At 39.2% G+C, this 144179-nt stretch overlaps 1 long non-coding RNA gene across 7 annotated transcripts; it reads left to right on the forward strand.

The window, feature by feature from the left end:
- The first annotated feature begins 22983 nt into the window (after positions 1–22983).
- LOC138997588 (uncharacterized) lies at positions 22984–99461 on the forward strand. 7 transcript variants are annotated; one of them, XR_011468991.1, is made up of 6 exons: positions 22984–23361; positions 40674–40747; positions 79169–79311; positions 83355–83425; positions 95144–95330; positions 98331–99461. It is a non-coding gene; the product is annotated as an uncharacterized lncRNA (long non-coding RNA). The 7 variants fall into 7 exon arrangements; XR_011468993.1 differs by having other exon boundaries at positions 79199–79311; XR_011468997.1 differs by having other exon boundaries at positions 79230–79311.
- Positions 99462–144179: the final 44718 nt, after the last annotated feature.

The following is a 144179-nucleotide window of genomic DNA, read 5'->3' on the forward strand; positions in this document are numbered from 1 at the left end:
AACAGAAATAATCATAGAAACAAACAGATGTAATAGTCCTTGGCAACCGTCCAATTTCCTTCTGTTGTATTAACCTCTGATTGCTGAATGTCTGAACTTAAGAAAAAAAAAATGACATAGAAACAACAGTAAAGCTTCAGAGCAACTCTCTCATAAGGAGGCAGAAACCACAGCCTGGATCTTGATGCATATAGAGAGTTTTGTTTCCATTGGATTAAGCTAGGAAGCTACAAAGGTTGGTCAAAATGTCACAGAATATTTATTCTTTGCAAAAAACACTGTGAGGCCTTGGGGTGAAATATAAAATCATAGTATTTGTCTTAAACAAGCCCATTAATGGTGTGACTTAAGGCACGAGACACCTTTTAGGACACATTAAAGACAGTTCAGAAGGTCTTTGCATAAAATGATGCCTGGGTATGCTTCTACATCTGAATTTCAATACAGGGAGTGACCACTATAAGTAATTTGGGAAAGGGAGCTGTATTGTGCAACTTCCTAAAATACTGACCTATCAACATTCCTGGTGAATTTTAAGTACCAATGTGTGTGTATATCTTTTCTAAACTCCCTTCCAGTCTGGTGTACATGACACTGGGCCTCAACTCAGAAATGACAGTGGTCCTGAGAGCTCAGAAACAAAGGAGTGAGCCCACTGTTTCTAGTCTCCTTGCCTTGTGGGTTTGCAGGATGCAGCACAGGATGCAGGTCCCTTGCAATTTCTATGAATTATGGAGATTGATTGGAAAGTCTGGGGAGACACTGAGAGCTGGAATTCACATTATGAAGTACTCAGAGCTGCACAGGGAGAAAACGCGGAACATATTTCTTCATAATCAGCAGATGAGCACATGCATGTGAGAAAACTCTCCAAGGCTAAAGGAAAGAAAAAAACATCTGAAGGGATTAGGGGACCATATTGAAAGGGCGAGGACTACACCCTCCATCTTACCCTGTGTCCTCCATTTTGGGGCAGCCATGTGCTTGGCAAGGAACTTCTTCCCGGAAGTCTAAGCCTCTGCTAGCCACACCCAGGAACAAGACACCGACTTGTGCCTGGCTCCACCCCCCTATAAAACTCCTCTTCACGCCGGGCTAGGCCTCTCTCTGCCACTTGGCTTACCGTTGCATCGGTGAGTGTGGTCGGGGAGCTGAACTAGTTCGAATAAAAGACTCTCTGCTTTTGCATCGGACTCGGCTGGCTCCCTGGTGTGGTCTAATGGGGATCTTGAAATCTGGGCATAACACATATATAGTAACTATTCCCACCAACCAGCCTAGGAAATCTTCCTGATACTTGGGGCATTAGAGTTTTCTTTAAAAAAGGATTTCATACAAAGGGTCTTGCCTCAGTCATAAGTAATAATCAGCCCAATAGGGAATGAGAACTGTTCTGATCATTGCTGGTAAATTTTAAAATAACTAGAAAAGATCAAACTGTTTACAAGAAACTTCATTGTGTCCAGCAACAGTGCTCAAGTGTTTTCTTATAAACTCAGAATAGTCATCACCATAACAGGTGCAACCCTCAATGTCTGGCACTTGTTTAAAGATCAATGAATATACAATAAGTAGGAAAATCATAATGAAAAGAAAATATGATTAAAAACAGTTCTAGATGTGACATGGATGAAAATCAAATATTAGCAGACAAGGACATAAAAAGTTACCATAAATATTTTCTATATGTTTAAAAAGATAAGTGTAGACCCATGAGATATATAAAAAAAATCCCAAAGTGAACTTCCAGAGATAAAAATTGCAAGTAAACAGTATAGCCACAATGAAACAAACACTGGGGAATGTTTAACCTGATATTGTAAGGTTCTTATACTGTGAAGTAGCATAATATCACGTGAAGGGAGAAAATAAATTAAAGATGCAAAACCAAATAAACCATTCAAATGAGAAAAGAAAGAGTTAGTATTGTTAATAAGACAACATAGATAAAATTAAATTATAAAAACTATTGAATTAATAGAAAAAAAAGCAGAAAATAAATAAGTGAACAGAGAAAATATGGGGTAAATAGAAAGCACATAACAAGATAATATATTTAGTTTCTCAGATCAAAATCACATTGATACACATAGTCTAACACAAGTATCTCATTTTCTTTCAGTTTGCATAAAAAAACACAACTACTCAACTACATGCTGTTTATAAAAAACAAAATTTAAATATAAAGGAACAAACACATTAAAAGTGAAAGAATTAAAAGTTACATTATTTGCCCTGCAAGAAGATTTTAGGATAAAGAATAATGCTTGGTTAAACAAGGTTGTTTCATCATGAAATTTCATAAGGATCAGTTCAACAATAACAGTCTTAAATGTTTATGTAGCTAATAATAAAGTCTCATGTACATAAAGCTAACAGTAATAAAATGAAGGGAGAAATAGTTCAATCCACAGTTGTAGTCGGAGATTTTAATACCCCTCTCTCAATAATTGATGGAATGAGTAGAAATAAAATCAGTAAGTATATTAAATATTTGAAAATATGATCAACCAACTTGGCATAATTAATATTTATAGAACACAACAGCATAATACTATTATTGATATAAACTAGAGAAGACTCAAATAAATGGAAAGATATACCCTATTCGAGGTAAAGGGATTCAATATGGTTAAGATGTCTTCAAATTGATCCATAGATAGATTCAACACAACCATAATAAAAACAAGAGCAGACATTTTTTGGTAAAAATTGATAAGAAAATACAAAAATATATCTGAAATGAAAAAATCCTAGAATGATCAAAACAACCTTGAGAAAGAAATTCAAAGCTGGAAGTCTAGGACTACTATATTTCAAATCTTATTATAAAGTGTAGCAATCAAAATAATGTGGTATTGTCAATATGGTATCGTTTAGTAGCACAGAATAAAAAGTCCAGAAATACAAGTATACATATATGGACTACTAATTTTTTGGAAAAGGTAATTCAGTTGAGAAAAGATAGTTTTTCAACAAGTAGTGCTGGAACAGTTATTTACTCATATGTATAATATGAACTTCAATATGTGCCAGAAGCTGGTCCATCCTTGCTGCTTGATACAGTCGCTGCAGGAAAAAAACATCTGCACAGCATATGTTTCAAGGGACCTAGCATATATGGCATACTGTTCTTAATATGTTTGCTGGCCTTCTTGGCGCTATGTGTTTTAACCAAGGTCACCTCTCCGAGAAAGGTTGTTTCCCCAGGTAGGGATTTTCCCCTGAAGTTAGGGAGGGAATAAAACCCCTTAATTAAATGTGAGGCGGGTAGTTAATCACTTTAACTACGAACAATCACCCTTAAGCTACATAATCTTTACTCCCTGGAATGGAGATAAGAAACGCCCTAACCTTTGGAATAGAAATTGATAGGATTAAAATCAACTGGTATAAATACAGATATAACAAGACAATAAAACACAGAACTTGGCTGGAGATCCTGGCTAGGCTGCTGATCAACTGAACGCTGTCTCTGTGTCATTTTTCCTTTGCTGACTCCGTCCACACCTTTGGGGACCCCTGGACCTGCTGGGATTGGACCCCAAAAATATGTACTTTATATCATTCACAAAAGTTAAATGCAATGCATCATATTCTTAAATGCAAACCATAGAACTATTATTGATCTTTTGGAAAAACTATTGTGACCCAAGTTTAAGCAAGTCCATAAAATAGCAAATTGATAAATTAGACTTTATTAAAATTATGAAGTCTGCTCTTCAATAAACACTGTGGAGAGAATGAAAAGTAAACCAGAGATGGGAAGAAAATATTTGATAACCATGCATCTGTTAAAGAACTTGTTTTCATAATATACAAAGAATTCTGAAAATTTAGTAAAAAGTTCACTAAAAACTCCATGAAAAATGGGTAAAAGAATAAAAAAATACTTTTTATTTTAAAAAATATATAAAAATGGCAAATAAGCACATGAAAATATGTCAAATATCATTAGTCACCAGCAAATACAAATTAAAATTATAATGGGATACAACAACACACATATTAGAATGGCTAAAGAAAAAAAAAGATTGAACACATCAAGTGAGATTTGTACATGATATTCATAGCAACTTTATTCATAATCATCCAAAACTGGAAACAACCAAAAAATGTCAACTGGTGAATGGATAAACAAGTGGCCCTCAGTATATATCCAGTGGAAAACCATTCGGTAATAAAGAGGAATTACTGATATATGCCACAACGTGATGTACCTCAAAGGAATTCTGTGTAATACTGTATGATTTAATTTATATAACTCCAAGAACATGCAAACCAATCTTTAGTGACAAAAGCAGAACAGTAGTTCACTGGGCAGGGTTGGAGGTGTAGTAGGAAGGGGTTGGTCAGAGGGATTAAAAGTAGAACAATGGGGAAATTACATTAGCACTTTAATTTGGAAGATTAAAAAAAAATCAAATGGTTGATACATTAACACAAATATTCAGGCTTGGCACTAATGAAGAGAATGAAAATGAGGTGTTCTATAATAAAGATGCTTTTAATAATGTCGATCAAATATTAAAAATAATGGCAGTCCTTGGTCAAAACATAAGGGAGCATGCAACTCACAAAATTATTAATGGAAATATAAATTGTTGCATCCTGTGTGAAGAACAGTTTGTCTCTTCATATATAAAGCTCCATTTTTTTATACAGATCAATGTCAACATCTTCTCAACATTTTTACAACAGCAAGAGTTTTATAACAATATAAATGTCCAAAATTGAGTAGACCATATGCCAAAGTGCTTAAAGTGATGTTTTTGCAGAATATTTGCTAATATGAGAAATACCATGGTTATCTATGTTCAATAGAAAAGGTGGATACAAGTGGACTAATTATTTTCAATATGAAAAATATATATTTTGAAATCATGTTAGACTAAATAAAGTTAATTAGGTACATGGATTTATTTATTATCTCTTATATAGGTTAGTCTATTTATTAATGCTTAGAAAGAGGACTGAAAGAATGAACAACAAACATGCATGATTCTCTTAAATCAGGGAAAGGAACTAAATATTGGGAGGAACTGGAGAGGGTGCTTGGAAGGTGGTTTGCTATGTATAAACCAGTGAAGTTTAGCTATTTAATACTATGAATGCATTTGTATATTACTTTTATCATATGTTAAATATTTTGTATATGCTGAAGGCTCTGACATCAGTACCTTGACCATTCTCTTCAAATTTATGTACACTTCATACAGTATGTATTTTAAATAAATTATAGATAAATTACACTATAATGTATGAATATGCACTTATACACACACACACACACACACACACACACACACACACACACAGTATACCAGTAGTTTAGGGACAGGTTGTTAAATTACATGTACAGGGGTAGGCAAAAGTTGGTTTACTTTACTGGTACTTATAAAACATGGCATTCAGGTTATAATTATTACAATAACTTTATTAACTCAAATAAAGTTGTTCATATAAAACATGGCATTCATATAAAACATGGCATTCAGGTTATAATTATTACAATAACTTTATTAACTCAAAAGAATGTCACAATGCAACTGTAAACCTACTTTTGACCACCCTTGTATTTGTCTTTACCTAACAGGGTGCTTTGTGCATATATTTCGCTATATCATTACTCTCGTCTCTGGTTAATTAAACTGTCCGGGGAACTCCATAGGTGGTTAATGTATACAGACAATGATATTGAGCACTTTTATAATGAATGGAAAGGGGGGGGTCGGGTAACAACATCAATGGAATCCCAATATTTTATACACTAATGGGGGGACAGACAAAGAAGAAATGCCTGAAAAGCAAGTTTGAATTGCAATGTTATCTCAGATAAGGGTTTAATCTCCAAAATTTATAGGGAACTCATACAACTTAACAAAAGGAAGATAAACAATCCAATCAAAAAATGGGAAAAGGACCAAAATAGACACTTTTCTAAAGAGGACATAAGGAAGGCCAATATACATATGAAAATATGCTCAAAGTCACTAATAATCAGAGAGATGCAAATCAAAACGACAATGAGGTATCATCTCACACCTGTCAGAATGGCTATCATCAAAAAATCAACAAACGACAAGTTCTGGCGAGGATGTGGAGAAAAAGGAACACTTGTGCACTGCTGGTGGGAATGTAGGCTGGTGCAGCCACTGTGGAGAACAGTATGGAGTTTCCGCAAAAAAATTAAAAGTGGAACTCCCATTCGACACAGTAATGCCATTTTCTGGGAATAACAGTATATCCCAAGAAAACAGAAACACCAATCAGAAAGGATATATGCACTCCAATATTCATAGCAGCACAATTTACCATAGCTAAGATTTGAAAACAGCCTAAGTGCCCATCAGCAGATGAGTGAATTAAAAACTGTGGTACATCTACACAATGGAATACTATGCTCCTATAAAAAAAGAAGGAATTCTTACCATTTGCAACAGCATGGATGGAACTGGAGAGCATTATGCTAAGCAAAATAAGCCAGTCAGAGAAAGACAAACATCACATGATCTCACTCATTTGTGGAATATAATGAACAACATAAAGTGATGAACAAAAATAGAACCAGAGACATAGAAGCATGGAATAGACTGTCCAACCTATGAGGGAAGACAGGGGGTAAAGGGGAAAGAGATCAACCAAAGGACTTATATGCATGCACATGAGCATAACCAATGGGCACAGACAATAGGGGGGTGAGGGCATGTGCTGGGGGTGGTGGGAGCAGACAGAGAGAGGTCAATAGGGGAAAAAGGAGACTCATGTAATACTTTAAACAATAAAGGATTTTTTTAAAAAGCAAGTTTGCTTTGAACAATAATGTTCTGAGGACATACTGCTAGAGTTTCTATTGCTGAGGAAACATAGTACTATTGATAAAAATTAAAACAAAACCCTTTGGAATTTATTGGCATGAAATATTTAGCATGGGCATTTTACCTAGTTTGAGACTTCAATGGGTACTGGGAAAAATATTTTCTGTTTGCTATCCTTATTAAGTCTCTAATCATCCCATTAACATTTATTGAGTGCCAGCACTTGAGCTGTTGCAATCACACTTGCTCTTAGAAAACTTTATTTTTTGAAAGTATTTGCTCTATTTAAAGTTCTGTGCTTTGTAAATAAGCTTTATGCACTTAAAGAGAGAGTGTGCAACACTCAAACAGTCTGTAAGTGAAGCACTATTGCCACATAATAATGTACAATGTGTTCCTTGCTGACACCTATACTAGTTTTCCTTAGCATTTCTCCGCTCTGTGCCCTTGTGGTTTTCCCTCCCAAGAAAACTCAATGCTAGAGAATCACATTACTATTCACCTGTCAGTCCTGAGCCTGGGGCCTCTGAAAGAAGGCAGAGCTTTTCCCAGACTGGGAGCCCTGTGGGACCTGGGAGTAGGAAAGTGAGAGTCACTAACTTTGAGGTGCCCCAAGGCTTCTCAAGGCTGACTCTACACTGGGGCACTATGCTACTTAACCTCCAAGAATAGACCAAAGGCCACCCAGGGCCCTCTCCTTGCCTAAGTAAACATTGATTCTATCCTTAATGGGTAAACCAAGGGACTTGGAAGGAAGACCATGCTTATTTTTGTAATAAATAACCTTCTTTTGAATGGTGTGTGCATGAGAGCTGAATGTTGTCAAAGACCCCACCTACCTCACAGCTGCTACCTCTGTGACCTTGGAGGATATGCTCAGTCTCTTTGCTACTCAATTTCCTCACCTGCCAAAGAAAGTTAATGATAGCTGCCCTACCTTCCCCTCTGACATGCAGTGATACTCTAACTAATGAATTGAGCAGATATGAATCAAGGCTTGGCTTTGGCTGTGACCCGACACAGCAAAGTCACAAACATGAATAAAACATCTCTCTACTCCAAGATGAGTAGCCTACAGTTCATCAGAAAAGACAAACAAGTGGGTAACTAATGGTGCCAGAGGGTGAAAATGTAATGATAAAGCTTCAGGCTCGATGTTATGGGTGGACTAAATGAAAGACTAATTAATTCTGCCATGAGAAGGAGGAGTCTGTGGGAAATCTTTACAGAAAGGATGATTTTTTAAGCATCATCATGAGAAATGAGGAGGAGTGTGCAAGGCAGAGAAGAGTTGAAGGACATTTTGCTCAGAGTAAAGAGTGAACAGTATAGAACAAACAGAACCTCGGAGGACAGAGATGTGGGGGGAAACGAGTGCATTTCATGATGTCTAGACAAGTGTTCTGCCATCTGCACAGTGGTTTCATGTGGATGGTGGCATTACTGCAAAGCCACATTGAAGTTATCTGAGAGCATCACTCATCTCTGTTCCCTCCTATGCCTGCGGCACAGTACCTGCCCTGGTCCTCCTGACTTCTCACCTTGTGTTGTGCTAAATTGCACTCTTATCAATGTTATTACATGCAGCTAATTTGTTATATTCAAGTAGCAATACAAGTCTTACAATACTCCACTCCAACTCCTATATCCCAAAGTCAAATCTTTCCCAATGATTATAGCTATTCTTTTGGGTATTTCTAAATAATATATAGCTGGACCATGTATGTTTTTATTTTGCTTTGAGTCAGTATCTATTGACTTCTTGTTATGAAGGAGACACCTGTAGCCCTCATTCCCCATCACTTTCCACTTATACTTTGCCACTCCTATGTACTATGATTATCTCAAGTAACTGTTCGGTGTGCATAATGTATGACTACATAAATAGTGTTCTAAGCCAAGGCTTGCTCTGTACTATTTTGTGTATTATGATGGATCATTTCCTTCTTTGTATGGTATTTATTTTCTCATCTTACAAATTGCCTTTTTTTTGGTTTGGATTTTTATGTATTTATCCTTAATTATTCTCTCCAGATATATCTAATAGAAGTGTGAAACTCTTTTAAATGGGGACCAAAAACACTAAGGTGAGCTCTTTCATCTTGTTTGGCATTTTTTGGGGGGAGATATACTTTCTTATCCCAGTTTGCACTGATTTCTCTTTAGCCCTGTTGTACATTTGTTTAAATAAAATTTTCTTTCAGCATTTTCTTATGTGAAATGCCTTATTTCCTGGATCATGTGACTTTCATTTTATTCCCTTATTTGGGGAGATTTTTTTCCAAGATTTCCTTCCTAGAATATATAGAATACTTTTTTAAAAGATATTAAAAATCTTTAAATACAGATCAATGTCAACACCTTCTCAACATTTTTATAACAGCAAGAATTTTATAACAATATAAATGTTATTATACCCTCATTCTTTTTTACCCTCATTCTTTTTTTTTGATAGTTTGACATAGAATAGAATTATGGTTTGGAAATGTCCTCCCTTCATAATGTTGTTAAAGCATTTGTCCATTGCATTTGATCTTCTGATTTGTGATGGTCATGGCGATATAAAATTCTGATTTTTCTGAAAGAAGGAGCTTGGATTTGTCCCGGGATTGCAGTGACATTGTGGCCACTGCAACACTGTCGCAGGCCTCACTTTTCCTGGAAAAGGAGTAACTGTGGAATTTTGGAGCCTGTCCATTTCTCCCCAGAGCAGGAATTCTGGGGATTTTTTTCTGGAGAGTTTCTGCTTGGGTTAGCGGAGACTCAAATCTGTATTATGGTATGAGGCTCTTTCTCCCAATCCTACTTTCTCCCTTCTTCCTTTCACAGGTGTTAAGTTTGTACCACGGTCTTGTAGCCTATTGTAGACTTTTAAGAAAAGCCCTTTATTTTTAGGTCCCTGCCTTACTCTGTTTCCATGTTGCTGTTGTGTTTAAGTCAGCAGGCAGTTAAAGCTCAGCATTGCCCATTCTGCTCTTCCAAGTCAGCTGCTATGTATGTATCTATGTATCCCTCAACTCTTGTAACTCTTGTTTGTTCCTGATGTTGTTGGGTTTTTGTTGTTGTTGTTGTTTTGTTTTGTTTTTTGTTTGTGTGTTTTTTTAGAGACAGAATGGAAGGAAGAGGGAGAGAGAGAGAGAGAAAGAGAGAGAGAGAGACATTGATGTGAGAGAGACACCCATTGATTGGTTGCCTCCCATCGGGGTCCCCACCAGGGTTAGGGGTGGAGCCTGCAACCGGGGTATATGCCATTGATCAGAATCAAACCTAGGACCCTTCAGTCCATAGGCCGATTCTCTATCCACTAAAGCAAATGGGCTAGGCATCTTTTTGTTCTTCCTAACTTATCTTCTGAATCATTATAGAGGGGGACCGGGACACTCATTTCCTCCAGCTCCTGGGATTAGTGACCCTCAAGCAGATGGCTCCCACTTAAGCCCTTTTCCAGAAGCTTCTTAGTCAAGGTCATGCTTTCCTTTGGGGGCCACCTGCATCCCTTCAGTATTTAACGTGTGTTTGCAATGACCCCATACCCATGCCTTGATTAGGGACAATTTATAGGTTCTTTGTTTTGTTTTGTGTGTGTTGTTGTTGTTTTTTTTAGCTCCAGAGATTCCCATAGTATCCAGTGAGTTCCCTATTTGCAGTGAGAATCACAGTTCACTATCTCCCTATGCCCAATATTTACTCTCTCATGGGTCTTGATTCCAACGGCAGTCAGTAATAAACTTTTGACACACAAATTTCCATCTTACAGTCTTGTTCCGAAGGAACATGAACTTATATACCATTCCACTCTCAATTTCTTTGTCCCTTTGGTTTATGCCCTTTAAAAGTCTTTTTGTTACATTTATTGGAGTTTTAAAAGAAAGAAGAGAATGAACATTCATGCATTTAATCTTCCATGGTTAAACAAAAGTTGGATCCACCATAGCTCTCCTAATTTATGAAGAATAGCTGGTGGCCTTTTTGTTTTTCTCTTTAGAAACTCTACAAAGTGTCAGGGACAAAATGGAGAAGTGGTGTCCTCAAAAATGTGTCATTAGTTCTCCTTTTAAGGATAGGAAACAAGATTTTTAGTAGAAGGAGAAATAATAGAAATAAAAATCTTTCTCATGCTTTGTGGTTTCTCTTTTATGGCCAAGATCTAAATTTCTGACCAGTCACTTAACCATAAACTTGTAACTATTCTAAGAGACATAAGTGTGAGAAAATAACTAAGAAAAATCATTTATTATGAGCTCAACTTTCAGCCCAGATCTCTATGTGGTCTTTTTCTTGTTGAGCTGGTGGAACCTTGCTCTTTAGGAGTGAGACTTTTTATTCTCTTTAGCATGGGCTTCATCCTGGCCTTGGCTGGAATAGTTGACCCATGTCTTCTTTCTCAAAGAACCCTGCTTGGACCTACCTGACAGGTTCTGCCAATTTCACTGCTAACTGTAAAGCTGCCCTAGATCTTTCTGCTCACCATGAAAACAGATTAAAAGGAGAAGATGCAGATAAAATTTTCTGCCCAGTTATATTTATAGTATCTTCACTCCTTTCTCTAAAGATAAATCTAGATGATTATCTAGCTGTAGGATCATAAGAAGTTAATTTTTTCCCTTGATCCTTTTCAGACTTTTATTTACCTTATGGATAGAATAGGGAAAAGGTTCTTGATCTTTTCTTTAGGCTAGAATGCAAAGAAATCCATAACTAATTTATGTCAAGCCCATCAGTAGATTGAAAAGTCCAGATGGATTCAACAAGGATCTTGTTTTTATCCTCAGCATTTTCTCTAGAATAGGAGTGCAGCTTGGTCCATCACAGAAAGAAATCAGAGTAGACAGAGCAGTGATGCCTTCTGAATATGGTGGGCATTTTTTTAAAAAAAACACACAAATCATTAGGCTGGGACAAAAGGATATAGGATAGTTTTAGTTCTTAGCACTGCTTTCCCAGGAATGGGTGATTATACAGAAGGAAAGAAATGAGTCATCTCAATCCCAGTTTGGTCAGGTAATACTTCATTTGTGACATTTCCTAAGTACATTAAACTGATCTAATATAGTTCAAAAGGAAGTTCAGTCAGGTGTCAAATCAACCAAGTAACAGGATTTGGTTACTTATTTACCATTTGCAAATTTCACTGATATTTTGTACCAGAATATAATGGAAAATGTTTTGGGAGCTTTCCATAAAAATAAGTGAAAGTGAAGATGTATTACTATTCCTTATGTCCTTGATATATGTCATGCACTGTTATGGGTATCTTGTTTATTTTTTATTATTACCTTACATTTATAATAATGCAACCTGTATAGAGATAAAAAAAAAAAAGCTTGAGGTACAGAGAAGCTAAATAACTTATTAAATATCATGTAGCTGATAAGTAGCATAACCTAAGTTTGGATATGACACTAAAGTTTATAAGTTTTTGCCCAACTGGCAGAACCTGTCAGGTAGGTCCAAGGAGGGTTCTTTGAGAAAGAAGCCAAGGCCAGGACTTAACCCATGCTAAAAAGAATAAAAGATCTCACTCCTAAAGAGCAAGGTTCCACCAGCTCAATTAGAAGCTTGTTCTTTTCACTTTCTTTTTGGTAAATGTTGTTAGTTTGGGCTTAATGCTTTTAAAAAATTTATAAGCAAAATGATGGAAGAGGGAATAGAAAATGAGATCTGAACAAAGGTTTCTAATGATTTTTCCTTTTTAAATTATTTTCATATTTTTTTTTACTCTTTGTCTCAGTAAATCTTCATTCTATCCCAGCTAAGTGAAAAACAGCACAGAAAGCTTATCTAAGAAGTAGAACCAACGTAAGTACAATATAATCTCTATTGGTGATCAGAGCCATGATCATTATTCATGAAGGCGAAATCATTGCACATCCAAGACTCTCATATCTAAGCTCTAAGGAGCATCAGATTGTCCTTGTGCACTGATAGGGTTATTATTTTTTATTGATAAGTGGGTACCAGATCTTTACTTTTTTAAGAACAGTTAGAGGAACCTACAACACAAAGCAAGATGTGGAAAGGGCAAGCTTACTGAAGAGCAAGTCACTTCATGTTACTACCAAGTCTCTGAGAAATTATGATGAAATCATATTCTTCTAATTTTGTGTTTTAATAATGAAGTCATGTTGTAAAAGGCGGATCTTTTCCCAATAAAATAAGACAAAATAGTAGAGTAAAATAGTATTATTTTGGAATCAGCAGTTCTAAGATTTATTTCTGCTTCTTAGTTTGATGCTGCGAGATGTAAACTAAATCTTGTTGCCTCTCTGAGGCTCAGACAACAGGTCAGAACAGTCTGAGTCCTGGATATGTTTGCATACGCTCATGGGAATTTGACCTTTGCTTTATCCAGGCTCATGTTCAACAATCAGGAAAGTGTTACCTGCAGGTGGTCTGCGGAGAACATAGAGCCAACCTGTTCAGAACTGTGCAGGAGTGTAAGAGTACTGGAAGTTCTCAGGAAGAACCTCAAAACCAGATGTGAAGCCCTGGGGTGACACCCTACCTCCTCCTATTGTGGGCTGTGTTTTCTGAAGCTTGTCTCTAGGTTTTCCATTAATGTTTGTCTCTAAAGAATGAAACAAGTTCTTTCTCTGGAACTCCTGAATGTCTTTTTCAATCACATTATTGGGTCAACATGTCAAGCATGGAGATTCTGAATTTATTTACTTAAAAATGATATATGGATTATTATGTCTTACTTCACAGAATTCATGTTAGGTTTATATTAGTGCATATGTGAACAAATTATTTCGAACAAGGTAGTTTTTAAGTCTACTTTCTCAAGTGATCAAGTGAACAACTCATAAGTGAATTAGAAAGCCAACAGGAAGGGGATGTTCTTTTATTTATTTATTTATTTATTTATTTATTTATTTTTCTTTATTGATTAAGGTATTACATATGTGTCCTTATCCCCCCATTACCCCTCATCCTCAGACTCATGCCCTCACCCCCTTGGTGTCTGTGTCCATTGGTTAGGCTTATATGCATGCATACAAGTCCTTTGGTTGATCTCTCCCCTTTACCCCCACCCTCCCCTACCTTCCCTCTGAGGTTTGATGGTCTGATCGATGCTTCTCTGTCTCTGGATCTGTTTTTGTTCATCAGTTTATGTCGTTCATTATATTCTACAAATGAGTGAGATCATGTGATATTTATCTTTCTCTGACTGGCTTATTTCACTTAGCATAATGCTCTCCAGTTCCATCCATGCTGTTGCAAAAGGTAAGAATTCCTTCTTTTTTACCGCAGCGTAGTATTCCATTGTGTAGATGTACCACAGTTTTTTAATCCACTCATCTGCTGATGGGCACTTAGGCTGTTTCCAAATCTTTGCTATTATAAATTGTGCTGCTATGAGCATAGGGGTACATATATCCTTTCTGATTGGTGTTTCTACTTTCTTGGGATATATTCCTAGAAGTGGGATCACTGAGTCAAATGGAAGTTCCATTTTTAGTTTTTTGAGGAAATGCCATACTGTTCTCCACAGTGGCTGCACCAGTCTGCATTCCCACTAACAGTGCATAAGGGTTCCTTTTTCTCTGCATCCTTGCCAGGACTTGTCCTTTGTTGATTTGTTCATGATAGCCATTCTGACAGGTGTGAGATGGTACCGCATTGTCATTTTGATTTGCATCTCTTGGATGATTAGTGACTTTGAGCATGTTTTCATATGTCTCTTGGCCTTCCTTATTGTCCTTTTTGGAAAAAGTATCTGTTTAGGTTCCTTGCTCATTTTTTGGTTGAATTGTTTATCTTCCTTTTGTTAAGTTATATGAGTTCCCTGTAAATTTTGGAGATTAAATCCTTATAGGTGATAACATTAGCAAATATGTTCTCCCATGCAGTAGGCTTTCTTATTGGGAGGGGATGTTCTTGATGTAATATATTACATTGCACAGAGCACAGACATTATGTTTATAAAATCCAGTTTCTAAATAGTTTTTTAGTCAAAGGTATCCATAATAGCCTTTTGAATATTTCACCAAGTAGTTATCTGTGTAACAGTGTCTGAAGGGAAAAATACTATATAAGTAATAGAAAAGAGCAACCCTCACTTTTTTCTCTTGTATCATACATTCATTTTCCCCCACAAAGATTCAAAAGCCTATTGGTTACGCAAACAAAGGTACTCTAACAACTATAATTTCTTTGAGTGACAAGATCTGTTCCTTAACTGGAAATGCTTATAATTTATATATAATGACAACATGTTTCTAAACTCAAATGTGAATACATGATCTGACCAAAGTTTTCTTTCTGCTTTGTTCATTTATGTGCAAAGACAGCATATTAAGAACTTTTAAATTATTAATTTAAACATTTGGGGACAGATGAAAAATATAAACTTACCTGAAATGTGGGGAAAAAATCAGGGATTTTTCCTTTTCATATTTTTCCCAATGAGATGCTTGTGGAAAGGCAATAGGTTTAAGTTTAAGGAGACATGAATTTTAAAGGTACAAAGACCTGAGATCTCAATCACACCTCTTCCAGGATATCTAATAAGTTGTAAGTTATTAGTCTTAGAAGGAAATAGACTTGCTCTTCTCTCCTCTCATCACTTCCCACTCTGACCATGAAGTTAGAATAGGAGTGAACCTTTCCAGGCATACAACTGATTCACCAAGGGGTTAGCATATAACGAAGTCATGCCAAGTAGAATTCCTTTTCAAGGATATTTGAAAGGGAGGACAGAAATTAGTCTCTCTCTGGCCCCAGCCAGTTTGCCTCAGTGGATAGAGCATAGACCTGAAGACCAAAAGGTCCTGGGTTCAATTCTGGTCAAGAGCACGTATCTTGGTTATAGGCTCCTGCTTGGTCAGGGCTCATGCAGGATGCAACCAATCGATGTGTTCCTCTCACATCTATGTTTCTCTCTGTCTTTCCCTCTCTCTTCTACTCTCCCTAAAAATCAATGGAAAAATATCCTCAGGTGAGGGTTAACAACAACAGCAACAACAAAATAAATTTTAAAAAAATAAAAAAGAAAGAAAGAAAAGAAGGAAGAAAGAAAGAAAGAAAGGAAGAAAGAAAGGAAGAAAGGAAAAGAGAAAAAAAGAAAGAAAATAAATTAGTCTCTCTCTGATGGCAAAGCTGTTACTGGTTAGGTTTTGAAATTACTGTTTTATCTAAAAGAATGAAGCTGAAGTACAATAATACACTGGGATTATGAAGTAATCCCACACACCTACCTATATACCTGCTCTTTACAATATTTGCCTCTTTCCCTTCCTGAGTCATCTATTTTTGTTAAATTACATAAGCCAGGGAATTATCTCTTTAGTTAAATCATTTGAGTTTTGTTTCTTACATTCGGTAAAAAAAAAAAGATTCCTGTCACACAATCTTAGTATCTTTCATATATTTTGTAATATGTGAAGGGCAATAATAAAATTGCCATGATGCATAAATTGATAAAATACTTCATGTGAAGCACAGAGTGATATTCACTAGCTGCCAACTCCCTTTATCCATTCTCTACTTAAATAATTTGAATGCTATAATAACATCAAATTGATCTGCTTATTAATTTGAGATAAAAATGTGTTAAGTCATGAACAAAAATGTCTGGCATTTTGATATAGCAAAAACTAAGAGATTTTTGAGAATTGACATTTTAACCTTAGTCTAAATGTGTCATTTGGAGAAATTTGCTTAATAATTTTGCATCTAAATGTCCTCATGAGTAAAAAATTGTTAGTCCTAATTTTATTATTGCTATAAAATTGTCAGAAAGGACAAATGTAGAAAGTAGTCAAATAATCTTACTTTTTTCTTCTCCCTGAAATGTCTACCTATATGTAGTCTAACTCCACCTGTGATGGAAGTCTGTGAAATTAGTTTCATAGAATGAGTCATGATGTCCAACATCAAGTCTATAAAATGTATGTTCAGTTGAAATAATATCTAATCACCAAGAAGAAGGAGATGGACACAGAAAACATGACCTGTCTTTTCACTATTTCAATGGTAGAAAAAGGGGATCCAACCTGCTCTTTGGGGTTGGGGGTGGAGCTTCCATCTGAGAATTATTAACATGTTGTTATGTGTTTCCATTTATGTACAGCTTTATCATCCAATTATGAAGTTGGATAAGGATACAAATGCAGGGGAGAGGTAGGAGGTCTAGGTCAGAGAGGGTGCTTGGCTGTTTTTGGCTGGAGCAACGACATTGGAGTGCTTTCTTTTGGGAAGGTGGATCAGCAAGAGCAGATGTTTATTTGCTTAAGGCAAAGTATTGAGGGGAATGAGGTTTTCAGTTTTGGAGAATTCATTTAGTTTGAGGAGTCAGTGCAGCTGTGAGAAGCTCAGTGGAGATATTCAGTGTAGGCATGCGTGGCACTGAGGGCACAGGCTTGAACTGGACATACTGAGTTGGGGGTGATAGCAAGTAAAACTTCTCAGGAATAATACAGGATGTGAGAGAAGAAGACCAAGGAGGGATACTGTAATAACAATGATTTAAGAAACAGAGACAAGAAGAAAGGCTTTCAAAAGAGTATGGAAAAGAATAGAGAGAAAAACAAAGAAGCAAACCTGGAGAGAATAGGACATACAGTGTACTCTGGAAGATAATGACTCTTGGAAATAGAGCCAGGATCCAGATTAGAACTGGAAATTTTAACATTAGGTCATCTCTTGTTGACACAAGGAAAGATAAATGGATGAGTGTAGATAAGTGAATAGGTTTCTTGGTCTCTAAAACCAACATGAATAAAACGGCTCTACTTATATTTTCTTTTAAACCAACTCCTACAATCTCTATATCTCCGCCAAGGGCAACTTCATTCTTCCACTTTTTAAGGACAAACATCTTGATATCATTTTTGACTCAACTTTATCTTGTGCCCAACATTCCTTCTCTCAACACATTTGTCATCTCTCTGATTCAAATCTACCCAGAGATAAACAACTTCTTACCCTTCCACTGCCCCTTTGATCTGAGCTACTTTCCTTTCTTAGCTGTATTGTTGCAATTTTTAACTAAGGTTGTAATACCTAAGAAAATAAGCCAATATCTAGAAAGGCTTTATCCAGAAATAGCAACACTGATTCAAAGTGTATAAACATACTTTTCAAAATTTCATATATAGTTAGCTGCTTCCTAGCATAAAAGTGCCAATTCTTAAGGCCACAAGCATTGTCTCCCCATTGACAGTATTATAATGTACTTTTATGATGAAAATAAAAGGGATGGGTTTAAATTTATGTTTAGTGTATTCCTGTGACCTTGAGGTACTTCAAAATGAAATTGCCCATTATTTCTCTGGCTCCACTTTCCATGACTTCCATCCTCATCTAGTCTTCTCTAACTACAGTGCCTTTCATTTGGCTTCCATAATGAAGGTCATCATTTTAGTTCATGGAATCTAAATATGGCTTTTAAGAACAAATCTTGATAAGGATAAATACTTACACTGGATTTAGGGATGCATTTGAATATCAAACACAACCACTACAAAATAATCTCAATTTCTCTGCATATGTCTTTATTTTCTTTCACTGTAGATCAACTACCCCATATGTAATAGGAAGCATCACCAACTGCAGCTTCCAAATGTCACACATATAATCCTTTACATACATTGCTATAGAATGCTGTACTGAATGAAAGGACATTAAGATACAATTGGAATTGAGTATTGGTAGGATTTATAAACAATTTGGCTATGGCTGTATCATAAACATATTAAATAAGAGAAAACAGAAAAAAACAATTACATTTCTAACAAGAATGTACATAATTTTGATATTCACATTTTTATACTTAACATTATAATAACTTTACAGGCTATTATTTGGTTTGCACAATCATACTTTTAAATAAATGCAAAATATTTAATGTAGTGTATGTATTTTTTTGGTGAAATAATCATTCTATTATTTGACATTTAGTTTGTATTAATGCAGCCAATATAAATTATCCTGCTATAATCATCTTTGTGCATATTGGATTACTAGAAAATTTTATTAAGCATACATTTAATTAATTAAATTAGGTGAGAAATAATAATTTCAAATACTTTTAAATATTGTGCTATTTTCAGTGTTTTTTGTATTGTTAGACAATGCTATTCTTAGATGCTTTGGCAATGTTTGTTTCCTCATCTCCATGTAGCCAGCTTTGACTTTAAAGGTGATGGATTACATTCAGGGAACAAATTATGGCAACATGAAATAATTTTGACACATAACTGATGAATCCAGTTTTTCTGAGGTTGGACAAAATGATTTATAGAGTCAAAGGACATCTCTAAACAGGTGGATCTGAAAGCTGTTGAAATTTATAAATAATTTGAATGTGTATTAACTTTTCTGGCTGTATATTAACATAGTGAAAAAAAATGGAGGGTCTAAGAGATAAATGCTTCAGAACTAGTATTCTAAGATCTTGCCCAAAGTTGTTTGTGACCTGGGCAGGGTGACAATTTTTTCAAAATAAATTGCGACATTGAACTGACAAGTCTGTTTGCATAAAGTATCTTTTTAAGTATATTTTTATTGATTTTAGAGAGGAAGGGAGAGGGAGAGAGATAGAAACATCAATGATGAGAGAGAATCATTGATAAGCTGCCTCCTGCAAACCTCCCGCTGGGGATAGAGCCCGCAACCTGGGCATGTGTCCTTGACCAGAATTGAAACCAGGACCCTTTAGTCCCAACCAGCCAGGTCATTTTAACCTTGAACTTTCTCATTTGTAAAATTGGGGAAATTTCAGAGATGGTATTCATAATATTAGTAACTGGTACAGCACAAGCACTGAGGATTCAGAAAAGATGTTGGGTACCGCACTGGTGTAATTAGAGCCCCACCTGGGCCAGGTGTACCTCCTTATACACCTGGATTGTGGGGAGCTCTGAGGAACGCTGAGGGGGAAAGCTCTGCTGAGATAGCTGACCAGGAAAGGAACCAAACATTTGGGAAGTAGCTATTTACTATTTGTAATGGAAACACTACAATATTTTAACAACTAGTAAGTCTACTCCAGCGTGTCTGGCTGACCAGTGGTCCTATTTCTTTTTTGTGAGGATCAGATGGGTGAATACATGTGAAGCATTTTACATTGTGTCTGTAGCCTAAAAGTAAGAGCAACACTGGTAAATTTAATACATTCTGCTGTCATAATTCACATTAAAGAGACTATCATGACATAAAGGCTCTGGAGTATAGGAAAAACAGCTAACTATCAGAGAATAGTGGAGACTGATTTTTAGAAACAACTCTTTTTTGCTTTTCTGGTAACAAATTCTCAAGGAAATGAAGTTCTCCTAAAAGCAATTGGACCCAAGTGGGGCTATGAACATATGGCCTTGCCTACTATACCCCAGAGACGGGCACAGGATCCAAACTAGGCCAAACACACACACTTAACCCTTGAATGGTGTGACTCAGAATGTTTTTGAAGTAGGTAATTTTACAAAGGTGTCATTCTCCCTCTATTAACCAATCCATTTGGAACAGTTCCAGTAAAAATCTCAGGATACTTTGACATCTAATTTATCAAGTGAGTTTGAAATTTATATTAAAAATCAAAGTTCAATTTAGCTATGATGTTTTTAGAGGAGAAAAAAAATACAAAAAAAAGTAAATGTGTACTACAAAAGACAAGGATTTTTTAAAAAGTTGTATTGTTTAAGGCAATGTGGTATTTTCCAAGAGATAGATACATGGAGAGATACAGAGAAATTGAACTCAGTATGTATGATAATTTGAAATCCGCTAAAAATACCTATGGGGAAAGGATAGATTATCTTTGTTTAATATATAGTGCTTAAATACCAGTATATGTTATTTTCCATATGGAATAATAACCTAATTAATTAACTCATGTTATACCCCAAAATAAATTCTAAATGGATTAAACACATGCACTCATTCACACACATAATAGAAAATTGTTGAACATCTTCAAAACATCAGGGAAGGAAGGACTTCTTAAGACAGAGAGTGGAGGCACCATTAAGGGGCAGGCCAGGAGCACCGATGCCCCTATTGGGAGGTCCATACAGGGAATGATCACCTGCCAGGTAGGGCTGCGAGGTTGCTGTTGGGACTGTGTGCTCTGGACACATCTCCACACCTGTACTGGTGGCCAACCAGGCAGCCACAATCAGGAATAATGGCCTCTTCCTCCTGGAGTGTCTCTCCAGGGCCCCCTGCTGGGAAAGTTTAACATTTGTGCGCTCCATTTGTCACTGTAGAGAGTCCTCTATAGTCATGGCCTTCACTCTCCAGGAGAAATGCTTAGAAGAATTGTGCATAGTTTTGGAGGGTATGTTTAGCACTGAGAGACAAGACATGTATAACTGGAGTGGTATTTATTTAGCTCCCATGTCTGTGTGCTGGTGTTGTGGACGGGGGCTGAATCTGGTGGGTTTTCTGGTTTAATGTGAACTTGCTCCCATATTCGCTGTATGGCTAGATTTTGGATGATCTAAGATGGCCTTGGCTGCAGTGTGTCTGGTTGTGTCCATGTGACTTATTTTCCAGCAAGTTTGATCATGTCTGTTTTCATGGTGATCGTGGCAAGCAGGAAGGAAAGCAGATATACACAGAGTATTTAAGTTTTGTTCTGAAACTGGCACACCAACTCTTCTATTGCACTCAGTCAACCAAAGCAAAGTCACGAGGTCAGCCCAGATTCCAGGGACAGGAAAATGAACTCTGCCCTTTATGACAGGCAGTGTAAAGCAGGAAGACTCCTAGATACAGGAAGGAGAGAATAATTAGAGCCATTGATGCAATCATTCTATCATGCTTTTATTGCTTTATTATGCATGTCTTTAATTGCCAATTTCTGAAGTCTTCATGTTCAATGGGTTCCATTGTTTCTTGCTCAAGTGTTGCCTTCTCTTCATGTACTTGGTTAGCATTAGTGATGACCATTAGTGATGGTCTTTGCTCTTGAAACAATATGTTTGGAGTTTGCATGAAGCCTTGGGTAAATTTCCCCTCCTCCAGAGGCTCTGTGTTTGCATTAGTTAGGTGCCTGAGACAATACCATTTGGAGACCACCACAAGCCTAGGACTTAAGTTGAAGTTACCAAACCCACCAGGTGATGTACAACAGATGCTCCTGAAAATTACGTGAAGGCTGATCAATGGATTCACCTTCTCAGGAACAATGTTTTGTTTTGTTTTTTTTTTTTATCTTTTTTTCCTTTTTTTCTCCCTTTGTTTTACTCAGCATCATGGTAATCTTATCCACAGTCTCCTGGACTTAAGAATGGGATTGCTTAATTCAGTTTGCCTTTATCCACCTTTTGAATTCTGGTGAATATGTTTCCTATGGCTTTTGCATGTTATCCACTGCATAGTTTCAGGGGGTACATATTTCATTGTATCAGAATCCTCCCTTTCCCACCTTGGAGTTGTGCAACGTACAACCTGTGTAGATGCGATGCACCTGATGGACCCTTCCTCAATTTAACATGGAAAGATGGATACTGTGCATGGAATTCTGCCCTCATTACTCCAAGGAAACTTACAAACTTCAGTTCAAGCATGTGATATTGGTAAACTCCCTTAATATTTACTTGATGTTCTAATAGTTTGGTCATCTCCTGAATCCAAATAATTCTTTGAATTCTGCCTGGCAGTGCTTGCATTACCTTTCCAGGCTTTATGATGATTAACAAATGTTTTATTTGGTATATTTAACTGTATTTAGTAGAAGAGTCAATTTATATAACCTCACCTAGAGCCTTTTGATGTATATTTTTAAAAGGTTATTTGCTGGAAGCTGATCCACCCTTGCTGCTTGACGCAGTTGCTGTAGGGAAGAAACATCTGCACAGCTTATGTTTCAAGGGACCTGGCGTATATGGCATACTTTTCTTAATATGTTTGCTCCCCCTTTTAACGCTATGTGTTTTAAACAGGACCACCTCTCTGAGAAAGGTTGTTTCCCCAGGTGAGGATTTTTATCAGTAAAACCCCTTGACTAAGTGCCAGGCAGGTAGTTAATCACTTTAACTATGAACAATCATGGTTAAGCTACATAATCTTTACTTAGAATAACCTCCTTCAGTTACTTCCTTGTAGCTTAATAGAACAATAGAGTAACCTTGGAAAGAAGATAAGAAACGCCCTAACCTTTGGAATAGAATGGATAGGATTAAGATCAAATAGTATAAAGACAGATGTAAGAGGACAATAAAGAGAGGAACCTGGCTATGATGATCACCTGAACGCTGCCTCCGTGTCATTCCTTCTTCGCCAACTCCGTCCACACCTTGGGGTACCCCTGGACCTGTTGGGGCTGGACCCCAACAGTTATTTTTTGACAACTACTGAGGAGCAGAGGAGACCAAGGTGAGAGCATGAAGACAAGCGGAGCCTTTTGCAATAATTCAAGTGATAGCCTGGATCATGGTAGTAGGGGTACAGGTGGTGAGAAGTAACTTCTGACTGAGACAAGTTCAGTAAAATGCTTCTGTGACTGCATATCCTAGTGAGTATCTGAATGATGACTTTTGGACCTTCAAGGTTGTAGACCAGGGGGGACAGTCTGCTCCATGCCTCTGGATGAAAGGTAAATTCTTTGTGGTGTACTCAGGATTATCTGAATACAAATTGCCTTCAATATCAAGTGTGATTAACGTTGTGTCTGTATGTTCTGGAGTGTTATTTACCGGGAGAGAAATGATGGATGAAATAAAGCGTTTTATTCCATCATGTTAAATCATCAGAGTTGTAATGCAATCAGTCTAATTTGATTGGCAAAGATGTAAAGTTATAACTAAATCAATTCAGTGTGTTTTTCTTTTTTCTCTCCCTGAAAATTATGCATTAAAATAATGTTCTTTTCACTCTAAATATTAATAACCATAGCTCATCTTTATTATTTACTGTATGCTTTTATAAATATGCTTTTGTAATACCCTGATAGGGCCCTCTGATTACTGTTTTTATTATTGCAAACAACGCCAGTTTTCCAAGCAATACCCTACTGACCTGCTCTGCCAACTGAAATTGTTTAATATATAACTGTTAGCATGTATGTAAATACTTTTATTAGCAGGGGACTAAGGTATTTTTGCACATTTGAAGTTGAAGCATGGCCAATTTTATATTTTGCCTTTGTCAAACACTTGAATTATTTTAAGCATGCTTTTTAAAAATTTATTGTTGACACTATTACAGATGTCCCCCATTCCCTCCCCAACTTTACCCACCTCAAGCCAACCTGCACCCTCCTCCCTCTGGCCCTCACTGCATTGCTGTCCATGTCTATGGGTTATGCATATATGTTCTTTTGCTAATCTCTTTACCTTCTTTCATCCTGTCAGCCCCATCCACCTCCCCACTGAGATCTGTTATTCTGTTCTATGCATCCATGCCTTTGTTTCTATTTTGTTTGTCAGTTTATTTTGTTCATTAGATTCCACATAAGTGAGTTCATATGGTGTTTGTTTCTGACTGGCTTATTTCACTTAGCATAATAATCTCCAGGTCTACCCAAGCTGTTGCAAAAGGTAAGAGTCCCTTCTTTTTTTTTCAGGCACACAGTATTCCATTGTGTAAATGTACCACAGCTTTTTTATCCACTCACCTACCAATGGGCACTTGGCTGTTTCCAGATTTTAGTTATTGTAAACAACACTGCCATGAACTGAACATAGGGGTGCATATATTCTTTCTGATTGGTGTTTCAGAATTCTTTGGATATAGTCTCATAGGTTGGGTTGCTGTTTAAGCATCTTATCATTACTAGTAGCCCTGCACATGAATCCTTGTGCTAGTAGCTCGCTGCCACCCTCCTGTAGCTGTCCGTCCACTGCCCTGCCCTGCCCGCCTGTAGCTCCCCCCATCCCCTTCCCCTCAGCCCCCTGCTCCCTCCCCCCCCCCCCTCATAGCTTGTTGCCCTGCCCCCTCCTGTAGCTCTCCACAGCCCACTTGTAGCTCGCTGGCCCACCCTCCTGCTGATCCGTGATCCGGTCCTTACAGGGTCAGTCATTATGTAATGACCATTTGCATATTACCTCTTTATTATATAGGATACTTATCAAATTAAGTAAAATAGAACAATTGTGTAGAGATGGTGTATCAATTACCCTTCATTTGGACAACAATAAATGTAGTCTTTGAGATTCCTGAATGATTTCACAGCTAATTTAAGCAGGACTGGTCCCAGCCTCCTAATTTTTTGTTAGTAGCTTTGCTATCAGATAAATCCACAGGAAACTTGTATCAGAGCCGATTTAGGAGTATATACAGAAGACATAAAATATATCTCAATGAAGCCAAAGAGCCTTGGCTAACAATCTTTAAAGGTTTATCTCACCAATTTAGAAATATTCTCTTCATTATTTCAATTCTTGTTGTTTTTAAAAATATGTCCATATATTCTAAAATCTTAAAGTCCACTTGAGAATGACTCACTGTTTTCAATTGCATAATAAGAGTCATTTTACATACATTTTCCTCCATTGCATGTGGGAATTTTGACATAATCTCCAAGGGCTACTAAGTCATGTGTTCACAAACCCTTGACTTAGCCTGTGATTGGGTCCAGCTTCCTTTTATGGCTCTTTTGGGCCACAGAACAGATGGCCTGGTTGACCTGGTGACTATCCCATCTGCTGAGAGAACTAAATTCCCTACTGAGAGCAATTAGAGGCTATATTAATACTCTGGCAGGGACTGTGAAAGACAGGTTGGGTGGTCTGCTGGCTGGATATGAACGATCTCAACATCGGTTAGGCTCACAAGCCAGACATCCCCCAACAAGTCAGAACCATTCAGGAAATTAGAGCTTTCAATGGTGTTGAAAGGAACTTGGGTTACATAGAGAGGACTTTTATGGAAACAGCAGGGACTCTGCTCATTCACATTCCCCCTTTCTTATTCCACACTCCCTTCAACTCCATCCTATGTTTTCATAGAAAACAGGCTCTTTCCTTCTAGAGCTAATTGCACTAAAAGGATGATGGGTGATAGAGCCAATACTGAAAGCAACTAACCACATAAACCTTTGGTGGAGATCATGTGGGCGACAGAATCATATTCACTTATTCCAAAGAATGTTTTTCAAGAGGCCTAGGATATCAAGATTGATTTGATGACTGGATCATTCAGAGGAATTAAGGAAAATGAAATTTGCTACCCTGCACATATATTATCTTTACTGGTTCAAAACATTGTTAATTTGCAATACCTCATTTAATCATCACAGAAATTGTTTCCTTTATTTATTTTTCTTTTTGGAAGACTAAGTGGGAGTGAGGATAATGAAGCTCAGGGAATGTAAAGAAACGTCAGAATGGTCATATTATTTTTAGTTCTTTAAAGCTTCCCATCCTAGTTCTCTGAAAACCAGGCAGTGTGGCTGGGTCCATGAAAATCATGCTGCACATGCATGAGCATAACTTACATACTTAGTGGTAGGTGCCCAAAAGATTCATTCAGTGGCAGTTTTTTAAGCAAGCCCCTTATGGTTTTATACTGATATCTGCCCCCTACCCCAGGCATGGGGGCCTCTTACAAATTCTGCATGGGAACTATCACAAAATGGAGCCATTGTAACAAAATGACACAGAGAACAGACTCATTACAAGATCATTTCACAAAGTCACTCTTATCTCTACTAGCAGTTTCAGCCTTCTCTGCATTTACTTATGAAAAAATTGACTTACCACATGATTCATGGAACTCAAGTAACAAAGCTCTGCAGTTTTCCATCCAGAACCTATGAAAAAGGAGAGGTGCCTCAATAAAGAAGATCCAGTGCCTTGCCCCAGTCCCAGTGTAGACTCACAATCAAACTCTTTACAGATGGAGATTACTTTGTTCCCTCCTGCCCTCTTTCATGCTCTTTCCCTCATATGGCTTAGTTCCAGGACTACACAATCAGACCCCCTGAATTAGAATTAAAGAATATATATATATATATATATATATATATATATATATATATACTAGAGGCCCGGTGCACAAAAATTTGTGCACTGGGGGGGGGGGGGGGAAGGGGGTCCCTCAGCCCGGCCTGTGCCCTCTCGCAGTCTGGGACCCCTCGGGAGATAATGACCTGCTGGCTTAGGCCTGCTCCCGGGTGGCAGAGGGCAGGCCCAATCCCTAGGTGCAGCGCCTGGTCGGGCTCAGAGCAGGGCTGATTGGGGAGTTGGGGCGCCGCCCCGTCATGCACAGAGCAGGGCGGATGGGGAGGTTGCAATGCCACCCCTAGTCACGTTCAGGGTAGGGCCGATTGGGGGGTTGGGGCACTGCCCCGTCACACTCAAGGCACGGTCGATGGGGAGGTTGTGGCGCCACACCCTGCCACGCAAAGAGCAGGGCCGATCAGGGGGTTGGGGCGCTGCCCCCTGTCACACACAGAGCAGGGCCCATCAGGGGTTTGGGGAGCTCCCCCCTGTCATGCACAGAGCAGGGCCGATCAGGGGGTTGAGGAGCTCCCCCCTGTTACGCACAGAGCAGGGCCAATTGGGGAGTTGGGGCACCACCCCCTGTCACACACAGAGCAGGGTCCGTGGGGGGGGGGGGCAGTTGGGGCGCCACACCCTGTCACACACAGAGCAGGGCCGATCAGGAGGTTGGGGCGCCGCCACTGTCACACTCAGGGCAGGGCCGATGGGGAGGTATGGCTCTACCCCATCTCACATAGAGCAGGGCCCCTGGGGGGGGGGGGTTGGGGCGCTGCCCCCTGTCACACACAGAGCCGCAGGGCAATCAGGGGGTTTGGGCGCTGCCCCCTGTCATGCTGATCCCGGTGCCGGGAGGCCTCGCGGCTCTGCTGATCCCGCCCGGCAGGGTCACAGATCCGGGTCCCAGACCGCGGACAGCCTTGCCTGCTGCCGCCTGCCTTCAGTATGCAAATTAGCCGCCATCTTGTTGCTTCAGGGTGGGGGTCCCCACTGGGGTGCCTGGCCAGTCTGGGTGAGGGGCTGAGGGCCGTTTTCAGGCTGGCGGGCGACTGGAGCTCCAAACCTCTCCTTTTTTTCTTTTTTTTTTTATTCTGGCATTTATTTACCTTCTATGGCTGTCACTGGAGCTGAGAGCCGGCTTTCTCTCTGAGGCTCGGCTGAAAGCAGGTTTCTGGCCTTTGTTTTCTGTATTCGAAACAATGTTGCGACTCCAGCTCTGAGATCCCCGCTGACTGACAGGAGGTTTCTGGGGTTTTGTTTATCTTCTATAAATGTTACTATGTTTCCAACTGAAGCTCAGAGGCCGGCGGGGAACGTTGGAGTTCTCTGTCACTGAAGGAAGCAAGCCTCCCTGTTCACATCAGCTGCCTGGCTGCCGGCCGCCATCTTGGCTGACAGTTACTTTGTATATACTCCCTGATTAGCCAATGAAAAGGGTAGCGGTCGTACGCTAATTACCATGTTTCTCTTTTATTAGTGTAGATATATATATATGTATATATATCCCCTCCTCACCTTATTCTTTAAATTCCCTTAGAACCTTTATTCAGGGCAACTAATTTGAGCTTTGTCTGTAGTCTTCTGGGTTGATTACCTAACAAAGAAAAGTGCTTTTCTCTATAAAAAAAAAAAAAGAGAAAAGACTTTGGCTTCTATGTGCAGGATGGGCAAGGATTTATAAGCTTTGGTCGCTAACAAAAGTAGAAAAAATATGATGTGTGCAGGAAATTCATAGAAAGGAAAAACCCAAGAGGCCAGTAAACATATGAAAACATACTCCACCTGGAGAATAAACAGGGTATTTAAATTAGAACAACAATTAAACACCATTGATATACTGGCATTAAGCCTTCAGACTGGCAAAAGTTAAAAAGTGATAAAATCATCCTCTTCATATGTTCATACTTTATGATATCCTTATACAGTAATATTTGAGTTGGTAGAATGATTTTCCCATTTCACAAATGAGAAAAACAAGTCCAGAGTATAGAAAATACCAAAATTTCCACAGCTGGGATAATGAGTCCTGTTAAACACTCTTCTAACATTCTGCAAACAACAAACACCAAGTTGGTCATGAATGTGTGTGTGTGTGGGGGGGGGGGGGGGCGGGGGGGGGGACTCGCGTGTATGCGCAAGTATACATGCATGCATTTAGGTTACAAAATTTTAATGAACACTTTTGAGAAGGTGAGATTTTGTGATTTATAATAAGAAATATGTGTTTGGTCTCCAACTTTGTTCCTGGAACAGAGCTTTTAAAACCCTTGGAATTTCCTGTGGTAAGAACAATAACTTGGCTTTTAGAAAGGCCTTAGTAATCTAAGATTGGCAGCTGGTTGCCAGAGGAACCAATGTGACTAGAGAGTTGGACCTTTCAGTAACCCGTTCCCAACCTCCAGGCTGAGGAGAGTGGTGGAGGTTGAAGTGACCAGTCACGACTGCAATGACGCCTCCATAAAAACCACAAAGGACCGGGTTTATTGGAGAACTTCCAGATTGGTGAACACGGGGAGGTGCTGGGAAGATGGAGAGGCATGGAAGCTCCCAAGCTCTTTTCCCATACCTGGCCCTGTGCATCTCTCCTGTCAATATATATATTGATTGATATTTGGAGAGAAAAAAAGGGAGAGGGATAGAGAGATATACACACCAATAAGATGAGAGAGAAACATCACCATTCGGTTGCCTCCTGTATGCCACCTACTGGGGATTGAGCCCACAATGCGGGCATGCACCCTGACTGGTAATTGAACTTGTGACATCTTGGTTCTGGGTCAACACTCAACCGCTGAACCACACCAGAGAGCCTGAGTTTCATCTTTTATAATAAACTTGTAATCTAGTAGGGCAAATATTTCTTTGAGTTCTGTGAACCTCTCTAGCAAATCAATTAAACTGAAGGAGGGGGGTGTATTGGAAACCTCTGATTAATAGTCAGTCAGGTATGAGTATAGGTAATAACCTGGACTTAGATCTGGCATCTGAAATGTGTGCGTGTGTGTGTGTGTGGTTGGGTGTTAGTCTTACAGGACTGAACCCTGATCCTGTGGACTCTGATGGTATTTTCAGCTCAATAGTGTCAGATTTACTTGAACTGTAGGAAACCGGGGTGGTGTCCCACGTATTGCTGGTTGGTATGGGAAACTCCCCCACCTCACACTGCAAATGGTACCAGAACCAATTAAGTAAGAAAGAGAAAAATGAGACTGAAACTGCCTATGTAAAGGGCCTGTAATTCAAACTGCAATATTGTGGTTGATTTAAAAAAAAAGACAATAAAGAAAATATTATGGTATATAAACACTGAATGACTAACGCAATCAATAATGTATTCAATGTATGTACTTCCTTGAGTAATTATCACAGTTAGTACTCCTACACACATACAAGCTATAAATTAGAGCATAACATGTAATTTGTATCAGCTTTTTTTTCTAGAGTTGAATGACACAGATTCCCAAGATAGTATCTAATTAACATTCTAGATTTTATAAGTGTGTATATCCAAGAGCTGGCCTTGACCTTTGATTTCCTTGAGCTGGTATAATGATGAATGCAGACTTTAAAAACATCAACATATTGTCAGTTAAGCATACAAAAAGGCATTTGTTTCTCTCAGATGAATATAAACAAAAGGAACTCTTAATTTTTCTATAAAATCTCCCGTAAACATAGCTAGCAGATCATGAGATTCACTTGCACATCTGTGAACATGATCTAAATCAGTCACTGCAATATTTTTGTTGTTCTTTAATATGTTGTGAGCAGTTTTCTCAGTAAGTTTATGTTAGAGCAACTGGTTATGCCTCAGGAATTCAACTTATCCAACTTAACCTTACTGAGCACTGTCCTAAATACGGTTGCAGAATCAAAGATGAATAAAGCATGCCCTTATAATTGTGGAGCCCAAAGTCAGTTAGAAGACTCGTCTAAGCACACACATAATTATAAGTTAGCTTATTGTGGCAACAGAAGTGTTATGAAATGACTTTAGGACAGCAGAAGAGAAAACAAATTGTTCTACTGTGATTGGAGGACTTGCTGATGTGCCACTGGAATGCTCTTTGAAGGAAACATAATATCAGAGTGATGGAGAAGGACAGAACTTTTTAGAGAGGGGGGAGATCTCTGTGCAAATATTCCATTTCATGTCATTTACATTATGAGTAGTAATTAGTAAGAGCAGTTTAGTAATGGCATCACACCACATATTTTGCATATGTTAATTATTAGCATGCCTAAAGTTCCTGGATAATACTTACTGAGTGATTACTACATGCTATCAACTGGGCTAAGAATACACCTGTAAGTTCATTTAATCCCCAGGTGAACATTGCCAGGTATATATTATTATCTCCATTTTACAAAAGAGAAACTGAGGTTCAGAAATATTAAATGACACATCTGATTTTAAAACTGGATCTGTTGATTTGAAGACTGTGCTCTCCTAAGACTAACTTTTTCTTTTGAATGACAAAACTAAGAACAGAGTGGAGAGTCCCATTCAAGGACAGTCTGATTCCAAAACTTTGGTCTTTGCTTCTTGCATAGGACTCCACCATGTTTTTAAGACATGGGAAAATACAATTTTTGCTTGAAAAAGTCCCTAAAGCAGGAAAACATATTCATAGCAATAATATTCAAAATTCCTGACCTACTAAATAAATGCAGAATTAGAAAGAAGGAAAGAAGGAAAGAGAGAAAGAAAGAGTGAGGGAAGGAAGGAAGGAAGGAAAAAAGGAAGGAAGGAAGGAAGGAAGGAAGGAAGGAAGGAAGGAAGGAAGGAAGGAAGGAAGGAAGGAAGGGAATGCTTGGTCTACACTGGGAATTTCCACATGAATGCTCCCTGATCCTTCAGCATTTATATCTCTTGAACTTAACTTGCTGAATTCTTCTTCCTGATGCTTAAAGGGTGCCATCATCCATGCTGTCACACATGTCAGCGTCTGGAAAACTATCTTGACATCTACCTTTTCTCATTACTCACATGCAATTATGCACATTACATGATACTAAATAATTTAAAAACTATGTTAATGATTTATGTATTTAATATAATAGATTTGCTATTGTTATTTTAGAGCATACTCTTTCTACATATAACAAAATGTTTGTTGTAGCCCAACTGGTGTGGCTCAGCAGTTGAGCATTGACCTATGAACCAGAGGGTCACAATTCAATTTCCCATCATGGTTGTGCACTTGATCTCCACTGTGGGGCATGCAGGAAGTAGCCAATCAATTATTTTCTCTCATCATTGATGTTTCTATCTCTCTCCTTCTCTATTCCTCTCTGAAATCAATAGAAAAGTATTTTTAAAAAAGTTTATTGTAAAAGGGTTTGCTGAATTATGCCAGTAGCAGCCTCATACATCTGTTTATTGCATCTCTTGATTGCACCACTTTCTCTGTTTGGTTTAATATCATGGTGTTTTGTATAGTAGCATGCTTGAGTCTAGGAACAGTAGTCTATAGCAGATAGTCTAGGTGTGTGATAGATGTGTGATAGGGTATCCTCTCTAGGTGTGTCTAAGTATGCTTTATGGTGTTCACATAACAAAATTGTCTACCAACACATTTCTTAGTATCCCTGTCATTAAGCAGCACATGGCCCTGTTATTTTATCCCATATAGACATCTGTGTGCTTAGAACAGACCATGCTCCTTCACGCTGCTGGGCTCATGCATAAAATGCATTCTCCCTGACATGCCTTTTCCCTTTTTTATCTGGCAAACTCTCCTTATTCTTAGGTGACCCAATTCCTATTTTTTTTTTTTCCGACGTGAGTCTTTCTTGTCTCCCTCTACAAAATGAACAGTTTCCTTCTCGGTGTTCTCATAACAGTTTGTTGAGATTGTGATTATAACCTTTATAACACTGCATTATAAACCTGTGTTTAAGTGTCAGACAACCACACCAAACTCCCTCCAGAAGTTGAGTTTTATTCTGCTTTGTTTCCAGGAGAAAACACAAGGCTGATTGAAGAGTAACATGCTCATGTCTGAGAAAATGTAATTCTGTCGGGAAAATAAATGTATGAATAGAAAGGGAAAAGCTGGAGGCAGAGTAACAGGTTAGGAATTTAGTCATAGTTCAAACAATGGATAATAATGACAATGATAATCAATTCCCATGAATTTTGGAGGTTGAGTTGAAAACATATGTTAGGTCATAAGGACAAGAGGGGGAAAGTTATATCAAACACACTGCTTTTTCTTGGATTTGAAGAGAAATAACATGTTTTTGTATTAATGTCAATCTTCTTTTTTCTCTTTCTCCTCTTCCTCCTCCCTCAATGTATAAGTCTAGAAATGCTGACTTCTATATGTGCAAAATATTTAGGGCATATTTGACTGGTATAATTGCAATGGTGTATTTGAAAGTATAAATAAATATGCAAGCTGTAGCATAGGATATTAAAAATAGGATGGGCAGGACCTAACCAGTTTGGCTCAGTGGATAGAGCATCAGCCTGTGGACTGAAGGGTCCCAGGTTTGATTCTGGTCAAGGGCATGTACCTTGGTTAAGGGCACATCCCCAGTAGGGGGTGTGCAGGGGGCAGCTGATCAATGTTTCTCTCTCATCGATGTTTCTAACTCTCTATCCCTCTCCCTTCCTCTCTGTAAAACAATCAATAAAGTATATATATTTTTTAAAAATAGAATGGGCAGGAAATCCTGGAGGTTTGTGCTAATGGCAATGTTTACTAGTCGTGTGACTCTGGTCTGCTAACCTCCTTGTGAAGTTGTATAATTGCTATCATAAGATGCAAATCATGAACATGTGCAAATCCATTTTGGAAATTATAAGGAGCTCTACAAATGGAAGTTATCACTTTTTTTATTTTTTATTGCCAGAGTGCTGTAACAGGTTTCTACATAATGAGTTTAATTTTGTCTTGCTTCTAGGGAATGTAGTACTTATATGTAGATTGCATTTATTTAATCTGGTTGAGGTTTCTAGGACATTATTTAAACCTCAACAATATTTTCCAGAGTTTAGTAACTTGGTTTGTTACAACGTGTTTTTTTATTGAACATATGCAAGAAATGTTTGTATTTTAAGGAAATAGGCTTATATATCATCTTCTAAATTTTTAGTAAACAAAATAAAGTAGGTAGGGCCCTTTATTCGTGTTACTTTTGGCTATTTATCTTCTAATAGACTAGCAAAGTTAATAGTCTTGTCAAATTGAGTTAAACCTTGGCCTGCACCCAACCCTTATTCCACTGGGAGCAGGGTGTGGGGTATTCTTTAAAGAGTGCCTGTAGCTAGAGTGCAATGCACACTTGCAATATATTGGTTTTGATGTTCTTTTTTGACACATTGATAAAATATGCTTCTTTCACATCCTTTGCAAGAAACTTTTTGTCATTGTTCCTAATCTAAAATAACATGTAATGACCTTACAGTAAATACCACTCAATGATTAATTAAGACAGGACATCAGGACTACAGTAGCCCATGACAAAATAATTGCAAAGTGACTTTAAAAGTGTCCTTTGCCAAACTAACATATACAAATGTTTTAATACAACATACTCAACAATTTATTACTTGATGATGTTTCAAACTCCTAACATATAAAACACTTTTGAAATCTATGTCCCAAAATAGATTGTAAAATAAAGGTATAAGATATAAAGACATTCAATGATGCTGATATTATAATTGTTATTTTCATGAGGATGTCAATAACTTTGACATCTAAATTGCTGTATCATAGATGCCAGTATAAGACAGGAAACTACTGTCTTAAAAGTGAAGGAAGATTTGCTACTTACGTCAATAACAGAAGCATGAGTATCTGCATTTTTGTACCATTTCCTTGAGGCACAATTCCTAGAAAGTCTAGAGTCCAGGTGACATCAGCACACTCTGTGAGTTTTAATTCTGTCAGTTCACAATCCTGGGAACCACTGTGAAACTGGCCCCAGACACAGAGAGCAAGCACAGACAGAAGGTAGAGGCAAACCATGCCAGATTGGTAGGTGGCAGGTTTAACAAGCAAGGGAACTTACACATGAGGCTTGGGTGGCCTCAAGGTGAGCAGATCTCCACACTGCCCACCAGAATCTTAAATTTTATATAGAGGTCTTAACTGGGTGCCATCACATCTTCAATGCTGATGGTCTCAACAGCAACACTCTCTCAAGGGCATGTCCTTGAAACAGCCTCTACTGTGGGAATGGTGGGCAGAATGTACATTCCAAGGACAGAGCAGGGGGTGAGGAACCTCTAATTGCCCAGGTTCAGGTTGAAAGTCAACTAATGGTCATGTCCTTTGGATGACCTTCTACAATAATTACAGGAGAGGATTTCCAAGCATAGAGAAAGCAAATCTTTTCTAATGGGAGAAAGCATGACAGCCTTTGCTACAAATGCAGACACTGTGCCCTTCTTCAAAATTTCAGGAAAGAAGCCCTTTACTCTGGAGGGAAACACTATTTCTACCTTACAAGGATGCTCACTATACTATCTCATTAGGAACATCATCTCAGAAAAAGGAATGTTAATGCCTGATGGGCAAGACATGCAGAAAACCACAGACCCATGGGAACGACTGTTTTCTCCAGAGACAATAGCTCTTGGACTCTGGGAGCTAATTTTGCCAAGGTTTGAATAGTGTCTCTACTAGCTTATCTATACCAGAAAAATGTGGAGAATTCAGCATAGTCTCAAGGCAACTTACTTCTCATACCTGTTTAAGTTTCCTCATTATGTTTAGGGCAGCAACATATATTTTATATCCACCCAATGGGGGGTTAACGCTAACAATATGTTTTCTGCTCTGGGGAAAACTGCCTTGCAAGATGGAAAGACTAAGCCTGCTTCTAGATGGACATCCAAAGGCACTCAGACAAGTAGAGAAAGCAATGATATTGGCACCTTGCTGGGAAGTACAAAAGAGGAAATAAAAACGATTCCTACACATCATAAAGTCCTGAAATCCCAGCTGTGATGTGCGTTGTACCCAACTCATTAAAGCCAAGCAAAGAAGAAGATTTCAATTCCATTGATTATTAAGGAAACATAGAGCAACCATGATTGATTTTTTACCTCTTAGAGTCATGGAACATATTTGAACTTTGTTATTAAAGAAAGGTATAGAAGACACACTTTAATTAGGATTTTCCCAATACAGACCAATTAGAGAGACACTTTATTTTCTACTTATATGTACATATTCATTTGTTCCAGCCACTTATTAACTCAGATGCCATTCCCCCCAGCATTCTCAGAATTATGGGGAGCTCAACAAGAAGGGAATAAACTTAATGGTGTGCATTCCAGTTGTTATACTGAGATGTTGCCAAATCCATGTCATGTAGAACATAGCTATCTGTACTGCTCTTATTTATTTAGTCCTTGTGTAACACTAGGCATCTCCCAGCTGGTCCACAGTGCAGTCAGGGGAAGGGAGAGTGTATGGCAGAGGGTACAATGCCCACATAGCTCCAATGGCGGACTCCTAGGCGAACAGCTGCACTCTAGTCTGAGATGTGCACAGGCACTGATATTATTCACTTCTCTTCCAAGACACAACCTGGTCATCATATTTCTATTCACCATTTCACAGCATTACAGGGTGGGGCAAAAGTAGGATTACACTTATGAGTATGTAAAACACAGAGTTTACCCTTGTATTATTATTTATTAATTATTGCATTATTTTCCAAACAAACAACAGTAAACCTACTCCCCCCACCCCATAGTTAACTATTTCCTGTCTACCTTCTTCAGATCAATTCTTCTCCTGCATATTATGTTTTGCATCTTTTTATTTTATTTCAACTACTCCCTAATTCAGATTTGGACTTAGAACAGTCTGATCTTCTTCTATTGTATAATCTTGAAGTCTCCCTCCCCATGCAGTTTCATAATAAATACCATCTAGAATAGAAATTATAGTAGGTTTAATCAGACTTCAAGAAAGAGGTAACTAGCAATGTTCTTTCCACCTGAAACATAGAACCTGTTATGTCTAGGAAATAATGTTTACTATCCTTCCCAGCTCTTAGAGTCTCTCAACCTTTACTGCACTTTGCCAGTCCACCAAACTTACAGCTTCACTGTACTGTTCACCTGGACTGGGAGTTTGTCCTGAAGAATCCAGTCTGTTTCCTAGGGATCCACTCATACCCTTGGCTTTGGCTAGACCTCCAGTTTCTCAGAGGATTTAACTCTGATCAACATTTCTAAGGATTGGCTGAGTGGGGTCCTAGTGGAAATGTCTCCCAAACTCCACCATCTGGCTGCAGGTGTTGTAGGCACCTGCATACCCCCATGGCCTTTGCCTCCACCTCCTCCAGCAGACACTCTGAGATAAATGCTAATCAGAGTTCAGATAAATGATGAACTCTCCATGGCCCTGGGGGCACTCTACTTGAGTTGCTTTCTTTTCCTACAATGAAGGCAGGTGTTTCAAGCTCATTCCAAGCAAGTATCATATAATTTATATATTAAGGCCCTTGCGAGAGGACAATTTATGAGAATATTAAGGGGAACTAAGCAACAGTTTAGTGCCTCTCTAATAGAGGGCTCTTTCTTAGCTCCCTCAGCTCTCCAGTCACAGGGAGCCGAGAGTGGAGGGCAATCCATAGCCCAGGGATCAGCGCTTAAGCTTCCTTTTGCTCCCCTTAGTAAACCTCCCGCTGACTTTCCCAAGTGACTTCTCACTGCACTGTTCGACATGTGTTTCATCAAACTGGCCCCAAGAGTGGGTCATGCTATTTGGAAACACGTGTATTTTAAAACTTGGCAAGCAACCAGAGCTTCTAGTTCACCTTCATACAAGACCATAAGATTTGGGAAGAGTCAACATGGCCACCTCAAAGTTTAAAAGATAAATAAAGTGAAAAAGAGAAAGAGACAACAGCTTTATGTGACATGTTTACTTACATAAGTAATGTGTATGTCAAAATAAATTATTGGCCTTTTGAAACCAGGCAAAACGTATGAGAAGGGTGCATAATTATTTATATAAAATGATTTAAAATTCATTGTGATTTATTTTTTTATGACTTCTATGTCCTAAGTTGCATGTCAAAAGAAAAAAGGACATAATTTTCAAAGCATTATTTATGCTGAGGGCCTGAGACTAGGACCAAAGTTTATGTTCAGTTCATTTACATAAGTGTAAGCATTTATTCTGCAAGATGTTTATTCCATTACCGTCTCTCTTTGCCATCCTTGACTAACTTGAATTGGACAGTAAAAAGTAGATTTGCTTAATAGAAAGAAAATAAGGAATGTTTTTATTAACACCATAGCTGAAATTCCCAGTCTTTGTCCAATACAAGCAATAAAGGAGTAGGCACAAAGGCTTAGAAGATCAGGCTGAAGGCACAGGTGCATAGTGATCCAGCTGTTTGATTTTAGAGAAGTTGCTCATCTCTCTGAAGCTCAGTGTCTATTTCTGTAGAGATAAAATAATACTAATGCATGTGTGTGTGTGTGTGTGTGTGAATACATATAAATTATTTCAGTAACTATTTTGATATTTGATAACTATTTTTATTACTGTAACTAATAAATTCAAATAAATCCAAAACTTTATTTTATTTTTTTAAATACGTTTTTATTGATTTTTCAGAGAGAGAGGAAGGGAGAAGGAGACAGAGATAAGTACATCAATGATAAGAGAGATTCATTCATTGGCTGTCTCCTTCACACCCTCTACTGGGGATCTAGCCTGCAACCCAGGCATGTGCCCTGACCTGGAATCCAACCATGACCTCCTGGTTCATAAGTCCATGCTCAACCACTGAGATGGGCTCCAACGCATTTTAAATTGTGTGGATGTTGGGGTGTACCTTCATTTCAGCATCCACAGAGCAGCACTCTCTAAAGCTTTACCATTTGCCTTGTATGGCGGTGGCTCTACCAGGACACAGAAGGCTGCTGAGTACCTTTCAGTGGCCTCAGCTTTTGCTTGCGGAATGGAACACAGGGGCAGCGAGCGCAGTAGGGGTCCCATGTCTACATGCTTGGCCTCACATGCAAGGTCTGGCTCTTGTAGGTTTGGCTTTGTAGGGACAGTGACTCACAGCGCATCCTGGGCCAGGCCATGTAAAGTCCAAAATTAGACTTGTCTTCACAGCAGAAAGTCAGCTCCAATGCCAGCGCGTGTGGCATCAGAAGCAGATGGGTCTCTCCTCACTCCAGGCACGCGTCGGGGAGTTCAGCCCTGAGATGCCTGGAAATCCAACACAGCCACAGGTTGCCAGGATCTGCACTTTGGGAACAGTGCACCTCAAAGTAGCTGGGCTCCACGGCCCTTGAAATTACCTGCCCCAGACCTATGGTGCGAAACCAGTCCATAGCTCACAGCACGCATGCGTCCTGTGCCCCTTCACCATAAGCCAGTCTTCTGGTCCTGTGCCTCCTGTTGATCGATCTGGTGGTGGTGATGATGCTAAACTGCAGTGGAGGTTTCTGCACTTCTCCATTTCTGTACTTATTTCTTTGTGGAGGGGTGTCGGTCTGGGAACCCTACTCATTGGAGCTTTGATGAAAACTCAAATGGCTGCTTGCCTGCCTAGGAATGTCCATGGCTCCCTTTTGGTAACAGGTTTCCGTATGTTTATACAAATTTAAAGGTGTCTCAAATTCCTCAGCGAGGTTGTGTCCTGTAGCAGTTTACTTAATTTGCTTAATTATAGATCCTCTCATGTTTATCAGTATTTTTCTGATTGCACACCTTTTTACTTTCTAACCCTTGTGCTCCCAGAGGACAGGCCCAGGATCATAAGCACATGTGTCTCTCTATTGACCAGGAACATGCTTAATAAGTAAGGAGACCTCAATAAGCTCATTTGGACACTTAGTACATTTTTATTTTATTTTATTTTATTTTATTTTATTTTATTTTATTTTAAGAACCTGTTCTAAGTACTAGAAATGTAGTGATAAAACTGACAAAACTCTCTCCTCGTGGGACTCTCATTTTGCTGGAGGAGACAAGACAATAAGTGAGATTTTTAAAAAGTAAAATATGTATTTTGTTAGTTGGGGATCATTACTAAAGAGAAAAAAATAAAGCAAGGGCAGAAGTTGCTGACATTTTATAAATGTTTTCTAGATCATTGAAAATATGGTTAAGTCAGAATTCCTTCATCACTCGGTTTAAATATCTTTCTAGTCTCATCGCTCCCCTCTGTGACCACACACAGTGAAATGTTCACAGAACCTGAGTATTTTTTTTTTTATCTATTATTTCTCTCTGGAAAGCTTTCTCCTATTTGTACCTAGAAAATGCCAGCTTACCATTTAAGACCCAGGTCAAATTTTATCTCTGAGAAACCGTCCTGGACTCCACGGGAGGGTGATAGGGGCTTCCCTCAAGGCCTTCTCAGCATGCCTGTGTTTCGGGCATGATCATGCTGACTTTGATTAATTGCTTGTGAAGAACTGTCTGCAAGGGTCTGAAGGCAAAAACCTTGTCCCCGCCACCCCCCCTCGAATTTCCAGCAGCAGTGTGAAGCCCAGGATATCAGGGAATCACGATAAACATCTGCTGAACTAAATGCAAAGAAAATGAGTAAAGAAAAACTATCCAAGAGAAGGGGTATAGAGACGTCCTATTTCTCAGTTTTGTGAGTTGTGTCCTTATCAGAAAAGAACACACTTGGACTATATTAGCTTAATACCCAAACTGCTGTTTTTCTGAATATAATATTACACTTTTGGAATATAGGAGGGCAAGATAAGAAATATATCTTTAAAATTATTTCCACATCCTTGATATATGTATCTTTTCAAAATCTACATTTAAAGTTACAGTTGAGGCTATTCTTCTGAAGCTCAGGTAAAAAAATTATATATATATGCAACTGAGTATTAGATCGTCTCCATGATCGTGGACCAAGAACCCACATTCAGAACTTTGAACCAGGCCTGAACAGTCTTGTAATTTGTGCCTAACTGCATGTCCACTGTGCTGCTCTGCCTCCTGCTCAGGTAACATGTGTGAAGCCACATCTGGAATCAGGTCATCGGATCCAAAGACCAGCTTCTGTGTCGCACATTACCAGGTACAAAGGATTCTTTGGTGGGTCTTGTGGGCAGACTGGTTCCTCCTTGTGCAAAGACTTCCTAATGCCAACATGTATAATTTACCTACTACTAATTTGATACTTGGCTTATTTAAAAATATATATTCTTGATATGTGACATTCATACTTAAAAATAAATATATACTCAATAACTCTACAACTGATAAATTTTCCCAAATTGAACTCACTTGTGTTGAATATCAGAACATTGCCAGGACCCCAGAAATGTCCTTGGTTTTCCTGTTACTTTCCCTTGCCCCAATTAAGAGTCAACCACATTCTGACTTCTAGCAGAGTAGATGCATTTTGCCTGGTTTTCTATTATATAAATGGAATCATTTTATATTGCTAATCTTGTGTATGCAAAGGCTTTAATGTAGCTGACTCCTTTAGAGCATGCCTACCTACCCAGAAATTCTGGAATACAAGGCAGCTTAGTCAAAGGAACATCAGACAAAGGTCAGTGACCTTATGGTGCTAGGCAATCTAATCAACTGGACATTACAAAAGAGAAAATGCAAGCTTAATGGGTCCATTGGTACCTCTTTCAATTTCCTAAGATTCTTAGTGGCTTCCAGGTGAACTTGTAGGTATCTTCCAGCCCCTGGTGCAGCAGGCAGAGATGGTCAGCAATGGATCCCTTGCCTTTGGCCATTCCCTCTAATTGCTGTGCATGAGACCCTACTTCCTCTATTAACTGTCCTTCATCCTTAGAATCTGTATACTGGAAACTGTTTTCCTAACCAAAATCCGATACCCTCATTTAATTATCTGAACTTTGTTATTCATTAAGCTTATGATACACATATAACCTACATTCACTTAATATTTCTAACATTTAAGTTGAGGCAGTTGACTAGGACAGTCTTTAAGATCAATTCTAATTCTAATATTGTGATGATGAACTATTCTGCTTTCAGAGTGAGTCACCAGATAACATTTCAGCAAAGAGCAGTGGGGACCCCCCTGCTTCATCCTTGACTTCATCAGTTTCTCATCTTCATAGAGGTCCCGCAATTCATCTGTAAAAGGTTCATAAGTGTTTGTTAATTACAGCAATGATGAATAAGTTCAGTGACCGATATTTAGCAAGTACTCAATGACTCTGTAATGCTGTCTATTATTTTCACTCTATTTTAGGAGGCTGAGAAGGTACATGATACATTTAAGAAATATTATCATTTAAATGACAAAATAAATACCAATTTGTAATTAAATAAATATTTTCTAGTCACCTGAAAACTTCAACTCCTGTGAAAGGTTTTGTCCCCCATGAAGTTGGAGGATAGAGGAAGTGAACTATATTTCATCATAATTACATTTTACATAATATTATTCAGAATAAATGCTTGCATTAATTAATGTAATATGCTGATGACCCATTGTGATCATCTTGAATTTGTGCTATAAAGAACCTTAAGAAGGCAATGTTGGAGACCTCCTGGAGAGCGGTTTCAGGACCTTCGGCCTACAGCACATTGGATGCTCTTATCATCACCTTGCAGTCAAAAACCATGGGGTGTACTTGTAGTTTCTGCACAAAGACAGCAGAGTTAACAAGTTCACAAATGTTTTCTCACCCTGATCATAGAGATGATAATTAAACAAAACACAGGACAAGTTTCATACTGGCCTAATGTCACACTTAACACAAAACATTTAGGATAAAACACACAAGAGGATAATATGAAGAGTATTCCTGTTACTCTGGTAAGCAATATTCCATTTTGTGGTGCTTACAACACATTTTTCTCACTGTAATAGAAAACATAATTTTGATTCAAATGATTCTAGCATTATACTCATGTGTAAACCACTGCACTTCTCTGAGAATCAGAAAAAAAAATTTTTAAATAGGAGAAAATAATATCTGTTGTATCAGTCAGAGAGGGCTGGTCATGTTGCAGCAACAAATGACCCCAAAGTCTCAGTGACTCATAATAATGAATGTGCATTTTTTGCTCATGCTACATGTCCATCAAGGACATGGAGTGACAGGGCTGATCACTGCTGTTTTTCAGAGTCCCTGACTGACAAAGCAACCACTGTCCTAATCATTATCACTCACCTGCCAGGTGGAAGGCTGAGTGCAGAGAAGCACGATATGGCTGCCCTCAGTTTATTGGCCGAAAAATTATAATGGGTTTTCACCAAATTTCAAGTAGGCAAGTAAATGCAGTATTCCCATGTGCCCAGAAGGAGGGAAAAAGAGCCAGAATATAAGAATATTCATGAGCAGCCCTTCTGACTATCATCCCTAACATCTTCACAGGATGTTGTGCAGATCAAGTGAGATAAGTATGTGAAAAGATTTTGCAAATGGTAAAAAATATATAGAAATATAAGAGATAGTAACATTATGCAAAATATAATTATTGACACATTAGGAAGCAGAATCTGGCTCTCCAGACTACATGATGCTTACTGAAGACTTTAAATATTCTATGGGCTTGGAATAAATGTTAAGAATAGAGAAGCTTATATTCTTGTAGTCCTATATTTTTTAACTTGAGACAGATAAACTTTCTTCCCCACCTCGTGCACTTAATAGTAGCTCATGTTCATATCCCCATCCCTCAGATTAATTAGGACCTACAACTGCAACAACATTTTCCTATCGGTGATTGCATCGTTAGAGCTGTATAATGTTGATGATGACAGCTGGAATTTTATCATTTGTTGCACTTTTCAATTTTTACTTTTTAGTTGTGTACATTTTCTCACATGTGTTAATGTGAGGCTCACATAGAAAATGAGGAACAAATAATGAACAAAGGTTAGGACCCTGTAATAGTTGATTTTCCTCAGGTTACACATGATATGAGCTGCTGAACACTTTTGAAAGTTATTTGAATTTTACTTCTTCAGATGAATATCGGAAAAGTAGCTGGCTATTACACAGATACAAAATTATGACACTGAAAACCCCAAACTATGAAGTAGATTCTCCAAAAGTTTGGACATGTCTCAACCTATCTTGTTAAAGGACACAAGAATTGACTGGACATTATCTGAAATCAATCAAGTCATATGCATTAGGCCCCTACTTTATGCATATACTGGCTATCCCCCCAGAAGAATAGAGAAACTAACAACTATCCCTTGATCTTTGGATAAATCAAGTGTCTAATAATGGGACTAGTTAGAGTAAAAAAGGCAGGTGCTATTTTCAAGCACCTACCATGTAGTTTCAATGACAGTAAGCAATTTTTGTCCTGTGTATTTCAATTAACCCTCATGATGACCAGTCAGAAGGGTACAATTGTTCTTCTATTTTTTATGTATAAGGACATGCATAGTTGAATTGTTTAGGAAAGTTGCCCCGAATTACCTGTTACTGCATGACAGAGCCTGGAAACCAGTCTTGTCAGACTCCAGATTCTAAGCAAAGCTCACAACAAGGGACTGACATTTCTGACCTAGGAACAAGGCATTCAGGATTAAAAAATGAAGTATCAAAGACTAGTCTAATTCAAAGATACATCACAACCCGGTTTATGATTGACAAATATGTACTCCATGGTATGGTATTATTTGCCTACATAGATCAGAGAGATTGCAATGATCTGGAATTTTCTGTCCAGATTTTATTTAAGAGCATTTTATTTATCTTACCATAAGTGGTACCATCATGGAGGTGAAACAGACAACTATACTGAAACAACACTACATTCAGGAAACTTCACCTTTTTTTTCTTATTTATCTGTTACTCAAGCTTGTGCACATTATTTATGTTGTCTAAGCCTCCGTTCCCCTGTCTGTAAACTAGAAGCAATGGGACTTACCCACCTAGTCCACAGGACTCGTGAGCTAGTGGATATGGAAGCTATAAGTACACTGGAGTGAGGACCTGTGTAAGTATTAGCAATTTGATCAAATAACAAGGATTTGTAGGTGCTATGGGCATCGCCTCTTTATTTACACTCTGTTAGGTTTTCCAGGAAGATGAGGGTGGGTTTTCTGTTGTGGTTATATGGCAATTGTAAAACCCAGGGGGAGACTTTGCTCTCTGTGGGCTATCATAAGTAACTAGAAAAATAAAGGAATGCTTGGCTGCCTGGCTGAAGGACAGAGATCGATGGGTAGGTGGACTGCAAGAGAGGTACTCAGACACATGGCTGAGGCCATGGTTTATTTTTCCTTTCCTTCCTTCCTGCATCCATTCATTAAAAAGTATTGATTGCTCAGCCCAGGTAAGCCATTATGATAGATGGAATGACATACATGACATGGCCCTTGCTTCAAAAGATTTAAATTCTAGCAAGACAAATTTATAATCCAAGGTATCAAGGCAGAATAGCTTTGAGAGAGGTGTGAATAAATAGGAACAAAAATTTTTAAAGTTAAAGATTTTTTGAAGGAGGGGATAAATCAAGGAAAGCTTTGTAAAAGCTTCTATTACAAGAAAAAATATTGTGTTTTTGAAGTTTTGAGGGGGAAGAGAAAGCAAACTCATGTTGGTGAAATCCACTGTGCTGAAGGGGATAGATGGTAGTGGGTATGGTTCCCTGCCCATATGTAGTCTCCCTGGAATGATGTCCCATCTCTTGGAAACGGGGCTGGTGGTAAGAAGACTTATGCCTGGGTTCTGTGTAAAACCTTTCACTGGTCACACAGTGTGCAATAGGCAAGTCACTTGTTCTCTTTAAGCCTCATCAGAGCAACAATGAAAATGAGAATTACGGTGTTTACTTGGTAGGGCAAAGGGCCATCCTTACAGTTCAAGCTCAGGAGATGTTTGTTTAATGAGTAATGGGTACCATCAATGGAATTCAAGAACCAGTGGGAGTTTGTGTGCAAAAGGGAGTTAGATAAACTCTGCAGTCTTTTTCAGCTCTTTAATACTGTTGGAGCAATATTAAAGTATTTTGACACTTAGTAGAGAGGAGCAGGAGGGAGCATGGAGAAGCAGGTTGTGCAAAATGGCACTACTTAGGTAGTTACACAGTCCTTGGGTATCAACTTGAGTGCCTCCTCAAAATCATTATCTTATATGAACCTCATGCTACCCTTAGGAGACCCTACAGATGAGAAAATTCACTAATGTAATAAAGGTGCCACACAGGAATTATATGTCAAACTGCATATTTTCAGAACTCTCCTGCTTTAATATTTAGCAATTGCATGGGTGATCATTATCCCTGAACTGAAATTACTCTCTCCATTGATAATCTGCACTTTGGCAGGACTTGGTGCAGTTGCCTCAGTGCCCTTGTCCGTGTGTGTGTGTGTGTGTGTGTGTGCGCGCGCATTTATTTTTTAATACTTGCATATTTCATTGACTTCATGATTTGGGTAAGGGGATTTGGGAGTGTCTTAGTATTAACACTTGGTTAGAATGTAATGCCTTTGCCACTGAGCACCTCACAGTGTTGAGCTTCGGAGCTGCCACTTTCCGGTGGAGTGCTGTCGCTCTCTGAGCACGCTTGGCTGGTCGAGGAAATTATGTGAACTGTGGTGCAGACTTCAGTCTATGGTCCAGGAATCACATTGCTCCTTTCATTCTAAATGATCCATCTCAAATAACTCTATTACACGGAGTTCTCTCTGACATGATTTCTTCCAATAAGACAGGGCACCCACTGGAAGACATGGCCATAGGATATCCATAGCTCACTTTCCACCTCTCACTGCACCGTGACTTTCCCCTCCCCCTCAGGGAGTGTGAAGAAACATGAGTCTCTTGCTATAAAGCCAGCTGTGGGCTCTAGCTGGGAAATCTACAGTTCTACCATAACAGTGTTCCTATCAGCATCAACTAAAATCATCTTGTATTACTGAGACCCTGAGAGTGTCTTTGAGACAAAGAGGTAAATAGAAAAAAAATGTAAAGAATTCTGATATGAATATGGTTTAATGACTATAAATAAATAACTGGATCCCACAATAAAAGTGTATTTTCTTTTAAAAAAATTTGACTAAATAGCCCGGCTAGCGTGGCTCAATTATTGAGTGTCAGCCCATGAACCTGGAGGTCAGGGTTTGATTCCCAGTCAGGGCACATGCCCTGGTTTTGGGCTCAGTCCCCGGTGCAGGGCATGCAGGAGGCAGCTGATGGATGTTTCTCTCTCATCAATGTTTCTACCTCTCTGTCCCTCTCCTCTCCTTTCTCTAAAATCATTAAAAATATATATATTTTAAATGCGACAAAATAAAACAATCTTCAAGTAAAATAGAATGAAAGTAAAATAAAATCACCATGAAAATAGAACTACTTTGATCATTATTTAATATTTCAATATCCTCCCTCATGTGTATGTGAACTATATTTAACCTTTCCTCCATATACATGTATGTGGATGTGTATGCTTTTATGTATGTGTGTATGTATATAAAGTTCCTAGGAAAAATGAAATTTGATTAAGACTCCTAAACTTGAAAGTTTGGCTTGTTAATTCATTGGGTATACATTCTACATCAAATTATTATCAACTTTAGATAGAATTGAGAGGTATAGAGGTGTAAGGAAATGTGTGTTTGCATAGTTAACCAATCTCAAAAGAAACCCTCAGTACTTTAGCATTAGATGTAAAATATATTATATTAAACAATATTTTTATATAGATTAAATACATGCTGAAATATATTTGAGCATTGTTTCTTGAATTAACAACCCTAGGGAGATCTACTTTTACATTCATATATCCAATCCTCTGAGTTATGTATCCTGTGGCAAAGAAATCCTTTTAGTGTCATTTAATCTGGAGCTAGAGTTACTTAAAATTATTTGACCCAAAGCTGTTTTTCATGTCATGCAAAACCACACTAGGTTCTGGCAGAAATGGTGTGCGGTTCTTCCCTTTAGAAATGTGGAATTAGATTCTTTATATAAATTTTATCATTTACTCTTACAGCAGCTCCATTGGGTTATTTTAGGAAATATATATTATTTTATTTTTGCTAAGCAAAATCCATTTTTTTTCTGGCAAAACAAAACCTGAATTTTCTTTGTGGAAAAAATGTCCTTTTTCTTACTCCCAATATCAACTTTACAGGCAGGCCTTCTGTGACTGATTGAGCAACTCATTCATATATTCATTCATTTGTTGGTTTATTCATTCAGTAAAAATGTATGGAGCTTTATTTGAATCCCAGGCACTCTTATAGGTATGTGAAAGGTAGCTTCAAACATAATAGACAAAAACATTGCAGTGATAGGATCTATAGAAAAACAATGCATAAATAAAATATAAGAAGGTCAGATGGTGAAGAAAGCTCTGGATAAAAAAGAAAGCAGGGGTGGGGATCGAGTGTTAGGGGTGGGAAACCATGGCTTTGCTGCCTATAGTAACTTCTGGAGAGGAAGGGGATGATCTCAGAGTCCTGAGCTTCTTGGGGCACCTAAAATAAATAGTGTTAAAATAATGAGATTGATTCAGAGGTATTCATTTAATAAATATGTATTGAGTGGCTACCACATGCCAGGAACAGTTTAGATATTGAAGATAAGGTAATAATAAAGCCATGCAGTGCTTTGCTGGAAACTATTTGAGAACCGGCTCTTTTTAAAAAAAAAAATTCAAAGGAAATTCTAATTTGGAACATTGTGGAATTTTGTGATTTAAATGACCGATCATGACCAATTACAAGTTACCACCTGAATACAGAGTTGGAAACAGATGTACATAAACCAGTCCTGTGTGAAGGTAAGGGCAGACTCAAGCACACTGCTGCATGTACCTTATATTCTGTCATGTAAATATGTGTGTACTAAATGATAAATTAACAGGTGCATTACAAATCTCAGAAAGTAGAGCGGCATACAAAGGAACCAGAAGGCCAAAGGGAGGTGGAGTGAGGTGCAGTATTAAATAGTGAGGCTGAGATTGACCCCACTTTGAAGGTGCTATTTCAGCAAAGATTTAAGAAGGTTGGAAACATAGACAATCAGATGAAGGGGCCAGGGTCTTTTAGACATGTGGACACCCAGAGTAAAGGCTCAGAGCAGAATGATGGAAGGGGAGGATATAAGATGAGGCAGGGGCTTAGATCAGGTGTTGTCTATAGACCACAGAGAGGGACTTTAGACTACTCTCAGTTACATCAGGAAATATTATTAAAGTTTTGAGCATTAGCAACATAAGCTGATTCTTGTGTTGCAGTGGTTCTCAACCTTCTGGCCCTTTTACACATTGTATGCGGGAAACTTATTTATACGTTTTACATATTTATATGTTCTACCAGTGTAGTAGAGCGCAGGACAGTATTAATACGTTTTTTATAGACTAGCGGTAGAATGCGGGTAACGTATAAATACGTAAACTAAAGTTACCATAATTTTACTGAACTTTGCCATTTGCGCAAAAAATTAGCAAAAATGGCCCGCTCCACCTGTTAGCGCCCGATAAAAACTACCCGCAAACAATGTGTTTAAATACAGTTCCTCATGTTGTGACCCAACCATAAAATTATTTTCATTGCTACTTCATAACTGTAATGTTGCTACTGTTATGAATCGTGATGTAAATATCTGATATGCAGGATGGTCTTAGGTGACCCCTGTGAAAGGGTCATTCAACCGTCAAAGGGGTCGCGACCCACAGGTTGAGAACCGAATCATTCAGTTGCTAAGCTGAGAATAAAAAATAGGTAATGAAACCAGTTAGGGTTCCTTCAAGTGGTTCAGACCAGGTGGTAAATGTGCGGGTGGTAAAAAGTGGTTTGTTTAAGGACACATGTAGAAGAGAGTTCCAACAGGATTTCTTGATAGGTTGGAAGGATCCTCTGAATAAAAAGAGAGGTAATCACGATTCAAGATTTTTCACCGGAACACAGGGTAGGATGTGGTTGCCATCAAATGAGATTGGGAGGACTTCATGTAGTGGCAGGGGTGATGGGGCAGGGTCAGAACATCAGTATTTTGCATGTTTTAAAAAAATATATTTTTACTGATTTTAGAAAGGAAAGGACAGGGAGAGGGAGAAGGGGAGGGAGGGGGGAGAGGGAGAGAGAGAGAGAGAGAGAGAGAGAGAGAGAGAGATCAGTGATGAGAATCATTGATCGGCTGCCTCTTGCACGCCCCCTACTGGGGATCGAGCCTGCAACCTAGGCATGTGTCCTTGACCGGAATCGAACCTGGGAACCTTCAGTTTGCAGGCCAATGCACTATCCAGTGAGCAAAACCAGCTAGGGCAGAACATCAGTTTTAAACATGTTAAGTTTAAGATGTTTTTGGCACCCAAGAATGGATATTGGATAAGAAGTTAGGTATATGAATCTGTTTCAGTTAATAACCAAGGATAGTGTGTATCATGGAATTTGGGGTCTTATATGAAAGCCAGTGAAGGGTAGATTCTACTTAATGGTACTTCCTAAAGAAGAACTGATACAAAAGTGAACTAACCAGAGAGAGATGACTATGGATCACTCTTAGCCTTAGCTAATGAGTTCATGGCAGTTTTGGCTGGAAACAGCAGGAAAATCATCAACTAAGATACATGATGGGCGAAGTGAAAGGTTAGTTAATAAACGTATATTTTTTGAGTATTTACTGTCTACTATATATACTATATATACTGTAGTACTTTGTGGGATGTCTACAACTTACAAAGAATATGATTATCTAGCCCATGCCTCAAAAAAGAAGTAAATAAACAAATAAAGCAACAAAGAAGAGGAAGGCATAATTATCTAATGTAAAGATATAAAACAAGTCTTACTGATACCACTCACTTCACTTAGCAGTGACTGCATAGCATAGCACTGAAAATATACGGTGAGAAGTTCTGGATTGTTTGAAAAAGAGTTATTAGTTAGTTGGTTTTTCCTGCTGATTTCAGGGTGATGAGGATACCTATGTGGGCACCCTATCTTCAGTATAACACCCTTGACCAGTATTTCACACAAATTATAACATTCCATCCTCATTACCTTCCTACTGTGGACAGTTATTCTTTCTTCCTCTAAGAAAGCCTCCCTTCACTTCATAATAGCATTTCCTACTTGTGGCAATTTGCTCTAGCCCCTCTTCAGCCCAATAGCTCTAGAGGAGGATGCAAATACAATATCCTATTCTGTTAACTGTGGGTAGTGGGTAAATAAGACAAATTGGGCCAGAGGCCTCCACTAGGATTTTCGAGTTACAGCTAAATAGAGGGTTGAATGTCCTTTCTTGGTGGGTAAAGTGGAGATGTGAACTTTGAATATTTAAATTCTTAACTCATGCTACATACTTTTTATAAAATTTCATAGGCATTCAAATTTACACTATAAATATGAGAAAGAAAGACATATTCTACTACTCTTTCAGGAATGAGAATTCAGTGCCATACAAATAATTAAATAAGGTTCTAAGTTGTATATGTTTTTCCTCACACACTTCTATGTCAAACACTGAGAGAAGTGAATTAAATAAATAATGTGTTTCTATTTATTTCCCTATATTATTGTTAGAGATATATTCTTAACTAAGTATATATTTAAAATTTCTTGACTTCTAGTAGAATACATAAACTTTATTCTTAAACTAGAGGCCCGGTGCACAAAAATTTGTGCACTGGGGGGGGGGGGGGTCCCCCAGCCCGGCCTGTGCCCTCTCGTAGTCTGGGACCCCTCGGGAGATAAAAACCTGCTGGCTTAGGCCTGCTCCTGAGTGGCAGAGGGCAGGCCCAATCCCTAGGTGCAGCCCCTGGTCAGGCTCAGAGCAGGGCCGATTGGGGAGTTGGGGCGCCGCCCCCTGTCATGCACAGAGCTGGGCGGATCAGGAGGTTGTGATGCCACCCTCAGTCACGCTCAGGGTAGGGCCGATTGGGGGGTTGGGGCACTGCCCCCTGTCACACTCAAGGCAGGGTCGATGGGGAGGTTGCGACGCCACCCTCTGTCACGCACAGAGCAGGGCCGATCAGGGGGTTGGGGCACTGCCCCCTGTCACAGAGCAGGGCCAATCAGGGGGTTGGGGCGCTGCCCCCTGTCACTCACAGAGTAAGGCCCATTAGGGGGGTTGGGGCTCCGTACCCTGTCACACACAGAGCAGGACCCATCAGGGGGTTGAGGAGCTCCCCGCTGTCACACACAGAGCAGGGCCCATCAGGGGGTTGAGGAGCTCCCCCCTGTCATGCATAGAGCAGGGCTGATCAGGGGGTCGAGGAGCTCCCCCCTGTCACTCACAGAGTAGGACCGATAGGGGAGTTGGGGCACCGCCCCCGGTCACAAACAGAGCAGGGCCGATCAGGGGGTTGGTGCACAGCACCCTGTCAAACACAGAGCCACAGGGCGATTAGGGGATTGAGGAGCTTCCCCCTATCAGGCACAGAGCAGGGCTGATCAGGGGGTTGGGGCGCCTTCCCCTGTCATGAACAGAGCAGGGCAGATAGGGAGGTTGTGGCCCCACCCCCTGTCACACACAGAGCCACAGGGCAATCAGGGGCTTGGGGAGCTCCCCCCTGTCACACACAGAGCTGCAGGGCAATCAGGGGATTGGGGAGCTCCCCCCTATCAGGCACAGAGCAGGGCTGATCAGGGGGTTGGGGCGCCTTCCCCTGTCACGAACAGAGCAGGGCAGATAGGGAGGTTGTGGCCCCGCCTCCTGTCACTCACAGAGCCGCAGGGCAATCAGGGGGTTGGGCGCTGCCCCCTGTTATGCTGATCCCGGTTCCGGGAGGCCTGGCGGCTCCGCTGATCCCGGAAGGCATATTACCCTTTTACTATATAGAATAGAGGCCTGGTGCATGGGTGGGGCCGGCTGGTTTGCCCTGAAGGGTGTCCTGGATCAGGGTGGGGGTCTCCAATGGGATGCCTGGCCAGTCTGGGTGAGGGGCTGAGGGCCGTTTTCAGGCTGGCCTGTGACTGAAGCTCCCAACCGCTCCTTTTTTTCTTTTCTTTTTTTTCTATTCTGGGCCAGCTTTAGCTCTGAGGCCTCAGTGCTAAAAGCAGGTTTCTGGCCTTTACCTTCTGTATTTGATACAATGTTGTGGTCCGGCTGGCTTTCTAGGGTTTTGTTTAGCTTCTATATTTGCAACATAGTTGCTTAGAGTTGCAGCTCAGAGGCCGGCAGCGGCAGGCGGGGAATGTTGGAGTCCGCCTTCACTGGAGCAAGCAAGCCTCCCTGTTCGCTTCAGTGCATGGCTGCCGGCCGCCATCTTGGCTGACAGTTAATTTGCATAATGATATGCTGATTAGCCAATGGGAAGGGTAGCGGTCGTACGCTAATTACCATGTTTCTCTTTTATTAGTGTAGAAGATGACTCTTATTTTCCTTTATTTCTTTTTTAGCTCACTCATGAATCATGCTAAGGTTTTAGTCCATTCCTTAATATACATTTTTCTCTCAGTACAAGATTGCCCATTTTTATGTTTTTCAACCTCTCTGAGTCAAATTTTAATCATATTCTTTTTCTTTGTAATCCATTATGATATGCTTTGTATTTAAATCAGTAATTTTATTTTTATTTATTGATATTAAATATGTATATTTGGTCTTAATTGTGCTTATATTTTATGTGATACTCTCCGCTTTTACGGCCTCTTTTACTATGTGAAGTGTATTTCTTTACTATGTGTGTGTATCCCTTGATAATTTAGAATTACATTCCATTAATTGCTCTTCTTAATGTTATTTTATAACTACAACTTGATATAAATTCTTGCTATTCCATTGATTTACATAGCAACTATTGAATCCCCACAATAAGCAATTATAGATTTATAAGATTACATCATATATTAAGATTATGATACTAGTGCTGTTTAGGTTCTCCCAGAAGCAGGTCTTTAGACAAAGATTCAAGTGTAAGGTTGTATATTTGGGAAGTAATGGTAGGGAAATGGAGAAGGGAAAAAAGGCTATTAAGGTGGCATTATCAAGTTAATACCCACAATGAGTGACTACAGTGAATTCCTGTGGGGAATTCTTATGACCAGCATAAAACTCTCTCCTTAGAATTACCTCATCTGAAGGGAAGGATGCTAGGGTGATAACCAATCCATGCAAGTTACTCATCAAGAAATTCTCTCAAGGGTGTTACTTCCCCCGTACTTCTGACTTTTTGACAGTCAGAGGAAGCAACATCAATAACTAAGAAAGCCTCAGACAACAAAATGCAGGTACCATAAGTTGGAATTTATGCTGTTCTGCCCTGCAATAGAAAGTGTGCAGAGATATGGGTGGGGAAATCACAGCATTTGCTGTAACCCATGCACCACTCAGATCTGCTCATATCCTATGTCTAGTACCAGTCAGCAGTTTTTTGAGAAGGTGGTTTATCCCAATTTTTTTTTTAAGGTGGACTTTCCAGCTGGCGTAGCTCAGTGGTTGAGAGTTGACCTATGAACCTGGAGGTCACAGTTCAATTCCTGGTCAGGGTACATGCCCAAATTGTGGGCTCAATTCTCTGTGTGGGGCATGCAGGAGGCACCTGATCAAAGATTTCTTCTCATTATTGATGTTCCTCTCTCTTTCTCTATCTCTCTCTCTCCCTCTCTGAAATAATATATAAATTTTTAATGAAAAAAATATATATTAACAAAGGAAAAAGGGTGGACTTATAAAAGAAGGTTGAATGGGACAAGTTGAAGTTCCCACTGCTAAAGCTGGTCTTAGACCTGTAATTGATACATACCACCATCTGTCTCTACCACCTGCCCAGATTCCCTCCCTGGTTCCCTGGGCATTTCTGTTCCTGGTCAGGTTGTTAACTTGTTAAATATCCACTATAAGATGGGACATGGAGGCATCAAGAAGTGCTCCCAGAGATTCCTTGAATCCCATACTAAATGCTCCTTATCACCACTATCTAACAGGACCTTTATCTTCTATTGAAAATTTAGGTCAGTTACCCCTACCAAGTATAACAACTCTTTTCTTTGCCTGCTAGTTTTATTAGCATGGCTCCATCATCTTAATTAACACTAGGGAGTTCAGTTCCATAACATCCTCAGATCCTGCCTAAATGGGTCTACAAAGAACACCTATCACCGTTTTCCCAGCAATACTGATCTCCTCCTGAGCATAGTTCTCATTGATTTGGTAAAAAGAAATGTCCTCTAGGCTCTCTTGAAGAACATAGCCAACTATCTGTTCTTTTGTTGTCGTTTTCATATAATATATCAATACCAGAACATCCAACTACTTGAGTCTTTAGATTCTTTCTCAATATTTTTCCAAGGTTGTTCTGGCAACTCCACTTCATTGTTTGATTCAAGCTTCAAGGGCTCCAATTGCCCCTGTCTGAATGTTAAATCATGAGTCATAAGAGACAGCCCACAGATTGATAACTTTTCCTTATTCTGTCATACCTTCTCTCTCCACTCTTGTCTAGCATCTTCAAGGTCTATTCTTAATCATGTTCACCTGGTTCCTGCTAGTAAATATCTGCCTGATCTTGTTAAATTTTCAATGAATAACCCTACCATCCAAAAAAAATTCACTCTCTTAGGCCATCTAAGACATGACTTGTTATTAGCCTACTGGTCATACAAGGGGCTAGGGACAAACCTTGAAGATGACAGTCTTGTAATGTATTGACCTTAGGTTAAAACTGTTCAAGAACAGGGACTCTTCCAGCAAAGAGAAGCTAGAGTTTCTCTTTATTTTTAAGTCCTATTTTGAACAAGAGCTTCTCTCTGATTTTTGAATCCTACATCCAGTTCACAAACAAGTCCTCTTGGTTCTCACTGCTTACGTTGCTACCACCTAGGTTCAAGCCACCATCAACTGTAACTCATATTATTTAATATATTCTACATAAAGTCCCTATATCTGCCGTCAGTCTTTTTACAGCACAGAAGACAGAACAATGGAATCAAAATATGCATGAAATCATGTCACTTATCTTTTTAAAACATTCCAATGACTTTCCATCTTAAGCAGAATAAAACCTCAAATCCTTTAAGCCAACACGATTCACCCTTTTCCACATTGCCTTCCTGACCTCATCTTCTTCTCTTTGCCCTTCACCACTTTGATCCAGGCACACTGACTTCTTCACATTCCTGATCATTCCAGGTGCATCCAGTCTTCAGAGCTGTGATACTAGCTAATCTTGCTTATAATGTTCTTCCTCTGGATATATGAGGGCTCGCTCCCTTACTCATTCACATTTTTAATCACATGCCACCTTTCATTCAAGCTATTTATCTAAAAAACAATGCTTTTGACAATCTCTGTTTACTTGCTATGCTTTATTTTCCTTTTTAGCATTTATCACTAATCATTTAACATAATACACAAAGATATTTTTAACATTAGCTCATTCACTGCTTTATTTTCATTTCTAATTAGAATGGAAACTCCATGAGGGAGGACTTCTTTGCCTGCTAGTTGTCATTGTTGTTGCTGAGGTTGCAGTCCCTGCATCTAGAATGCTTGTCAATAACAGGCACTCGGTACCTCAGAACAAATGCAAGAACGTTGACTTTATAGTTAGACCAAAACTTAGTTGGGCTAAAATTATTGTTTGCTTGAAAATGTTGTGACTACATGCTTCCCAGTCTTCTATCATTGAATGTTGCTGTGAATAATTTTGTAATTATCCTGATATTTTACTCATATAGCTGATTTGATTATTTTGCCTAGATACCTGAAGTATTCTTTATCTTGGAAGACCAGAAACTTTATCAGATCAGCATTTTCTTTTCAAAAAGCCTTGGGTCACAGTGTACCTTTTCAACATGTAAAATTAGACCTTTTATGTCTGAAAATAGTTATTAAGCCATATCTGTAAAACATATTTATTTCATTTTGGAGCGGCCTTTCATAAGTATTTGTGCATGCGTGTGTGAAGTCCTTTCTTTCTTTCCCTTGTCCCACACCTGCCATCTGCAATCTTCTAAAACTCTTTGTCCACTTTCCTGTTATTTTTCTCTCTAGCCTTTCACAGCCTTGCTGTGTTTTCAGCACCTTCTGTTTTTCTTTTGTGCTGCTTCCAACGCAGACATGATTTTGGAAGATGTGTGTTTTTTCTTTTCACTTATTTCCCACATGCTGCCAGTTCATGTTTCATTTCTTTTGGTTAACTTGACATATTTTACTAGTCTACTCTTTTAAAAGTTATTTTAAAAATGTTATTTATGACTTGTTTGCTTATATTTTACATCTGCTCTGTGACAATATTTTTTCTGGTGAAGCTTAGTCATCTTTCACATTTTGCTGTTTCTTTTCTACTTATTTTTTATAGTATCTTTGTAGAGATTCTGAGTTGCTTCCTTTTTTCATAATTTATCTTTGAAAGAGGTGGGTTCTTACAGGACTAGCTATTTTTAGGAGTTTGGGTTATGTTGGGGCCAGAACTATTTTCTGCATCAACACTTTTTTTTGGTCACATAACAGGGCAGGGTTGCTTACTTTTTCCCCCCCAATCAATCAGCATATTTTACCTGCAGATAAAACAGATATTTATTTTTTTCTCTGCCTTTTTATTTATTGTCTAAAGTTTTACATATGTCTCCTTTGGGGGTTGCTTACGTGACAGGGTCATGTGACTGTGAGCTCTTGGAGCCTTTGCTCTCCCCACAAATCAGCTGAAGCCCTGTTGCCCCCAAATAAAAGTATCTTGTCCCTGAAAAATAGCTTCAGGGTTATCTGGATCCACCTGCTCTGCCCACATTGCAGTTGTGAAATGAATGGCAGGGATGCTCTTCTGGCTACTTGGTATAGCCTTTACTAGTTGCTCAACAAAATGAGTGTTGGGTTTGCTCTTTATTCATTACTTTTGGGGGCCCATTTTGCTCACTTTGGTTTAGAGATTGGCCTTTACAGATACCTTTTTCAGCAGGTGTCTCTGACTTTCACTGCATTTGGTTCTCTCCTTGCCTTCACATAGTGGAAGGAGGGTGAGATTGCTCTCTGGCGTCCAGTTTATAAGAGCACAAATTTGATTCATGAACTAATAACTGTCTCACCTCATAATATCATCACACTGGGAGTAAGGATTTCCACATGTGAAATTTGGGGGGAGCACATTCAGGCCATTGTTAAGTATTGTCCTTCTTAGAAAGAACAAAGCGTGATTGATTCTATACCAAAACTGTTTTTGGCTTAGGATACAAAATCCAAATATCAGTATTTTAGAACTTAATTTGTCAGTTCAAGAAATATATATCTATATTATATATAGATATATAGATATATTTCAGAGAGGAAGGGAGAGAGAGAGAGCAATAGAAACATCAGTGATCGAAAAAAAAAAGAAAGAAACATCAATGATGAGAGAGAATCATTGATCGGCTGCTTCCTACACACCCCATCCTGGGGATCAAGCATGCAAGCTGGGCATGTGCCCTGACTGGGAATCTAACCATGACTTCCTGGTTCATAGGTTGATGTTCACCATTGAGCAACACCAGCTGGGCTCAAAAAATACTTGATAATCTATGTGTCAGACACTTACTTATCCAGGTACTGGGGATTTGCCAGTGAAACTTTCTCCTCAAGGAGGGGAAATAAGCACTTATGAGTATAGAATGGTCCATTTTCAAATCGAACTTTAAGAGCTTGCAAACCACATGATTTCTATCATAAATTAAGTATTTAGTACATAGGTTACATAAATTATTCTGCAGACAGTAACTAAAGGGAAGATATAAGCATGCAATGCTCAGTCTCCCTTACAAAAAAATTCAGTAGGGTGTTAGCATCCTTACCTTATACGGAAGGCACCCAAATCTTAGAGTACAAGGACCTTGCTCCAAGTGCTCAGTGGAGGAACCCAGTTCTGGCCCAGGCTTCTGTTTCTTATTCTACCTCACTCCATAGCCCGTTGTATTACTGCCCACCGGGGCCCCAGGAGTATGTTTCTAGTCTGAATAAATAATTCCACTCTGTTATTCCGTTTCTGTTCTCTGACTCCAGCTGTTCTCGCCCACAGTGAGGACAACAGCTCACTCCTTATACCTTTTTTTTTCTGCTCACATGCCCCAAAGTAAGTGTTAATTAATAAAGCTGCTTAACTTCTCAAACATCTGAAAGGCATAAAAGATACGGAGACTTAGAACAGCAGCCTTCCTTCTTTCCCAGCCTGTGGTCTGAAAACTTTCAGAGGCAATTGTTGGGGCTGCAAGCAAATAGATGCAATTTGCGGTGAAACATGTCAAGACTGAGCAGCCATGAAGAGATTTCCATCAAGGAAATGGTACTAAACAACAGCGAAAACCAGCCATTGATGGCAGTATCTTTTCACATAAAAGAAATATTAATTTGATTAAATGTTCCAAGACCTTGTTATGTAAACATAGCTCAAGTACCCCCTAAATAGCCAGCATAACTCAAATACCCTGAATGGCCAGAGAGAGGGAAGGAGGGAGAGAGAGAGAGAGACAGAGAGAGAGAGAGAACAGATAAAGCTTTTTACAGCTAAATATATGAAAACCAGAAGGTATGAGAAACATTGCTTTGTTTACCCTGGATTTTTATAGTCTTTGTTCAGAGTAAGAGCTGCCCAGCTTTCCAACTTTACTTTGGAGACTTGTCTTTAGTCCCTTGCATTGGGTGGTAAGTATGTGGCTATTTATGCATGACTGCATTTGTGTGCGCTCACCTGCACATCTCATTGTGTGAACTCTGCCTGTACTTGTCTGAGCTCATGTGCACGTCTCATTATGTGAGCTCATACATTTGAGTATGTGTGACTGAGAAATTGTCTATGTGTAACCTCTGTGCATAGCCACGTGAGTGTTGGGTTTGCAAGCATGTGTATGAGCCTGAGGTCAACTAGAGGGTTCACCTGGGGTTGCATACATTGGTGAATGTATGATATTGTGCATGCGTGTGTGTTTGCAGATGCGTGAGTATGTGCATGCATGTGGTTGTGAAGGCTTGCATGTATGAGAAAATTAAGTGCTTTAGTGTGTGACTATATGGAGAGAGGCATGGGTACACCTATAGGCACACCCCTTGATGTGTGTGTAAGCATGCCTGTGTGCACTCAGGTGCCTGTTTGTCATTGGAAGAATATGTGCGTTCAGGTGTGTGTTTTGTAAGTCTGGGGGAAGGGAAGGAGTTTGACAGCAAGTGGGAAAATGACAAAGTGTTACCGGAGGGGTTGCTTCTCAACCGCCATGCTTCACTGTCAGTGTGGACGCTCTTTCCAGAAAGGTTCCTGCCGATTTGTCGTGCTGCTAATTGATGTCAGAGCTCTGTCTCCTGGGTCTGGCACTCAAGTTACAACGAAAAATTCCCAAACCAGTCCAGACCCCCGGCATCTGTCCTGACTTTACAAGGTGGGTGAAAACAGATATTTTTAGAAACAAAAACGATTATGTTGTTAGTGGCACTTCATCTAGACCAGTTTGACAGGTGTATGTGCAACATGCTTGGGGGAGATTAGGGGGGTGGGGTGAGGACAGGAATGGAAGTGAGGACAGGGAATTGGGTGAGAGGGTCGCCAGCGTGTTCCAACTAAGACAGCTTCTCATTGCATTTTCCTAGACTCCGAACAGCTGTTAACCACTTCAGGGCTTTCTTTGCCCAAAGAGTAGGATTCTACAACTGGCAGAGACACCAGCTAGATGACCTCCTTTTGTTTAGATTTTAGGAAACTGAGGCCCACAGTAGGAAGGTCAATTCCCTGACATAGTAAGAGGCAGACTTCATATTTGAACTTATTACCAGAATGCAAATGTAGAATTCCGTTTTTTGTTTTCTTCTAATATTATTTTATTTTATTTTTGCTATCAATCAATGTTTTGAAACTAAACATTCAAACAAACCAGGGATTGGGGAATGGCTGGTTTAATCAGGGAAGGAAAGAAAGAAGGAGGATAGGGCAGTGCTCAAGGCCCATCATTTCTTCCTGGGTCCTTTGCAAATCTGTTCATCTGAAATCCAAACAACACAAATGCTTTTTTTTTTTCTTTCTCTCTCTGGTTGAAATATTGGGTAGCACAACAAGTCCCTCTTACCAGAAGACACTTTTAATTCCCTTCTTACTCATTATGCAAATTTTAACTGAACATCAGTTTTCTCCAATTGCTGTTATAAGGAAATACATTTAATAAGCTGCTATAAGAAAGTACATTTAATAGTCATGTAAATCACGATAAGGTGCAAATGCAAATTTATAACATACATGACTATTAAAGTGAACTGTATTTTATACTTTACAAAACTAGCTGTTTTATATACACCAATGACTAACTCACTGTGCAGATAAAGAACAGATTTAGGGCCAGGGGTATAGTTAGGGTGAACAATTAAGAATGATGTTCAGCACGTAATAAAGTGATTTCCTAAGTGACCAAATACTCACGCATATGTGGCAAACAAAATACAAGCGCCTTTAGAAGGGGCAAAAGTGTTTATACTCAAAATAAAGGTATAACTTTGAATGGAAATATACTTGGAAGAGATATAAGCAAAGTGGTAAAAGGATACTTATATTTCTAGGAGATCAAAATCTTCCCCACTCCTAAGGACATTATGGTTCCAAGGCATCAGAGATTAGAGTTCCAGTTTGGTTAGCAAATACATGAATATTTTTAGTACCTCTTTTGGTAACTGTGTGTTCTTTACCTACTTGAATCCTCTTTCTTGGTCTATGGCCTTTGGGTATTTCTCAGCACTTCCTTGATGCCCCATGGACCTGGTGCACCAAGTCCAGTCCAGTGTTGTCCCTTGCTTGGGAGCTCTCCCTCCAGGGGCAGGCCAGGTCACAGGAGGCTGCTTAGAACATTTATAAACTGAGAGCATTCTCCTTCTCTCTGCTTCAGGAGGAGGGACTAAAAAAACAGATCCAAGAAGGTTAATCCACCTGAATTAAGATCTGCAACTTAGATCTGTGGCCAAATATATTTTTTAATGCTTGCCTTCCAGAGTCTTAGAGAGTAGTGGCCCTCAACTGTGCCTTCACATTAGGACCATTTAGGAGAGTTTTCTCAAAATCCCAATGTCCAGGAACCTCACAAAATTCTGGGTAAAATTGGTCAGGAGTTGGTCCAAGTCTTCAGTAAGAAGGGGTCAAGAAATTGAGGCCCAGCCATGGATAACCTGGACCAAAATGGCAGGAGAAAAAATAAGGTTGGGCCAAAGCCCTATTATAATACAATTTATATTTTTTTGCTTGGAGTGACATCTCCACATTGTCCTCCTTTGGCACTTGCAGTACTGATTGTTAGCTTTGGGATTCAGAGATTCAAGAAGCCAAATACCAGATTTCCACCATAGGCAATGTTAGCTTCAAACAATTTTTGATGAACTAGGTTAGATGGAGGCATTCCTAACACTTCCTGACACTCTTCCCTGGGCCAAACCTCTGGGAAGCACTGATGAAACTGGCTTCTGTACTCTCTCTGCTTCCTGACGCATATGTAACAAAGTCATGACCCACAGGATTTGTACAATTAGGAGAAAGAATTGCTATTTCATTGTAACTCAAGCCTTTCCTAGCCTGTTAAGAATCTGTGGCTCCTCATCAAAGGCTTACTGGGGCTAGGGTCAAGTTCTGTACACCAAAAAGTTGCAGGTTTGATTCCTGGTCAGGGCACGTTCAGGAGGGACAACCTATAACTATTTCTCTATTTATCTTTCCCTTCCTCTCTCTTAAAATTAATAAAAAAATATCTCTGGGTGAGGATGTAAAAAAGAAACAAACAACAACAAACAAGCTTGGAGGGCCCAGACAGGGTAGCTCAGTTGGTTAGAGCATAGTCCCAATATGCCAAAGTTGCAGGTTTCATTTCCAATCAGAGCACATACAAGAATCAACCAATGAATGCATAACTGTGTGGTAAAACCAATTGACGTCTCTCTCTCTCTCTCTCTCTCTTTCCCCCATCTGTCTCTCTAAAATCAATCAATCAATCAATCAATCAGTCAATCAATCAATACAAGCTTGGAGGCCTGTACCTCACTGGCCCAGGTAGGAGATAGCAAATTCCCTTGCTGCAGTTGGCCAGGCTCTGACCTGCTTCATTCTCTCCCTGAGAAAGAGCATCTCAGTGATTTAGACCCGGCCATTCAAAGTTTCATTGAGGTATCAGTGACCTCAGCATCAGTCCAGAGCTTATTAGAAATGCGCTCTGGCCCCACCTCAGCACCACTTGAATCAGACTCTGCATTTTCACAAGCTTCTCAGGTGATGCACAGGTAAGTTAGGGTTTTTGAGAAGTACTGTTTAGTGCTTCTTCCTCCATGTTGGCTCTAGAATCAAATCATATGAGGAGCTTTTTTTTAAAAAAATATATTTTATTGATTTTTTACAGAAAGGAAGAAAGAGGGATAGAGAGTTAGAAACATTGATGAGAGAGAAACATTGATCAGCTGCCTCCTACACACCTCCCACTGGGGATGTGCCTACAACCAAGGTCCATGCCCTTGACCAGAATTGAACTTGGGACCCTTCAGTCAGCAGGCTGATGCTCTATCCACTGAGCCAAACCGATTAGGGCATGAGGAGCTTTAAAAATATAACCTGAAGCCCAGGTCCCATCCCAAACCAATTCAATCAGAATCCATTGGGTGGGAGCTGGGCATCCATGTTTTTAGAAGCTTCTCACATAAATTCAAAGCCAGGAGTGAGTGGTGCTGTGTTAAAGTCCAGGAGAAAATTATTTTAAAGTCTATTTCAAAAATAGATCTAAGTTACCAACTCAAATTCATATATTACAATAAAACAACAAATATCTTGATTTCCAAACAAATAATTTTACTGTATATCTTAATTGGTTCTGGACACATAGGGATAAAAAACACATGGGTTACTTTGTTCCATGGAAATGCCAATAGAATATTAGGTCATTTCTGAAACCTCATGTGTTGTTGAGGAGAAATGGTAATCTTGGATTTACCTTCCTTCCAAGGTCATTCCTCCAACCTCTGCAGACGCTTCCTTTTTCCTCTCATATTGGTGTCTGAGAGCAGTCATTTATATCTTACTTAACCTCTAATATTTCTCTGTGTGGGTGCCAGTGGGAGTGGTGTCTGCCCAATAGACATCTTGACATTTTAATTCCTTCTGGGTTGATTAAGGAGTTATTCAATATTGATGGAGTTAGAATCATCAGTGATGTCCAGCCAGTGTTGGTTAGTGGTTGAGGCCAACCCATGAACCAAGAGGTCACCGGATCGATTCCTGGTCAGGGCACATGCCCAGGTTGCAGGCTTGATTCCCAGGGGTGTGTGTGCAGGGGGAAGACTATCAATGTTTCTCTCTCATTGATCTTTCTATCTCTCTATCCCTTCCCCTTCCTCTCTCTCTAAAATCATATAAACATATTTTAAAATAAAAGAATCATCAGTGAACAAGGGAGTGGGAAGCAGATTATAAAAATCTTCCCAACTACTTCTAAAATCATTGTACAACAGTCCCTTATTCTCAAATAAAACAAAGACCACATCTGACAGCCTATGAATAAAATCTGGCCTGCATATACATTTAAACGTTTGTTTTGAATTAGCTGTTGAAAGTTAGACATTGAGAGATTACATATAAATTTTGGGTTCTGACTTCTCATAGAAAATAGAAATAACTCACCATATCTTTTCCTAGTTTAAAGCCTTAGTAGTTAGAAAACCTAAGTAAGTTGGGAACCTCAATGTCCTTATCTGTGAAACAGGGATAAAGATATTTACTTACCTTACTGGTTATTATAAAAATGAATGGGGCCATATATGCAACTCCTCCTGCACATTTTTTGAATAACATAGTAAGATATCAATAAGTGAAGTTCCATGTCATTATTATTCAATAAGTTACAAAGAATTAAAATACAATAATTATGAAGTTAAATATCAAGAATATCTTATTTTTTATTGATGAGAATTATAGTATATAATAAAAGGCTAATATGCAAATCAACCGAACTGTGGAATGACCAGCCACTATAATGCACACTGTCCACCAGGGGGCAGATGCTCAGTGCAGGAACTGCCCCTGGTGGTCAGTGCACTCCCATAGGGGGAGCGCCAATCAGCCAGAAGCTAGGCTCACAGCTGATGTAAGCAGCGGCAGTGGTGGGAGCCTCTCCCGCCTCCGCAGCAGCGCTAAGGATGTCTGACTGATGGCTTAGGCCTGCTCAGGAGTGGGCCTAAGCCATCAGTTGGACATCACCTGAAGTCTCCTGGACTGCAAGAGGGCTCAGGCCAGGCTGAGGGACCTCCCCTCCCCCCGAGTGCACAAATTTCACTCACCGGGCCTCTAGTATGTAATAATTCTGAAAGTGTTGTCTCTATTCTGAACTATTCTGTGTTATCTATTTCTTTGATTTTAGTTATTGCTTTCTAATAGGAATTTTCAATCAATTTTGTTTGTTTTAAAGTTATTCAGTCTAAATTTAAATTATTCTGATATTCATGTGCTCTGAAAAAAACACTTTCTATACTGGTGGGTATGGGAAAAAACATGTTATTTCTAGCTTCATGGAAGTCACTCCCTGTCACCTCAATGTGCATAACCAGTTCAAATTTCTACTTGAATATAGACAGCATTGGCTAAAAACTCTTTTTTACAACAACTTTCTGCCTTCACTGAACACATTTTTAACTCTTTCAAGCCTGCTGCATGCATATTGATGTACAACTAATTTTAATATGATGTTTACAAGACTAACCAAGAACAGTTGAGATCTTAGAAATAAAAGTACATTGATGATTATTATGTGTCTGAGCTTGGGCTGGGCAAGAGGCCAAAGAGAGTCTTAAAAAGCTTAATTTATTGCCTGAAAATTTTATTTCAGCTGTTTTTCTCTGGTGTTAGGTCTTGACTTTTGTGCTGAATTAAAATTAAAACAGCACTTTAATTTATTCAGCTGGTAAAACTTCTTGTAGAAATAAATACTATCCATTGAGTGAAGTCATCCATGATATCCACACTTGTTTATAGCTGCCAATGATTTAATTGAAACACAGCTGTAGGATTAAAAGCATATTAATGGTTAGCCTTTTCCAGCGTTTTCACATCTTTTACCCAATAAAATCCTTGAATCAACTCCCTAAGACAGTTAATGAAATTCATTCATTAACATAAACCAGGTTATGCTCTGCTAACCAACAACCCCCAGAAGTCATTGACTTAACAAAATAATTTAATTTCTTGCCCACACAATTTCTTGGTCATTTAAATTCCAGGTGACTCATTGATTGAGACTTTTTCTGTATTATAACTCTACTGTCCCAGCACATGCACTCTAGCCTGAAGGGAGAGTGAGAACAGCACTCTCCATTAGAAATGCAGTGATGCAAGATGCTTTGTATTAAGAAAGGTCATGTCCTTTTATTGATCAGAATTTAAGGACCTGAGTTATGGGACCAGATGCCACTGAACTGCAGTGGGATTTGAGCACTATTTGAGTATCATTAGCCCCAGTATTCTCTTTAGTAAATGGGAACAGCAATATTTGCCTTGCATTCTGTGAGATAATGCATAGTCTGCTTTTGACCATTATATAATGTGATACAAAAATAAATAATGTTAGTACATTATCAAGATATTCTCTATTAAGTCATGGCTATTGTGATGGTCAATTTTACATGTCAACATGGCTGGGCTATGGTCCACAGTTATTCAATCAAATACTGACCTAAATGTGCTGTGATGATCTTTTATAGATGTGATGAAAATCTATCATCAGTAAATGTTAAATAAATATTATCCTTGACATTCTGTGTGGGCCTGATTCAGCCAATTGAAAGGCATAGAGAGCAAAACTGAGACTTCTTAAAAAAGAAGGAATTCTGCCTGTAAACTGCAATTTCAGCTCATCCTGGAGCGTTCCCTAGTGGCTAGCTCTATGGGTTCTAAGCTCGGAATCAAAACCCACAGAACTTGATTATTTCCTAAAATGTGGAGAAATATGGCTGATGACACAATGGTCAACATGACTGGATTCCTATCTTCAAGGAACTTCTACTGTAATATGGTAAGAAGATGTCTGTTCAAACAACTACAATATAAAGAATCCTATATAATAAAGAGCTAATATGCAAATGGTTGTCATGCCTTCATGCTGTCACACCTTAACAGCTCAGACACTCAACATTGGGGAGAGAGGAATTGGGACCAGCCAGGCACAAATGAGCTCGTAAGAGAGAAACAGGGACCAGCCAGGCTGTGGCCCGGGAGAGGGACAAGCCACCTGCCCTGTGGTCCCAGGTGCCAGCAGCTGGGGCTGCAGCCCGGGAGAGGGACAAGCTGCCTGCCCCATGGTCCCAGACACTAGTGCCTGTGCCTGTGGCCCACGCGAAGCCACCCACCCATGGTCCCCTGCAGCTACAGCTGGCCCAGGCAAAGCTGGCCCAGATCCTGGGTGCCTGCAGCTGGCCAGAGGGAGGGAAGCCCAGGTTCCAGGTGCCTGCGACCAGCCAGAGAAGGGAATCCTGGGTCCTGGGTGTGGAGCAAGGCAGAGGTGGTTAGTGGAGATCAGGCCAGCAGGGGAGCAGTTAGGGGTGATCAGGCAGGCAGGCAGGTGAGCGGTTAGGAGCCAGCAGTTCCAGATTGTGAGAGGCAGTCTGATATCCCCTGAGGGGTCCTGAAATGGAAAGAGTGCAGGCCGGACTGAGGGAACCCCCCATCCCATGCACGAATTTTGTGCACCAGGCCTCTAGTCCTATACAATAAAAGGGTAATATGCAAATAGATGAAATGGCAGAACAATCAACCAATCAAAGAGTAATATGCTAATGATATGCTAAAACTGCTCAACTGTTTGCTATGATGTGCACTGACCACCAGGGGGCAGGCAGTCAACTGGTCGACCAGTCGCTATGATGTCCACTGACCACTAGGGGGTAGATGCTCTGACTGGTAGGTTAGCTTGCTGCTGGGGTCTGGCCATTCAGGACTGAGCGAGATGGGTCAGACACACCCTGGAGCCTCCCGCAGCCCCTCCCTGGGCCGATTGTGCACTGGTGGGGTCCCTCAGCTTGGCCTGCACCCTGTCGCAATCTGGGACACCTCAGGGGATGACACAGAGCCAGTTTAAGCCTGATTCTGCAGGCCATTCCTCTTGTGAGGGCACCAGATGCAGAGCTCATGGCTGGTAGTGCTGCTGCGGTAGTGCGAGCCTCTCCCAATTAGGACTGATTGGGCGCTAGCCCATAGCAGGCACCGTGGGGCTGGGATGAATGGGAGTGGCAGGTAGGAGATGCAGGTGGCATTGGACTGTGGGTTTCGGCCCGATCCCTGCATGCCACCCAGAGAGACCCCACCCATGCATGAATTCATGCACCAGGTCTCTAGTCTATATATATATATAAGGCTAATATGCAAAGTGTCCCCTAGGGAGTTTGACTGGGAGACCTGGAGTTCCATTACTCACTATGATGTGCGCTGACCACTAGGGGGTGTCATGGAATGAAGGAAGGCCCTGGCCAGCAACTGGCAGCTGTGGAAGAAACACCCTGGCTGGCAGCCAGAAGGAAGGCCCCAGCTGGTAGCCGGAAGGCCCCTATCGGCCCTGACAGCCGGCCAAGCCTCAGGACCCTACCTGTGCATAAATTTCATGCACCGGGCCCCTAGTGCAATGATAAATGACTTAAAAGTGAAAGGGAGGGGAAAGGAAAATGCTATTTTAAAAAATGCATTATGTTCCACAAACTGAACTCGGGTCTTAAGGTCTTTGCATAGTTGATCACATTTAACACACAACCAACTCAGATCTGAGCAATTGACAATATTTAAGAGGAAATTGAAGGCTAGAAAATTGTGAGAATTTTGTAACATTTCCTAAGATAGCAGGAACCAAGACTTCAATTCAGGCCTTTCTGACTCCAAAGAATATCTTTGCCTATATGTAGTGGAGAATCAGAGGACAGATGAGGATAGGGAAGGGGTTCAAGATGTGCATCAAATTTTGGGGAAATAAACCCTCTTCCATCCAAACTGATGTTCATTTGCACATAGAATTTCCATACACAGAAATGCCTCCCATTCTCTTGGGCTACCTGAAACCTTCCAAGAAACCAACCTAATGGACCAGTTTATGACTTTATAACTTACACCCCACCTACCAATGTTTTTTCTTTTTCCTTCGCTCCTGAGTCTCTTACATTCTTCCCAATATGTTCATGTGATCATTGCTAGATCAGTGATCCATTTGAGGATGGAAGAACCTTAGTAACTATGCACAAACTAAATGAAGATTTCAAAATTTACCCTATTTTCTGAACTTTGTGGTTCTGGCACCAACTCTCCTACGGCCTATGCAACTTTGAACAAGCAACAGAATATATAACTCTTAAATTTTTATCTATAAAATGAGTGGTTTCAATAGACTTTAAACCACTTTTCCAAGCTTAATATTTATTCATTATTTTGAGAAATATCTCTTCTGGACCCATATGTACTAGGAGATCAGCTGGATTCATGGAAGTAATGGCCCACAATAGTGATACAGGGTTTAATAGGATAGAGACTATATTATCAGAAATTATATATGTATTATACATGCAATACATATATACTAATATATATGTGTACCTATATAAAATAACAGTGTATTGCTTTACATGTGGTAGGATTCAATAAAAAAAAATTCCTCTCTCCTCCCTTTCTCTCTCCCTCCCTCTCTTTTTTGCACAACTTTTCAGCCACTCTCAATGTAAATTTGATCTGGCACACCAGCTGTCACCCTAAATCCAGAGATGATGTGTTACCTGTCTAAATGGCAACAGATGAGACTCTTTGCCAAGCCCCTGCTCTCTGTATCACTGTGTCATTGTTCATCACCTCCTGGTGACAGATTCACAGTCCTCAATGGTTTCACAGACTGAAAGCACTGTTATTATTTACACTTAGTTTCTTCCCACCAGCTTCTAAAAAAAAATAGTTTGTAGTCAAACAGGAGAAAAACAAAAATTTGCATGCTCTATCCATCCTCCTATTTCCTTAGATGGGGAGATTTACAAGGGCAGAAGGCAGTAATAGGAGGTGCACAGATAGGGGGATAGAAGTCTGGTTTCTATGGTAAAGGAAATGGTTTAAAAATAAGTGCTCTATCAATGGAAAGTGCTTTCCACACATTAGGCATCATTATTATTCTGTTATTTGGTTCGCTTGTTTGTTTTTTTAATTTTGCCATAAATAGTATATATACTTGAGAATATACATTTTACTCTTCAATTTAGTCTTCTGTAGAATGATATTTTATTGAATGTATTGAGGTGGCATTGATTAATAAAATTATACAGGTTTCAGGTATATAATACTATAATACATCTGTATATTGTATTGTGTGGTCACCACTCCAGATCATGTCTCCTTCTGTCCCCATCTATCCCTCCTTTACCTTCTTCTACCTTCACCCACTCACCTCCCACCCCCTGACAATCCACACACTGTTGTCTGTGTCTATGAGGTTATTGTGTGTGTGTGTGTTTTGTTGTTTGTATTTGTTTTTGTTTGTTTGGGTTTTTTTTGCTTAACCCTTTCACCTTTTTAAACCCTGGACTCCTCTACTCTCTGAAAGCTGTCAGTCTTTTCTCTGTATCTATGAGTCTGTTTCTGTTTGTTTTCTTGTGTTTTTTTTTTAGTTCATTTTGTTCATTAGATTCTACATATAAGTGAAATCATATGGTATTTGTCTTTCTCTGGCTTGATTATTTCACTTAGTCTAATAGTCTCCAGGTCTATCCATACTGTCACAAAATGTACATTTACACAGGGGAATACTACTCAGCCCAAAAATGGAACTATGAGTTTTGACTAAATATTACTACCATTATAATTGCCAGCCTAATTATGTTTGTTTAAACCATATTGCTTCTAATTTTAGACAACACATTGCATCCAATACTAATAGATAATAGACAGCGTTTATTGGAATTAAAGAGAAGGACAAGTCCAACCAATTAGAGATAACTGTGCTAAATAAGGTATTTTAAACAGCAATTTTTGTTGTGATTAGTATTCAAAATTTGAACCTAATTCTTGATATCAAAACTCAGCCTTTTAACTATCTTTCACCTAATGGTGCTGCATAACCCCCAGGCAGAATCCATCCATTTTCAAAAGCAAAGTCGCAATAGAGTCGCCACACATCTGTTTGAACCATCCAAACATGGTTTTAAAAAAAGTCAATCAGCTGATCAAATGCACACATCTAATTCATATAAATGTGTGCATTTATGATTAGATGCATTACAGAAATGAGATGTGTATAAAAAATTGATATATCTACTATGAACATAGAAATAATACACCTGCATATCTACACTAATAAAAGAGAAAGATGCAAATTGACCATAGCTTCGCACCCACCAGCCAATCAGGAGTGAGTATTCAAATTAACTCGACAAAGATGACAGAAAGGTGGCTCTGGCCAGAGCGAAGGCGGTGCAGGCTGCCAGGGGAAGGAAGGCCCATTCTTACATGAATCTTCATGCATCGGGCCTCTAGTCTATACTAATAAAAGGGTAATATGCTAATTAGACCGGGTCAAAGGGACATCTTTCGTCCGTCCTTCCAGATAAAGCCACAGTGGTGGGGGTCAAGGCAGAGGCAGTTAGGGGTGATCAGGCAGGCAGTCAGGTGAGCAGTTAGGAGCCCACGGTCCCGGATTGTGAGAGGAATCTTGGATTGGAGAGAGTGCAGGCCGGGCTGAGGGGAACCCCTCGCCCCCACCTGCACGAATTTCATGCATCGGGCCTCTAGTACTATATAAATGAACATTGCACATTATAGCAGAAATACATTAAAAAGAATTATTGAATTTATGTAATCTATACTACTGAAAAGGTAATATGCAAATTGGTCAGGATGCCATCACAGTAAGGACCAGCCGGGTGGGTGGGAACTTGCAGTTGGGGATGGTGGCGGGGACTTGCAGCATTGGGGACTCGATGGTGGCTGCCTTTTGCTCAGGGTAGCCCTGGGCAAGCAGCAGTGGGGACGGGGGCGGAAAGGTAGGCCCTGCGAAGGCCGGCCTGGACTCCCCACATGGTGGCAGTGGAGGCTGTGAGCACTCATGATGGCCATTCCCGCTTGCCCAGAAGGACCACAGGTTCCTTTTTCCAAGTGGCAGCAGAGCCAGTCTGCCAGGAAACTTCTACACCGGCAGTGAAGGCAGGTGAGCATGGGACAGCCCAGCAGCGAACGCAGATGAGGGAAAGTCTGAGCTCCACAGCTAACAGTTCCCAGCCCTGCCATGCCCCACCTTGGCCTCCGGGATGGCAGATCAGGGGTTCTGAGAAAGGCAGCTCCAGAGAAAGCCACAATGGTTGCAGCTGCAAGGCCAAGGGCTCAAGGCAGCTGCGAGGTCCTTCCTGATAAAGCGGACCAGCCAGGGCGAAGCTGCCCCGCAGTTGTTTATTAGTTGCTTTACCAGTGCATGAGGGTGTTATTTTTAAATGGAATGCAGTGCTGGCTGCATGGGAGAGTGGTGGGAGCTTGGAGCCGCAGCTCTAGCTGGGGGACGTGGCATGGCCCACACCGCATTCCTAGGGCGCTGTTTGCTGGCCATCTAGGCTGTCCCCACTGCCGGCTTCCAGTCAGTCCGAAGCTTGGGCCAGGAAGCTGGATAGTGAGTTTCATGCTGTCCAAGCCTTGGTGTAGATTATGAGTTCGCGCCAGGGAACATTGTCTTCTCTAAGCCCGGGCTCCGCTCCCTCATTCACATTCTGGAAACAAAGCCACCTACTTCTCTTTGACTTGGAAGCCATGCCAGGCTAGACTGCACGGCCAATGGTTCCGGAGCAGATTTCACATGCCCACATACTCACTAGCACAGAACACCCTGGCCACAGGTGGACTCTCATCACCCTGCATGGTTTGTGCCCTCACTCTCTAGCTCTGAATGTCTCCAGTCCATATGTGCCCGTCTGTCTCTCCGGCTTACAGTTCTGTCCATGTACAAATGTGCTTCTGTTACTTGGGGTTATCTTCAAAAGCGGAACGCTGGAAAAGAGGTGTCTGACTGCTTTCTGGGGCTGCTCCTCTGCGTGAGGCTCCGCTCCTCTCATTGCAGGCCTGTCCGCTGAAAAGCCCTGAGTTTGCATTTGGTTTATAGCCTGGTGGTGTGGACCCTGATGCAAAACAACTGTCAGCTTCAAATGCCCTTGTGGTGGGCTTGGGGGTAGGGAGAGCTATATCACCTGGAATCTGTTTTTCAGCTCTGAGGATAACAGGGAGGCCTGGGCTTTGCACCATGATATCGCATAAAATCCAAAGAACTCTCAGTGGCTTCGTTTCCAATACTTTAACACACTGTAAAATAAATCCACTCTTTTTCTTCTCTAAATCTAAACAATCTTTTGTCATTAAAGTGAAGATGTAGAAAGAATGTGTTTATACTAACTGGGCTCTTGGCCATTAGATTTTCACTAAAAACATCTTGTGTCCATTTTCAGAATGCATATCCAAGGAGCGTTCCAAAAAAATGAAAGAATTCAAGGTTTAATTCAAGGTTGACCCTGTTGGTAAGGAATGGGGGTAAGAGGCGTAATACAGGCATTTCTCTCCAAGAGCTTACAGTTTTAGTTGGAGGAAATAAGACATATAGTGTTAAAAAGTTCAATATTTCAAGAGTTAGAAACAGTACAAGACAAATACAAGAGTCATATAGTATTAGGCAAGTTTCAAATGAATGGAGGTTCAGTACTTCAAATGGCAGTGGCTATAAATGTTCAACTTGCTAAATGTGCATCTTACCCAAAGAACTTACCATTGTAATTTGGCCCTATGGCAAACCTTTGAAAACTCAGAAGTTGAATCTTAATAATTGTTCTCTTTTATCCTAAAATTTCTTTGATTTTAAGGGCCTCCTTGGTCCTTTTCCAAAGCCCTAAACCTCCCCCGCCCAAGTTTTTAGTATATGAAAGCTGAGTAAGTTAAGGTTGTTGGTCAAGAAGTAATGCCATCATGACCTTTGAGTTAGAATTTTTGGTCAAACTTCCCCCACTTTCTTTTTATACCCTATTTATTTCTACAAATTAAGGTGGTAATTGTCCACTCTGTTTTGTAAATTCAGTTACTGGAGGAACACAAATTTTTTTAATGTTTTACCTAAATAAACTGAGTAGATTCCAGAGCCCAAATACTAGGGACTGAGCATGCTGCCTGTCAGAAAAGTGTTCATTTAACCTCTTGGGTTGGCTTTTATGTCTGTCTCAGCAATGAAGACAGGAAACACAAATACAGTATACACCTCCAGACAGACACAGTGTGGGGCAAAAGTAGACTTACAGTTGTTTATATGGAAAGTAATACAGTAATTAATCTATATACATAAAAGGCTAAAATACAAAGTGTCCCCTCAGGAGTTCAACCAGGAGACTGGGAAGTTAGATTGCTCACTATGACATGTGCTGAACACCTGGGGGTGGCATGGAACGAAGGAAGGCCCCAGCTGGCAGCCAGAAGGCCCCGATCGGTCCTGATCGCTGGCCAGGCCTAGGGACCCTACTTGTGCATGAATTTTGTGCACCAGGCCTCTAGTTCTATATAATTGTGTGAGGATATGTATATTTGTTTAAATGTGTATTAAAGCAAGCATATATAAAATTTATGTGAACATACACACACACAGACACACAGGTATATCTGGGCAAGTTGTGAGAGACAGAGAAACAATGGTCTTTGTTTTCCACCAGCTTTAGTTAGCTTTGTAGTGGGATAACTTTTCTGCTTGTTCCTCATTACCACTTTCAAACTATTTATATATAAAAATAGCTTCCTTTTAAGTGTGTGCCATTAAGTTTTATTACCCATTACCCCCCTCTTCTTTATCGCCATCACCAACTACTCTCTGAACCATCAATGTCTTCAGCATCTGGCTTTCAGCCTTCTTCTCTACCACTAACTCCTGTTTCCATTGATGGTCTTCACCAATCCTGACGTTATCCATTACCCTGGAATGTTGTCTTCTAGACATTCCAGCTCCAATGATCTTAGCCCTCTTCACTGCCATGTTCTTGTGATCACTCCCACACTTCCCCACAGCATCTTGTCTCACCTATGAGTGCTGAGCCTCTAAGGTATCTATTGTTAAGTGCCTCATTCTTTGCAATACTTTTGTTCTAAGTAAGAAGCCACATTTTCCAAATAAGTGCATTTTCTCCCCTGCCAGAAAATTATTTCACATGTTTGTCTTCCTTTAAAAAGAATTCATCATTCCACAGGCCCATGCACAAGGGTAACTGGTAACCACAGCTAATACTGCGTGAAGCCACATTTTCTGAGGGTCTACTAAGTGTCTTCTGAGTTTCTTATTTTGCCTCCAATTCTCCCAGTGGTCCTGCAGGGTAGGGCTGTTATGATTACCTTCGTATAGCTTAGAAACCAACAAACAGACAAGGCTCCGAACTAGAAAAGAAATATTTCCAGGTTTGCACAGCTAGCATTTTGAAGAGCTGGGGTTTGTACGTAGTTTGACCAGGTCCTAAATATTATTTTCCTTATTTTAGACCAGGTGACTGTGAATAGAAGAATCTCAGCCTGAGAAAGCATGAAACAGAGCATATATTACTCAGTTAAAGGGTATAGGGAAAGGAACCAACCTCTAGACAAGGAAGATAGTAAAGAACAATATGTTTTCTTATGTGCCTTTCCTCCCTGGTTTTCCTTCATGTGGCTTTCTGCTGCCTTTTAACCTGTACCGCAGGCCTGTGTGAACGTCCTTGAGCAAAAACCTGAATGCACTACCTTGGCGATCTATGACAATATATAATTGCTCTAGGATTCCCCCAATACTTGGAGAATAGCGAAGATCCCTAGAATAGCAGTCATGTCTTATCACTCTGGTCTTACCTTATAGCATTCCAGAATTATCTACTGTGATGTGGATCCAGTAGTCCTCCAACATTTCCCATTTGCATACTGTGACAGATATTACATTTTCCCTTTCACCAAGCATCCATCACTCTTAGGATGCATGGCCTTCTTCTTCAAGCTTTGAAGGCTTAGATTCTAATGAAAAGTCCTTGTTCTTCTCTGTAGAGAAAGGTCCTGGGATCCCTCAAAGACTCATGTGGCCATAGATGGGGGAGACAGTCTTTGACTTCAAGATACTTTTTGGCTTGAATGCCATGAAAGCTGCTGGGAGGTTAAGAAAAGGACTTCAGGATGGAAGATGTGTGGATGAATTTTATGATTTTGTTGAATACCTCAGACTGCAATTGTTAGTTACAGTGTATTGCTTATGATGGTGATCTATGGCAATATATAATTGCTGTTAATTAATTTCATAAATCTATTAATTCATAGGTAGGTTTTCCAAGCATAAGCTATATTAGTGCATTTGTGTTTATGTAATTTTATAGCATATAGGCATGAATAATACATGATTTTAATTTTAATCTTATTTTAGGACTATTAAAACTCCTTATCTCTAGGGAATATATTATAATAAAAGAGATTCTTTTTATTTGAAGAGCTCTTCATATTTTAAAAACATTTCAGGCCATTATATTACTTGATACTTAAAGCACTGCTTAACAATACCTAAGAAATTGGAGGTCAGAGAGGTTAAGTAATTTTTCTTAAACTACCTAACATCCAAGAAGACCCTAAACCAGAACACACATCATCATATATATTTAAAACTTGTAGATGATTTAAAGTTCAAAGCTGTGGGTATTTTTCAGTCTATTCCTGGAAGTTGGGAGGTGGTGAGTGAAACACCTCTTTTTGCCTATTAAATTGTGGATGTATTTTCTTTATTCAAATTTATATAATACAGAGAGAATTCTTCATTGATAGCCTTTCTTCTTGGTGAAAGTCCATTCTATGTTTAGCAGAAATCATTTTGGTAACTATGCCATTTAGTTTTGATATTCCTTTTAGTTATATTTATATTCCTAAAAGCCTAATTCATCAGCAACTGCAAATAAAGTCACCATCATCATCACTCACAATATTATTTTCACCAAGTGCAAAATATAAGCAATGGCTTGGCTGAAACATATTGATCGTATTTCTTGGGAAAATCATGAAACTTCCTCTGAGATACACTATTTGTCATAACTGTATTTTTAGCCAAGAATAATGAATAACTGATAAAATGAAATATGGTGGGACATAATTGGCAAATGGAGAGCATTTTACAGAAATCGCTCACAGTATTTTGAATTTCATTCCTAGTTATGGTTTATTTAACACTAGCTGAGTGCTCAGAGTCATGCACAGAAGATTGATGATCTTTTAGAGCAATTCCTAAGTGCAATATTATGTCTTAAAGAATTATGCCACTCTCTTTGAGGGTGCTGAGAGAGACGTTAGGAGGCATCAATAACAATTCAAGTTTTACTAACCATCTGCATTTTGTAAATCAACCAGACAGAGGGTTTCCTCATACACCCCCTGAAGGAACAACATGATCCTGAAAGACATTTACTAATGTATTTGTATAACAGTATAGTTATTGAAAGGTAATGACTTTGTGAATAACCCAAGGTATGCCAAGAAGGAGAACAAAATAGAAATAATATGGGGATCTACACAGGGGACAAATCTCTGAGTTTGATATTGCTCTCAATGTTTCAGTTGGCATGTCCTAAAGCATCATCTTTGCTCCCTGTAGGGAAGTCATAAATATTCTGACTACTGAATGTTGTTCTAAATAATTCTCCTGAATTCTAAACATTTTTATGAGGTTCTCTCAATATGTATGTTACCTCCAGGAAGGAATGTAGCCATTGAGAATCTTTAGGTCTTAGAAACTGGAGAAGTTGGTGTTTGTAATAGGTGCTTACTATATCCTTTTCTCAGTTACCTTTTGCTTGTTTGCTTTCTGTGTTTGTTTTTTTTTCCCCCCTACTCTTCAGGCGGTGGGATATTGTGAAATTAGTGTAGACTTACAGTCAAAATTTGGCTGGAGTTGCAGATCTGGTATCTATTATCTTTAAAGCTCTGAAGAAGTTACTTAGCTTCCCTGTGCCTCAGTTTTTTGAATCTATAAAATGGGTATAATAATAGTACTTAGGAGCAATGCTTAGGAAATTGACACAAAATAGATCCTCATTAAAAGTAAGCAATTATTATTAAGCCTCTTAGCCCCGTTGAATCACAGATTCTTCCTTTATAAATTAGAAACATACAATTATGAATTTACCTAGTTGTTGTGGTATCTGATCAAATAAGGGTAAGGAGTCTGAAATGTTTTGCTAAAATAATTTTCTTTTTTTAAAATATGTTTTATTGATTTTCTACAGAGAGCAAGGGAGAGAGATAAAGAGTTAGAAACATCAATGAGAGAGAAACACTGATCAGCCGCCTCCTGCATGCCCCCCACTGGGGACGTGCCTGCAACCAAGGTACATGCCCTTGACCGGAATCGAACCTGGGACCCTTGAGTCCACAGGCCAACGCTCTATCCACTAAGCCAAACCGATTCTGGCTAAAATAATTTTCTTATCTTTGGGAGAAAGCAGATTGTTTTAGGGTATTGGAATCAGAGGGTTGGGTCCAAATCCTGCTGAAAAATACTCTAATTTGAACCAACCATTTGGTCTATTTGAGAGACTCTTTCTATCTTTGAATTTTATAATAACTCTTGTTTATCTAGGTCACTGTGATACACTAAATGAGGTAGTGCATGCAATTGTATAGCTCTTAAGAATGCAAAAGGGGCCAGGCTGGCATGGCTCAGTGGTTGAGCATCAACCTAAGAACCAGGAGGTCACAGTTTGATACCTTGTCAGGGAACATGACCAGGTTGCAGGCCCGATCCCCAGTAGGGGGCATACAATAAGCAGCAGATTAATGATTCTTATCATTGTTGTTTCTCTCTCTCTCTCTTCCCCTCTCCCTTCCTCTCTGAAATCAATACAAGTATATTTTTTAAAAGAATCCAAAAGGGGCATGTTAATGTTAGCTGCTAATATCACAATTGCTAAGAAACAGTGAATTGACATCCCTTTTATCTGTTTCTAGCGCTCTCTCTCTCTCTCTCTTTTTCTCTCTCTCTCCCTCTCAAATGGGGTGGAATCGGGTATGCACTAATTAAAAGGAAGTTATAGTAGTTAGGTGTTACAGCTTAGAAGAAGAGAAAAATCCATTATATAGTAGTAAGGGCTTATGAATGAGATGGCATTTGAACTGTGTGGTAAATATTAAGGGGATTGAGTCTGTGGGAATGGAAGAGAGACAAGCAGCATTCATAAGAAAACTGTGATGAAATGTAGAGAGAGGCAACTGGGAGCAGAAGGGGAAATATATGAATAAAGAGAAACTTTCTGTTGACTAGAGCCTTGTGTGTTGCTGGGAAATTGATAAGTCTAAAATTGGCAGTCCTGGGAAGCTGGGCTTTACTCAGATGATATTGTAAAGCCAGGGTGAGGCACTATCAAACTGTGCTTTACTAAGACATCCTATTCTTATCCAAATTTTAGCAGAGTCTTTGTTGCTGCTGGTCATGTATGGCCATCTCTTCCTCCCACCCTGTGAGGGTAGCCCCAGGACCCACCCACTTAGAACTTTCTTTATCTAGCTTTCAGTGGCACACAGATCCCTCTCCTTTCTCACTTCCCACCCCTGTAAAAATAACAAATACATGTTACAGGTTCAATATTCCTTGTCTTTTTTTCTATTCCACCCATGAAGATGCCCTTCTGCATCTCACAACTTTTGTAGGTTTCCTCGATGCTCTGTGATGCCTTCTCAGATTATCCGAGAGATTCCACTGCCTACTCACTTGCATTTGACTGCTGCTATTCCTGAAACTCCACAGTAGCAGATGCCACATGGTAAGTGATGTATTGGTTTATTTAGATGCCTGTTTCCCCAAAAAAACCCTGTGAGCTCCTTTGATAAAATTGTCCACTCCTTGCTTCTTTTATGTAAGTCCACTTCACTTTATAGCTACAGGGTACGATCTTATAGTTATGAGATATAATGTTGCTGTCACTGAGTATCAGAAAATCAAATTTGAAATTTGTGCTAACGTATTCTATCCCTATAAGGTCGAATGTGTTCATGTTATAGTATACTCTAAGTCAGCCTATGCTTTTTGGCTATACTTTTGATGCCATATTGATTCATTTATTAAATACATATTTATTTAGAGGTAGTCAGATTATGTAAAAAATATCTTGAGCTGAATATTAATAGATCTTAGTTCTCTCCCCAACTGAATCTGTGACCTTAGATAATCATTGAACATTTGCAGAAATGAGTGTCCTAGCTATGACTGGAGACATTGGTTGCATGTTCCCTACGATTCCCTTCAGCTCTAGCATGCTACAATGTGCATTGTGCTAAGCATAACAACAGGTTCTTATGACTATCATAACAAACATCAAAGTTATTTTACTTTGGAGGAATCTAATAATCCCATCTTTCAACAGATTATAGACCAACTGACGCACACATAGGAGCTCAGACATTAAAACATATAATGCACTTTATTTCTTATAGATATTAATTAGAAAATTCTGCCTAGGCTTGAAGTCAGAACAAAAATTCTTATTACGTCTCCTGTGAATTGAACCCTGTTGTAAATGGATGACTCCAGGGAGCTTAGTCTGCCATAAGAGTCGATGGGAAAATGGGCAGATATCTGGATATTTATAACACCATTCACAGGCCATACAAAATCATCAACTCAAAAATTAGCTTGCTATATTTGGTCAAGCATTTAATTAACTCACCCCTAATGCCTTGGCAGGGCCAGAGGAAATGATTTTGTGGCCTTTATAAGACCCCAAGTCCAGACGTCCTCCACCTCTGCTTAGGGAGTAGTGAGTAATGGGTAGCAAGGGAGAGGAAGAATCTGCCCCAACATTTTCTGGAGTGGTAGGAGGATTGAGGGGAATTTTTATTTCTAAGCAGATAAGAACATTAAGGTTAAGAACACTTTTCATCAATGCCATCAACAGCAACAACAACAACAACACACACACACACACACACACACACACACACACAATCTGTTTGACACAATGCATGCAATAAAGTTAATTTTAACAGAAATTATCTTTAGAACTTAGAATCAAAAGATGTCATTGAGATTTGGGAAGTTGCAGATATACATTTACCATTTGGGGCATTTATATTTCTGGTCTCATTCCCATCTCATGAAAATTTTATTATTAAAAAAATATTCTAACCTGTTCAAAGTATATTCATTGGTTCAATTTCAAAATGCATATATCTTCTAGTAAATGCATTGACTTAACATAATCCAAAGGCAGAAAATTAGGTATCACAATAATAAATCTTTCAATGTCCCCTCTCTTTCTCTAAACAAATAAGTAAATACAAAGAACAATGGGTATGGTCTCTCTTTACTTCCCTGGACAACAATCTCCAGCCTTGGCATCCAGTGTTCCTCCCTACCTTGCCTGCCTATAGGTTTCTGAAGTTGAAGCCACCTTCTCAACCTTCTCATTCATTGACACAAACTTCTCACAGCCTCACCTGTACTGTCTGCTCTAATCTTTGAACTAAGTACAAAAAAATTTCTTTCTCTCTTCCTTTCCCTTACCTGCCCCTCTCTGTTTTTCTCTTTCTCTCCCTTTCTCTATTCATCTCCATTGCAGTGTATCCCACAATCCTATGTTTAAAGACTTGTTTTACTGCATTTTAATTTTATTTAACTTCTCTCTCAAGACACTAATCTGTGTATTGCTCAATATTAGAGATATATTATACACAAAGAAGTTCCCAATAAATCCTTGTCTAATGAATGAATAATTGATACTTTTTTGATGTTTTAAAAAGATTCTACAGATGCAATTAAGTAGTTTGGTTTTATCGACAATTTTCTATATCCAAATATACTGAGGTTGGAATTTTGAAAAGAAGAAACTGAGACAGGGATTTGAATGCATGTCATTTATGTGTGATGTGATCCCAGAAATCATGAGGTGGGGGAGTGAAGTGAGACAGAAAAGGGACAAAAGCCAATAAAAGTTGTGCTGATTGACTGTTACCACTGTGGGTCACTGGGCCTGAATCTTGCGAGAATCCTCTGGAAAACTACAAAGAGCAAACCTCAGGATCTCCTCTTGCCCAACAAGCAAGGCAGCTGAAGCTTTTAAGCACCCAACTCCCACTAATAATCAGTTAAACACTGCTTCTACATTGCTAATTCGTTGCTATTTCCAGTTTCTTCTCTGGGAGCCAAGTACGTTGTAGTGGCCAGGAAAAGCCCTTGGACAAAAATCCCCAGGTGCCTGTAGCAGGAAGCACCGAGTCAGTGATACACAAGAACACTGAGTGCAAAGAGGATGAGGACTGTGTCACGACAACATCTCCAGGGATGGCCCACCCCATATCCAGAAACTCTATTCATTGTTGTAAGCACATATTGCTGACCCTGTGCAGATGATGGATTTCTTATGTAATGTGTCCTTACGTGGCTGATTGATCTTCTTATTTTATTTTCCCATAGCAAGAGATCATTTTTCTGACTTTGCTAAGGTTGTTTTGACATCAGTAGCACAATATTTATAACAGCCTTGATAAACAAAGTCCTTAGTGCAGGACACATGAATAGCTTCCAATCTTACCACCATAGGCAGACACGTTGTGCAGGTCCTGGGGTAGACAAAAAGAGGCTGGCTGCCCTGAACTGAATACATTCACCCAGTCTATCTGATTGTTCAGGGTTTCTACTGAGGTGGATAATATTTCTAGTGGGCATTGACCTGAGACAAAAAAATGTCGACACATTTTTGGTCCAATTCCATAGGGCTATTCTTAACCATCTCCTTGATTTTCTTGTTTCATTATCCTCAACTTCCAGTCTTTTTTAAGCTAAGTCATTTACCAGGTGTCTTTGTGTGTAGTCTTACATGTGACCACTTTTCCCTTCAAATTGATTGACAGATACATTGCTGCAGATCTGTTTGCCAAGGTGGAATGATGATGACCACTGTATTTCATGGATATTCACCATTGGGGTCATACTGCAGAAATCATCTATTTTCTGTTCATACCAACGGATGAAATTGAACCATTTATGAGTCAGTTTTAGGTGATTCTTCTAATGTCAGCTGATATTAGGGAACAATCAATAGGGTCATAGGCATGAGCCAAAGAGAGGCATTGGTCACTAGAGTCCAGTGACATAAGGATGTGGGAAACCCATTTATATAAATTATATCTACTCTCCTGACCTGCTCACACCTGATTCTCATTTCCATCATAAGCAGGATTGTTGCTGTGCCTTACAGATAATACTTAGTTCATAATGGACTCATTATACAGTATGAAGGATACCATATATGAGCTCATATATGAGCATATTCATTGCATACTCATTAAATGTCTCACAGAGTTTCTATGAAGGTTCAGTGGCTATTCAAAAGTGAATAGTGCTCTGGTACAGAGAACACAGACTAGCTTCAGAGACTTGCCAGAGAACCAACATGGTGAACTACCATGGATAACAAGTAGATACCTTTACTTTCTTGAATGCACCCATTTGAATCACTTCCTGGGCTTATTGTCAAAAGCTCTAACCTCACTCAGAACTGGCAGCCTAATGAGTCATCTAATGAATGGGTCAGATATATATATATATATATACATATATATATATATATATATATATATATATATATTGTTAAAACTGGAATACCCTGTCTTTAAAACTCAAAATGACCATATAAGCACTGCTCCAGACTTTTAGTGGTAGAAAACACAAAGTGAAATAACCTGAAATGTATTTTGTAAGAAATGTCTCAATAGTATCCAAACTCTCAGACCTCTAAAAACTTCAAAGATACATCAGGTTCCCAAGACCTTGTAAGATTTAATACCCTATCCTCTGATGCATTTTCAGCCTTTCTGGAGAGCTTGACATATCATGGGCATCAAGTTCAAGTAACACTATGTCATCAGTATGGAGCAGAGGTATGTAAACTATAACTCCAAGCCAAATGTGACCTGACACCTGTTGTCATACATAAAATTTTACCAGGACAGTCCACCCATAACTTACATAACATCTAGACTTCTCAATGGCAGTACTTAGTCATTGTGACAAAGATATTATGGTCTGTAAATGTAAAATATTTCCCACTTGACCCCAGCTGGTGTAGCTCAGTTGGTTGAATGTCGCCCTGTGTACTAAGAGGTCACAGAATCAATTCCAAGTCAGAATATATGCCTGATCCCCAGTAGGGGTTGTGCAGGAGACAGCTGATAGATGATGTTCCTCTCTCATCGATGTTTCTATCTCTCTCTCCCTCTCCTTTTCTCTGTCTCTAAAATCAATAAAAACGTATTTTAAAAAATAAATATTTTCCACTTGACCACTTAGAGTAAAAGTTTGCTGAGCTCTGCAATAGTGGGATATTATAATGCATACCAATGTGTCCATATGATCAAGATCCCTTCAATCTATACCAGTGTGTCCATATGATCAAAGTCTCTTCAATCTATAGAAAGACAGAGCAGTTTGACATAACCCTGGGAAAAACAGTGAAAATGTCCTGCTGTCTTTTCAAGTGAAAATGTCTCTTTGACTAATAATGTCTGATTCTTCTTCCTGAGAAGCACTGAAAAGTATAGATTGCCCAGATCAATAGCTATATACCAAGAGCAAGCAGGGAATGGTGATTTCTTCTAGAAAACTTACGACTCCACAGAGAAACTATTACTGGGGCCACCACTTTGTTATATATATGAAAGATTACCAATATCTGTCAAGATCCATCATTTTTTTCTTTTTTATGTACCATGTCTGTGAATAAAGCAGGATGTAATGAGGCCCACCAGTGCTATCACTTATTTTATTTCATTTTAAATCTTTATTGTGGAAAGCATTGCATATGTCCCCTTTTTGGCCCCAATCACCCCTTCTAGCCCACCTCTCTCCCCACACTGGGGCCTTCACCACACTGTTGTCTATGTCCATGGGTTATACACATATGTATACAAGATCTCTTCCCACCTCCTTCCATTCCTTCTGAGATTCGACAGTCTGTTCCAAGCTTCTGTGTCTCTGGATCTATTTTGTTCCTCTGTTTATTTTCTTCATTAGATTCCACATATGAGTGAGATCATGTGATACTTGTCTTTCTCTGACTGGTTTATTTTGCTTAGCATAATACTCTCCATGTCCCTCCATGTTATCTCAGAGGGTAAGAGGTCCTTCTTTTTTACTGCTGCATAGTATTCCATGGTGTAAATGCACCACAGTTTTTTATCCACTCATCTACTGATGGGCACTTAGGCTGTTTCCAGATCTTAGCTATTGTAAATTGTTCTGCTATGAACATAGGGGTGCATATATTCTTTCTGACTGATGTTTCAGTCTCTTATTCCTAGAAATGGAATCACTGTGTCAAATGCAGTTCCATATTTAATTTTTTGAGGAAACTTCATACTGTTTTCCATACTGGCTGCACCAGTCTGCATTCCCACCAACACTGTACTAGCATTCTCTTTTCTCCATCATTTGTCATTTGTTGATTTGTTGATGTGAGCCATTCTGACAGATGTGAGGCATTGTTTTAATTTGCATTTCTCTGATGATTAGTGACTGAGCATTTTTTCATATGTCTCTTGGCCATCTGTATGTCCACTTTGGAGAAGTGTTTATTTAGGTTCTTTGCCCATTTTTTAATTGAATTGTTTTTCCTTTTGCACAGTTGTATGAGTTCCATATATTATATATTTTGGGTATTAATCCTTTATCAGATGTATAATTGACAAATATGTTCTCTACCTGTGCCTGTTTTGGTGTGGCCCACAGTTAAGAAAATTGTTTCCATCTAACTGGTTCAGAAGTTAAAAGAATAGTAATACTTTGTGACATGTGAAACTGATATAAAATCCCAAAAATAAAGTTATATTGGGGCACACCAGTTCATTGTTTATGCAATGTCTACTGTCAAGTGTCCCCATATCAATAAATTCTCCTCCATCCAGCCATATATTCTGTGGTAGCCTCCAGATCTATCCCCAGTCTTATTCTACTAATTCCTGAGAGTATACTACCTATCTATTTTCAGAATACACTCTTTTGTTCTAGAGCCATGCTAACACTAAATATTGGTTTCATACAATAAAAAGAGAAGCAGACCTTGAGAGGGGCAAGTATCATGTAGGTTGGCACTTACCTTGGACAAAGCGCTTGCATGGTCCTTATACAATGAACGATTCTTCTTCTTTAGTAAATAGTAGCAGACATTCTATAGCCTAACAGATTTAGGGAAACACAAGGATTCAAGGTTCTCAAACTCATCTGCCCAACATTCCCATCCAGATCTTAGAGTTCTATTATTTTCTTACTATGGCTATAACTTTACTGTATAAAACCAGATGGAGTTGTGAATTAAGCTTTCATACTAACTCTGAAACCTTTATATCAAATATTGGGCCTGATATTCAGCATAGTTTATTCTTTGGCAAAGTTGAGAGTCCTTTTTAAAATATATTTTATTGATTTTTTACAGAGAGAAAGGGAGAAGGATAAAGAGTTAGAAACATCGATGAGAGAGAAAAATCGGTCAGCTGCCTCCTGCACATCTCCTACTGGGAATGTGCCCGCAACCAAGGTACATGCCCTTGACCAGAATCGAACCTGGGCCCTTTCAGTCCTCAGGACAACGTTCTGTCCACTGAGCCAAATGGGTTAGGGCAAAGTTGAGAGTCTTTTAAAACATTTCCATTGAGACCTACTGCCTTTTACATTGTTCCCTGGGTGAATAGTTGGCGAAACTGAGAGTAATAATTTCTTACTTCAGAGCTCTATGGCAGTTGTTATCAGTCACAATCCTTAAATGTCTCCCATTACCTAGTATATCTTATCACATCTGTATCTAACCCATTACCATCTGTCATGATTGACATTGTTTGCCATCTTTCCATTTGGTCATTTAGCAACCTAATACCAGGACCTGGTTCCTATGGTCTACTATCCTACTTTAGTTTCCAATTATATCTGTGTTCACCATGAAGCAGAACCTGATACAAAGCTTTGCCTGCAATAGGTTTTTGTTTTTTAAATGCGGGGTCCAAGGTTGCAGCAGCAGGAAATGAAGAAGGGAAGAGAAAGGGTCTCAATACAGTGTGTGCAAATCAACAGTTATGGGCCAGCTGGGGTTTCATCCTCCTGGAGACCTCAGGGAGACTGCGAGAAAACGCTTCATTATTAGACACAAAACTGTGGCACATATTGAGTTGAATGTAAATAAAACAGGAAATCAAAAGCCCAATCTTTCAGGGAGCAACCTGGGACTTGATGTTCAATACGGATAAGTGAAATGTATGTCCATGAATAAAGGATTAAAATATTCACAAATGCTATTTCAGAGATAAAATCTAAGGAGAAACTACATTACAAAAACTATCGCTTTTAAATATGAAACAGTACATGATCAAAAAAAATAACCTAAAAAGCCTTATAATGAAAAGTATCAGTTTCAAAATTTAGACTTCCCCATTATTGATCTTATTGTCTAGGATCATCTGCTGTAAACAATTGATGTATTTAATTTTGTATGGTAGTTATTACATAAATGTACATTGCCTTTTCAAATATTGCTTTAGCAAGAGCTGTTTGTGGTTCAACTCCTCCTACCTCCTTTTCCCCTTCCTCTCAAATTTGAAAGAAACATTTTTGTTTACTACTTATATGCAGCTGCCTTTTCAATTTTAAATCTATATATTAATATTGTATAAAATTTGAGATAGAATCTCTTGAGATTAAGATAACAGTATCCCTACCCTTCCCTAGGAGAAAGGAGGTTCATTTGAGTCTTTCAATGACATAGTTTGACTTTCAGGGTTAATAAATGTATGTACTGGCAAACCAGTCTCCCATTCTATGTAACAACAATTGAATCAATGAAAAAGCCAAAAACAACAGAAAAAAAGGTGAATAAACTGCAACACAAAGCAAAGATAGAAAATTCATTCCATATCTAGTTAATATTCTCAGGCAGCGGTGAGATGTTTCCTTTAATATATTCTTTGACTTTGCACCTTCTGTTGAATGATTTTGATGTTTTTAATATGCATCTTGAAGTTCTCTTTTTTTTGGCTCCTAAGCCTGGATATTGACTATACAGAGAGTTATTCTAACCTATGGGTCAAAATTCATAACTAGAGAAACTGATTTTCAAGTTATAATGAAAATAATGAGCATATTTTACATACAAAGCCTAAAACAAAGCTATTGATATGGGAGAAATGAAGAATATTGAAATAATGGGAATAACCCTGGTCTAGGAGCCTGGACACCTGGATTCAGGCTTTTGCAACTTCATTGATTAAAATTAATTTTAAACATAAACATGAGCATCTTGTTAATGCTATTTCTGTATATAAGTGCTGAGACGAGAGTAATAAATAAGGCAAAATCTTATAATCTTAAAAGTGACAATTATGTAACTATCAAGTGTGATAACTTGAGAAGAAATGTCCAAGGGAACCCAGAGGTGAGGCCTCATAGTAGCTTTGACGGAGCAGGATGTTTTCTGAAAGCATGTTTTTGTTGAAGTCTAAAGAAAGAGTAGGGTTTTTGAGGGGAATTGTAGTGGTTTATGTGACAAGAACATTTTGGGTAAAGATTGTTAACTTTGGGCTAGTGTTTAGATGGAGCATGATAAGTGCCAAACAATTTGTATATCTAGAGCACAGGGTCATCAGTCATTTTCTAAAAAGGGCCAGATAATAAATATTTTTTATTTATTTGCAAGCCATCAACTTCTGTTGCAACTACAGGAGTTGTAGCATAGAGACAGAAATAGATAATATATGGACAAAGGGATATGGCTAGACCTAATGCAACTTTATTTACAAAAACAATCAGAGAGCAGTAGTTCAAAAACCCTGATCTAGACTGTAAAGAGCAAGGGGGTTTTGAGAAATTTGGGGCTACTGTAGCAAGCAGGGGCCAGACTATAAATATATATTTTTTCTTTTTGTATTGAATTTATTGAGATGATACTGGTTAACACAATCATACAGGTTTCAATGCACAATTTCACAGCACATCATCTGTACACTGTATTGTGTGTTCACCACTCCAAGTCAAATCTCCTTCCATCACCATATAGCCCCCCTCTACCCACTCCTATCTCTCCCTAACCCCCTCCCCATCCCAGCAACCCATACACTGTCATTCCTGTTCATGAGTTTTTTCTCTTGATTTTTTTCTTAATCCCTCCCCCCCACTCCCCTCCACCCCCACCTCATATGAATGGAAGTGTTTTAGATCTTCCTGTGTCATTAAAGAGTCGTCTTGGAAGGCTAGAAGCAATATAAAGAGATCATCAGGTTCATAATGTTACCTTCCTCTTTCTAAAGTCATGAGTAGATTAAAAAGGTAAAATATCATGCCTGCTGTACACACAGGTGGCAGAATCAGGGAAGTTAAGGAACTTATCCAAGATCTCACAGCTAATAAGTGGAGAAGCTAGGTTTTAGGTCTGCTGCCTAAACTCACACTCTTGCCAGCATACTCCAGTCTACTGCAGTATCCCAACCTGAGGGCATGAATCTACAAAGGTACTGGTAAGAAAGAAAGGCTGGGTGACTGGGAAGAGATTAACCAAAGAATTTATATGCATATATGTATAATCCATAGATAAAGAAAATAGTGTGAGGAAGGCCTGGGGCAGTGGGGAGAGGGTGGGCTAAAAGAGGCCAATTGGGGGGAAAAGGGTATATCTGTATAACTTTCAACAATAGCAGTAAATTAAAAAAAATAATAATAGTAAATAAAAATAGGAAGGTGAAAGGGAGTCAGATAAACCCATTAGGCAGGCATTACAGTAACCATAGCAAATAAAAATGAGCTGAACTAAGCAACAACAGTGAGAACCGGGAGACGAGGATACTTAGATGTTTAAGAAGTGATGGTGTATGAATAGGGGACGTGTTGATGAGGAAGAGAGAAATCAGGAATGATGCCAGGATTTTTTTTGGGAAACTGGTGGTAGATACCGAGGTCATTCACTAAGATCAGGGACATAAAGGGAGGCTGAGTTTGAAGATGAAAATAACAACCTCGGTTTTGAATATGTTGACCTAGGGGTGCCCCTGTTTCATCCAAAGAGGATTTTCTAGTATATAAGTTTGTCAGAAAAAAAAAATGAGGCCCTAACCGATTTGGCTCAGTGGACAGAGCGTCGGCCTGTGGACTGAAGTATCCCAGGTTCGATTCCGGTCAAGGGCATGTGCCTTGGTCATGGGCACATCCCCAGTAGCGGGTGTGCAGGAGGCAACTGATCGATGTTTCTCTCTCATCGAGTTTCAAACTCTCTATCCCTCTCTCTTCCTCTCTGTAAAAAATCAATAAAATATATTATTTTTTTAAATGAGGAAACCAAGATAAATTTGAAATTTGGATAAACAATAAATAATTATAATATAAATATATAAAAATACTTTCATGCAACAAGCTTATCCTAAACAATTACTTGTTGATTTACCTGCACTTCTATTTAGCTGGGCATTCTAGGTTCTTATTTGACTAATCTGGCAAACTTGCAAGTAAATAGTTTATGTATTTGTAATTAGGAGAGAGACATTGATATGAACTATAAATTTAGTGATCATCTGCATGTAGCTGATCTTGGAAAGTTTGCTGCTAACTAGTTAGCTCTCTCACCCTGGCCAAGTTAACCCCACTCCATATTTGCATAATGTGGAAACTTTATTAACTAATTTTCCTTAGCCTTTTCTGTTTCAAGATAATATATAATTATGAGTACACTTTCGTCAATGCATCTACTTGTTATTGTACTCTTAGCTAGTATGAACAAAATTTACTATAATTTCATGGAGTTTACTGCCATATAAAATTTTAGGAAAGAGCAAATTATCATTTGCAAGCAAAAGTGTCTCTGGTTCTGCTTTTTTTCAATCCTTTTATGGAAATTAATGGAGAGCCATTCTGATATAAAAATGTTTATTTCTTGAAACCACTTTCTTTTATCCATTTGCTTTGGTCACAGTATGCCATATTTGGACTCTAAATTTTGATTTATACTTAAGTCACACTGTGGTGATATTGATTCACTTGAACATATTTGATGTATTACATTTCTAAATGCTGCAACTGCAAACAAAACAGCAAAATTATTTCTCCTTCATTTTATTCTCAAGGGAATTTCACATTTGGAAAACAATCATATTTGATTCCCATATAGGTTTTAGGTCCCATTCTAAATAGCTGGTCAGCTGAAAATAAGAAACTTCCAAATGCCAGCATAATGATGTTAGTGTCCTCAACATCATTGTTTTAAGTGTTTATAAAATAAATTTAATTATATTTTGATACTTTAATAATATTAATAGCTATGACCAATTCCACTATAAAGACTTCAATATTGTATGACAATTTGCAGGTAGTGAAACTGAAGCTAAGGCTAGCTAAATGATTTACCAAAGATAGAATGAAAGAACTTTAACACCAGCTTTCTGGTTTCTTATTGTCTCTTCATTATAACACATCTTCTTTCTTGATGTCATAGGCTTTCCTCACAAATAACTGGCATCATTTTCAAGGCAATTATTTTAAAAAGTGACATAAAGAATATTAGGTAAATCTAGGGCAGATTTAAAAATAAGGTGGTGGCCCAGCCAGCTTTGCTCAGTGGTTAAGCATCGACCTATGAACCAGGAGGTCAGGGTTTGATTCCTGGTCAGGGCACATGCCTGGGTTGTGGGCTCGATCCCCAGTGGGGGGTGTGCAGGAGGCAGCTAATCAATGATACTCTCTCATCATTGATGTTTCTATCTCTCTCTCCTTCTCCCTTCCTCTCTGAAATCAATAAAAATCTATTAAAAAATAATAGGGTGGTGAAGACCTAGAGGGGGGCTGGGTAGGGGCTGGGTAAAGGGGGCATAAATAGAAGACATCTGTAATACTATCAACAATAAAAAATATACAAAAAAAGATAAGGGAAAAGTATTCTTGAAAAAAACAACAACAACAAACAAACAACAGAGGGACACAAGGATACAATGGGAGGTGTTGGGTATGTCTCTGACCTTGATTGTGTTGATGGTATCACTGGGATATACATATGTCCAAACTCATCAGGTTTTACACATTGAATACATGCAGATCTTTGCATATCAATTTTACCTCAATAATCCTATATAATAAAGAGGTAATATGCAAATTAATCCTCACACCCTTACAAGATGGCTGCCTATGACCAGACCAGCAGAGGGGTTAGTGAGGAATGACCAAACAACTGAACAGCAGGCTGAGTGGTGCAACCAGGCCGACAGGGGGGTTACTGAGGGTTGACTGAACATCAGGCTGCATGGGGCAACCAGGCTGGCGGTGGGTGGGGGCGGGGTGCATAAGGGGTGACCAGGCCGGCAGGAAGGGCAGTTGGGGGTGACCAGGCCAGCAGGGGAGGGCAGTTAAGAGCGACCAGGCTGGCATGCAGAGGCAGTGAGAGTCGATCAGGCCAGCAAGGGGGGGGGGCGCAGTTAGGGACTACCAGGCAGGCAGGCAGGTGAGCGATTAGGAGCCAGTGGTCCAGCATTGTGAGAGGGATGTCCAACTGCCAGTTTAAGCCCCATCCACAGGACATCCCCTGAGGGGTCCCAGATTGGAGAAGGTGCAGGCTGGACTGAGGGGACACCACCCCAGTGCACGAATTCCATGCACTGGGCCTCTAGTATAGTTATAAATTTAATATAGTAAAATAAAGAGAAAGGGAAGATTCCCATTATAGATGATCTGAAGACAAAAGTTTAGGAATGGCTGGATACTAAAGACACTTGAATAGTAGATATAATTAAATATAATCTAATAGCATTATACTCTATAATCTATTATGTTATTGATGAATCAGTGTTCATCTAGATGTAGGCAATCAGAATTTTGAGAGGTCTAAAACTAGACATGGAAACAATACTTGAAGAGTATTTAGACATTTAATTTGAAGAAGAGAATATGTATAAGGCCGAATGCTATGTAGAAAGAGAAAGACTAATTATTTTTTATCACAGAGCTGGGGTAACAAATCAACAGGATGTAAAAGGATTAGAAATCAGAGAGAAAGAAGAAGAGGAATGGGAAGGCAAATTACTATCTTATAAGCACCTCCTGTGCACCAAGAAGTTTGGACATGCAAGCCCCATGCTTCCAGTAATATATTCAGAGATCCTGAGTTCAGAATTTTATAAACATTCTACTGCACTCAGTATGAAAATACCTTCTTTTTCACTGAAAAGTGCAAAAACTGTGACTGTCCCATAGACCGTAGTGTAGATATTTGGATTCAAGGTCTTTAAAGAGGTGACTAAGTTAAATGATCTCATCAGGGTGAGGCTCTAATCCAATATGATCAGTGTTGTTATAGGAAGAGGAAAAGATACCACCAATGCCTGTGAATAGGACAATGACCACATGAGGAAAAGCAAAGAGAACCTGGTCATCTACAAGCTCAGGAAAGAGTAACCTTCCCTCTCAGACTTCTGAGGAGGCCAACCTGCCCCCACCATGATCTTGGACTTCTAGCCTCCATTTCTGTTGTTTAAGCTTCCCCCCGCCAAAAAAAAAAAAAAAAAAAGTTTATTGGTAGGTAGCAGTCAGCATAGAACACAGGTTCAAATCCCTACTTTTCCACTTACTTACTATGTGATCTTTGTCCAATGTGCTCCAGAGATGTGTTTAGGTAAGCTGGAGTTCAAAAGGTTGCTCTAGAGATAAATAAATTTGTGTTTTTTTTTTTTCAAAATGAAAGATAATTTGATAAAAAAATTTCTTACTCTTATACTTGGAATGCACAATTGTCTAAAGAGGCATACTTGTATTTATAAGATGCAATTTTATTCAAATAAAGTTCACACTGGAGGAAGAAGAGGAAAACCTATTTATGAAATCCCTTCTATTCCACACCACTTTGAGTTTCTAAGCAGGTATTTAAGTTCTTGAAAGTTAAAACGACAAGTGCTGGAGAGGATGCAGAGAAAAAGGAACCCTTGTGCACTGCTGGTGGGAATGCAGACTGGTGCAGCCACAGTGGAAAACAGTATGGCATTTCCTCAAAAAATTAAAAATGGAACTTCCATTTGACCCAGTAATCTCACTTCCAGAAATATATCCCAAGAAAACAGAAACACCAATCAGAAAGGATATATGCACCCCTATGTTCATAGCAGCACAATTTGTAGTAGCTAAGATTTAGAAACAGCCTAAGTGCCCATCCGCAGATGAGTGGATTAGAAAACAGTGGTACATCTACACGATGGAATAGTATCCATATCTATCTATCTAGCTAGCTAATATGAAAAGTGTCTCCTCGGGAGTTTGACTGGGAGAACAGTTCGATCCCTTGCTATGATGTGCGCTGACCACCAGGGGGCAGCGCGGAATAAAGGAAGGCCCTGGCTGGCAGCCAGAAGGCCCTGATCAGACCCGATCTCCAGCCAGGCCTAGGGACCCTACCTGTGCATAAATTTTGTGTACTAGACCTCTACTCTTATATAAAAAGCCTAATATGCTAAGTGTCTGGTTGTCCAGTTGGCCGTTCAATCAAAGCATGATATGCTAATGATATGCTAAGGCTGCTCAACTGCTCACTATGACATGCACTGACCACGAGGGGGAAGATGCTCCGACCAGTAGGTGAGCTTGCTGCTGGGGTCCAGCCTATCGGGACTGAGCGAGACAGGATGGACATACCTTAGAGCCCTCCCGTGGTCTCTCCCCAACTGGCCAACATCCTGCATCCCTTCCTGGTCCCAATCGTGCACCGGTGGGGTCCTGGCCTTCCCTGTGCTCTCTCACTATTTGGGACCCCTCGGGGGATGTCAGAGAGCCAGTTTCGGCCCAATCCTGCAGGCCAGGCAAAGAGACCTCACTGGAGCACAAATTCGTGCACTGGACCTCTGGTGCTGCTATAAAAAATAAAAAGAAGGAATTCTTACCATTTGCAATAGCATGGATGGAACTGGAGAGCATTATGTTAAGCAAAATAAGCCAGTCAGAGAAAGATAAATATCACATGATCTCATTCATTTGTGGAATATAATGAACAACATAAACTGATGAACAAAAATAGAACTAGAGTAGAAGCATGGAACAGACTGTCCAACCTATGAGGGAAGGTGGAGGGTGAGGGGGTAAGAGGATCAACCAAAGAACTTGTATGCATGCATATGAGCATAACCAATGGGCACAGACAGGGGGCGGGGGGAGTGAGGGAATGTGCTGGGGGGTGGGGTGGCCAGGGAAAGGTCAATGGGGTAAAAAGGATACTTATGTAATACTTTAAACAATAAAGAATTTACATTTAAAAAAAACTAAAGTTAAGTTTAATCATCCCCCAAATGGAATTAATGATACTTATTTTGCATTTTTTTAGTATTGTGGGTATGTGGATGTAATTAAAACAGGATGTTGGAAAGCCTAATGAGAAAATTAGAACATATTAAAAGGTCATTTTCTTGAATGTAGGCTTTAATATAACAAAAATATCTTCTCTCTGTCATCACTGACTCCCCCTATTCAGAACAATGGCTGGCATATAAAGCATATTCAACTATAATTTTTTGGATTAATTAAGTAATTAATAACTTAGTATTCAAAATGTTAATTTACACTGCACTGTAATTATTGTATTACTTTTTATTCCTAATAATACATAGGGAGATTGATATCCAGTCCAGATCCAAATGACTCAGAAATGCACCAGTGAAATGACTCGTCAAGAAAGAAAATAATGATTGGGGCCAGAGCATTGGAAGTATTTTCAGACACCAGCCAGTCTTCTTCAGAGTTACCATAGATTCCAGTTTGCCTAGAGGACTTCTTATGTAAAATTACTGTCCAGAAGTAAGTATCAATGTACTCTTTTTTACTTTCAATAGTGTCAGTTTGGATAATGAATTATATGAGACGTGAGTCCTATGCCTGTTACAAAAAAGAGAAGCCCTGCCCTAGCCAGTTTTGCTCAGTGGATAGAGCGTCAGCCTGCAGACTGAAGGATCCCGGGTTTGATTCCAGTCAAGGGCACATGCCCAGGTTGTGGGCTCAATCCCAGTGTGGGGCGTGCAGAAGGCAGCCAATCAATGATTCTCTCTCATCATTGATGTTTCTAACTCTCTCTCCCTTCTTTTCTGAAATCAATAAAAATATGTTGAGAGAGAGAGAGAGAGAGAGAGAGAGAGAGAGAAAGAGAGAGAGAGAGGAAAAGAGAGAGAGAGAGAGAGAGAGAAGCCCTGTTCTAAAATTGCCAGTGATGGAAACTCAAGAAAGCAATCCATACCTCAGTCCATTGTTGACCAACCCAGATTGTAGAGAATGTATATCCTTATATTACTTCACCCATTCATTATTCCCTAGGACCATAAGAATAAACAAAGACTGATTCCATTTTCCTTGTCTCCAAGTGAAATTCCTGTGAATATTTGATGGCCGCTATATATTCCCATTAGTTCTTTTCATTTTTGCACAAGGCATCCTAGTTATTTAATTTGTTTTCATTTTTTCATATAATTGGTCTTTTCCAGATTTTTCATTTTGCTGGGCATACTCCTCTGGATGAACCCTAAGTCACAAATTTAATCTCAGGGTATGTTTATCTTCTCTGTAACTATCCACTTCATATCTTGTTTTTTCCTCTCTGTTTCTCTTTCACTCTCTCTGTCTTTGTCTCTCTCTTATCCCTGAATAAGATACAGCCCACTTCCTTGTTTCTGGTCTTTCATTCTATGTTCTTGAATTTCAACACTACTCTATTTCCTTTTCTCCAGTGCTACAACCCTGACCCTTCCTTGCTTTTATTCTTAATCACGGTTTCTGTCCTCTGATTCCTGTCTCATGTCTTTCTTCTGTTTTCTTTGCTCTCTGAGACAGCTGCATATCAGAAAGCTTGGTCCTGTTATTAATACAGTACCAGCCTTCTTCATTGTCACTGAAGAACTGACAGCTACAATATGAGTAGTAAGGTCAGGCTGCCAAAAACTTGCTTGTGTAATGTCAAATCCAAGGGTAATAGGACCTGTTTTTATCCCTATTCTGCTTCCATTTTCCTACAGATCTCACTGCTTTAAAGTTCTGTGAAACAATATTACAGATTTTCCTCTTATCATCACACCTAGCATTCAGCGGAGCGGATCCCTGAAAAAAATATAATGAGGTTTCGGTGAGATTCTAAGTGTGAAATTAACCCAAATAGAAAAGGTTTGCATTCTGAAGAAGCCCGGAGGAATAAGGAGCATTAAATTGCAAAGACAGAATTGACCTGCCACATAGATAGATATTGTTTGGATGCTGAGAGGATAAATCTGAAGTGTCACACTGCAGTCATTTTGGCACTTACAGAGCTCCTCATTAAATTTGTGATTAATTGAATAGACCTCCTGAACTTCTCATTGAAACATGGGATTTAAAAATATATATGAACCCCATTGAGGTCTAGTCACTAGATTTTAAAGAACTAAGAGAGGCACACCTTGGAGTGTGGGTTTGATTCTGACCACCACAATAAAGCAAGCCTGATATTTTGTTGGTGCAAGGTCTTGCCTTCAACTTGTGAAAAACACAATATTTGTTTAGCACAATAAAGCAAAGCACAATAAAAGATGTCTGTCTCTACATATTAACTGCTCAGTGTGTTACTGGCATGGTGCTAACCATTTTTTGGCATTTTTATTATTATTATTGATTTCAGAGAGGAAGGGAGAGGGAAAGAGAGATAGAAACATCAATGATGAGAGAGAATCATTGATCAGCTGCCTCCTGCTTGCCCCCTACTGGGGATTGAGCCCACAACCGAGGCATGTGCCCTTGACCGGAATTGAACCCAGGACCCTTTAGTCTGCAGGCCGATGCTCTATGTATGGAGCCAACCAGTTAGGGCTCACACATTTCTTAAACTTTTAATCCTATATAATAAAAGGGCTAATATGCAAATTGTCCCCTCGGGAGTTCGACCAGCCACAAGTTTGACCACTAGCTCTGACATGCGCTGACCACCAGGGGCCAGCACAGAACGAAGGAAGGCTCTGGCCGGCAGCCAGAAGGCCCCGATTGGCCCTGATCCCTGGCCAGGCCCAGGGACCCTACCGTGCCTGATTTTGTGCACCAGGCCTCTAGTTTTAGGATAATTTTAGTCTTATGAAAAAGTTTCAAAAACAGTATAAAGAATTCCCATATACCAGTGATTCTCTACTGGGGGTAATTTTACACCTTATCCCCCAAGGATATTTGGTAATGTCTGGGTAAATTTGTGGTTGACACAACTATGTGTGGGTTACTACTCTCCTCTAGTGAATAGTGGCCAAGGATGCTGTTAAATATTCTACAATGCACTGGGCAACCCTCACAACAAAGTACAATCTGGTCCCAAATGTCAATAGTTCTGAGGCTGAGAAACCCTGACATATATTTTTCATTGTTTCCTCAAATTTAACTTCTTACATAATCATAGTACAACCATAAGAAAAAGGAAAAATAAGAAATTAATATTGACATGTTAGTATTATTTCATCTATAAATGGTGATGGAAGGAATCTTGATTTGGAGCAGTGAACATACAATACAATATACAGATAATGTATGAAAGAATTGTCCACCTGAAACCTATGTAATTTTGTTAACCAATGCCACCCCAAGACATTAAGTAAAAAAAAAAAAATTAAATTTGCAAATTCCCATTACTACTGTTTTTCTGATCCAGAATCCGTCTGAGGATCCTGCCTCCTTAGTCTCCTTTAATCTTTCATGATCTTGATACTTTTGAGGACCATTGGTCATATGTTCAGTAAAATTTCCCTTGATATTGAAGAATTTATTTTTATTTTAAAATTCAGGTTGTGTGCTTTTTTATAGGAATACCCAGACATGATGTGTCCATTTTACTGAATCAGATCAAGAGGCAAAAGATGTTGGTTTTTTCCGTTAGCAGAGCTGTTAACTTGGGTGACTTGACTGGATGACTTCTAGTTTTCTTCTCCTTTGTAATTAATAAGCATCTGGTGGGTTACTTTGAGATTATGTGAATATCCCATTTCTCAACACATTTATCCATTAATTGTAGCACTTATTAATGATTCTTGCTTTTTAAAAAAGTTACTTAGTTTGAACAATGATGTTTTCTATTTTCATCATTTTAAATATATTTATTGGTTGAAATTCTCTTCTAAAAAAGAGCTTCCCATTATCCTCCATGTGTTTGTTTATTCATTTTTTTTTTTCATTTTAGCACTCACACAAATATCTATTTTTCCTAGGGTTATATCCCAATATAACATCATTATAATTATTGTTATTATTTTGCTCACCTTGTACCTTATGTGGCCATTGAGGGGGCTTTCCAGTTGTCTTTTATAAACTTTAAAACGTCTTCAAGTTTTGAGCACTTCCTGTCTTTCTGGTCCTACAAGGTGTTCCAGGTGCATCTTGTACTTACTTTGTCGGCCCAACCCTGGAATTAGCCACTTCTCCAAGGAATTCTTGCTCATTTTAGTTTAAAAGGATATATAAAAAACAAGCTTTTACAGTGAGTTTGATAAACTGGTACTGGGGCATCATTGCTTTTAGCTCCTCTCAGTACACAGAGTTAAGAAATTAGATATGCTTACACATACTTATATTTCTATATCTATGTATATGTTTTAAAAACAGAGATTGTGTATATGTATATATATATATATATATATATATATATATATATATATCTACAATTTCAGCGTAGCACCAAAAGATTCTACTTTTCCTATTTGTTTATGTGTAACTTCTTTCTCTAACAGTGAGAAATCTGGCTCTCATTCTTTGCAATATATTTATTGATTAGCTCCATCATTAAATACAAATAAAATAGTTTTAGTAATGCTAATTTATATCACTGTGAAAACATACCTACTAACTATAAAATATTTGTGTACAGTTTTTTGTCTTTGGCCTTACAGTATGTAATAAAAAATACTTTGTTCTGGAGTTACTTTATTATCCCTCTTCTCCTCTAGTATTACTATGCTACTTATTTGTAATAAAATTATGCCTCTTTAGCATCCCATTTGGGGTTTCCTTGTCATTATTGGTAATTTAGACATTTTTAAAAGTTATAAAAATATTAAAATTTAGAATTATACCAAAAGATATGTTCAGAGAAGTGTCAGTCTTTACACCCAACACTACCCTAGTCCCATCCTCCCATCCTCCCGGCTGTTTCCATTCACTTCTGTGGACAAGCAATCTTATTAGATTTTATTTCCTGTGTTTCTTTTCATACAAATGGGCAGATACATGCATGCTTTCTTATAGTCACCTATGTTTTCCACAACAGAGAGCATAATATAGTCACCCCTTTTCTGTAGACACACAGTTTTGCTTAATTCTTTAAAGAGTGCTTTGAAATATTACAAGTAAAGCTATTTGCGAAACCCTAAAAATGATTTACCAAGAGATTCTTATAATTGGTTTTGGTCCATCTCTTACATGTAATAGGTTCACAGTCTCATTAGGATTAAACTTTATTTTAAAGTTTTATTCTCCCAGGATGTCTATTGAAATTGCTTACCTACTTTCCTTAAAATCTTTATTGGCCCTCTGGCATACAAAATAAAATACAAACTCATTAGCCTGACATAAAAGGCTCCTTACGTTCTAACTAATTATCTGTCCTTATCACTTGCCACTTCCCTTTCCAATCCTTGAGTCCTGGAATATTTCTTGCACACACTCTAAGCCAGCGGTTCTCAACCTTTTGGTCGCGACCCCTTTGGTGGTCGAACGACACTTTCACAGGGGTCACCTAAGACCATCCTGCATATCAGATATTTACATTACGATTCATAACAGTAGCAACATTACAGTGATGAAGTAGCAACGAAAATAATTTTATGGTTGGGTCACAACATGAGGAACTGTATTTAAAGGGCCAGAAGGTTGAGAACCACTGCTAGCAAGCCAAAGTCAAACTGAGCCACAGTATAAAACAGTTTTCCAAACACACCAGCCATGCTTAGTGAAGTTTCATAGGCAGGATCTTCACTGATAATGAGGGATCTAATTGAAAAATACCCTCTAGGTATTTAAGACGAGTAAGTGTCACTTCCTATGTAAGAAACGGACTCTCTCCCCAAGAACAAATGAGGATTATCCTTCTCTAGGTCTTACAGCTGCAACCTCTACATATTTTTATTTGTCACTTTGATTTTATTTCACTTTTCTCTCCAGTGAGCATAACCTCTTTGAAAGCAGGGTCCAAGTCACAGTCCTTTCATGAATATCTGAGAGATCAAATAATATCTGGCTTCTTTTAGGTGACTAGTGAATTATTTATTGAATTCAATTACAACAAAAATGAGTACTTTTAGTGATAAGCGTAATTATAAAAGTGATAAAAATTATTATAAGAAATCATTAATAGGGATTCCAAAATTTAGATCTAAGGATAACTTTATTAAAAGTTATTTTCTATAGAAGGTTCCTTATATACACATTCCTATATACAACTTTGTTCCATGTTTGAGATACCAAGAACATTTATTTGTTTTCCAGCACAAAGTTATTTTGTGATGTTAATTTGATTATACTGTTGATTTTAAATGGATCACATTTACTTTTTAACCTTCTACTTTTAGATGATCTAGTGGCATTTCATTTTTATTCTTAGCAGCACGCATTCTGCCCTTTTCAAGTAGCAACTCCCAATATTCACTGGATAAGTACGCTTTTTCTCCTCCTAGTCTTATTTTTTTAAATGATACCATCCCCATGTGCAGGGGTGTGCATGTAACCCAGACATGTTCAGTAAGATTGTGCATATCCCTTCTCAAGACAGAGGCTTAAGAATAAGCATGGTACCCAAATAGAATCAATAAGAATCAACTTAATGTAATGATTTGTTGAAATTCTACAAAAATAAAATTTTCTCATAGTAATGAGGTTGCTGTGAAGAGCCTAGAGCTTCTAGCAGATATCTTGTCCTTATAAGAATGAAAGTTTCCCCCTAAGAGGAAAGAAAAGCCAAGAATGGAAGAATCAAAACAAAACCTTCATTTCATTCACTGAGCACTTGAAGTGAGCTCTACTACTGGACGTTTTACCTATAAAGACCCCTTGTAGGTGTGACCGACTGATAAAGCTATTGATAAAGACAGGAAAGAAATCTAAGAGCAAACTGCCTAGTGCAGAGTTTTCTATAAAGGACCAGAGAGTAAATATTTTAGTCTGTGAGTAACATGATCTGTGTGATAACTGCTTGACTTTGTATATGATGTGAAAACCGCTACAGACAACACATAAATGGGTGTAGCAGTGTTCCGATAAAATTTTATGTGTGAACATTGAAATTGGAGTTTCACGTAATTTTCATGTGTCTCTAAATATTATTTTTATTTAAAAAATGTAACAAGTATTCTTAGCTCATAGGTCATGTAATTACAGGTGGTCGGAAGCTCTTGGTCTATGGGCAAGTTTGCCAGCTCCTGTTGTAAAGTAGCATGCATTCTTACATGTAAAACAGGAGAGAAAACATCCCATTTCTCCTAGACCAAGTTTTCTGATTTATTGGATTTTCTTTCAATCAGAGATACTAGACAAGTAGAACAGGTACAATAATATGCATATATAATATTGACCATGATGTGTTTACTCATGGGGAGAATATATGCTAGATTCAAAGGAAAAGATACCAACACAAGTCAGTAGAAACAAAATGAGTGAAAAGATTAAATTACTGTAAGAGAACACTTTATATGTAAACTAGAGACCCAGTGCACAGATTTGTGCACCCGTGGGGTCCCTCAATGTGGCCTGAGGGGATCGGGCTGAAACCGCCATCCAACATCCCCCAGGGATATAGTAGTGCATGAAGGAGCAGGTGGCCAGGGAGCAGCCCACGCCCTGGCCGGGCACTGAGCCTCTCCCTCTCATCCCAACCCACTGCACCTGCTGCTGCTGCTCAGTAGGCTCGCTGCCGCTCTGCTGTGGTCTCTGTGTGCCCATTTTAGGGCAATACCCACATGCCCATGACTGAGAAGCGGCTGCAGGCTCATACCCAGTCAGTGCTGATGCTGGTTCCAATCCCAGTTCTGGTCCAGATGGGGGAGGGGCATGCAGGGAGAGTGTCTGCGGGGGAGGCTCGCACTGCTGCAACTGCTCTCACCAGCCTTGAGCCCGGTGTTTGGCACCTGTTGGTCAGCTAGCTGAGCAGTGCTTCCACTGTGAGAGTGCACTGACCACCAGGGGCAGCTCATGCATTGAGCATCTGCCCTTTGGTGGTCAGTGTGTGTCATAGTGACCAGTCAAACGGTTGCTTAGGCTTTTATATATAGAGATAAATCCCACAATGGATTGATCTCATTAGTGGCTCAAATTTCTTCACTTTTCTTTCTATTATCATAGTCTTTGCATTATGACTTCACAAATAAACAACCAATTCTCAGACATGTGAATAAGACAGATCAGAACCAGAGGCATCCCCTGTCTGACCATCCAGATGTCTGAACAACAAAAGCTTATATTTTGTTATGCTACTGATGCTTTGTAGCTGTTCCTTAAGAAGCACTATTGTGCAACAAGCCAATTGATATAAAACCTTATGGAGTGGCAAGCAAAGGTGCATTGGAAAAATAAAAAAAGCTTCACAGCGTGAAACACTGGCCTTTCTTGTGGCCAGAAAAGTGAGATGAGCCAAGAATATTGTGGAAATTTCACTACACAGAGTGAGGTTTTAGGAAGAGGCTAAAGTCCACGTGTACTGCCCACATGCCTTAGAATTAAAACCCAACTTTATAGTGAAGATTTTATTAAGCAGAGAGCATTTGTAAATGAAATGCAGAGTAATTGGAGGAGAAACACCAAGCAGTCTCAAAAGCCCCAGATTGGAGAAAGGTATTGAAAAAGAACTTTGTGTCACAGAAAAGAGTGAGGTCTTGGGCCTTGGGCCAGGGGGGCGGGAGGGGAGGGAAATTGAGGTTGGAAAAAAATGGTAAAAGTGGATTTACATTTCCAAGAGCTTCTAGGTGTGGAATAGATAATGTGTCTCCCACTGAATTGGACTGAAATCCATGTCAACGTTAGTTCATGCACTACCATGCACACATTGTTGCCTGTGCCATTTGATGGCAAAGTGATCTGGAAGTAGCCTGGGGCAGAACCACTGGGAAGGGTCATTCTCTCAGTTATCTGTGTAAGAGGAGATCTGGGAGACTACCATCTAAGTGCTCAGATGTTTCCCCTGGCCCAGGACCTGAAGTGCTTCTGAGATTTGGGGGTGGGAGGAGGTGGCTGTGGGAGAACAGTGATAATAGTAGTGATTCTCACCACATCCACATTTACTATGTTCTTCATGTTCCAGACACTGAGCCGGCTAAGAAATGTACCTGCACCATATTGGGAAACCACCCTAACACAGTGTAAGGATAAGTATTGCTAATATTCTCATTGGGTTATAGGTAATGAAACTAAAACTTAAAGGAAGTCAAGCCATTTACCTAAGGTCACACCGCTAGTAAGTGAAGGGGAAGCACCTTTAATTAAGTTGAAGTTTGAGCTTTAGTACTGGCAGAGAGGAGGGGACAATCGACCCTTTTCAGTACTCAGAGAAGTTGTAAAAGAAAGATGCTGGTTCTGGGTCTTCAAGAAGGTGTCGCCGAGCGTCAGGGACCAGCAGGGTAACATGGAAAAGGAGAAGCCATTCCTGGAAGAGAAAACAGCCTTTGCCAAGACTCCAAGGCACATGCCTGCAAAATGTAAGAATCAGATGGCTGGGAAGTAGGGCTCAATGTGGCAGCAGCAATGAGTCCTATTGAAGAACACTCGAGAAAAGAGAGTGGAGACCCTTTGCTGCCATATTCCAAAGTCTAGGTTCCATTTTGTAGGTCATAAAAGGCCCTTGAAAGATTTGAGACTGGAAAATAAGTTGGTCAGCTTTGGATTTTAGAATGTTCACTTGCTCTGACTGTGCAGGGAATAGCTTGGAAATGAGTGAGACCAGCTTCATTTTCACACATTAGGAGCAGAAACAGTTCGATGTAGGCAAAGCATTTCTGAGTACCTTCAACAACAGTCTATGAACACAGTGCCCGTTGGAAGTATGCTGGGCTGAGTACTATAAAGTGAGCTAAGAGAAATGCATTGGCCTTCGAGATTAGCACAAGGGAACATTCATGTCAGACTTTGGATCTCTGCGAAAAAAGAGGAAGCTCCACTATTTCACCTCTTCACTCCAACTAGCTGCAGAGATGGAGCATTTTTTTTTGGTCTAAGATTGCAGCAGAAACAATCACACAACTTCTAATGCAAAACAGCAATTGCCTCAGCTGAATCCTGGGTTATCTTAATGCTTTAAATTTTAAGAATCTTCACTTCCCATTTTGCAACCATTATAAAAATCAAATAGCTTCTTATCTTTTTATTTCAGTTCTGGTAATTAATCTTCTTAATATTATTCTCCCCCAAGGAGCCCTCAGTGAAATTGGGGTGCTTGTTAGAAATTAAAACCATTAAAATCTAGCTTCAAAATATAAAACTAGGACCATTTTATAAATCATGTTTGTGTAATAAAGTAATGAGATGAGGCTGCACACATACATGTACGCACGCACATACACATGCACATTTCATTGGAATGTAATAAAAAAGATATCAGAACAAAATTTCAACAGATGTTGATATAGCTATTTGTTTCTATATTGGCAAATGTTAATGTAGCATCCATCCCTACTAGATTCCTAAGACTAATCTCTCTCTCTCTCTTTCTCTCTAATTTATATAGCTAGAAAGTCTAGCTATAGCTATTTAAATGTATATTTTATCTTTGAGGACCCATTAGGAATTCTTTATATGTGTGCATGTATGTATATATACACACATGTATGTATATGTCTTACTTTAAAAGGACTTATTCATTAATTTAATAACATTTTTGAACATCTACTATGGGGAAGGCAATATGCTAGGTACCTGGCATACTGTACCTAGTCAGACAAACTCAATTCCTGTTCCCATGGAGTTTAGTGGCATTGTATACCTTATTTGAGATGTTATCCCTTAATCCTTCTTTGGTGGCCAGGGCTGGGTCACATGTTCTCCTGGAGCAACTCTAGCCTCTTTGGTTTAAAGCTTAGTCTAGACTCTACTCAGAAGTCCACCCTGTGCTCCCTTTCCCTCAGATCCCGTTTGGGAGATAAAGAATAAACTTCTTACCTGATCAGTGTGGCGCAGTGGTTGAGTGTGGACCCATGAACCAAGAAGACATCTAATCTATTCCTGGTCAGGGGACATTCCTAGGTTGCAGGCTCAATTTCCAGTAGGGGGCAGCAGAAGGCAGCTGATTGATGTTTCTCTCTCATCTATGTTTCTATCATTATCTCTCTCTAAAAAAATCAATAAAAACATATTTTTTAGAAAAAAGAATAGACTTCCTAATTTGCCTGTGTGAGAAACCAGTTGTAAAAAGTTGGAGTCAGGCAGATGGGGGTCAGAATGGCAGCTTTGTTGCTAAGAGAGATGATGCAAGGAAAGAGGGCTTAGGTATGTTACCCAACCAATGAACATTGAGCTCCACATTTAGACAGACTTTCCCATGTGGTCACAGGCAATGCTAGACAATATCAGCAATGCACCTTCATCTCCAAATATTTTTTTTTTTTACTTTAACAAATATTTATTGATCACCTAATAGATGTCAAAGGTAGATGAAGATATATGTGTGGTAAGTTTCTGGGCTGGAGAACTAAATGAAAAGAAACTAGCAAACCTTATGAGCACAATTCTCTAAGCTGCAAAAGGAGCATGGCTTTTGCCACTAAGCTTGTCCCATGGCTTAGAGTAGAAGAGAGTGTATGCGCTCTCTCAGTCTGAGAGAAAAGAGAGAAGTGTGTGTGTTAGGGTGGGGAGGGGGGAGAGTAGGGCAGGAATCTACAGTTCCAATTCAAATTTCAGAAAGGAGAGAAAGAGCAAAACAGTCCAAAAATGTTAGGTTTCATTGGTATCCTTTTACATGGAGATGGAAACAAGACAAGAGATAAATCTCATTTGGTTAACCATAATACAGCATAACACATATAATTTGTTTCATATGTTTATGGATTTGGGTTACTAATACATTGTTGATGACTTATTTTTACCAATATTCATATGAGCTTTTGGGATGTAGTTATTATTTCTTATGATGTCTTTAACTGGTTTTGCTGACAAAGCAATTCATTGAGAAGTCTTTCCTTTCCTCATTTGGAAGAGTTTGTTTAGAATCTGTATTAACTATTCTTTGAATGTTTAGTTGAATTTATCACCAAAGTCATCTGGTCCTGAGCTTTTCTTTGTGGATCATTGTTTAATTACTGATTCACTCTTTCTGCTTGTTGTGGGTGTGTCCAGGTATTATATTTAATTTCAGGTTGGTTCTAACAGTTCGTGTGACAGCTGGTGTCAAAGCTGAAGGGTTTCAAAACCACAGATAGGCTCACCTGGCTGGAGTCCAGGGGTGAGGCACAGCTGGTGAAATAGTAAAATCCATCCCAGAAGGCAGGTGGGAGCCAGATAGGAGGTCATCCTGGGTCAAGTGGAAGAGATTGAATTGAAATTTAAGTGTGCTAATAATATAGTGAATGGAAAGAAGCATAGTGGGAAAGGTCCTGATGTATGTTTTTAAAAAGTTTTGAAAACAGTGGTGATGGGGCCTGATATTGCGAATACAACAAAGAACACTGAATTGCACACTTAAAACGCTTGAAATGGCAAATTTTATGTAATATATGTCTTACCAAGATCTTAAAAGGTTGGAGAAAAGGCATCTGTAGCTGGAATGTAGGGAATGAGTTTGAAAAAGGTGGAGGAGATTTGAGGAAAGCAGTTAAGATGAAGAAGCCTGGACATTGAGTGCTCACAGATACTGCAGCATGTTAGAGGCCACTTCCAAGGGTGGGAACCGAGACCCAGAGACGTTCTAAGAGATCAAACTCTGAAAGACATTCTGAGCACAGCTGGGAGAGAAACCTCCCTCTAGCAGTCAATAAAGAAATGCATTTGTTCCAAAATTCATGCCCCTCTTCTTCCTCATTGCTCAATTTTGATGTTTAAATAGGCTTTGCCTTTCATTTTGAGGGCTCAGATATAAATTATCTTTTTTCAACTATGCATGAAAATTCCCATCAACAAAAATATTAACTATTCTTTTATTACAACAGTGCAATTATGCCACAGATAGTAACAATTACAGCGCATGCATTAAAATAGTCATGTTGTCTGATATTTCTGGCAGAAAAGACAATTAAGATTTTTTCCTATTTAAATAGCAGCTATTCCACTATTTATCACATTGCCTAGTAAATGGATATATTTTATTTTTCTAGATTAAAAAGTTAAATAATGAATTTAAAAGGAACTTTCAAAAGTCTGTAAATTAATAATAAAATATCTATTTTATGAGATGCTAGTCAGCCTCATTATTCTTTTTGCAAACTCTTATAGTAAGTAAAAAAAAATTGATACTTAAAACCTCATTGTAAAAGATCTAAAATGATAAGTATAATCAGAGGAAAAGTGCATCAAAACTGAAGTACCTTAGACAATGCTCTAATCACATTAAGCAATTAAATGCATTTGTCCAAAGAGAATGAATTCCAATGACTAAGAGGCATTTTGGTATTATAAAAGAAGCCTACAAATTTTCTGATCAGTTACAATAGAATTGTCTTCCATTTGAAATAATTATTTCCATAATTGGACCACCTAGGGCAATGCAGTATTAGAATAAATTTGATATGATATTATGATGTTTACATAGTGAAAAAATATGTTTGATATTTGTCTGAACCCCTATAAGAAGTTCCAGCATTTGCATAGATGAGGATAATGATCAGTCTCAAGGGATGGTCTTATTTTATGTAGAAAACTGCCTCTGTACTTTTATTTTGGTAGGTTTCTTTGAACAACATCTATCTGTTCATGATTGTCTGTGCAATTCATTTATTATCAGTCTGGTCCATGATAGAAAGATAGATGAGCTCAAATTTTAGCTCGATTCTTTTCTTGCTTTGCTTAAACTATTTGTTGACTACTGCTTTCTTGGAGGGATAAATTAGTCAGTGGGCTGAGTAGAGATTTGGAGTAAGATAAACTTGTCTCATAACTCTATTACTTACTGTGTGAACTTGGATAGATTATGTAACTCCTGTGCTTCAACATCCACAAAATGGACAGATAACTATTCATTCATATGTTTTTACTGCAAGGCACTAAGTCCAGAATAATATAGAAAATAAAAATAAAGTAAAACATTGGTTGTAGCTCTCATGGAGAGAACACTTCAATGAGAAAGATATGTAATAAATAAAATTATATTTTTATAAGGAACAAGACCACAGGCAGTGCAGTGCTGGGAAACTGGTTCTCTGGACAGAAAAAAGCCTCAATTTGCTGATTCCTATGGTGTAAACATTCCTGCCATGGTCAATTTCCAGCTATTAAAGAGCTCACAAAATCCCTGAGTGTTTTATAAGCTTCTCTTGCGATTTAGCAGAAGCAAGTTCTCACCACCATTGAGTTTCCAGTAGAGAGGTTTTCCTATTAAGAAACTTTGAGGAACAGCAAAAGTTTTAACTGAGATGGTGCATTGATGTTATCTAATAAAATTTTATTTCTGCAGAACAATTACTAGTATTTGTAGATGCCAGTGCCTTTTTATTCCACATGTTTACTTAAAGATATCACCTACCTCTATTCTATTTAAGATCTATATAAGGGTTAAAGGCTAGAAAAATGTTCTGTGTGTATTGGGGGCCTTTTACAAAACTATGGTTTAAATTATATGGTGAGCATTTGTATTTGCACTTAGGAGTCAGACTATGTAAGACATAGAAGGCAAAACGTTTTTAAAAGTCCCAGGAGCAAAGAATAATATGCATCTGTGATTAATAGATGGGATAAAATGGTGATCCAAAGGGCATTAATTTTCTCCTAGAATTAATGGTCACCTCTTGAGAGTAAATAGAATCAACATTTCTCCAAACATTTTTGTTGAAACTTTCATTTATCCTTTGCCATATTAACTTTTTAAAAATTTCTCTTTTTGATATCATTTTCAAAGTCATTATAATATCATTCTTCATATTCTCCTTGGACTTCCATTAAACTCTTGGTCTTTATTTTCATCTTTTTCTGTGGTTGTTAATCTTCACCCAAGGATAGTTTTCCCATTGATTTTAGAGAGTGTGGAAGAGAGGTGGAGAGACTGAGAGAGAAACATCTATGTGAGAGAGACACATCAATTGGTGGTTGCCTCCCACATGCGCTTTGACCAAAGCCTGGGATCAAGCCAGCAAGTGAGGTACGTGTCTCTGACCAGAATGAAACTGAGACCCTTCAGTCTGAGGGCCAACTCTCTAAACACTGAGCCAAACCAGCTACGACTACACTGTATCTTTTACCACCACTGAAATCTCCAAAATTTCTAGGCTCTTCTGCATCCTGTGGCCCAGGCTGCAGAGCTGATGGCTTCCCAGTATGAAGTCTCTACGGAGCCATTTCTTGCTTTAGGACCCACTTAAATCTGGCAGTTATGCATGTCACCTGGTTTATGGGACAGACCAATATTCTTCCAGATTCTGAAGGTGTCACACTTATTTTTTGGGGGGGGATGGGACGGGGAGGTGGAAAGTGGTGGGAGGAGGTGATTCAGGAAACAGTGATTTGACCTTTATATAGAAGACTATCCTGGAACACCCTGCAGCACCAGGCCCTTAAAATTTTCATGAAAGGGGCAGATCTTTGAAACTTCATAGGGCTTGTCTTCTCTCTACTAAAGAACACATATGCTTTCAAGGCCTCCAGCATGCTCACCATCTTTGCTTATCCAGCATGAGGTAATGGACCGATGTGATATCCTGTAAAATTCCCCAAATGGTCCAAATCTCTTTGCAGTGCATTATGATACAGAACAGAAAAATGTAACATAGCCCTAAGGCAAACCTGTGAAGGTATGTTGTCTTTTTTATATGAGCATGATCTGTTTCTAATCCTCTTTCTTGACTGGAATGGAAAAGAATGCATTTGCTAAATCAATAACTAAATGCTGTGTACCAGAGGACCATCATTCTGATAGCATGGCAGCTTCAAGTGCTCCTACTCATTGGTTGAGAGTGCTATAGTCTAAGTCATTTTGTGGGACTCATCTGCTTGCTGTAGGGACCCAGCTAGAAATTATTTAGAAACTAGAGGCCCGGTGCACAAATTCATGCATGGGTGGGGTCCCTTGGGGTGGCCTGTGGAGATCGGGACCCAGCTCACGCCCCCAGCCTTGTAGCCCCATAGCCCTGCCTGGCACCTTGCCTTGGCCTAGCGCTGCCCCCTCCCTTGCTCTAACATCCCGCCTGTGGGCCATCAATCAGCTCCGGGCCCCTCGCCCAGCTCCCTCAGTGCCTGGGAACTGGGCAGCAACCCCCACCCCGACCCCCTGCCAATGCTGCTGGTCGCCATCTGTGGGACAATTGGCAGGGCAATCAGGCCTTGCTTGCACCCACCTTAATCTAGCACCACCTGCTCACCTGCTCCACCATCCTGCTGCAGTCTCGCTCTCCTCAGGGCTCATCTTGGCTGGCAGCATCTCCACTGCCCCCTACTTCCAGCGCCACATCACCTATGCCCACCATGTTTCACACCGCCCCCTGATGGTCAGTGCCCCTTATAACGAGCGGTTGAACTCCTGGTCCAACTCCCAGTCAAAGGACCCCCAAGGGGACAATTTGCATATTGAGTTTTTATTATATAGGATATGTAATCACTCCACTTTGCATTTGGATAATTAGTGGTGGCATTAATCTCTGTCACTCTGCTTTTTTTTTTAACCTCCATTCAGAATGTGACATATGGTGATGACTTGATTTACCATTTTGACTGGTGAGACAAGGAGCTCTACAGTCTCACTATAAGTGTTTACCTTATAGACCAAGGACCCAATATCAAGTATGTCAACAATAACTATATGTTCAGGGACTTAGGGAATGACCAATGGGTCTATGGAACGAATGGATCTACTGCAAGCTGTACTTAGGCAAAACTCCATTTATTATATGGCCCCATAATTCCCAAGCTCCATCAGGATGGTCATGACAATATGACAGGACTGTGGATATCAAGGGTCCATTCAGACACTGGGTCTAAACATTCTTGGAATAGAGGGCTATTTGCTTTATCCAATGTGCTGTCACCTGAGTAAATGGCCATAGTTTGGGCAGCAACGGGCAGAATTACTATATCACATACATAATTTATGACTTTTATTGGGGTAAATTTTTTTCAGTTTCTGCTCATCTAATTATACTTTCTTTTGGAAACAAACAAACAAACAAACAAAAAACAAAACCTCTATCATCTATGTCAGGGGTCCTCAAACTACAGCCCACGGGCCACATGCAAATACAAATATTGTATTTGTTCCCGTTTTGTTTTTTTACTTCAAAATAAGATATGTGCAGTGTGCATAGGAATTTGTTCATAGTTTTTTTTTTTAAACTATAGTCCGGCCCTTCAATGGTCTGAGGGACAGTGAACTGACCCCCTGTTTAAAAAGTTTGAGGACCCCTGATCTATGTTATCTATCTATCTATCTATCTATCTATCTATCTATCTATCTATTTATGTATCTACCTACCTATCTATCATCTATCTATCTTCATCATCTGGCAGCATCCTAATGGTTGTGGCTGTTCATCACTTTGCCACTAGAGATGCCCTGCTCTATTAACCATTTTCATAACAATGTAGATCAAGCCCACTTGGCTACTTACTCTTAGTCTTTGCTAGCACAACTGGGATCTCTGAAGCAAGCTGTCTGCTAGAGAAGTCCCTCATTGGATGGACATGGCTAGGGGCTTATATCACAGTGTTGTTCAGTCATTGCCATGTGTCAGCCAATGAAGAACATGTTACCATCTCAAAGCCTGTTATGCTCCAAGCAGCTAACAGCTGTAGGTTGTAATTTAATCAAAATCCTCAGAGTTAGTATATTGACATTTATTTTTTGTATATGGACCTTGTTTGCTGTACTTTTTATCAATTGACTTATTTTTCTCATTTCAGGGGGTGATAGATTCTTAAGGATTTTCTATGCTTACGATTATGTCATCTTCCAACAAAGACTGTGTTGTTGTTTTTTACTTTAAATATTTATGTCATATCTTTTCTGTTTGCAGAAAACATGAGCAACATGTTCCTGTATACTCTCTCCCACACTTGCTGTCTTTAAGCTTATCTTGCCATTTTTATCCTGTAAGTTTACTGCTAATGTTTTCTTTAAAATGTTTATTGGGTTGAATTTATCTTTTAGTATTTTCTTTTCCCTCTTTAATTTGACTAAACTTTAAAACTTACATAAGGATTTCACATCTATAATCTCATTTTATCCTCACAGCAGTTCTATGAAGCAGGCAGAACACCAATTTTTATTAAGTTTGAGAAAATATTTTAGTATTATGTTCAGCTATAATATAATAGCATATAAATACATTTACAAGGAAAGGTCTGCAGTGTTTATATATACTTAATATTTTAACATTTTATTTTATTTCCTGGAAAAAAATTACTTATTTTTAAATCTTGTTGTATCCTCTGCTCAGTAGAAGAAAGGGAGTTGGAAGGGTTCTTTTATTTTAATTTATTACTTTTTCTAAGTATGTTTTTATTATTTTTAGAGTGATAGGAAAGAAGAGGGATAGATAAATAGAAACATCAATGAGAGAGAAACATCATTGATCAGCTGCCTCCTGTATGCCCCACACTGGGGATCGAACCTGCAACCTGGGAATGTGTCCTGACTGGGAATCAAATCAGGGATCTCTTGGTTCATGGGTCAATGCTCAACCACTGAACTACACCAGCTGGAATATATATATATATATATATATATATATATATATATATATATGGCAGGTTTTCCTCTGAGAAATTGTATTTTAAATTTTTTTGCATATGCTATTAATTGTCTTCACAGTTTCCTAATTTCAGATCCATTTGCTTTGTCATTGCTTAAAACAGTATATCATCTGTCTAAAAATTATCCAACAATTTCTGACTTTAATTAAATTTTCATTATTTTGCTGCAAGGAAAATGGAATTTTGTTAGATAAAATATACATATAAACTTGACCCTGAAATTAGAAGATCAAGGCTTATAATGCAATTTTTAATGAGTTATTATAGGAAACCAATAGAAAAATGGGACAATGGATTGCAAAATATAATTTATGGTACTGTCCTTAATTTTCAAACTAATTAGACTTCTGGAAAGTTTGGTTCTATTAAATAAAGGCTGATTAAACACGAGACAGACTGCACAAATATGGCCACGTTCAGTCCCAGCTTTTCAGGGATACTTTTGTCGATAATTCTAGGGACCTGCAGAGCTCTATTTTTAAAAATTATATATTTTCTTTGCTTTGGTGAATTATTCATCTTTAGCATGCACTTCTTTATAATTCTCTTCTTTCCTTTCCTTATCCTGTGCTTCTGAGATTCATAAAGCTGAGTTCACTAACTGTATGACACCTCACTGCCAACCTAAGACTATCAGAAGCCTCTGCACCATCAGAGCAGCCTTAGAATATGCCATGCTCCTAGAGGTCAGACAAGACAACCTCACACTGCTTGCAAGTCCTGTTGCATTGTTTAGTCATATTGATATTAGTCAGGTTCTCCAGAGAACAGAACCAATGGTATATATACATAGAGACTTAAATAGAGATAAAGATAGAAACATATATTTATTGTAAGAAATTGACCCTTGCAATTGTGTGGTGGGCAAGTCCCAAATCTATAGGGCAAGCTGGCAGTTTAAAGACTCCAGCAATATTTATTTCTATGCTTACGTGCTCATGAGGCTGATTTTATTTTCAGGAAACCTGAATGTTCACTGATTTAAGTGTTAATTATATCTGAAAAATACCAATATCTAGACTGGTATTTGACCCAACAACTAGGGACCATAGCCTAGCCAAGTCAACACATAAAATTAATCACCATACCCTTCAATAAGATTCAAGACTTGGTGTTCCAGAGCAAGTGAATAGGGATCAGAAATAAAATAAAAAAAAAAAGGAAGAAAAACACATCCCAGAAACACAGTCATGCAAACACAGACACCCAATACTTTAATTATCTTCATTGGTACTTTCTCTACTTAATACTTAAGTCAGGAATTAGGGTGTATATTTACATGTTATTTATTTCCCATTCAATTTGCATAACTTTTATAGAAATACAAACAATATGATTGATGCATAATCAAATGATATATATGATTCCCAGTTTTTCATTGCAGGGCAGAAAAGCTCACAGAGGTTAAAAAAAATTTATCCATGATCACATAGTTGACGATAGTCTGAAAAATGTACCATCTGAAGATAATCAAAAGAACAGTTGAGGTTTGTTCTATCAGGAAGTTTTGGATAAGGAGAGTTATCTCCTTCGATTTATGAAAGTAAAACAGGGAAGAGATAGAGAATATTTGTAAAGGGTTAATTATATTGGGTTGTGTGCTGGTTACAGAGGGAAGTTAAAGAAGGAGGGGTTGAGTCAAGTAAACAAAAGGATTAGAGTTAATAAACTTGAAGAGGTGAAGATTTGTTGAGATAGGTAAACTGGGATTGTAGACTAGGCTGTGGAATTATGGTGTGAGAGCGGTGCCCTTATCAATGATGTCAGAACCAGTTGTGTGAAGATGAAAGTAGGAACCTAAAGAAGCACAATGGAAAAGGTTTTTGAAAGAGATAATGACATTGAGAGGCCAGGTGATATATGAGTTACCTATCTGTATATTGACATGTATATTCTATATGTACTGCCAACAAAGGAATTATGGTAAGAACGCTCATGGAGAGGAGGAATAGGAGACAGCAGCCAAGGTCTTCAACAAATAGAAGGAAATGACTGTGCTTCATACAGAACCACACCTACATGGTACAGCCTTCAAAGTACCTGGAGGTGGAGAGTAGACAAATAAGTTAGAGGAATATTTAAGGAGTGGTGATGGTCCAGAGGCATTGAAGTATAAAAGCATGTCTGAGTAAAGGGTCATGGTTGGAAGTAGAAACAATAATTCTGCCACCAAGCACATGTGCTAGTGTGAGATGAAGCCAAAGGTATGGGAGGCCAAACATGTTCAAAGCGCAAACAACTATAGCCAACAGTTGGTGTTATAAGGAGGGAAAATTCAAGAGTTTGGAGCAATTGGTTTGGCAGATTTGAGATGATATTTTTTATGACTAGATCCTACCGGGAGACGAAAGCTATTTGAAGTCAGGTTTTTTCCTACCCAACCCTATTTTATGCCTACATGATGGGACTACGCTATTATAACTTTCTACACACTCCTGTCTTTGGGAGCAAATATCTGAAATAAATAGAATTTTGAAGATAAAATGATTCCCATGTGCTGTGCATCAAGGGGTCACCATTCTCTTCTTCCAATTTCACAAAATGGGCTATTTCTTCTTTAAATGACATGACAGTGATGCCACTCACTGCCATCTATCATTTTGATGGCAAAAATCATCACACTCTTGGATCACAGATATTACAGAAACACATAAAAATGTGTTGACATTTCTCACTCATAATGATATAAGATTGATTGTTTCTATCCTTAATTTATCCAAAAATATATGTGAGAAAATTGTGCAATGACTGAGTCACAAATGACAGTGGCTGAAGAGCAAATTGTAAGACTTAAAAAAAATACAGAAATTGTCCTGAAAAATAATCCTATTGGGTGGTTCAGAAGCAAACCTGAAGAGAATTCAGCGATTCTTCTGAATTATACATTGCAATAAATTTGATATATAGCAACCAATATAAAAGCTGGTCTAATGTGGCATATAAAGACATGCATAATCTATTTTCTTCACATCTTAAAGCAGTTTTCCAATTCTTGATGAATTATTTAGAATTATAGAAGTCCAACACAGGTAAGATTTTTAAAGATCATGTATATCCAGTTCATAATTTTATTTTTGGATAAATGGAGGGATAAACAACTTTTATAATTGTCAAAATTCAGAAATCATACCTTTGTGTATGCTAGGCAAGATCCATTATTTACTAATTTTAAAATAAGAGTTTAATTTTGAAATTTAAAATGCCAAGAAGCATGTAGATTATAAGAGGATCATTAGGCTATTCTTTATTTCCTATTCAGAACAATGTTAAACAAAACTTAGATATTCTCACCATAGTTTCAGCACTCCACTAATGAGATAAATTGTGTTTTTCTAGAACTAAGCACAGATGGACCTTGCACTACTCAAATTCATTTGCTTCTTATAGTAAATTTACCATATATAAAAATAGCTACTTTATTTTTGGTTATCATGCCTACACAAGCTTTGGCTGATGTATTTTTCCATTTATCAATAAGACTGATCATGAGAACACAAAGAGAAACTCCAGTTTATTATGAGTGCCAACATATTCTTGATGTAGGAGAAAGTCAACATCTTCATATTTGGGGTCAATTAAGCTTTGGAGTCAATTAGCCCTTACAGAATGATGATACTTTACATTGTATATTTGTCTCTTGACATGAGGAGCCTGATATGATTAAGGGGCAATTATGGCTTAAAGTTGAATGGGGCTTCTGCCGTTTTACCAGTTAAAAACATTTCCCTTATAAGAACCAAGACCACAAAATTCAGAGACCTAACCTGGGTTTATAGGGTATGTGTATTCCCCAATTAGGTGAATTGGAGTGAGTCATTCTTGCTTCTCCTTTTAGTTACTGAGAGAATGTATTCTACATGTATCACATAATGGTCATTGATTTAAGATATATGTTCTATCTTCATGAATGTACCCCATCTGCAACCTGGTATCTCAACTATATATTTAAGAGGTCAATCCACCATTGTGTATTCTCAAAATCTTTGAGATGGTATAATATGTGATAGGAACATACAAGAATGCATCTGTGGGTTATTGGAAGCCAATTCTCCCAGGAACTGTGGGATGGATGTGTCAGGCCTGAAGGAGAGACATCTAAGGCACAGGGCACATAAGTGGTATTCATGCAGCCTTCCTGATCCCAGTGTAGCTTGATTATAAGGTAACCCTGTGGACAATAATTGATTTTATGGACAAGTATTTTACCAAATACCTACTATGTAATATGTGAGAGTTCACCATTAAGTAAGAAGCTAGAGAAAAAAAGTCACTTATGCAAAGGATTGCTAGGAAAGGTAACATAAATAATATATCACTTACAAATTTGCCTGAAATAGTACTTTGTGTACACTAGGCAGTTAATGAATCTTGGAGTCTATATTTAGAATTTTAGAATGAAGTAATAGCTACCCCAATAATTTTGGCAACTGGCTGATTTTTTTGCATTTGAAGATGAGCCTCTTTGTTTGAGTGTCCAGATTTTAAAAAAGGAATATAGTTGGGAAAGACAAACAACAGAAGGTGGTGCCTATCTGCCACTCAAAATAATTTATTAAACCTGGGATCAATGAAGTGGTAATTGCAACATCTGGCACACTTTTACAGATAATTTTGTCCAGTAGAGTATGTTTTTTTGTTTTTCTGCAAAGTGGACAGCAGAATAATCTTTTAATAATGTGGGTAAGAAGAGAATGGAGAAAGACTCCAAGGAGTTTAGTGAGATTTAAACTATCCAGAGAAGGTTATAATAAAGGGAAGTGATCAAGGACAAGAATAGCATTCATGTTGATAGCCTGGATGACAGACAACTATGAACATCTTGAATAGTGCCAGGAAGCAATGTTGGTACAGTGGACCTGACATATTTCAGTTGATCAAAGTAGTCCCCTATCCATTAGATTAAATAAACAGCAAACATTTGCATACTGCAAATAATATTCAAATTCAGATGAGTGGCAGCAGTGTGGTCCCAAGTGTTCTATGTATATAGAAGCCATAGTTCATCCAGTTTTCACTTCCTCTCAGTGATCTACAACAATTGGGTGCACTGAATATTTTTTCTTAGACTCACTACATCTTTAGTTATGGATAATGATACAAAAGACTTGATAGAAATCTTGAAATGCTTAAATACAGGTCACAACTTCAAGATGCTAGATATTGATTGGCATGCAACGTGGTAGAGGTAGCATAAACTCTCTTTTCCTCTCTGTTCTCCCAGTTGTGCACTGAAGAAGAGAGAGGATGCTGAGGGATTCCTGATGTTCATTTCTCTTCTAGCATTATTTTTGTAACATTTACACATGTGTGTGTGTTTTTTTTTCATGTATCATTTATTATGCAATCTAACCCCATTCTCTTCCCTCCTACAAATAAAATTAATGAAAAGGCAAATGAAAAAAAAAACTACTTTGGTAAAAGCTAAGAAAGGCTATCAAAATGACATATTATATAGGAATATGACCCAGGGACTTTCATAAAATAATTCAGCATTCAGAACTTCCTGATGATAAGTAGTATAATAAAACTCCTGAGACTACCATCTCAAATTCAAGAAAAGCCAGAGGATAAAACAGAGACAACATTCCCATTTGTTTTCAGAACCTTCTCATGTTGACTGTTTTTCCTTTCATATTAGAGTCTTGGTCTGATTGGAAATAAACTACAAAGTCAGACTAAGAATATAATATTGAGTCCTGGTCAATGTTACTCACTGGTTAGAGCATTGGCTGGTGCACCAAAAGTTTGCTGGTTTGATTCCCATCAAGGGCACGTACCTGGATTACAGGTTCCCCAATCCCAGTAGGGTTTGTACAGGAAGCAACCAATCGATGTGTCTCTTTCACATCTGTGTTTCTTTCTCTCTTCCCCTTCCTCCCTCCTTTACACTCTCTCTAAAAATCAATGGAAAAAAATACCCTTGGGTGAGGATTAATAAAACAAAACATAATTTTGAAAACCATGCTATGGATTGTTCTCAACAGCAACATGACCTGTATTGGCTAAGGACTTTTAGGTGCATCACCAGAAAAAGATGAGTCCTGGTATAATGACCTCCCCTCCTTGACACACACACATTCATACACTGAAAATAATTACCTTCCTTTAGTCTTTAAGTAAGGGAACAACAGAAAAAAATGTGTCAAGGAACTCTCATGCACAACCTATCTGTCCAGGCTGTGGCCTTGATGCCAAAGGCCAGTTGCTCTGTCAGAAGGGGACCCTTCATAATAATCTTTCACAAGGAGTGGACATTGCTATTCATACAGCACTAAGAATAGGTCATACATTAATGCTGGTTAAATTTTTTTATGTATTGAGTTCCAATTCTATTGTAGGTATTTTATAATCTGCATTTTATAGATGCAGAAACAAACATAGAGAAGATAACCTAACCTAACATACTGCTCGCTTTCATTGCCCTATGTTGGCTTCTACCACTTTGTGTTAGTACATCTATTGATATTTGAGGTTGGATTGTAGTACATATTCAATCTCTTTACTGACTTCTGATACCAAGGTTGTCCTGATTTTCAAAAAATGGCAAACTGCTTTCTGTACTCTAAAATAATTTATATAGCATGAACACTATACATTTCTAGAAAATGTATAAAATCTAAATAATTCAGATGCCTGAACTCAGAGACTTTCTGAGAACTAAAGACTGATTGTCTGATATTTTGTTCAAAACTTTTATACCTGGCTGGTGTGGCTCAGTTGGTTGGAGTGTTTCCCAGGCACCAAAAGGTTGCTGGTATGATTATCAGTAAGGGCACATGCTCAATTCCTGGTAGGGGGTGTGCCAGATGCAGGAGGCAGATAAATGCTGTTTCCTCTTTGCTCTTCTCTAAAAATCAATTAAAAAAATAAAAACAAAAAAGTTTGGCCTCTTCAGGATTTCTACTGCATCTTTACTTAACCAAACTGATTTATATGTTCCCAGAAAATTATCTATATTTAATTAATACATTTTTAAAATTTATTTGCAGAAAATGTAGTATATTTTTGGTGATTTTTATAAATATTTCAATAAGAAATGTCAGGAAAGTGAGTCAGCTATTATTGGTTAGTTTTTTATGATTTGATAGTTTTTTTACTGAACTTGACCTAAGGATAGTGAACCAAAAAAATGTTTATCAGCAAGAGACAAAAGGAGAATGATGCTGCCATTTTATATTGACATGAAAATCAAAACCAAAACATCCAGACAAAATAACAAGCAGTTACAGACTTTCTTTCCCATAACTCAAAAGCTAAAATGTGCATTGTTTTTAATAAGAATGTTTAAGGAGACTAGAATTTCTAAATAGAAAAGTGGATGGGGTGGATCATCATGAAAGCATTTGTGTTACCCCAGTGTCATGGAGAATGACCATGAGTTGTGTTTTTAATGTTATAGAAATTTGAAACAAGTTCTTTTAACTTACATTCAATCAAAATTATATAATGAATAGACTATGCATCTAATTTTGTTATATAAGAGGCAATGTCAAATGTTCCTAAGGCTTCTTCATGTGGGTTCATTAATTTTTTTCACTCAGTCCACATAGTTAGGGTTCATCTGCTCAGATTCAGGGGCATGAGGAGGGCATGCAAGTTTTTTTAATCTCATGGAGCTTGTGCTCTCTGGGGAAGACAAAAATAAACAAGACAATTATCAAATGGCACCCTCTTAAATGTGATTAGTGCTAAAAAGGACATGATCAGGGTGGTGTGAGAGAAAAAAGATGGTGTCTACTTCAGAAGGCTCAAGGGAAGTTTTTTCTGAGGAGGTGAACTTAACATGAGGATAATAAGATGAGAGTCAGTTATGTGACGTCCCAGAGAAAGAGCATTAAAGAATATAGAACAACTAGAGGCCTGTACCCTCTCACAATCCGGGACCCCTAGGGGATGGCGGAGAGCTGGTTTCAGCCCGATCCCCGCAGGCCAGGCTGAGGGACCCCACTAGTGCACGATTAGGGCCAGGGAGGGACCGCAGAAAGGCTCCAGGGCGTGTTCAGCCCATCTTCCGCAGTCCAGATAGGCAAGACCCCAGCAGCAAGCTAACTTACCGGTTGGAGCATCTGCCCCCTGGTGGTCAGTGCACATCATAGCAACTGGTCAAACGGTCGAATGAACCATCAGATACTTAGCATATTAGGCTTTTATTATATAGGACAAATACAAGAATTGTTAGATAAAAGAGGGTTTGGCAAATCCTAGGACTCTGCCTAGGTGTCCTAAGCTTTGGGAGTGATGGAGAAAGCAAGATGAGGTGAAGTTGGTGTGACACTGGTGGGTAGAGTCAAGATTCCAGAGGCCTTACAGAGCAAGCAGAGAAATTTCTGCCTCAGCTTTGGTGTCGTGCAAATCACAATTGGTAGGAGAAATTAACACCATTTCTATTTGCTGATGTGGTTCTTCAGTGTTCTAGACTGGGAGGGAGATGGGTTCCAACTGAAGTCTACACTTTAGAATTGACCTTGTATCAAAGTAGAACACCAAGCACTCTGCATTCTGAAAGCAGCATATTTTGCCTTTAGCTATTCAATACATTTCTTGTTCAGGAGTTGTTCAGTTTCACATGATGGCAGAATATGATTTTGGATTTGTACATGGGACTTATGGATAGATTTGGTTTAGAAGATTAGATGACATCCTCTTTTTAGCAGTATTTAGGTATAACAGTTTATGTGACCTTACAATGGTGGAAAAACTGAAATTTAAGTCATTATTTAATTAATAATTTGTTCTCAGGGGAAATGGGTTTGGGGTTCATTCACACTTGAGAAGTAGGGTTAGAAGCACTAGAAAAAATGGGTAGAAATTTCTCATATTCTCTTTCTATTACCATCTTTCCAAATGTGTAATATTTTCTTTGCCTCAAAAGAAAAATGAGAAGGGATAGTAATTGCAAAGTTTTGCAATGGCTTTTGAAAATAAAAATTTTGTTAGAGTGGAATTTTTGAACTCAAATGTATTTAATCCACCTGGCATGGAAATATTAAATGTAATGACTAGTAAAATTAACATTTCAGCAGTAATTACAAGAAATCACATAACTCCAACATTTTCTCATTATGATATGTATTGATCTACCTGAAAACATCTCATTAGAGAGAGCTGTCATCCCCCACTCTTTATTGGTTTTCTATCACTGCTATAGTAAATTTCCACACACTTTGTGGCTTAAAACAACACAGATATATTATTTAATGGGTCTAGAGTTCAGAAATCTTACATCATTCTGTGTGTAAAAACTCAACGTGTTACCAAAGCTGACCTTCTGGTGGCTCTCAAAGGTGAAGTTGTTTGTCTTTGTCACCTTCTAGTGGCTGCAGGGGTCCTATGCCTTGTAGCTCTTTTCTTCATCTTCCGAAGTTATTCCTCTAATCTATGCTTCCCTCATTACCTTGCCTCCTCTGTTGGGTCTCTCTCATAAAGACAGTTAACAATTACATCAGTTTGACCCACATTACCCAAGATAATTTCTTCATCTTAGGATCCTTAACTTAAACACATCTTCAAAGTCCCTTTAGCCATAGAAGGTAGCATTTCCAGGTTCCTAGGAGGAGAACATGGACAGACTTGGAGGTGGGGGGTGGAAAGCATTATCCAGCTTATATATCCTGTAAACCAAATTCATACCTAGACTTATATTCTCACTCATATAATCAGTTCTCTATATGCCTTCCCCTTTTTCCATTTACAGAAATTTTAGTGATCTTTCCTTCAAAACACCCAAGAACATCAAAACCGTAGTACTAACCACAATGTAATTTTCTCTCTCTCCTTAAAGTATTTGGATCACCTAGTTCTTATTAGAATCCTAATCCCAAATTCTAAAAAATAGTAAATACTCAATAAATGTATGTCAAATGGCTGAGTTAAATGAGGTAATGTCTTCCTTAGTCTTCTGTTTAAGTTTTCCTTAAAAAAATCCTGTGTGACATGAGGGTATAGAAAGTCTAAAAAGAAGCATTTTGTAATATTGAAAATTATGAGCTTTCTCTCTCATTTTATTTATTTTTTCACATAAAAATGCACACCACACATCCAAATGACCTAGATTTTCTCAAGAATTTTCAAGCAATTCATGTCAACATAGAAAGTGTCAGCTACCAGCTGGGAGCCAGATAAAAGACTGAGCTGGTGCCACAGGGTGGATTGTATTTGATAAGGACAGTGAGACAATAAGAAAAAAAATGAAAGTGGCTATTTGGCCTCTGCTTTTATCTCTGACACTTTGTAAAGCTGCCCTCATTCAAAGTTAGCAATCTTAAGATTTTCAGCAAACAAAAGTGCATTTTGTCATTTTAAACTAGTTGACTATCACTTCCCATTGCCTTAATAAAATCACAATACAGGCGCTTCTACTTTTTTCTCATACTTTCCAGAATGTCTTATGTACTTCTCCCAACTTTCCCACTCAGTAATACTCATCTCCATTTGCCTCATTTATTTTCTTTAGTGGGTCTAGATTCATCTCTTTCATGCATGTAATGATAAACTTCGATCATAATTGGGAGACTGATGTTGGTCTTAGCTCAGTAGAGTGCCTGCTTGGGAGAGATAGGTGTACCAGCTAATAATGCAGATTTTTTTCAATAGATGGAGTTACACACATGTTGATATATATACTATTTGATATGCATGCTATTTTGCTGTATTGACAGCAAGCTTCAAAACTTCATATGTCAAATTTTCTGAAGGTGTTAACATCATAGATATTTTTATGCTTAAAAATGTCGAATTTTGTGCCAAAAAAAGAGCATTTGCAGGAAGTTTTAATTCATTATTTTGAAGAAAAAGTTATCAAATACTTCGGGAAGCTTATGTAACATGCTCCATCTCTTATGAAACATGCTCCATCTCAAGATACTTGTGAACACTGGTATAAATACTTTAAAAGTGATGATTTCGATGTGAAAGACAAAGTACGTCCAGGTCAACCGAAAAAGTTTGAAGACCAACAATTACAAGCATTATTGGATGAAGATGCATGTCAAACTCAAAAACAACTTGCAGAAAGATTAAACATTGCTCAGTAAACAATTTCCAATCATTTACAAGCAATGGGAAAGATTTTAAAGGAAGGAAAATGGGTGCCTCATCAACTGAACAAAAGACAAATGAAAAAATGAAAAGTCATCAATAAAATGTTGCTTTAATAGCACAAAAGAAAGTCTTTTTTGCATCAAATTGTGACTGGCAATGAAAAGTGGATTTATTTTGAGAATCCCAAATGCACAAAATCATGGGTTACTCTAGGTCAACATCGACTGCAAGGCCAAATCAATTCAGAAAGAAGACAATGTTTTGCATTTGGTGGGATCAGGAAGGTGTGGTGTATTATGAGCTTCTAAAACCAGGTGAAAGCATTAATACTGATCACTACTGACAAGAAATAATCAATTTGAACCACGTTTTGATCATGAAATGACCAGAATGTGCCAGAAGATATGGCAAAGTAATTTTGCTTCATGATAATACACCATCACACACTTCAAAACCAGTTAAAGACATGTTAAAAGATCTTGCCTGGAAAGTATTAACCCACCTGCCATATTCACCAGACCTTGCTACTTCAGATTACCACTTGTTCCAATCGATGGCACACACACTTTCTGAGCAGCACTTCAAAACATATGAAGAAGTGGAAATTTGGGTCTCTGAATGGTTTTCCTCAAAACAAGAAAATTTCTATAGGAATGCTATCCACAAATTACCAAAAAGATGGAGGAAATGTGTAGCTAGCTATGGACATTACTTTGAATAAAGCACTTTTGATGTTTCTCTTGAAATTATTGTGTTTTCTTTGATTATGAAATCTGCCATTATTAACTGGTACACCTAGTATATACCACATGGTTTTCTGATCAGAGGCTGGTCTCATATTGGGTTAAGTGGGTGAGGCCAGGAGATGAGGTGGATCTTTGCAGTTGGCACAACCTTGGCAGGCTCTGGAAGGAAATGCAGGTGGCCAGATGGTGGGAAGCATTGGATTCTTCAACATCGGTAGACAGATACAGAAAAAAGCACACTTGATTTGTTTTAGTGCCAAACTAAGAGAGTCTACCAGAAACAGCAACAGGAGTTCAGGTTTATTACCTGATCATTTCTACATTAGACCCTGTGTCAGGTTCTTATATTTTCCCTCTTTCAATGACAGTCTCTGTCAATAAACCTGAGACCACCTTGTTTGCAGTCGAAGCCACTAAGTCTCAGTGGTCACATACCCAAGGAATCACATCTAGTAGGCTGCAGAGTTGGGGTTCAAAGCTACCAATTTGGTCAATCCATTTCATATCACCTCTGGAATCATAAAGTTGCAAAGATATAAACGTGCTCTATCTTACGGTCATGGTGTACCATACGGAACTGTACCAGCAGCATGGCGAACCTGAAGGCATTGCAACGCTAGCCAATGAGAGCAACAGTGCTTATGAAGCCAGGCTGCCTTTTCAGGGGTTAAAATAGTTAAGAAAGATATATTATTTTGGGGGTATAAATGTGTGTTCATGTGTGTGTGTGTGTGTGTGCATGTGTAATGGGAAACACTAACTAGCAGTGGGGATTCAGATGGATTTGTGTTATGATCTCAGCTCAGCAACTTACAACTGTGTAATCTTTTGAAAGGCAATTAACCTTTTGAAACCCTAGTCTTCTTATACATAAAATGGGAAAGATAATACAATAATAATGCAAGTTAAATTAGTCAACTTGAATTACATTAATCTGCATAGTACAGGCTCAGAATAAGTGCTCAGTAAATATTACAGTTTTTATTATTGTTACCATGTAGTACCTTTTCAAACTATAAATCAGAGTTGTTTAAAGTTCTTCAACACACATCTTCTTTACATTCTTGCTTTAACTTAGCAGCATAGAATCTGTAGATCTTGGCTATGAATTTTGTCTCCTAAGGACAAGCCTTGCTAATCAACAATGGATGATTTGGCAAATAAGCAAAGTCCTGTAACATCAAAACTAAACTTTAAAATATGGAGTAAAAGCAGACAAAGGAGACACAAATCATCACAAAGCTGTGTGAGGAAGAGTTGGGAGAACTGGAGATATTTAACAAAGAAGAAAACTGGCTCAAAGAGTTCTATAGATAATCGAAGAGTCATCCTAACAAAGAGGAATTTGACATTTTAAACAGAGAACTATGTGCAATGGGTGATAGTTACATAGAGAGAGTTTGAACTTAAGTAACTATTGAAAGTTGAAATGGGCTGTGGTGTTAAGTAATGAGCTCCCTGTCACTATATGCCAGTGAAGCATCAGTAATACTGAAATCAAAGACTCCTTGGGGGCAACTTCATAATGTGTTTATAATATATGTTTTTTACTCTCTCCCTCTCTCTTTGTTATGCTATATAGATACCACTGCTTGCTTGAGAGATTTTTTTGTTTCTCCTGGTCCACATGAGATCTAAGGAACCAGAGATTTTATGGAAAGTGTGGTGCCAATGCCTCTCTCCCTTCCAGGCCCAATCACTAGGATGGTGGCCCAAATTGGAATTTAAGTCTAAAGAGTTTGCTATGAGAGTATCTCTTTTCTTGGAGTATCCATTCTCTTTTGTCTTTGCAAAACAAGAAAGGTAACAACACGAGGTGGACAACCTTTTGAACTTATTTTTCTGGATGCATTACCCAAAACTGCTAAGACTTATCCTAAAGCTTTCTCCATCTCTTAGTCTCAAATTATTTCCAATATTTTAAATTGAAAATTTCTGTTATGTTACATGTATTATTAAGTATATTATATTTATACTAAAGGCCTGGTACACAAAATTCATGCACTGGGGAGGTGTCCCTCAGCCCAGCCTGCACCCTTTCCAATCTGGGACCCCTCGGGGGATGTCAGACATCCCTCTCACAATCTAGGACTGCTGGCTCCTAACTGCTCGCCTGCCTGCCTGCCTGATTGCCCCTAACCGCTTCTGCCTGCCAGCCTGATCACCCCCTAACCACTCCCCTGGCAGCCTGATTAACACCGAACTGCTCTCCTGCAGGCCCGATCGCTCCCAGTTGCCCTCCCCTGCCGGCCTGGTTGCCCCAACTGCCCTTTCCTGTTGGCCTGATATCACTCCCAACTACTCTCCCCTGTCGGCCTGATCACTCCTAACTACCCTCCTGCCAGCCTGATCTCGCCCCCAACTGTCCTCCTCTACTGGCCAATTTGGTTCTGATTAGTCGGTTTCTATACCAGTCAGCATCAAAAGCTCCGCCTTCTAGGCAGTCATTGGCTCCTCACAGTTGACCCAGATTTGGTTCTGATTGGTCAGTTTCTATGCCAGTCAGCGTCTCTGGGTCTATCAATGGGGCCTGATCAGAAAGGCAGGGCTTATCAGCAGCCCTGGAGGAGGACTAGAGAGAAATGGAGGCTCAGCTGCTGACCAGGCCTGGAGCTAAAGAGAGAGGCAAGTGCTGATCAACAGCTGCCACAGAGGCTATGAATCAGACCCTGCTTCTCTCTTTAGGCCTCTCTCTGGGCCTGATTCACAGCCCCCTCAGCAGGCAGTGCTGGGTCACCTGACTGCAGCCATAGCAGTCAGTGCCGGGTCGCCATGGCAACACAGTGTGGACTACAGGACTGACTTCTGGTTGGTTGAGCCTCCTGGTCATTGAGGATGTGATGGACCCAGGGTTTTTATATATATTAGGATAATCTATCTATCATCTACCTACATATCTATAACCTACCTACCTAGTTTTATATTGATAACCCAGGTCTCAAGATAACTTAAATCCTACCATTACTTCTTAGTCTCTTAAACATGCATTTTATTGATTTACTGGACTCCCAGAAAAGAAGGCCAGTACCCTTCTATATCTATGTTGTTCTTAGTGTATATAAGAATCTCAGTTAGGCCATGCTCAATAGTTTAGATGTAGTCTTTATGAAATTAGAGACTTAATGTGGATTCATTTTTTCCACCCAGTTTGGTGTGGAACCCAGCTCAGCCTTTTCTGCAAATGCATACTTCAAGTGCATGGGTTTCTTGTGAATAATGGGTTCTATCCATGCAGGACTAGCACTTGATGATGCATAGTTACTTGCCACTCATAAAATAGCCATCTCAATTAGTGAATTGGCAGCACATCGAGTTGATGCCAAAGATGTGAAACCTTCAGAATTTTCATTGCAGTTAATGACAATATGTTTAGAAAATGCTTCTCCAAATGAGTCACTAGCAAGAAATTGGCTTATTATTATAAGCCGTGTTTGGTTCTGAAAAATCAATCTTCCCTTCAGCTCTGTCATCCAGCAATTCATCGGATATTTAAAGCATCAAATGAGCTGTCTGCCTTTAACCATTCTTAGAAATTGTGGCATTTTCACAGTTTATCAAGTGACATTAGGCCATTATTACACAGATTGAAAACACAGCTACAGCAAAATAAATGAATGACTGTTATGCTTCTTTAAATATAATAATTTTGTTCACTTTAGTCAGCACTGGTTAAAAAATAACTGCCTTTCTTTGGAGAGTAGAGATTCCAGGCAAGACATGGTTAAAAATATTAAGCACCATACATTAATTCAAACATCTCTAAGTGTTTGTATTGCACATTATGAAAACTTTGATATAAAATGCCACAATTGAACAGGAAAGTATTAAAAATGTCAGTGCTATTATATCACTCCTGACGACAAATTTGCCTTTTTTTTTTTAAAGGTTGTAATGAGCCTGGTTCATTTTGCTTCCTATCATTTATCTTTTCAGTAGTAATGGGAAATTTCCCCCTTAGGCACAGCACGCTATTCTTGTCTTAGACAATTAGAAAGAAATGAAGATCATAAAGGTGAGAGATTTTTTTTGACAAACAATCTGATGCTCAGTACAGTAGCTTGTGCAACTTAGACGGAGAAATTCCAACTGAACTCAAGGATGGTGTTTTGTAATGTAGCAGGGCCTACAGAAAACATACAACAAAGCTTCCATTTCTTACCGCACTGGGAGGCGCGTGGGAAGCAAAGTTCAGACTCCGCTCAGCCTTTCTGTGAATGCTTGATCAGCTGTCAAACAATATAATTTAACTGGAGAATGTGAAGTGCTGATCTCAAGTGCATTGAGGCTAGAAAAAACAGGAATGGAATAATTGCTGGGCTATTACATTTAAACTGGTAGAAAACACATTTTTCCCCAGTCATTATTCCTTGTGAGGATTAGCATTTGTATATTATACGTGTCTGGAACAAAGAAGGCTCATTGAGTGTTATGCCTCTGGAAGCAAAGGTGTTAATTGTGCTTTTGAGAGAGAACTGGAAAAGAGCAGGTGTTTTGAAACAACCAAAACCCAAAGTTTCACCTGCCACTCTCTGCTAATGTGAATGCACTGGGCCATTTAAACCCACTCAGACTATTCCATCACCTGCAAATGGAGTTATATATTAGTTTGAAGCATATAAAATTATTATTTGATCCTTTTTTTACCCATCAAAATGACAAGATACACTGTGGCCATGAGAATCAATGAAACAAACAGCCTTACAAATAACACATGGTGTGGCACCATCAGTTCCCTTTCCACTTTGGTAATGAACCCTCAAAGCCTTCAGAGGCTGCACTGGCGCCAGCACCTTCACGATAATAAGGAAGCATCTATAATGATGAGTATGGCCACACTTATTGATCAATAACTATACACAGAACTTTGCATGCATATATCTTAATTAATCCTTACAGGATGAGTTGAATCTTAAGATTTCCACAATGTGGATGTTCCTACTGAGACCAGGTGTTAAGAACTGACCTCAGGAAGAATAATTGAAGAACCCAGCATCCCGGAATGCCTCCTGAGAGGTCAGGGAGCTATTCCAAATGTTATAAATTGAATGCCCTTGTTTGAGCCTCCTTTACAAGCCTTTGACACTTAATCATGATGCATAGTCACATGATGTTTAGCATGTTTTAGGCATGTAGATGCTATAATTAGTCTTCCAGGGTTCAATCCCAGTTCCCTAACCTTTTGGCTCTAAGCTTATTACATTGGAAAAATCATTTTCTTTCTTTATTTAACTTATTTTTAGCTAATACATTTTGATTTCATAGGTAGCAGCCACCATTCTAGGCTTATGCCCGCATTACCGCTTAAATACCTATATCTATCCTGGTAGATGACATTAAGATTTCCACTTTGCACAGGTGAAACCTTGGGCACAGTGAACCTACATAACTTAAGGTCATGCAACTAGAAAGCAGCACCAGGATTTGAACCCAACAGCCTGTCTCCAGGTCTCACACTCTTAACCATTATGCTAGATTTAACCTCTAATCTCTTTCTCCTCAATGTTTAAATGAGATTGAATTAGTATACACAAAAAGGCTGGGCACACACTATGCTTAATAACAGTTTTCTATTGCTATTTGTTAGATTTATTTACTACTTTCTGCAATCCCTACAACAATGGGTACTGTTGTATGTGTTATTTGTTCTAATTTTAGGTTAAAAAATAGAAATGATTGAAACAAATTGATTTGCCCAAAAAGACACATCAAAAGAGCCTGGAACCTATAGCTTTTTACTCTTAATCCACTGTTTTTCTCAAAATTCACTCCTTCATTTTATTCCACTGCAAATGTTTATTTTTTTATTTATATTACCTGACACTCATTTCCCCAACTGCTGAACATGCTGTGTCTTACAGCTCACACCTGAGCTAATTTCCCAAAATTACCCTCATCCAGAGAGCCACTTTGCCCAATGTCACACCCCTTCATGCAGGTAGCATATATGTGACAACTAGTCAGTGAAAGGGTATATAAGACTGATCCCTTGCCTCAAGGTGGAAAAACTGAACAACTTCCAAGTTCTTGGTGGGTTCTGGAATGAGACAACTAAGGCTTCGTTTATCTCTGAGAGGGAATAAGGACTAGGACATACCGTCTTCTTTTCAGTACTTTACCCTTTATTCTGCCAAAGGTCTGGATCCAGCAAATACTCCAAGTAAAATCCCAGCACACAGGCCTCCATCAAAGTACATTTCCTAAAGAATGTGACCTAAAATACCCAGGTGCTTTTTTAAAAATATATTTTATTGATTTTTTACAGAGAGGAAGGGATAGGGATAGAGAGTTGGAAACATCAATGAGAGAAAAACATTGATCAGCTGCCTCCTGCACACCCGCTACTGGGGATGTGCCCACAAGCAAGGTACATGCCCTTGACCGGAATTGAACCTGGGACTCCTCAGTCTGCATGCTGACACTCTATCAACTGAGCCAAACCGGTTAGGACTACCCAGGTTTTTAAGAATGGGAAACTGCTTTTCTCCTTACCTTAATGTGATCTGATAATAGGTCATTTCAATGATTCCTAGACTTGGTTGGACTTATTGACTGTGATTAGGGTTCTCTGATTCTGATGCTTGCCTACTCCACTGTGGCCTTTCAATACCTTCGGCCTTGTAACAGATCACAACTGACACAAAACAATAAAGCACAGGTCTTTTCAATGATTCTCAAAAAGGTCTCTCCATTCCTTGTCTTTGGCTTGGGTGTCTTTGCTACATTCCATTAATTAAACTCAATCTTTGGCCCTTCTCATGTGTGGTACCATTTCCATTGTTCTTGGCCTTTTGGATTTCCTATTCTGTGCTTGATCTCTGGCTTTGTACACATTACTGGAGAGAATTAACTTTTCTTACAGATGAGCTCTCTCACTCTGTTTTTCTCCTGGAATTAAAAGCTCAACCTCTATCCCTTCTCAGAGCTAGATTCAATCACCATCTGAGTGGATATATTCTTATATGTCAGGATAAACCTCACCGTTTGAATTTCTTCATCAATTCTCAAATTTCATTTTATTTTTTAATTTCTTTATTGATTAAGTTATTACATATGTGTCCTTATCCCCACATTATCCCCCATCCCCCCACTCATGCCCTCACCCCCCTGTTGTCTGTGTTCATTGCAAGCAAATATGTCCTTTGGTTGATCTCTCTCCCTTATCCCCACCCTCCCCTACATTCCCTCTGAGGTTTTGATGGTCTGATCGATTCTTCTATGTCTCTGGATCTGTTTTTGTTCATCAGTTTATGTTGTTCATTATATTCCACAAATGAGTGAGATCATGTGATATTTATCTTTCTCTGACTGGTTTATTTCACTTAGCATAATGCTCTCCAGGTCCATCCATGCTGTTGCAAATGGTAAGAACTCCTACTTTTTTACAGCAACATAGTATTCCATTGTGTCTATGTACCACAGTTTTCTAATCCACTCATCTACTGATGGGCACTTAGGCTGTTTCCAGATCTTAGCTATGGTGAATTGTGCTGCTATGAACATAGGGGTGCATATAACCTTTCTGATTGGTGTTTCTAGTTTCTTGGGATATATTCCTAGAAGTGGGATCACTGGGTCAAATGGGAGTTCCATTTTTAGTTTTTTGAGGAAACTCCATACTGTTCTCCACAGTGGCTGCACCAGTCTGCATTCCCACCAGCAGTGCACAAGGTTCCTTTTTCTCCACATCCTCGCCAACACTTGTCATTTGTTGATCTATGGCATTTCTATACACCAATAATGAACTTACAGAAAGAGAGACTAAAAGAGCAATCCCATTTACCATCGTACCAAAAAAATTAAGATACCTAAGAATAAACTTGACTAAGGAGGTAAAAGACCTATATGCAGAAAACTACAGGACACTGAAAAAGGATATAGAGGAAGACATAAACAGATGGAAAAACATACTGTGTTCTTGGATTGGTAGAACCAACATCATCAAGGTGTCCATACTACCCAAAGCAATCTATATATCCAATGCACTCCCCATTAAAATACCAACAGCATATTTCACAGACCTAGAACAAACTTTCCAAAAATTCATCTGGAATAAAAAAAGACCCTGAATAGCTGCAGCAATCCTTAGAAAGAAGAACAAAGTAGGTGGGATCTCAATACCAGATATCAAGCTGTATTACAAAGCCACTGTTCTCAAAACAGCCTGGTACTGGCACAAGAACAAACATATAGGTCAATGGAATAGAATAGAGAACCCAGAAATCAAACCAAACCACTATGCTCAATTAATATTCGACAAAGGAGGCATGAACATACAATGAAGTCAAGACAGCCTCTTCAATGAATGGTGTTGGGAAAATTGGACAGATACATGCTAAAAAATGAAACGAGACCACCAACTTACATCATGCACAAAAGTAAACTCAAAATGGATAAAGGACTTAAACATAAGACGGGAAACCATAAAAATACTAGAGGAATCCACAGGCAGCAAAATCTCAGACATATGCCGAAGCAATTTCTTCACCTATACAGCTCCTAGGTCAATAGAAACTAAAGGAAAAATAAACAAATGGGACTACACCAAAATAAAAAGCTTTTGCACAGCAAAGGAAACCATCAACAAAACAACAGAAAGCTCACAGCATGGAAGAACATATTTGCCAATGTTATCACAGATAAGGGTTAAATCTCCAACATTTACAAGGAACTCATGCAACTTAAAAGGAAGATAAACAACCCAATCAAAAAATGGGCAACGGACCTAAATAGATACTTTATGAAAGAAGACAGAAAAAAGGCCAAGAGACATATGAAAACATGCTCAAAGTCACTAATCATCTGAGAGATGCAAATCAAAATGACAATGCGGTACCATCTCACACCTGTCAGAATAGCTATTATCAACAAATTCTCAAATTTTATTGCATGAAACTAGTCTTTTTTTAAATTATTTTTTTTATTTTAATAATTTTTATTTCTTAAAGTATTACAAAGAGTATTACATATGTCTCCTTTTTTCCCCCCCTTGACATTCCCCCGGCCCCTACCCACCACCCCCCCCCCCCCGCCCCGTGTCTTGTGTCCATTGGTTAATCTTATATGCATGCATATAAGTCCTTCAGTTGATCTCTTAATCCCCCCCTCCCAAACCCTCCCCAGGCTTCCCACTGTAGTTTGACATTCTGTTCAATGTTGCTCTGCCTCTGTATCTACCCCTGTTCATCAGTCTATACTGGTCCCCTTTATTTGTCCCAACCTCACTGGAGTAGTCTCAACCTCACCAGGGCTGTCTGAGCCTCACCATGGCTGTTACAGCCTCACCGGGGCCGTCATGACCTCACCGGGGCCGTTTCAACCTCACCGGGGCTGTCCCTACCTCACCGGGGCCGTTTCAACCTCACCAGGCCCGTCCCAACCACACCGGGGCCCTGAAACTAGTCTTTATCATAACTTGTTAAAAGTGTTTCTCAAGAAAAGAAAAATCTTTTTAAAATTCATTTGATAAAATTACCTTTCTAAACTCCCCTTAAATGATTGGCGTGTTTTGTGTTTTTTTTTTTTGTTTGTTTGTTTTTTTACATGTTAAAGGCTCTCATAATTTCTGCAATCAAGACATTTCTGTATGCTTATCTTACTTCCCCTAGTTATATCCCAAATCTGAATTGAACCCGGAATCCTTTTTGTTTCTCTGTTTTGTAAAATATCTGGCAGCCTTTCATAGGGCTAATAGTTTGCCTTGGAACAAATTTGGGGAACACAAATCTAGTTCTACCTCTGACCCAATTTAGGAACCTCTTCTATATCTAGGGGTGATTCTCTAATGAGGGGAGATATTTACTACACTTGAATTTCACTTGACGTTTGCTTTTTATTTCAGATATTTGAGTTAACTTTTTGCCTACAGGTAGAGGGCATGGAAATGAATACAAAGGCAGTATCATACATCATATCTCCTTTGTGCTTCAGGAGAGAACAGCCCTTCTTGAAAGGAATTTAATGAGTAGGGGCCAGGCTGGCCCTCTAGCCTTGTCATGAACACCTCCAGGGAATAAAAAAAATATGCCTTTCAGAAGGCAGACAATTTCACTGCTCGACTGCTCTAATTATTATATATTATCTTCATTGTAAATTCTATACACCTACCCTAGAGAGAAAATGAGTTTTATTATTACTATATATTTTTAATAATGTGCCATCTGAAAGGGCGAGGGCTAGGCCCTCCACCTTGCCCCAGGGTAAGTGCTCCATCTTACCTTGGCCACGTGTTTGGCAAGGAGCTTCTTCCCGGAAGTCTAAGCCTCTGCTAGCCACACCCAGGAACAAGACACAGACTTGTGCCTGGCCAATCGGCAGAGCACAGTCCTTTCTCCTCCCCTTCCTCCAACTCCCCCTATATAACCCGTCTCCACACAGAGTTATCTCTCTCTGCTTCCTGTCGCTGCGTCGGCAAGGTGGGGGAGCCGAGCTAGCTCGAATAAAGACTCTTATGCTTTTGCATCGGACTGGCTGGCTCCCTGATGTGGTTTCTTGGGGATCCTGAAATCTGGGCATAACATTTGGGGGCTCTTCCGGGATCCCCAAAACCACTGAGGGACCCCCCCAATCCGTAGAGTCTGACTGGCCGCGGTAAGTGTCTGTGTGTTGTGTATTCTGTTCTGTGTGATATATGTTATCTCTAAGGGACTTTTCCTGTATCTGGAGGAATGGCTTCTGGATGGTACTCTCCGTCAAAACTCGGACTGGCTAAGTGTTCGAATCTGGCCTATCTTTTAAAAAAAGGTAGAAGAGAAGCATTCCTAGGCAGTTTTCTACTGCCTCTGTTCAGGGACTTGTTCTGTATCTGTTCTGTGTGAGCTCATTTCTGAAATCTGTAATCGCCCGCAATGATCTAAGTGGACGCACAGGGGGATCAAGGGCGGGAGGAGTCGGGGGACGCCTCGACCCTCCATCTGGAGGGGTGTAGTTTTGCTTCCGTGGAGTCGGAAGGTCTGTAGGAACCCCCTCAATCTGAGAATCTGAGACGAGGCGGGTCGCTCCCGCCGGTTTGGCATAAGGCCATCGTCTAGTTGCTTCCATGGAGTTGGAAGGCTGTTCTTTGGGGCCCTCTGTTTGTCTGTGTCTGTGTTTTTCTGTTTTCTGTGGACTTACTGGACGGATGTTATGGGATGGACTCGGACTGCTCCTTTGGGTATTGTGATTGATCATTTCAAGGAGATTGGGGGAGGCTGTAGAGCTCCCTCAGGAGTTGGGAAGTTGTTATTGTTTAAACTCTGAGTGAATGTCTGGTGAAAGTGTGTGAGTGTGAAGGGAGGGGGCCTGCCCTCTCCCCTCCTTTGTGTGGCTCCACGATTTCGGTCGGGCGGGTGTCTGAGTGAGGATCTGTGAAAACAGGTCACCCCCTCCCCAAGTAAATGCGTCTGGGATTCCTGTGCACGTGTAGAGAGAAAAGCTGGCTTAAAACTAATGCACGCACTGTCCGATTTTGGATAGAGTTTTGAGCTAGAGTCTCTTTGCAGATGTGCAGGATGGAGCCCAAGACTGATCATTTACCCAAAGGAAAAAAAAAAAAAAGAGGGATGCTAGCTAGATTCTAGACTGATTGAGAAATGCTGAATATTTTGACTTGCCAGCTAAAAGTTTAAGGTTCAGATTGAATTGGGAAAAATTGTGTAATTGTGGTAACTAAATGCCTTTGCTTATTGGTCCTGATTTGCAAAAAAAAAAGTGTAGACAGCCACCATTTTGGGCTGCATGACTTGGCAGCTGCCATGTCAGCCACATGACTTGCTGCTCCCCTGGGGGCCTCCATCTTGAAACAGCAAAGGCCCCTCCCTCTGATTTAGTCAAGGGTGGAGCTTTAAGGTGGAGTTTTATGGGGCAGGAAGTGTGCTTGCCTCACGGATTTATTTAATACTATTTTTAAGCTAATCTCTTAAATCTAGAAAACCCTGCTTTCCTTAAACTAAGGGCAATTAAAGGTTATATGTTCCCTCCCTAAACAAAAGTTAAATAGCTTATGTCAAAGTCTTAAAAGGGACTGATAGCAGTAATCCAATTTCTAAAGTATTATTTCAGGTAGAAACTGGTTTCATACTGGGCTTAGAGGGCACATTTTTCCTTTGCCTGGGAGGGACAGCATAGCTGTCCCAGGATCAGAGGGCTCCACTTAACTTATCAACTCAGTGTTCTGGAGACCCAGGACTGTAATTTAGATAACATGCCCAAGTTTAACCCAGGTTACCCATGGGCTCTAGATAATATGTTAATCAAACTAGGTTATCTGTTGGTATTTTGTGCTGTAAATGTGGCATGCGCCTGTGTAAAAGTGTTTTTGTTTATTCCTGTTTTGTTTTGTTTTCTCCTTTGGTGATTCAAAGTTTTTAATGGGAAATGTTATCTGTCTTTATTGAAAATTGTTTAGCTAGGGAAATTTCTGTTTGTGTCTAAAAAAAACAAACAAACAAACAACCACAGGCTTGATTTCTTTGAGGCTGAGTGCTCTGACCAATAGCAAAGTACCCTGAGCAGCCGCTGGGATCTTTCCCTAAGGGTGCTTGCTCTCTGTCAGAGGTGGAATCGGCCCGCCTAACTAGTAAACATCTCTGTCTGTTTGTTTGCTGAGAACTTTGATTTGCTATGTGATATTCTGTGCTGGGTTGGGATTTTGAAATTCTGGGGTAGATTTAAAAGGTATTTGTGGATTTTCTAGTCTGATTGGGACATTTAAGGGTGGGGCTCACAGTTCCTCAGGGCAGAGATTTCATGGGCCCTTCCCCCTGCCTGTGAAAGGAAGGCAACGGGCCCTAGAATCTGTACGAGACCAGCCCAACCCCAACTCCTCATCAGCACAGACCAGGAGATTGGGTCTACGACAGAAGGCACCGCCAGGAGACCCTCGAACCACGTTGGAAGGGTCCCTACACTGTGGTGCTGATGACCCCCACCGCTCTCAAGGTAGACGGCGTAGCGACCTGGGTCCATCACACTCACGTCCGGTCAGCGGACCCATCTGTGATCCGGGAAGACTTCGTCACCAAATGCAGCGTCGATCGAGATCAACGCCACCCACTCAAGTTCAAGCTACGGCGTGCTCGACCTGCCTGATGCTGGTAACATTGCTCGCGATCACTCCTGCTGCCGGGAGCCCCCACAATACTGTGTAATAGACTTAGATGATGCCTGCATCTTCATGGACATGGCTCCAAAGAGACAAGGACAATTTATAGGAAGGTCAAGAATAGACTTTAGTAGGATTTGGCTGCCTGAAGCGGCCATGATGCCAATATTATGTTTCATTGTATTGATATGTTATATTGACCTTTGATTCTCTTGCAGGTTTGAATGTATGTTGGCTGTCCTGGAAGGGGACTGTGTGGGGTGAACCCCAAGAGTAGAGGGTGTCTGGCTGCCAAGAGGGCAGGTGCCCAACTGGGCAGGAAAGGGTGCCCATCAGGTTTTGGTCTCTGTTGAGAGACAGTTGATGGTTGGCAGCCTGTATATTGTCTTGCAGGCCTGCGTAACCATGCCCATGTCAGGGGTAGTACAAACCTCAACTGTAGAAAGCTGGGAAAGGCCTGTTTGGAATAGAAGGTCTAAGGCATGGTTATTCATAGAAAGAAAGTTTAATGCCAACAGTTACTGTTTTGTTATAACTCCATGAAAAGGAATTGGCAAGGAAAAATCAGAAAATCTTAGAGCAGATCAGTATGTTTTTCTCCTTACATAATTCCTCTGAAATATTGGCAATGCTAAATAAGTCATGGCAATACATTTCTTTGCATAGATTTAATAAGACTGGTTCCTAATAGTGGTTTTATTAATGGAAAACTTTGACTGGAGTATCATGTTTTAAAGAGCCCTGTCTGAGCTCTAAAGACTTGAAGCCAGTAAAAATGCCACGAAGAAAGCCTGGTATCCTGCTTGGAAGCCCTGAAGATGGCTGGCGCTGGAGCATCAGGCCCATGCCCTACCATTATTGGCGGTTGGTAAGAGTAGAAGGGGAGCAGTAGGGATGCCTCTGCGTTCCTGCGGAACCCCCACACACTCTGGGCCGCAACAAGTAGGAGGGCTACTGAGATGGGCTTAAAACCTAGAAAGTGGGCTCAGGTGGAGTTGCTACAGGTGAGGGATTCACCTAACTCAGCAGATACTGCAGGCGGGCCTGATGGCAGCTGGGTGGCGCGGCTTCCTGGCCCTACGGGGCACATTAAGATTCAACCATGAGATTCCAGCAAAGGTAGTCAGTTACCATTCTTGTTGTGTTTATGCAAACATCAGGACAGTAGATAAATTAATCTTGATTTGGCTTTTTGATAGCCATGGAGGAATTTTAAGAAGAAAAATCCTATTTCAATAGAAGTTGTTAAAGCTAAAATGGTTTCTTTCCCTTCCACCAGATCATTTGTTAAGATATGCCCAGTACGGGCCTCTAGCAACGGTGGAATAGAAAAGCAGTCCGTCTCATGATTGAGCCGGAAGTTCCAAGACAAAGGGGGGAATGAAAGGGCGAGGGCTAGGCCCTCCACCTTGCCCCAGGGTAAGTGCTCCATCTTACCTTGGCCACATGTTTGGCAAGGAGCTTCTTCCCGGAAGTCTAAGCCTCTGCTAGCCACACCCAGGAACAAGACACAGACTTGTGCCTGGCCAATCGGCAGAGCACAGTCCTTTCTCCTCCCCTTCCTCCAACTCCCCCTATATAACCCGTCTCCACACAGAGTTATCTCTCTCTGCTTCCTGTCGCTGCGTCGGCAAGGTGGGGGAGCCGAGCTAGCTCGAATAAAGACTCTTATGCTTTTGCATCGGACTGGCTGGCTCCCTGATGTGGTTTCTTGGGGATCCTGAAATCTGGGCATAACACCATCCCTAAGAGATTTCAGGTTACCCAGCTTGCCCTATCCAGGACTTTTGTCTCCAGATGAAACATAAATGAATTACTTGATATTCCACAGATGGCATGTTTTACAGAATCCTTTTAGAATATCTTCCTCACATGGTCATATGCTGGTTTACTACTAGAATTAATATCTCCCACTCTTAGTGACTCCTAGATCCCATATTTCTACAACAACATTCAGTTGTCCAGGCAGATACTAGTACTCAAAGGTGAACCAAAATGGAATGAGATTCTGCTTCATTATTGTTTCAGAGGAGTGAGTCTAGCTTGCATTTTCTTTCTAGGGTTTCTCTTTCAATATAGGATTAAATGAGAAAATAGATAAGACTCCTATTTTTATTCTTAACTAAGATTAAAGACTCCCTGTGATGGATGCATTCTTTTGTGATTTGCATACCAGCTGACATATGTGTCATTTAAGAAATAGGAACCAGAGGATTGGGAATTATTCAATACTACTAGGTTTTCCCTGGGAAATGAAAAGTCAACACCTATTTTGCTTTCCTTCCCCAACGTACGGAATTACCATAGTTCTTGCCAATATTTGACATTTTATACTTCAAACAAATTACTCATAGGCACAAAGCCATTTCACACAGATTTTCTTCCTTAAGCAAAATGTCATTGAGAGGAAATCACAAGACAGAAAATCACTGCTTTCTCAATGACTTATCGTGGTGGAGGTCCTGCATTGGGAGCAGGTATAGTTTGATAACCAATAACATTGAACATGATGTGTCAGTAAATAGAAATGAGCTACTGAATCCCATTTGCTACAGATATCAAAAATAGGACAATAAAAAGACAAAACAGAGACTAATTTAGAAGTATTAGCTTAATTAACAAAGCAAGATAATGAAGCCTGTTTAACTATAATATTGATTTTCCTTTTCAGTCCATGTTTATTTCCTTCTTCCCAAAGAGAAAGTTAAATATAAATTATGGTGTTTAAATCTATCTTGTTATCCTATGCCTAATCTAGTCTATAATGACTCTGCATGCTGGATAGCTCTCATGGACACCACTTTATTTTGTTTGCAATAGAAGACAAAAATGAGAGGGAAAAGCAATGGATGCTTTCATGATTATATCTCTCCTGACAGAGTTGAGAAATGTCTCATCCAAGGTGATGTCATCATTTTGACCTATCTATTATTTAATTGGGTGGGGTTGAGGGGAAATGTGTAATTTTATTTTATTCTTTAATATATAAACACTAGAGGCCTGATACACAAAATTCGTGCATGGAGGGTGAGGGGGAAGGAGATGTCCCTCAGCCCAGCCTGCACCCTCTCCAATCTGGGATCCCTCTCACAACCCAGGACTGCTGGCTCCCAACTGCTCACCTGCCTGCCTGCCTGATTGCCCCTAACAGCCCTCCCCTGCTGGCCTGGTCACCCCTAACTTCCCTGACCTGCCAGCCGGGTCGCCCCGAACTGTCCTCCCTTGTAGACCTGGTCATCCTCAACTGCCCTCCCCTGAAGGCCTGGTCCCCCCCAACTGCCCTCCTGTCGGGGTTCTTGTCCCAGCATCAAGAAAGTTTCAGGAATCTGGAGAAGGCTGTGCATAGATGTAAAATAAGAGTCCAGAGACTTATAAAGAGTCCGGAGACAAGATATAATTTTGAAAGGCATTTAGGGGTCAGAGGAGCTTAGCTAAAGGAGCTAAGTTCTAAGGTCTTAAGTCTAAGATCTTAGGTTCTCCTAGTCCCCAGGACACCATGCTTTTTATTAACACAGCTAGAGGCCTGGTGCACAAAAATCAATAAAAGACAAGTCCTGGCGAGGATGTGGAGAAAAAGGAACCTTGTGCACTGCTGTCCACCTGCTGGCTTAGGCCTGCTCCCTGGGGGATCGGGCCTAAGCCGCAGTCAGACATCCCTCTGGAAGCCTGGGAGCCCTCAGGGGATGTCCACTTGCCAGTGGGGAGCAGACCTAAGCTGCAGTCGGACATCCTTAGTGCTACTGAGGAGGCAGGAGAGGCTCTTGCCACCACCACTGTGCTGGCAGCCATTAGCCTGACTTGTGGCTGAGCAGAGCTCCCCCTGTGGGAGCACACTGACCACCAGGGGGCAGCTCCTGCATTGAGCGTCTTCCCCCTAGTGGTCAGTGTGTGTCATAGTGCCCAGTCATTCCCAGTCATTCTGCTGTTAGGGTCAATTTGCATATTACCCTTTTATTATATAGGATTTGTCCTGAGTCGAGGCAGAGATATATACTTCAAAGGGTATACAGAAACATTGTGAGGATGGGGGGAATTAGCTTACAGCTGTTCAGGTGTTTGGCCAGTAGGAGGCAATAACATGTAGATTAAGATGCCCTTTAACTGTCTGGCAGCCACAATCAATTTAATGTATCCTATTCAGATTTGGAGAAATGCCTTCAGCCATTCCCAGATGCAGCCCTGTTGAACATGCTGGAATTGGTCTCCGGCACCCTCCCTTGAAGGCCTGGTCCCCTCACCCACCCAACCGCCCTCCCCTGAAGACCTGGTTACCCCTTACTGCCCTCCCCTGAATGCCTGGTCCCCCCCCAACTGCCCTCCCATGTTGGCCTGGTTGCCCCCAACTGAACTCCCCTGTTGGCCTGGTCCCCCCCAATTGAACTCCCCTGAAGGCCTGATTGCCCCCAACTGCCCTCTCTTTCAGACCTGGTCCCTCCAAACTGCCCTCCCCTGCAGGCCTGATCCCCCCCAACTACCCTCCACAGCAGGCCTGATAGCCCACAACTGCCCTCCCCTGCTGGCCATCTTGTGGTGGCCATCTTGGGGACAGCCATCTTGCATATTGATGGTCAATTTGCATATTACCTTTTTATTAGATAGGATTAGGTTTGGTGGAAATTCAGCTTGGTAGGCTCCATTAGCTCTATTGGCCTTTTCATAAATGTATTTGACATCTCAGTAATTTCTAGAACTTATTCAGATCCCAAAAGCATTGAAAATCATAGTCAGATTAAACACGAGAGTTCTGGCAGCTAGGAAAGTTGAAGATGTAAACAACAAAAGCTATGGGGACAATCAAGGCTGCTTCTTTTCAAATGAGAACAAATATTAAACAATAAAATAAATATAAATATATAATGAGCTAAATTTTAAAAGGAAAGTAGTAGTTATAAGTTCTAAATATTTTATAGACTCCAAACTTTTATAATAGTCTCTAGAGAATGAGAACAAACCTATAACCCATCAATGAGCTTTAAAACATTAAACAAAACATTTGCAAGAAATTTTCTCCATTGTAAATGTAAATAATAATGTGTATCTCCAAGAGTAAAATTAGATATGAAATACAATAGTTACTGACATGTTCTGGCCTTCACTATAGTCAAAATTTTAAACCAGCAAAACATCTGAAAACTTGGCTTTGATATGTTTTATTTATTCTGCTGTTTAGGCCCCCCATATGCTAAGAATTCAACAACAAAATGAACAACAACAAAAAATCACAAACCAAAATCCAAATGAAACCAAATTAAGCAAACAAAACAGAACACAGAGACCTCCCAATCCCTTCACATATTGTTGTACAGTTCGTGTCCAATAAGAAAGTTTAGTAAGGGCTGAAATGAGTAATTTAACTTGACTAGCCCCCACATAAATTATCTACTCTGGGTCACTCATTGATTCAAACCCATTAAATATATTGATTCAGCTATTCCCTAAAATAACCTGTGGGGCCAGATAATATTATTGTTCCCACTTCCTGAAGGAAACTGATGCACAGAGTAATTAAGTATCTGATTTAAGGTCACACAGCTGGTAGGTGGGGAAACTGTCCTTGACCCTGGCATTCAGTCTCTGGAGCCTCCTTTCCTTCAGATCTTTGTGTTGTGTGAGTTCTCATACAGTTGCAGCTGGAGATCTCAGGCAATGTAAGTCCAATACAAGAGATCATTCTTCTGCCTCTTATTGAATGCCTTCCTATATAATAAGGAAATTTAATCTAGTTTAAATTAAATAAATTATATAATTTCAAATCTAGAACCAGGTACATAGTAATAATCAATGAATAGAAATTATTCTTCTTGTTTCAAATTTTTTCCTTTTTGTTATTTTAAATATGTCCTTCTATGTTCCCAGGAAAACCTACTCTCTCACTTACTAAATCAGGTTATTTTAGTGTTTATAAAGTCCTATTAAATGTTATGAAGCAAACAT

This window comes from Myotis yumanensis, unplaced genomic scaffold, assembly GCF_028538775.1.
Source record: "Myotis yumanensis isolate MYYU_CA2020_CCGP unplaced genomic scaffold, mMyoYum1.0.hap1 SCAF_1, whole genome shotgun sequence".
NCBI lineage: Eukaryota > Metazoa > Chordata > Mammalia > Chiroptera > Vespertilionidae > Myotis > Myotis yumanensis.